At 38.8% G+C, this 134,720-nt stretch overlaps 2 protein-coding genes across 5 annotated transcripts; both read right to left on the reverse strand.

Moving 5' to 3' along the window:
* Window positions 1–687: 687 nt before the first annotated feature.
* SYNJ2BP (synaptojanin 2 binding protein) lies at window positions 688–88,947 on the reverse strand. 4 transcript variants are annotated; one of them, XR_009563154.2, is made up of 6 exons: window positions 50,388–50,537; window positions 45,540–45,713; window positions 14,600–14,736; window positions 5,811–5,906; window positions 2,570–3,190; window positions 688–1,144 (listed from the first exon to the last, which is right to left on the reverse strand). XR_009563154.2 is itself a non-coding variant. In XM_060294960.2 (5 exons), exons 2-5 carry the CDS (start codon window positions 45,601–45,603, stop codon window positions 3,050–3,052), a joined length of 438 nt encoding a protein of 145 aa, XP_060150943.1. In that variant the 5' UTR covers window positions 45,604–45,713; window positions 50,388–50,537; the 3' UTR covers window positions 688–3,049. The 4 variants fall into 4 exon arrangements, 1 of the variants encoding a protein (XP_060150943.1); XR_009563153.2 differs by having other exon boundaries at window positions 1,991–3,190; XM_060294960.2 differs by having other exon boundaries at window positions 688–3,190.
* Window positions 88,948–108,120: 19,173 nt separating this feature from the next.
* On the reverse strand, window positions 108,121–110,331 carry LOC132596714 (disintegrin and metalloproteinase domain-containing protein 20-like). The gene has a single exon (XM_060293490.1). The coding sequence runs from the start codon at window positions 110,329–110,331 to the stop codon at window positions 108,121–108,123; it is 2,211 nt and encodes a 736-aa protein (XP_060149473.1).
* Between the last annotated feature and the right edge of the window lie 24,389 nt (window positions 110,332–134,720).

Raw genomic sequence — 134,720 nt, forward strand, 5'->3', positions numbered from 1 at the left:
TGGCACCTGAAGTCCTGAGTTTAAATCCTGATTCTACTATTACCACCTATGTAATCTTAGTAGAACAATTTATTCTCTTTTCTTTAGTGTCTTTTTAACAATACTTAGACTTCAGAGTTGTGAGGCATGAAGAAACAGTGTTACCAATCAGGGTTTAGTTTAGTACCTGGCACAGAATGTAGTAACAGGTATTAATTTCCTTTTTCTATTATACATTCTAGATGGTGTGATTAAGTTAAATCAATAGCATTGGTTAAAACTTGGCAGGAAAAGAGAGACGACTGAAGCAAACAATGTCTTATTAGAATTGTATGTATAATATAGGATGATAAATGTAGCAAAGTGTTTTAAGTAAATGTCTTAAAAAAGATTTTCATTCAATTTTTAAAACTTTGAACATAGTAATTTAGGTGGGAAGAATATTACCTACAATCGATAAAGTGATAGAAATGTTAGTCAATCTATAAATAGGATGCATTTTTTAATGACCTACAATGGACTCCAATACTTCATCTATGATAATAATTTAATTTTCTAGAGAATCAGAAATAAGAATATAATTGAAGTAGCATACTTGCCTAAACCTTTACTATATTGATCTTTAAATGCTATTTAATTCCAGAGAAAACCTGAATTATTAAAGTGCATTGGAATCCCTATTATCAACCAAAGCAAAACCTCTACCAATGATGGGATAGGTGTTTTTATTTACATATACCAACAAACAAAAAACAAAATAGCTTTCCTTCCTGCTTGCCATTTGCTTCCTTTTGTATGTCTCAAGGTCCTCTCAGGAGTTAATGTCCAAACCCCGAAAGGAATCCTGGGAGGAAAGCAGGCCCACTGCAGAAGCTGCTGCACATTCCTCCAGATACAGGGAGGGCACCCGAGGTTGTGCCTCCACAGAGGGGCTGGTTGAGGTGAGAACTGGAATACTGAATGCAGTTGTCTAAGTGAGTCTCAGAGGTACTGAACAGTTCAGGTCTGAAGGCAGAAATCCTCTTAGGATTGTTTACAGCAAGTTTCTTCTTATACCAATAGGTGACCCAGAGGCAAGGTCTTAACTGGGGTTTTTATTTTTAAAAGCCTTCCCTTTCCACTCTGGCCTGATGCCATTACGTGACAGCTTTCTTTTTCTGAATTCCTAAAAAAAAAAAAAGAAAATGTGTCTGCACGTCTTTGTAGCTGCATCATACTCTGAAAAGTACCATTTCTTTTATTATTGTTCTCAACTATTACTTAACCTGATGATATACTTTTAACTTCTCATCTATTTATGAATTCTCTTGACTGTGAGCTCCTCAAGGGTCCTTAACTTGTTCCCTTCCTCCATGCAACTTTCTCAAGTGCCTCTATTCTCAGTAACCGTTCCCTTTGGTTTGCAATATAAATTTGACACTAACTTACATTGCCTTGCCTATGGAGGTAATTGTTTATTATTTTATGTGTAAAGGTGTTCTATTCCCAACTGGAACCAAAAAAAAAAAAAACCCTTTAGGAATGGAGGCTAAGTATTTTGCTTCTTTGTAAAAGTCATAACAAAGCTGATGTCCAATCAACATTTATAAAATTCTTACCAGATGGTCCATGCTAAAAATTGGACACAACTGACTGCCTGAGGGAAAGTCTTCATACTCTTGCTGTCAAGATTATATAAAGCCTATAGCCTGGCCAGTATATTTAGAGGATGGAAATGATTTTCTTTAAGCCAGAAAATTAGTCTTGGTTCAGCTCTCCTTAGCGCTTTAAAACCAACCTTCAATACCACACGAACAGGAGGGTTCCCACCTCATTTATCTCCTTGGTATTCCCTAACATCCATTCATCCGTAAGGCTTCTCCTTGAAACATCCACCAAACTTCCCTAGCCGCTAAAACAAACAAAACTCTTTTCTAAGCCTTCCCCGCAAAATGATTTATTCATTAAAAGCCATAACCAGTGTTCAGAACCTTTCAAAAAACAGTAGCAATCCAAATCCCTTCAACTTAACTGAATTGAAGCAGAGCTGATTTCATGCCCATCCTGCTGGCAGCAGTCCCTTTCTCAGATTTTGCCTGTTAGTCGAAACAAGACTGGTAGATAGCCTGAGTTTTTTCACTGGGTTGGTTTGGCCCCATCGTCATAGTTATAGCTCTGACCACAGTCATTCCAGCTGATCCTTTATCAGGTCTGTAAGGTACCAAAACAGTCACTAGGGTAGCCCAGAGATTAGTAAGGTTTATATTTACATCTCCCGAGTTTTTTAAACAGACTGACTTGCACAAAGCTGGATTATGTCATTTTACCTCAACTTCACCGCAGCTATTATGAGAGGAAATATTGTTCTAAGATTTTTAATTAGCTGCATCCTCTCTTAAGGCTCACTCTCTCACTCCTGCTATGTATCGAATTCTTCAATTAAGATTATCCCTTAATTCTTACATCAGAAACCCAGAAACCAGAGTTATTTCTCTTTAATTCTCCATAAGGCATCACTATTATACTATCATATATGAATATGTGTATGTATGTGTGTGTGTGTGTATTTTTTTTGCTCTCTTAAAAAAGTAGAAATTCTCTCTTCATTCACCTCTGTTTGATACAAAGTAGGTGCCCAAGTAGGTAGTTAGAAATTAAATAAAGGACACAAAAACTTCCCAATGAAGATCATTAAAGAGAAAAATCCTTTCTTCCTCTTATTACAGCTGATCTTTGACACATGCCAGGTAAGAAAAAAGGAATCACGCATGGTGATGGGAAGACTGGACCTCTCCCTCTCTGGGTTGCAGCTGAACTTCTATTGGTGGTCCTAGTAAAATATATAACTCTTCATTTGTTCTAAGCAAGTCCTTCTTTCAGCATTCCTTCAAACAATGCCTTTACTCTCCCACCAGAGTATGAGGATTTAGAGATTTTGAGCAGCAAGGTTCTGGTTGGGTAGCAGTCTCTTTAAATTGTGTGTTGGCTATGTAGAGAGAGGGAAAGTTATGGGAGAATGGCAGGGGAGGAGGGTGAGAGAAAGAGAGAAATGTATCTTCTTCTCCAGGAGCACTGGAAGAAAGTAAGCCTTTCAAAGTCGTTGCCGGTATCTCATGAAGGCCCAGGCTGCTACCATGATGAGGGCAAACACGGGCACCAGCACCACAGTTATGGGAATACCACTTGGCTCCCCTTCACCGTGATGTCCTAGAGGCCCATTCTGCACCTGTAACTGGAAGGGGAAGAAAAATGTTAACTGTAGTGACCAATGTGTGTTTACCACAACTGAAATGTCCAAGTTGACACATTACCTGGGTCTACAGTCTCTATACCACCCAAAGCTGCAAACCCCAAGCACTATCGAACAGGAGTCCTCTCTGTTTGTCCTGAGTTGATACAACAATCTCACCAATTCTTTGGAAACAAAATAAATCTGATGGGGAGGCATTTAACCTTGCTGTGCTACTGACCTAAAGGGACCCCTGAAATAACCTCTTTCTATTTCTGTACTGTCTCCACCAAGCTATATGTGTATCATACCAGGAAAATGAAGATATGAGGTGAAGCCTGTTGATCCTATAGGGAGCCTGGAAATTACTGGCCAGGGGCAGGGTGTGTCCATCTTTCTAGAAAGATTATCAGTCATCAGAGTGCAATAAGAGCAGATCTGAGCAATGTTAACACAGGTGCAATGCCATTATTTAGAAATACTTCCAATTCCCAAAAGGTACCCACTCCTTCCGAAGGTGGGGTCCTGTCCTTCATCCCCTATTCTGTAATACTAGGCAAAGATAAAGGTGAAACCTATATGGAACGGAAGTAAAAGACTCAAAGGTAAATAAGTAAAAATAAATCATATCCTAACAGTTATAATTTTTCATTGCCTAAGCATTCCATTTTGAGGCTGGTGGTCTTTCTTTATTTCAATCAATTTTGTAAAAGGTAGCCTTTCTTAACATTACCTTTTTTTTAAACCGTTTTTTAAAACTGAAGTTTAGTTAATTTACAATGTTGTGTTAGTTTCAGGTGTACAGCAAGGCGATTCACTTATATACATATTCTTTTTCAGATTCTTTTCCATTATAGTTATTACACGATATTGAATATAGTTCCCTGTGCTATACAGTAGGTTCTTGTTTATCTATTTTATACATAGTACTGTGTATATGCTAATCCCAAACTCCTAATTTATCTCTCCCCCCTCTGCCCCCACTATCCCCTCTGGTAACCATAAGTTTGTTTTCTATGTCTATGAGTCTATTTCTGTTTCATAAATAAGTTCATTTGTATCACTTTTTAAGATTCCACATATAAGTGATATCATACAGTATTTGTCTTTGTCTGACTTACTTCACTTAATATGATAATCTCTAAGTCCATCCATGTTCCTGCAAATGGCAATATTTCATTCTTTTTTTACAGCTGAGTAATATTCCATTACACACACACACACACACACACACACACACACACACACACCCATCTTCTTTATCCATTCATCTGGACACTTAGGTTGCTTCCATGTCCTGGCTATTGTAAATAGTGCTATGAACATTGGGGTACATGTATCTTTTCGAATTAGATTAACATTAACTTTTAATAGGTAAGTGGCAGCAACTGTGATGCCATCTTTAATTAGATTTAATCTCCTCATTACAATCCATGAAACTCTGATGCCCTCAATCTGAAAGACAAGACTGAACAAACTACCTTTTCTATCCTCTATCCCACCTCTACATCTTTCATTCATTTCCTGATGAGATGTCCTGAGAGAACACACTCAGTAGAAAGACATGGTTTTTAGGGCTAGGCCAATTCCTTGACCAGAAGAATCTGTTTTGTTTGGAGTTATTCATGGAAGTTTCCTAAAAAATGAACCTTGGAAATCACTTCTCACATGCCTTCAAAAAGAACTCTAATCGTATCTAAAGCGTATGCCTATATTTGCTTGCCTTTACCTATTGCATACATTCTCCCATGCTTTCGAAACAAAGAAGAGCCAAGGCAGAAGCAGCTGAATAACAATGTCTCCTATCAACCTGTTTTCTAATCCAGCACGCTGAGATTCTGCTTGCAACCCCAGCTGTTTTCTCAGATATCTTTCGTGCCTTGCCCTCTCCACTTTTTTTCAACTATCTCCTGTTGAACTTTGAAGTCTCGCTCAGGAGTTAATGAAGCAAAGACAGCATCAGTTCAAGAGGGAGTAACTTTAAAGGTACAACTAAACTGTGTTGTAAATGCATTCCAAAGTCCTTCGTGCTATGGGAGGAATTATGTCCACTCAGGCTTCTCTTCTCATTATCCAAATTATAAAACACTAGGAACTAAGGAATGGATGTAGAATAGGTGCTAACTTGACTGAATTCTGAATCCCATTTCCTTTTTCCTGGAGCTCCCCTTTGAGCACTAGAACTTTGGTCAAGAGGATCCCCAAGTTGATAAGAAAAGGGTTCGTTGTGGTGATAAGGAAAAGCACATAGTGGGTATCAAAAAACCCACCATCGTTGCACTTAGAGTTTCATAAATAAGAATGTTCAAGGGCAGACATATATTTCCTTCCCTAGTAAGAAATAAAATTGATTCTGGTTGTATTTTTCCCCATTTATTTTAATTTGGTTGTCAAGCTTTATCTTTAGGGCACATTACCTTGAAGCCAGGACCTGGGTTGCAAACATACTGTTATAAATTTCCTTTAATGATAAGCAGAAGTCTCAGAAGACCCCTGCCTGTGCCAGACAGGTTTTTCAAAAGAATGACAGTGAAAGGAAAAAAGCCAAACACACTACTGAAAATTACACCACATGGTTTATTCACAACGTTACAAAAGCCTGGCGGCAGCAAATGACACCTACCCTGTGCTGCACTCTCAGCGACACAGCATAGCCTGCATTACGAAAGAGGTCTACAGCATCCTGGTGCAGCAGGTTCTTTAGGTCTTGGCCGTTTATCTGCCAAAAACAGCAAGGAAAAGTAGTAAGAGACGTAGAATGTGAACTCTCATAAGTCAAAGATTTACTTTCATGTGACCAAAGATTTAAAAAACAAACTCCTACAGAGCAAATCCCAAGGGCTAGAAGAAGGGGTAAAGTTACTTAGAACTCAGAGTAACTTTTTTCATTTTTGAAGCTATGTTTTCCTAGAACTGAGGTTACATGGGCCATCTGAAGAGTACCTAAGTTTACAACAACAACAACAACAACAAAAGGAATCTCTCCTTTTTCTGAGCTCCTACTGCCTGCCCTGTTTTGACACTTGGGATTCTGTTACTGTATTTGTATGTCTTCCACGAGCATCAGCCTGCTTCCCTACAGCTAACATGGTCTCCCAGGTTATCACTCTATCCTTTGTATGTCTAATCCCTGGCATGGCCAGCTTCAGCTCTAGAAATACAACTCTGAGAAGCTCTTCCACAATTTAGTTTGATGTGGTACAAATCTACTAGCTCCTTCTATTGTTCTTGTTTTCTTTTGAACAATTTCCCTTGACTCCATGGATATCCCTATCCTCCTCAAATTTACTAAAAACCGTATTTCTGTGATGATACAAACTTCTAAAATGTTTTGGTGAAGGTGAGTCCTACTACTTAAAGGTGAGAGATGTGAAGGACTCTGGTATTAACACTGCTCAGTGTCAGGAGTGACACTGGCCACAAGTGGTATCTATTCTATGCTGCAATCAGTGACACAGCATAGCGTACTTTATGCAAAACCTACGTATCTTTCATACATGTCAATGTCAGCAACGGCAGCAAGAACATCTAATATATTTGGTAGGTTCTGTGCTATATGTTTTACATACATTATCTCACTGAGTAATCACAATAATCCTATGAGGTAGACACTATTTTTATCTTGTTTTCACAGATGAAAAAACTGAAGCTTAGCAAGGCTACGTAATTTACCTAAAGTCATAGTAAGTGTAGAAGCTAGGGCTATAGGGGTTTTATATCCTGGAAGGAAGACTAAAGTGCCCTGGCCTTTTACTGCTCCTTCTGCACGATTATTCCTCCACCTTGACTCACCAGCTATTCTTTCCTCAGCTGAAGATCGAGTCACTGACTTATTCAACCTTCTCATCTTCCTTGTCACAGTTTTCCTTCTCCAAGAGGTTCAAAATTGTCCCTCCACGCTATTTCCTGCCAATATCCTTGTGAATTAATCTATCAACACTTTGGCCTTATAAACTGTCTACCTTTCCAAAGTGAAGAATTCCTGCTCTATTCCATTCTAATCGCCAATTGGCATAAGCCTTCAACTTCAACATTAGGCATGCTACAGCTCCAATATCTCAAATTCTTAAAAAAAAACAATTTCTACTTTCTTCATACTTCCTATACCTCTGTGAATTCCCCCTTTATCCTCATCAAAGCATTTTACACATCTAGGAGTTCCTATTATTTCAAAAAAGCACTTGGAAAACTATTAGAATCCCTCATCCCCACGATCTTCTGCCAGCTTTCCAGTCCTGGGCAACACACTGCATTTACTTTCCTTGTCATCAGTGTGTTTAATATTCCTAGAGAAAGATACACAGTCACATTCTCTACCACAGACGCATACTAGCTGGCTCCTGCTGCATCCTTACAACCCTTCTCATCTGGTGAACTCCCTAATAAATATGCAGTGGTAGCTGTTCCAAGACCTTTCCTACCATCAAACTCCAACTCCAATCACATCTCTCTTCTCAGCAGATTCCTTTGCCTTATCTTTCTTGAGAATACTGAGAACTTCTGACAAACACTTCTCTCCACTTTCTTTCCTTTCCCCTCAGTTCCCTGATCTCTCTTAGTGCTGCTTCCCCCTTACTTCTGAATTAGAGTCCTTTATCTAGGCTAACCCATTTACTAGTGCTCTTGATCATGTTCCTTCCAGCCTCCTGACAGAACTTAAGCAGTCACTTACCCTCTTGACTCCTTAAGTATTACTGTTCTCTGCTCCTTCTTAACTAAAGTTACCCTCATCTATTAAAACACACACACACACAAGTATTCCTTGGAACCCACCATCACCCTCTTCCCATCTTCTTTCTCTCCTCTTTCTTTGCCAATCTTTTTGAAAGAACTGTTTCATGCACTGTCTCCACTTCCTCACCATCCGCTCCCTCTATTTCCTTGTGTTCTTAGTATATGAGGTGGGGGGGGGGGGCAGGGAAGAACATGCTGCCCCTGCAGGTCAGCAGTAACTTCCAACCACCAAATCCTATAGCCCTTTTTCAGTGTTCAGACCACCTCCTCCCTTCTGCAGTTCTCTCTTGTCTTAGCTTATGAACACTTGGATCTCTTAGTTCTTGCACTGTTCTGTATCCCTTCCTTCCTTCTTAAGGTAAGTAAATATTCCTCAGTATCAATAGTCCTTTGTCCTCTTCTCTCCCATGGTGAATTTTCACAATTTCAACTATAATCTGCTAGACAACTCCCACATTTTCATCCCTACTTCTACTTCTGGATTTGCCGGTTTCCTGCTGGGTACCTATTCTGCCAGCTGGGGCATATTCTGTTAAGATCCCAACTCAACATATCCAAAGCCTCTTTTTTATTTCCCACAAAACCAAACTATCCTGACTTCTTTCTTATTGACACTACCATTCCTTCAGACTAAAATTTTGGTAATATTTAAAAACTCTCTCTGTCAATCTTTACATACAATATATTGGCAACTCCTGTAGTCTAACATAATAACATTACTCATATGTTATTTTCTTTCTATTGCCCCTCTCTTTAGGTTATGAATACTCTTAGTTGAACTACTGGGATCGCCTTCTCTCTAATTTACTTTCCTCTGGGTCCTCCCTCATTCTAACCTATTCAAACATTACGTCTCCAGATCAATCTTCCTGAAGTATAATTCTGTTCATGCCACTTTATTGCTCAAAAACAAACACAAAACTGGGAGCAGGGGAGGAAAGCGTGCATGCCTGATTTCTCATTCTGATATGCAAAGTCCTCCAGGAAATGAAGGACTGGAAACCTACCTTTCCAGTTTAATCTTTCATTACCCTTTCATACATCCTATGCTTTAGCTAAATCACACAACTCACTGATCCTGGGACATAAAACATATATTCTTACCTTCATACCTGGGCTCAAGCTATACCCATCATCTGAATACCTTTCCCTTTTAAAAAATTCTATTTATCTCCCAAGACTGATCTTAAATACGATTAGTCATGCTACCTATATAGTGTAGAAATGAATACAGGGTTTTCTAGTTGATAGACTGTGATTTCATGCTACCAAGCCACCTTCTGATTATGTCTTGGTTTTCTGGCCGGTAGATTTGTCAAAGGGAAAGAACTGCAGAATTTCTAGAACCATCACAGTGAATTCTCAGACTCAGTTTTCTAGTTAATTCCTGGTAGAGAGAGAATAGGTATGAGATTGCTGATGGTAGTGGGAATACTCACGTAACTAAACTTGCCCATAGGGTAACTGCATTTCTCATTGTAAAGAAATAGGTATTTTCTCTCAGAGGCAGACAAATAAGTTAGTGATGCAGTCTTGTCAACAAATGCCAAAGATGTCATAGCTCCATGACAGAGCCAAGTTTCATAATGATATGAATCCAAGTGGGAAAACTGAGTCACTACATGACATTCAATGACAGGAATACTGAGCTCAAAATAATCTTTGCTGTAGCCGTCAGTTTTAATAGCCGGGAATCACTGTATATTTATTATCATGTCTGGAGCTGTCTATCCATTTTACATGTACTAACTTATTTAATCTTCACAATAGTCCTATAAGTTTGGAACCCCATTTTATAAGTAATAAAACTAGAGAGGCTATGCAACCTTTCCATGGACATACAGAATGGAGGTAGCAAAGCTAGGATTCAAACTCAAGCAGCCCAGCCCCCAAACCTTCACTAACAACACTAAACTTTAGAAATTTACATTGTAAGCAAGAATTTTATTTCTGCAGCCTATCACTATCCATCACATTAATGTTGTAAATTAAATTTTTATTGGTTTTGGAGTTTCAGTTTTATGTGTTATACTATACGTTTAAAAAAATTTAGTTGTATGAAGACACATGGTGTTTATATGTTAGTATTTTTATTCATTTTATATATTGAAGTGGCATTCACATTAAAAAAGCAATTTAGTTAAGTGCCACTTCATTGACAAGGCCTTTCTAGATAACTGCACTAGATGTGAATGATTTACTTCCTGAATCTCCATACTATGTAACTATCTTAAAGCTCAAACTGAACTGTCTTGTAACACTTTACGTTGGACTGTAAATAACTTAGGCTGGATCTCAACTCATCATTATCACCCCTATAGTACCTGAATACTGCTCTGAACAACATTTGAGGATAATAAATGCCACACGATTTCCTGAGGTTTGGCTGCAGAGTATACTCTGCAAAAGCCATAACTACACAAAGCCTGGGTGACATTTATTGATATTACACAAAGCTGAAAGGCCTAGACTCTAATAGCAGCTCTAGCTGCCAATGACTCAGTGTGTAATCTTGGTCCTCATGTGAGTTTACTTTTGCTAGCAGGGAAGAAAGACATTGGGTGACATCAGGCAAAGGAGCACAGGCCAATTATACCTTTCAACCCTCCTAGTTAATTCTAAAGGTATCCTAATGTATGAGGTCAGTTACTCTAATTGCTTAAAAAAAAAAAAAAAAAAAGAGGCCTTTTAGAAATGCAAAGGGAGTTTCTTTTTTAAAGAACCATTTCTCATCCTTTGTCAAGTATGCTGGAGGTAAACCAGCTCTATAAAACAAATGATGATTCTTTTTCAATTGACAATATATCTCTCTACTCCAAAGCCAAATTTGCTTTCCAATATTTACCTCCTCTAACTGCTTTTACAGATTCCAGCTCATACTGACTAACCTCCAAGTTCTGTAGATTTTTACCCCTAAATATATGTGGAATCCACTTTCTCTTTATCACCATCCTTACTAATATAGACCAGAGGTTCTCAAAGTATGGTCCCAGGACCAGCAGCATTAACTTGGGAACTTGTTAAAAGTGCAAATTATTAGGTCCCATCCTAGCAATCTGGTGAAGTTTGAGTTAGCTTTAACCTAAACTGCCTGAGTCTTCTCCACACCCAGCCTACTTAATCCACAGATTCCATCAGTGATTTTCCATTTACTGAGTAGTGATTTTTCAAATATAAGTCTGTTGACCCATTCCAAAAGATAGTGAAGTCAATCCAGTGGGTCAAGACCAGTATTTAATTTTAAGTAAGTGAAATTAGAAGAAAACACAAAATATTAGAATGCATCATATATAGAAGAAATAGGTATTATTTTGCTAAACTTTGCTTCAGTTATGTGTGTGTGCATGTATTTCCTATTACGGGTCATAATTCAAAATGTCTGAAAGACACTTGCCTACAGCAGTGCTTCTCAAACTTTATTCATGGGCTTACCCAAGGATCTGTTATAATGCAGATTTTTATCTGAGTGGGTCTGGGTCTGAGGAGCTTCCTGAGACTCTGCATTTGTAATCAGCTCCCAGGCGAAGGCCAGATTCCTTGGACCTCACTTTTACTATCAAGAGCTATTCATTCAACTGAGAAATTTTAGAATACTGCTAAACTTGCTACTTCAGTTTCCTTAACTCATGATATTATAAGTTATATTAAACTTGAGATATGACAGATTTGCAACATGCTAGAAAATTTTGTTAACTGAATGTTCAGAGTGTTGGGATTGTGGTATTCTAGTTAACTGATGGGGAGTCATACAATTTTTTGCTTTAACTGTGGTTGTTATCAATCTATGAGTTTCCTATTTCTTGCCTTAGGAAAGGAGTAAACTGAGTTAAAATATGTTTTCTTGGATGATAAATAATTTTGGATTGCCTTAGGATAATCTAACATTATCTTAGGATAATGTAAGAGTTACTGGAGCACTAACTATATAGGATAATACAAATACAGGTGTATAAAATATAGAAAGAATGGGCTCAATTTAATAAGCACTGACCTCAGATTATACTCTGGATATTTTCATTTTCCCCCAAAATCTTGAAGTGAATTACAATTTGGGGGGAGGGGTCCTCTCTTTCCATTAAAGTTGAAGGAAGAAAAAAAATAGATTATCTAGCTCCAATTAATCAAGCCAAACCAAAAAAGTTATAATTCATTCACAGAGCAAATAATTTACTAGATGCTTACTCTGTTCCAGCTACAGGCCTACATGCTGCAGATAGAGATGAGAAGACAAAGACTCTTCCTTAAAGGTACTTGGTCTAAAGGACTCTGTATATTTCAACGTCTCTGTAGCTGATTGGATGAGGGTTTCTGGTGGGTCTTCCCCATTGATCTAAGACCACAGACTGGTCTTTCATTTTCTTTTAATTTTCCATGGCACCTGGCAGTGCTCTGCAGGCCATCAAATACAATAGTTAATATATGTTGATGACTACTCAACTCTTTTATTCACCAAAGTAAGAATTCTGTTTGAAGAGAATAGGAAATGCAGCTGACTAATGGCCCAATCCATGCCATTCTGTTATATAACAGGTTTGGTCAAAATGGAACATTAATCTGTATCCTATAATCAGCTACATCACCCTGAAGTTATAAGTTTCATTAAACATGTAGAGTTCACTGAGAATTGACTATTCTTGACTATCTACCTCCCTTCATTTAGGTAGACACACAGGAGAAATGAGAAACCTACATAGTTTATTTTTTTACAAAAATATAATTTTCCCAGGTTCTCTGATAGCCTATATAAATATTAAAGCATTCTCACCATCACACACACATACAAATGAACTTTGGGTAAGGACTCTCCAACCCTCATCTCAACTTCAGATCTTTTCTTCTATTGGTAATATCTGTTTTTGTTTCATGGTTGTCAGATACAACAGGGTCTTAAAAATCATTTACATTCATCCACAGTGATCACAAAAAATTAAATTTCACTTTTGATGAGAAAGGAGAAACTGCATGATAAATCATGCAGTTATTTAATTTTAGAACTTGAAATTAAGATAAAACATGGGCATTATTTAGGGAGAAATGGAAAGATTAAATTAATAGTCATTAATAACTCACCTGAAATCTAGACCACTTAATGATACTTCTATTAGTTACCCAAAATGGATATGCACTAAGGAAAGGACATATTATTAGTCTGATTATCTGGCAACAGTTAAAAGAAAGAGTTGGAGCAAATTTTACAACATGGAAAAATAACCATGTGAGGAAACTAGGGAATCCCGTAAAGAATAAATGAGAATATAGGCTAATAAATAATTTAGCATCATTTTACAGAGATTCCAAAGCCAATTATAAGTGAGTACTTAAGTATATCAAAGAGATAAAGTGAGCTCAAGAATAGATGGAACAATTTAATGGTTAATACCTAACAAGTTCACTTAAGGATACAGTGGAAATAGGATGGTGAGGCAATATTTCTTAAGAAACAGGATCTAGAATTTGAATTTTGGAGCAAACTCTTGGCAGGGAAACTGGAGTCAGGGAATATAGCCCTAGATAGAATAGAGAATATGCTGGCCTTTTCCTCTTGCATAAGCTCCATCTTTTTCTCTTTCTGTCGTCTTTTTTTTCTCTCCGTTACCTGTCTTATATTTTTGCCTTTTCTTTGCCTGGCATTTCTTCCTCTCTTCTTTCACATACTTTTTCCTTAATTGGCTAGAACATAACCTTGAATCAATGTCGTACATATATTTGTAGTGTTTTATATCTTGTAGAGATCTTTGTAATAATTCTTTTATTTTGATAGTCAAGTCCTCTTCGCTAAAAATTTTAAAGACAAATGAGCTCAGTTTCTTAGATATCTACTTTTCTTTTCATTAACATTTATCTCCTACCATACCTTTTTAAGAAACTTGAGTGGCCTTCAAATAATTTCTTTTCTCTCTGAGGTGATGGCTCACATAAGAAAGGCTCCTTATCTTGGCTTGTGTCTAATAAATTCTCTCACACTGAGGTTTATGTCTTTTTGTTCCCTAATTCTACCCTTAATAGAAAAGACTAATTTCAGTTTTTATACAGAACCATACATAAACTCTATTATTAAATAACCATGCAACTTTCTGTTTAGGATAACGAACCCTAGCTCCTCACTTATCTTTTAGGAGGCAATATAGTATATGGGTTAAGAGTAGAGGTTCCAAATTCACAGACCAAGTCCTCTGCCATACACTAGTTGAATGACCTTGAGCAAGCTGTTTGACCTCACCAAGCCTCAGCTTCCTTAGCTGCAAAACAGGCATAATAATTGTACCACTTCATAGGGTTACTACAATATTAAATAAGTTTAAAGTTCTCAGCATACTGCTTGGCACAGAGTGCTCAAAACTTTCTAACCATTCTCATTTTTCAATAATTTACATTTAACCAAAACTTTTTGAGTAATATGGCTCTCTTCTTAACCCCTGTATTTGAATTTTCAAGTCCTTCTTCACCATAGAACCTAGTTCCCAGTGTTCTGGAGAGAATGCAGTTATCTGTCAAAATATTAAACTGCATAGTTTCTAACTACATACTATACTTTAATCTTAACCCATTCTCAAGTTTTCCTTACTGTATTTCCTGATCCAAAAGGGCAGGCAGGAATCTTCCCAAGGAAGGAGTTGGGGGTAGGGACTAGGGTCTAGGGAGCCAGGGACAGTGAAGGAGGTGGAAGCCAGTTCTCACCGAGAGGATCTTATCACCCTCCTGGAGCCGCCCATCCAGGGCTGCAGCCCCGTTCTCTTTGATGCGGCTGACGAAGATGCCACTGTCATTGGAGACATACTGCTGATCTGTGCCACCGACGATGTTGAAGCCCAGCCCTAAGAAAATCATGGAGGAGTTGTAAAGGAGATAGGGGTGAAGAAGAAGGAAAGGGATTAGAGAAGAGGAGAAGGAGAAAGGAAAGGCCATGTGGCAAGGGTGGGGGTTGGGGAGTGGGGGGGTAGGAGGCGGGGAAGTTAAGACTGTGATGTAGCTGGTGGCTAGTCATGGGCAAGGTAAATGATTAGTATCACCAACAGAGGTCAAGAGTACCGAGAGTTGCCCACTCAGACCAGGCAGGACTAAAAATACAAACACAATGATCAACATGGTTAGGTGAATATAAAAAGAAAGATCTATACTGAGCTCAGTGAAAAAATAATGCTGATTCTTTTAAGATGTACTTCTGCTCACATTTGATTTTGATTCTGTTGGTGGCATTCAGAGGCCCCAAATCTTGACTTTCCTGCTTAGAAGAAGCTATGCTTTAAACTAATCGGCAAACGAACGGTTCCTTATTTAGTAGGAGAGAGATTCTTAAGCAAACCATCCCCTCAATACTTCTCCTAACGTCAGGAGAGTTTGTGGATGGTGGTGCTTTGGAAGAAATGACCTTGGGAGTTCATTTTTTTTTTTTTTCCTAGTTTGAATTGAGGGGGCAGTACTGTAGGCGTTGGCAGAAAACCTGGGAACTAAAAAGGTAACTTATGCTTCATGACAGGACTAAATCACCAAATTCACTCTTCTTTCCTTTTATACCTCAAGTACAAATAACCACATCCTTGGGTACAGTGATTGCCAAGTTTTATTCACTATAGATAACTGATAACCTATTGATTAGCAACTACCCATTTCCCCCTTTTCCTAGCCCCCGGCAATTACCATTCTATTCCTCACTTCAATGCGTGATTATTTTAAACAAGGATAAAATTTCAGTTATGCAAGATGGAAGTTATGGAAATCTGATGTACAACATTGTGCCTTATAGATAACAACAGCCTTATTAGACACATAAGAATCTGTTGAGAGCAGATCTCATTTAAGTGTTCTTACCACAATAAAATAAAACTGAATTTAAAAAAGAACGAAAATTGACTACCAAGGTAATTTTTCCATGGACCAAACACTAAGTTGTGGGAAGGACTTCATTTTACAAAACCATTTATATAGGGATTTTATCTATGCAATAAAAAGAAATGAAAGAAAAGGGAACTTCCCTAGGGCTTTCTTTATGTCAGGTACTGTAGAATTCAAAGCCACAGTGCAAAGAGAAAGGAGATAGGATACAATTGAAAAACAAATATCTGGTGGCACAACTGGAAAAAACAGCCATAATCAGTAGCCTCTTCTACTGATTTCAACAGAAAACAGATACTTAAAAAGGTGAGAGGAAAGCTTATAAGTGACCCTCACAATATTAACATAAGCAGTAGCGAATCGATCTATCATTTATGGAAACACATGGCCAAAGAAGGAAGCAGCAGGAAATGTCTAATTGAAATATCATACCTCGTGTACAGTGTACCTATAGCTAGAGAATGAAAAGAAGAATACATAATAGAAAGAACTTCCACTGGAAGATGACTATTTCAGTTTCTTTAAAGGGTAGGGTATGAAAATTTTATGTTACTAAATGGTTTCCCTCAGAAAACTCTTAATTTGAATCATAGTGGGTGGGAGGTATTGGAAAGGGGATGGGAGGTAGTTAATTTAGATCAGATGGAAAGGTAGGTGGACCTTGATTATAAAAGGCTTTGAAATAACTTTAAGACTGTGACAGGTTTGAGCAAGGTGGTTGAGGCCAACCAGCCTCTCTCACTACTGGAAGAAACTATCTGGAGAAAATCTTTCAATGAAATTCAATATCCTCACCAAACACTAGAGCTGCCTCTGGGGATCCTGGGAACAGGAAGTATGTGTTAAGCAGCTGAATGCAACATAGTAATTAGGGAGAAAAGGGACTCTGCTACTGCTTATTTAAAGCTACAGAACAGTGATTAAAAAAGGAGAGTGGGGCTTCCCTGGTGGCGCAGTGGTTGAGAGTCCGCCTGCCGAGGCGGGGGGCACGGTTTCGTGCGCCGGTCCAGGTGGATCCCACATGCCACGGAGCGGCTGGGCCCGTGAGCCATGGCCGCTGAACCTGCGCGTCCGGAGCCTGTGCTCCGCAACGGGAGCGGCCACAGCAGTGAGAGGCCCGCGTACCACAAAAAAAAAAAAAAAAAAAAAAAAAGGAGAGTGGATGGTGACCTAAATTGGAAGGAAATCCAAAACAGAGTATGTGTATAGCTGATTCATTTTGCTGTACAGTAGAAACTAACACAACATTGTAAAGCAACTATACTCCAATAAAAATTAAAAAGAAAAAAAAGGAGAGTGGAAAAAAATGTTACCAAAATTTTCTATAAACAAACAAGTGTAGTCTATTCCCCCCATCACATTATATAGGCATGTTTATAACCATGCTTATTGCCACTTCAATTGTAAATGAACCACACCAATTAATATGAGAATTTCTGGACTGACATGAAGTCCCTTTCTACGGTTACAACATTTACAAACTGAACTTATCTATAATTTGAAGCATCGCTGCAATAAACGGGAATCACCGAAGAACTGAGTACCAATACTACCAGTTTAAACCTGGGCCCCATGGATACCTACGTAATCCTCTATCCACTTACTCAGTAAAAATTATTGATCATTTACTGTGTGTCAGGCACTGCATTATATTCTGAGGAAAACATAAAGCTAAACTGGACAGTCTCTGCTTTAACAACAAATAGAAATTTATCCTTTTTCCTGTACCTTTTAGATTCTGCAGAAGTCAATTAAAGTCAGAAGACCTGGCCACAAATTCAACTCCATAACTTACTTGGTATGCGGACTAAAACAAGTGAGTGTATCTCTGATCCTCAGCTTCTTCTGTAATGTAAGGATTATAAATTCTGTCCTCTCTATCTCAAAAGGTAGTTGTTAGCATCCAATAACATAAAATCTGAAAAACTCCTTTATAAACTATGTAGTGGTTGCTATATGGAGTAACTGCACTAAGAGTAGTTGTCAATAAACTAGTAGTGCCTGGAAGATGGCGGAAGAGTAAGACGCGGGGATCACCTTCCTCCCCACAGATACACCAGAAATACATCTACACGTAGAACAACTCCTACAGAACACCTACTGAACGCTGGCAGAAGATCTCAGACCTCCCAAAAGGCAAGAAACCCCCCACATACCTGGGTAGGGCAAAAGAAAAAAGAATAAACAGAGATAGAAGAATAGGGACGGGACCTGCACCAGCGGGAGGGAGCTGTGAAGGAGGAAAGGTTTCCACACACTAGGAAGCCCCCTCGCGGGCAGAGACTGCGGGTGGCGGAGGGGGAAAGCTTTGGAGCCGTGGAGGAGAGCGCAGCAACGGGTGAGGAGGGCAAAGCGAAGAGATTCCCGCACAGAGGATAGGTGCCGACCGGCACTCACCAGCCCGAGAGGCTTGCCTGCTCCCCGGCCGGGGCGGGCGGGGCTGGGAGCTGAGGCTCGTGCTTCCGTCGGAGCGCAGGGAGAGGACTGGTGCTGGCGGCGTGGACACAGCCTGCAGCGGGTTAGTGCGCCACGGCTAGCCAGGAGGGAGTCCGGGAAAAAGTCTGGACCTGCCTTAGAGGCAAGAGACTTTTTCTTCCCTCTTTGTTTCCTGGTGCGTGAGGAGAGGGGATTAAGAGCGCTGCTTAAAGGAGCTCCAGAGACGGGCGCGAGCCGCGGCTAAAAGCGTGGACCCCAGAGACGGGCATGAGACGCTAAGGCTGCTGCTGCCACCAAGAAGCCTGTGTGCGAGCACAGGTCACTCTCCACATCCCCCTTCCGGGGAGCCTGTGCAGCCCGCCACTGCCAGGGTGCCGGGATCCAGGGACAACTCCCCCGGGAGAACGCACGGCGCGCCTCAGGCTGGTGCAACGTCACTCCGGCCTCTGCCGCCACAGGCTCACCCCGCACTCCGTGCCCCTCCCTCCCCCGCGGCCTGAGTGAGCCAGAGCCCCCGAGTCAGCGGCTTTAACCCCGTCCTGAGCGAAGAACAGACGCCCTCCAGCGACCTACATGCAGAGGCGGGGCCAAATCCAAAGCTGAGCCCCTGGGAGCTGTGAGAACAAAGAAGAGAAAGGGAAATCTCTCCCAGCAGCCTCAGAAGCAGCGGATTAAAGCTCCACAATCAACTTGATGTACCCTGCATCTGTGGAATACATGAATAGACAACGAATCATCCCAAATTCAGGAGGTGGACTTTGAGAGCAAGATTTATGATTTTTCCCCCTTTTCCTCTTTTTGTGAGTGTGTATGTGCATGCTTCTGTGTGAGATTTTGTCTGTATAGCTTTGCTTCCACCATTTGTCTTAGGGTTCTATCCGTTTTTTTTTCTTTTTCTCTTAATAATTATTTTATTTTAATAACTTGATTATATTTTATCTTTATTTTATTTTACTTTATCTTCTTTCTTTTTTTCCTCCCTTCCCTCCTTCCTCCCTCCTTTCTTTCTTTCTTCTACTAATTCTTTCTTTTTACTTTTTCTCCCTTTTATTCTGAGCCGTGTGGATAAAAGGCTCTTGGTGCTGCAGCCAGGAGTCAGTGCTGTGCCTCTGAGGTGGGAGAGCCAACTTCAGGACACTGGTCCACAAGAGACCTCCCAGCTCCACACAATATCAAACGGCGAAAATCTCCCAGAGATCTCCATCTCAACACCAACACCCAGCTTCACTCAACGACCAGCAAGCTACAGTGCTGGACATCCTATGCCAAACAACTAGCAAGACAGGAACAAAACCCCACCCATTAGCAGAGAAGCTGCCGAAAATCATAATAAGTCCACAGACACCCCAAAACACACCACCAGATGTGGACCTGCCCACCAGAAAGACAAGATCCAGCCTCATCCACCAGAACACAGGCACTAGTCCCCTCCACCAGGAAGCCTACACAACCCACTGAACCAACCTTAGCCACTGGAGACAGACACCAAAAACAACAGGAACTACGAACCTGCAGCCTGCAAAAAGGAGACCCCAAACACAGTAAGGTAAGCAAAATGAGAAGACAGAAAAACACACAGCAGATGAAGGAGCAAGATAAAAACCCACCAGACCTAACAAATGAAGAGGAAATAGGCAGTCTACCTGAAAAAGAATTCAGAATAATGATAGTAAAGATGATCCAAAATCTTGGAAATAGAATAGAGACAATGCAAGAAACATTTAACAAGGACCTAGAAGAAATAAAGACGAAACAAACAATGATGAACAACACAATAAATGAAATTAAAAATACTCTAGATGGGATCAATAGCAGAATAACTGAGGCAGAAGAACGGATAAGTGACCTGGAAGATAAAATAGTGGAAATAACTACTGCAGAGCAGAATAAATAAAAAAGAATGAAAAGAACTGAGGACAGTCTCAGAGACCTCTGGGACAACATTAAACACACCAACATTCGAATTATAGGGGTTCCAGAAGAAGAAGAGAAAAAGAAAGGGACTGAGAAAATATTTGAAGAGATTATAGTTGAAAACTTCCCTAATATGGGAAAGGAAATAGTTAATCAAGTCCAGGAAGCACAGAGAGTCCCATACAGGATAAATCCAAGGAGAAACATGCCAAGACACATATTAATCAAACTGTCAAAAATTAAATACAAAGAAAACATATTAAAAGCAGCAAGGGAAAAACAACAAATAACACACAAGGGAATCCCCATAAGGTTAACAGCTGATCTTTCAGCAGAAACTCTGCAAGCCAGAAGGGACTGGCAGGACATATTTAAAGTGATGAAGACGAAAAACCTGCAACCAAGATTACTCTATGCAGCAAGGATCTCATTCAGATTTGATGGAGAAATTAAAACCTTTACAGACAAGCAAAAGCTGAGAGAGTTCAGCACCACCAAACCAGCTCTACAACAACTGCTAAAGGAACTACTCTAGGCAAGAAACACAAGAAAAGGAAAACACCTACAATAACGAACCCAAAACAATTTAGAAAATGGGAAGAGGAACATACATATCGATAATTACCTTAAATGTAAATGGACTAAATGCTCCCACCAAAAGACACAGATTGGCTGAATGGATACAAAAACAAGACCCATATATTTGCTGTCTACAAGAGACCCACTTCAGACCTAGAGACACATACAGACTGAAAGTAAGGGGATGGAAAAAGATATTTCATGCAAATGGAAACCAAAAGAAAGCTGGAGTAGCAATTCTCACATCAGACAAAATAGACTTAAAAATAAAGACTATTAGAAGAGACAAAGAAGGACACTACATAATGATCAAGGGATCGATCCAAGAAGAAGATATAACAATTGTAAATATTTACGCACCCAACATAGGAGCACCTCAATACATAAGGCAAATACTGACAGCCATAAAAGGGGAAATTGACAGTAACATATTCATAGTAGGGGACTTTAACACCTCACTTTCACCAATGGACAGATCATCCAAAATGAAAATAAATAAGGAAACAAGCTTTAAATGATACATTAAACAAGATGGACTTAATTGATATTTATAGGACACTCCATCCAAAAACAACAGAATACACATTTTTCTCAAGTGCGCATGGAACATTCTCCAGGATACATCACATCTTGGGTCACAAATCAAGACTCGGAAAATTTAAGAAAATTGAAATTGTATCAAGTATCTTTTCTGACCACAACGCCATGAGACTAGATATCAATTACAGGAAAAGATCTGTAAAAAATACAAACACATGGAGGCTAAACAATACACTACTTAATAACGAAGTGATCACTGCAGAAATCAAAGAGGAAATCAAAAAATACCTAGAAACAAATGACAATGGAGACACAACAACCCAAAATCAATGGGATGCAGCAAAACCAGTTCGAAGAGGGAAGTTTATAGCAATACAATCCTACCTTAAGAAACAGGAAACATCTCGAATAAACAACCTAACCTTGCACCTAAAGCAATTAGAGAAAGAAGAACAAAAAAACCCCAAAGTTAGCAGGAGGAAAGAAATCATAAAAATCAGATCAGAAATAAATGAAAAAGAAATGAAGGAAACGATAGCAATGATCAATAAAACTAAAAGCTGGTTCTTTGAGAAGATTGATAAACCATTAGCCAGACTCATCAAGAAAAAAAGGGAGAAGACTCAAATCAATAGAATTAGAAATGAAAAAGGAGCGGTAACAACTGACACTGCAGAAATACAGAAGTTCATGAGAGATTACTACAGGCAACTCTATGCCAATAAAATGGACAACCTGGAAGAAATGGACAAATTCTTAGAAATGCACAACCTGCCAAGGCTGAACCAGGAAGAAACAGAAAGTATGAACAGACCAATCACAAGCACTGAAATTGAAACTGTGATTAAAAATCTTCCAACAAACAAACGCCCAGGACCAGTTGGCTTCACAGGCGAATTCTATCAAACATCCAGAGAAGAGCTAACACCTATCCTTCTCAAATTCTTCCAAAATATAGCAGAGGGAGGAACATTCCCAAAATCATTCTACGAGGCCACCATCACCCTGATACCAAAACCAGACAAGGATGTCACGAAGAAAGAAAACTACAGGCCAATATCACTGATGAACATAGATGCAAAAATCCTCAACAAAATACTAGCAAACAGAATCCAACAGCACATTAAAAGGATCACACACCATGATCAAGTGGGATTTATTCCAGGAATGCAAGGATTCTTCAATATACGCAAATCAATCAATGTGATACACCATATTAACAAATTGAAGGAGAAAAACCATATGATCATCTCAATAGATGCAGAGAAAGCTTTCAACAAAATTCAACACCCATTTATGATAAAAACCCTACAGAAAGCAGGCATAGAGGGAACTTTCCTCAACATAATAAAGGCCATATATGACAAACCCACATCCAACATCATCCTCAATGGTGAAAAACTGAAAGCATTTCCACTAAGATCAGGAACAAGACAAAGTTGCCCACTCTCACCACTATTATTCAACATAGTTTTGGAAGTTTTAGCCACAGTAATCAGAGAAGAGAAGGAAATAAAAGGAATCCAAATCGGAAAAGAAGAAGTAAAGCTGTCACTGTTTGCAGATGACATGATACTACACACAGAGAATCCTAAAGATGCTACCAGAAAACTACTAGAGGTAATCAATGAATTTGGTAAAGTTGCAGGATACAAAATTAATGCACAGAAATCTCTTGCATTCCTATACACTAATGATGAAAAATCTGAAAGTGAAATCAAGAAAACACTCCCATTTACCATTGGAACAAAAAGAATAAAATATCTAGGAATAAACCTACCTAAGGAGACAAAAGACCTGTATGCAGAAAATTTTAAGACACTGATGAAAGAAATTAAAGATGATACAAATAGATGGAGAGATATACCATGCTCCTGGATTGGAAGAATCAACATTGTGAAAATGACTCTACGACCCAAAGCAATCTACAGATTCAATGCAATCCCTATCAAACTACCACTGGCATTTTTCACAGAACTAGAACAAGAAATTTCACAATTTGTATGGAAACACAAAAGACCCCGAATAGTCAAAGCAATCTTGAGAATGAAAAACGGAGCTGGAGGAATCAGGGTCCCTGACTTCAGACTATACTACAAACCTACAGTAATCAAGACAGTATGGTACTGGCACAAAAACAGAAAGATAGATCAATGGAACAGGGTAGAAAGCCCAGAGATAAACCCACACACATATGGTCACCTTATCTTTGAAAAAGGAGGCAGGAATGTACAGTGGAGAAAGGACAGCCTCTTCAATAAGTGGTGCTGGGAAAACTGGACAGGCACATGTAAAAGTATGAGATTAGATCACTCCCTAACACCATACACAAAAATAAGCTCAAAATGGATTAAAGACCTAAATGTAAGGCCAGAAACTATCAAACTCTTAGAGGAAAATATAGGCAGGACACTCTATGACATAAATCACAGAACGACCCTTTTTGACCCACCTCCTAGAGAAATGGAAATAAAAACAAAAATAAACAAATGGAACCCAATGAAACTTCAAAGCTTTTGCACAGCAAAGGAAACCATAAACAAGACCAAAAGACAACCCTCAGAATGGGAGAGAATATTTGCAAATGAAGCAACTGACAAAGGATTAATCTCCAAAATTTATAAGCAGCTCATGCAGCTCAATAACAAAAAAACAAACAACCCAATCCAAAAATGGGCAGAAGACCTAAATAGACATTTCTCCAAAGAAGATATACAGACTGCCAACAAACACATGGAAGAATGCTCAACATCACTAATCATTAGAGAAATGCAAATCAAAACTACAATGAGATATCATCTCACACCAGTCAGAATGGCCATCATCAAAAAAACTAGAAACAATAAATGCTGGAGAGGGTGTGGAGAAAAGGAAACACTCTTGCACTGTTGGTGGGAATGTAAATTGATACAACCACTGTGGACAACAGTATGGAGGTTCCTTAAAAAACTACAAATAGAACTACCATATGACCCAGTAATCCCACTACTGAGCATATACCCTGAGAAAACCATAATTCAAAAAGAGTCATGTACCAAAATGTTCATTGCAGCTCTATTTACAATAGCCCGGAGATGGAAACAAGTGTCTAAGTGTCCATTCATCCGATGATGGTGTAAGTGTCCATCATCGGATGAATGGATAAAGAAGATGTGGCACATATATATAATGGAATATTACTCAGCCATAAAAAGAAACAAAATTGAGCTATTTGTAATGAGGTGGATAGACCTAGAGTCTGTCATACAGAGTGAAGTAAGTCAGGAAGAGAGAGACAAATACCGTATGCTAACACATATATATGGAATTTAAGAAAGAAAAAATGTCACGAAGAACCTAGGGGTAAGACAGGAATAAAGACACAGACCTACTAGAGAATGGACTTGAGGATATGGGGAGGGGGAAGGGTAAGCTGTGACAAAGCGAGAGAGAGGCATGGATATATATACACTACCAAACGTAAGGTAGATAGCTAGTGGGAAGCAGCCGCATAGCACAGGGAGATCAGCTCGGTGCTTTGTGACTGCCTGGAGGGGTGGCATAGGTAGGGTGGGAGGGAGGGAGATGCAAGAGGGAAGAGATATGGGAACATATGTATATATATAACTGATTCATTTTGTTGTAAAGCAGAAACTAACACACCATTGTAAAGCAATTATACTCCAATAAAGATGTTAAACAAAACAAAAAAAAACTAGTAGTGCCTGCGACAACCCCAAACTAGACAGTCTGATGGAGAAAGGATGAATAAATATAAAGTACAAATGTGAAAAGTCTTGAAATACAGGAAGACAGATTAAAAAGTCCACCCATCTATTAATAAGACAAGAATGGATTGGAACTCAAACTTTTTGAAATGAAGGATGTCTCTTACCTGTGACCTACACATCTCCCTCATGTGTAGTTTCTAGCAATGGTGGTATTTAAAATATGCAGTAACCAGGCCAGCACATGCACCAACCAGATGCCAGCTAGAAACAACCAGAAGGGGGAAGGGCTATCCCAGTATATAACTGCTGATTATTGGCTACGTCCTAGGAAAATCTTCTATAAATAGGGTGGATCACATATCTTGGTTTGTTTGGGAGTCTTGATATACGCCTGTTGTCTCTGTAATTAAAATAGTCCCCTTCAATGTCAAAAGCATCTGTTTGGACCAATGTGATCATCCTATCAAGGGTAATGTAAGAATATGTTAATTGCCACATGTTTTGTGGTATTGAGGAACTGATGGTAATTTAGGTGTTCATCCTTTGGGGCAGGGGTCCCCAACCCCCAGGCCGTGGACTGATAGTGGTTCATGGTCTGTTAGGAAACGGGCCACACAGCAGGAGGTGAGCGGCGGGCAAATGAGCAAAGCTTCACCTGCCGCTCCCCATCACTTGCTTTACCACCTGAACCCCCCCCCCACAACCATCTGTGGAAAAACTGTCTTCCACGAAACCGGTCCCTGGTACCAAAAAGGTGGGGGATTGCTGCTTTGGGGAACAGGTAACTGAGAGATAATTAAAATTCAGAAGCACTGAATAATTATACACAAAGTAACAGAGTTTTAAAATGTAATGTTGGTATTAATAGTATAAAATTTTCTTAAAAACACATTCATGCAGAACAGTATTACCTATTTACAAAAATGCATGCATATTTAAGGACATGTAAAGACACATTATCTGTGAGGGAAGGATACAGGGTGAGGTTTAGGGATGAAAGGTAAAAATAAAACCAAAGAGGGACCTTGCACGTACTGATGAGGACAATGTATTATGGAGCTGAAGAGTATAATTAATTCAGTTCTTGGCATCTACTATCCAAAAGGGGTTGAAGGGAGAGGGAGAAAGAAAAAGACGGGGACTCAATAGACTTTTTAAAAAAGTGAGTGAATGAAAACGTACTCCACAGTGAACCCTGGTTATAACGTGCCAATAAATTTTTTAAATGTGGCAAGATTAAAATGGATTGCTTGGCCTCTAATTTGGAAGAGAAGTCTAACCACAAAAAAGTACAGATGGCGTAAGAATGACACCATCATAGGACTGGGAGAGAAAGAAAATGTGCCTAGTATAAGAGCCCTGTAAAATTAAACAAGACATGCCATCTTGTGGACTCCTCCTGTCTCCAGGTCTGGATCTTGAGCTTGTTTCCAAATAAGAGCAGCAACAGCAGCAGCAGCAACTAATATTTATTAAGAGTTTAATATGTACCAGGTACTATGCTAGGTACTCTATGTATATTATCTCATTTAGTCTTCTCAACAAACACATGAAGTGTTTATCACTCACATTTTACAGGTGAATTTAAAAAGTGAGGCAGGAAGAGATTAAGTAACTTTATAAAAGGTCACACAGTTAACTCTTTGCAAAGCCCAGACACTAAGTTAGGATGTTTGATTGCTAAGTGTAAGTTTTAAACCATCTTGCTATACTGTATCTTTGTAGAAAGTATGAACAACTGCTTTAGAAAAAAGTCTGTGAATTCAACTTGTTTGGGGGCTGGCTGGAATAAGCAATGCTGGGATAATGGTTGTAGAACAATCCTCAGGGATAATATATTCCAGAGGAAGAATTGGTCATTCTGTAGTTCTGCCACCATAGTCAGGGTCCCTATTTCTTACTATCATGATAGAGAACAAAAAATCCTTCATTTCCTTCAGATTCTTCTCTTTAAAATCTAAAGGTTATAAAGTAAAAAAGCAGTGTTTCACAATGTTATTCTGGAAAAAATAATTTATTAAAATGAAACAAAACAGTCGATTAACCCCAATGATGATAGCCACTGTTATGAACACTAGATTGACAAACACTCTACTTTCCCCCTATCTACCTGCAGGGTTTTTCTATCCCAAGATAATCTCACTAATTTTCCCTAGACACCAGTCAAGCTCTATTGGTCACACAACCCACTATTCATCTAATCATTTTGTGGTAAAATATATGTAACACAAAATCAAGCACCACTGGACAAACAACTTACTGTCTGTGTAGAGGTAAAATATATGCAACATAATATTTAACACTTTAACCATTTTAAAGTGTATGATTCAGTGGCATTAAGTACATTCACAATGTTGTGCAACCATCACCAGTATCCATATCCAGAACTTTTTCATCATACCAAATAGTAATTCTATATACATTAAACAATAACTCCTCGCTCCTCCCCCCACCCCCCAGCCCCTGGTAACCTCTATTATACTTTCTGTCGCTACGAGTTTGCCTATTCTATATACCTCATATAAATGGAATTATAAAATATTTGTTCTTTGTGTCTTGCTTATTTCACTTAGCATAATGTCTTCCAGGTTCATCCATGTTGTAACAGGTATCAGAATTTCATTCCTTTTAAAGGCTGAATAATATTCCATTGCATGTACATACTACATTTTGTTTAGTCAACTGTCAATAGATATTTGGTTGTTTCAACATTTTTGCTATTGTGAATGCTGCTGCTACGAACACTGGTGTACAAGTGTCTGTTTGAGTTCCTGTTTTCAATTATTTTTGGTGTATATCTGGAATTGGATTGCTGGATCACATGGTAATTTTATGTTTAACAATTTGAGGAACTGCCCAACTGTTTTCTACAGCAGCTGTACCACGTTTTAAATTCCAAAAAGCATTGCCCAAGGTTCCAATTTCCCCACATCCTCATCAATGTTTGTCACCTTCATTTTTGGGGGGTTTTGGGATAGTAGTCATTCTGATGAATGTGAAGCGGTATCTCACTGTGGTTTTGATTTGGATTTCCCAAAGGCTAGTGATGTCAAACATCTTTACATGAGCTTATTGCCCATTTATATATTTCTTAAGAAATGTCTCTTCAAGTTATTTGCTTATTTTTGAATCCGGTTGTTTTGTTGTTGTTGTTGTTGAGTTGTAAGAGTTCTTTATATATTTTGGGTGTTAATCCATTATCAGATATATGGTTTGCAAATATCTTCTCCCATTCTGTAGGTTATCTTTAACTCTCTTTATAGCATCTTTTGAGTCATAAAATTATTAATTTTGGTAAAACCCAATTAATCTTTTTTCTTTTGTGCCTGTGCATTTTGGTGTCGTATCGAAAAAATCATCACTGAATCCAATGTCATGAAAAAATTTCCCTATCTTTTCTTCTAAGAGTTTTAATCTTAGCTCTCATATTCAGGTGTTTGACGCATTTTTAGTTAATTTTTGTATATGATGTAGGGCAAGGATCCAAATTCATTCTTTTCCATGTGGATATCCAGTTTTCCCAACATCATTTGTTGAAAAGACTGTCTTTCCCCTCACTGAATGGTCTTGGTACCCTTTCAAAAATCATTTGGCCATATATGAGAGGGTTTATTTCTGGGCTCTCTATTCTGTTCCACAGCTCTATATATCTGTCCTTATGTCAGTACCACATTGTTTTGAATGCTGCAGTTTTGTACAAGTTTTGAAATCAGGATGTTGTGAGTCCCTCAACTTTGTTGTTTGTTTTCAAGATTACTCTGGCTAATAGGGAGTCCTTTGAGATTTCATATGAGTTCTAGGATGGGGTTTTCTATTTCTGCAAAAAGGCAGATGAGATTTTGATAAAGATTGCACTGAGTCTGCAGATCGCTTTGGATAGTACTGTCACCTTGACGATATTAACTCTTCTAATCCATGAATGCGGAATGTATTTCCACTTATTCATGCCTTTAATTTCTTTCAGCCAAATTTTGTAGTTTTCAATGTACAAGTTTTTGTCTCCTTGGTTATATTTATTTATGAGTATTTTATTATTTTTGATGCTATTGTAAATGGAAATGTTTACTTAACATCCTTTTCAGATTGCTCATGTATAGAAACTCAACTAATTTTATGTGCTGGTTTTGTATCTTGCAACTTTGCTAAGTTTATTATTAATTCTAAGTTTTTTTGGTGGAATCTTTAGAGTTTTCTACATATAAGATTGTATCATTTGTGAACAGAGACCATTTACTTCTTCCTTTCCTATTTGTACGCCTTTGATTTCTTTTTCTTGCCTAACTGTTCTGGATAGAATTTCCAACACTATGTTGAATAGAAGTGGTGAAAGCAAGCATACTTGTCTTGTTCCTGATCTTAGAAGAAAAGCTTTCAATCTTACATCATTGACTATGATGTACCCATATATGGATTCTTCATATATGACCTTTATCATGTTGAGCAAGTTCCTTCTATTCCTAGTTTACTGAGTGTTTTTAATGTGGAAAGGTGTTGAATTTTCTCAAATCCTTTTTCTGTATATTGAGATGATCATGTGGGCTTTTTTGCCTTTATTCTATTAATATGTTATATCACATCAACCAGTTTTCTTATATTGAACCATCTTCACATTCTTGGAATAAACTGCACTTTGTCACAGTACATAATCTTCTTAATAGGCTGCTGAATTAAAACCATGTACCTCTATGATCACCATAGCTTTCTGTGTGGAGACAATTTCTAAATCACCACCACAGGGAATAAGACCCAAATAGAATCTAGCAGCTTCACTGGTTGGAGGAAATGGGGATCAGAGTTTGGGGAGGGTGAGGTTGCTGGAAGTTGCAGGGCAAAGTTCTGGAAAGGAGGAAGTTAGACAAAAAAAAAAAAAAAAAAAAGAAAAAAAAAAGAAAAAGAGCTCCAGGTATTTGCATGAGTCTTTCCAAGAGGCCATGTATACATTGAGTGGAACTCCACAAGGCTAGACAAATAAAAACTAGTAAGTTATAGGCTGAACAATTCTCAGAGTTCAGCAAGGCAGGGAGACTTTCAACTTTTGACCAACCAGAATTGAAATCCTCAGCGATTCACTAGGAAATTCAGTGGAGACCCACTTAGAACATTTGGAGGGCTCAACTATCGCTGAAGTGAATGCTACTTTCGACTCACCCTAGGAAAGCTTACAAACAGGTCTAAAGAGGTGAAACTGACCTGCAAGTTACTTAACTGCCTACCAAAACAAATTCAACAATGTAATATTAAAAATGTTAATGTAAGAAAACAAAATGCAGACACTAAACAATGTAACAATCACAACATCCAGAATCTAATTAAAAAAATTTAACATGCTAAGAAGAAAACATGACCTAGAATCAAGAAAAAAACTGGTCAATAGAAACAACCAGAAATAACAGAGGATGAAACTAGCAGACAAGGATGTTTAAAAGGCTATTATAACTATGTGGAAATAACTAAAGGAAGTCAAACATAATGTGAAAATGGAAGTTTTTCCCCCAGTCTTGAAGCAGCTTTTGACTTCATTTTGAGCTGATTTTTGTGCATGGTGTAAGACAGTAGGCCAGTTGCATTCTTTTGCATATGGCTGTCCAGTTTTTCCAACATCATTTACTGAAGATACTATCCTTCCTCCACTGTATATGCTTAGCTCCTTTGTCATAAATTAATTGACCATATATGCATGGGTTTATTTCTGGGCTCTCTATCCTGTTCTACTGATGAAAATGGAAGATTTTTTTAGGAAAATGAAACTTATAGGTTTGAAAACTAGAATATCTGGAAGGAAAAATACACTAGATGTGAGTAACAACAGATTTGATACCACAGAATAAAAGGTAAGACATAATAGGGAAACCACAGTAACACGTGGGATAACAGGACACGGTTTAATATATATGTAACTAGAGTTCCAGAAGCAGAGGAAAAAAGGGAGATAGAAAAAAATGTCTGAAGAAAACAATTAGCTCAAATGTGATGAAAATATAAACAAACAGATCCAAGAAGCTCAACAAACCCCTATCAGGATAAATACAAAAGAAAAAAACAGTAAGACATATCATAATCACATTGCTCAAAACCATGTATAAAGAGAAAATCTTAAAAGTAGTTCACAGGGAAAAAGGACACCTTAAGTACAAAGGAATAAAGATAAGAACGACAATAGACTTCTCCTCAGAAACTATGCAAGCCATAAGTCAATGAAGCATCATCTTTAAAATGCTAAAAGAAAAATACAAGTTAACTTATAATTCTATGTCCAGTGAATACAGCCTTCAAAAAGTAAAGTAAAATAAACACTTTGTGAGCAGAACAAAAGCTGACAGAATGTGTCTTAAGCAGATTTACATTATGATAAATATTAAAGGAAATTCTTCAGGCAAAAACAAAATACTGAATGGAAACTTGGATCTCTATGAAGGAATGAATACCACCAGAAATCATAAATACACGGGTAAATGCAACTTAAAATAAAAAGAATGAACATAGATATACTAAGCAGCTGGATTGACCGTATTAGTAAGTAAACTTTGGAAAAAGGAATATTACAAGGGATAAAAAGGGGCATTTCCTAATAAAAAAGGAGTCAATTCGTAAGAAGACGAAACACTAGATATGAATGTACCCAATAACAGAATTTGAGTATCAATGAAACAAAAACTGAAATGAGAAAAAGGCAAGTCAAAAAGGACTATTGTAGATTTCAACATTTCTCCCTCAGTAATTGATAGAACAAGTAAACAGAAAGGTCAGTAAAAATATAGAACACTTGAACAACACTAAGAATGAACTTGACCTAATTTACATTTACTGAACAACATACTCAGCAACTATAAACATTCTTTTGTAGTGCAAAGGGAATGTTCACAAGGATTGATGGTAGGTCAAGAAAGTCAGTCTCAATAAATTTCAAGACAGAAATGAATTAGAAATCAACAAAAATAACTGTATTAGTCTTCTTGGGCTGACATAACAAAATACCACAGAGTGACTTAACAGAAATTCTGTTCTGGAGGCTAAGGAAGTCCAAGATCAAAGTACCAGCAAGACAGATTTCATTCTAAGGTCTCTTCTCTTAACTTGTAGGTGGCCACCATCTTGCTCTCTGGTCCTGTGACTGCTTTGTTACACACAAAGAGAGAGTGAGCTCTCTGGGTCTCTTTCTATAAGGACACTAATTCTATAGGATCGGGGCCCCATCATCATAACTTCATTTAACCTTAATTACTTCAGTAAAGGCTCTGTCTCCAAATGCAGTCACATTAGAGATTAGGGCTTCAACATGTGAATTTTGGAGGGACACAAACACTGTCCTCAAAAATAAGATATCTAAAAAATCCCTAAATGTTTGGAAAACAAATAACCTATGAGTTAAGGATGAAATTATAAGGGAAAATAGAAAACATTTTAGTTGAATGACAAATCAAAATATATTAAAAACTGTGGGAAACAATAAAAAACTAAATAAATGAAGATACACCATGTCCTGGACTAGATGTCTTAGTACTTTTAAGATACAATTCTCTCTAAATCAAAATGGATTTTTATTTATTTATATATTTTTATTGACGTATAGTTCATTTACAATGTTGTGTTAATTTCTGCTGTAAAGTGATTCAGTTATACATACATATATATATATATATATATATATATATATATATATATATACACATTCTTTCTCATATTCTTTTCCATTAGGGTTTATCACAGGATATTGAATATAGTTCCCTGTGCTATACAGTGGGATATTGTTGTTCATCCATTCTATGTATAACAGTTTGGATCTGCTAATCGCAAACTCACAATCTATCCCTCCCCTCCCCTCCCTCCCCCTTGGCAACCACAAGTCTGTTCTCTATGTCTATGAGTCTGTTCCTGTTTCGTAGATAAGTTCATTTGTGTCATATTTTAGTTTACACATATAAGTGATAGCATATGGTATTTGTCTCTTTCTGACTTACTTCACTTAGTATGATAATCTCTAGATCCATCCATGGTGCTGCAAATGGCATTATTTCATAAAATGGATAATTTTAATGCAATCCCAGTCAAAATCCAACAGAGATGTATTTGTAGAAACTGACAAGCTGGTTCTAAAATTTACATGGAAATTAATACTCTGGGGTGGTTTTTTTTTGAAACTTATATTATTAAAGTTCTAGAACAGTCAAAACATTTTTGAAAAGAAACAAAATTGGAAGACTCACACTTTATTTCAAGGTTTACTATAAAGCTACATTTGTCAACATACTATGGTATTTGTATAGAGAAAGACAGGATAATGGAATCAAATTGAGATCAATATTGGGCCCACATATAAATGGTCAACTGATTTTTGATACAGATAATAATGTATTTCAATGGTGAAAGGATGTTTTCAATAAGTGTTGAGACAACTGCGTATCTATACGAGATAGAGATAAAAATGAATTTTAATGATTAACTCAAACACATGCAAAATAAATTAATTTGAAATGTATCTTGGAACTAAATGTAAAAGCTAATCTATAACATTTCTATTAGAAAACATAGAAGAAGATGTTCTTTACCTTGGGGTACTTAAGATTTCTTAGACATTACACAAATAGCACAACCATAAAAGAAAAAAAAAAAAAACTTGACAAACTGTTCTTCATAAAACTTAAAGCCTTCTACTCTTCAAAACACAAACCCTACTTCCCAAAAAGGAAAGGCAAGCCAAACTGAAAGAAAATATCTGCAACACATATACATGACAAAGGACTTGTGCCCAGAATATATAAAGAACTCTTACAATCCAATAATAAGAAAACAAACAATCCAATAAAAATGGGTAAACGACTTAAACAAATACTTCAGAATATATATGAATGGCCAATAAACATATAAAAATATGCTCATCATCATTAGTTATCTGGGAAATGCAAACAAAAAACCACTCCACAACCCCTACGATGGCTAAAATAAAAAGGAATGATAATATCAAACGTTGGCAAATGTTGGATGTGAGATAACTGGAACTGTCATACACAGCTGACAGAATTGTAAAATGACACACATACTTTGAAAAAGTTTGGCAGTTTCTTTTAAAGCTAAACACACACTTACCCATAAAACCCACCAAACCCACTCCCAATTATTAGGTATTTAATCAAGGCAAATTAAAACACGTGTTTACACAAAGAGTTGCATATGAATACTCACAGCAGATTTATTTTTAATAATCAAAACCCAGAAACCCGAAAGTCCATTAATAGGTAAATGGATAATCATAATGTGGTATATTGTGGTATATTTACACAATGAAATACTACTCAGTAATAACAAATAAATGCATAGATGAGTGAAAGAAGCCTAAATACACTCTATATGATACCATTTCTATGACGTTCTATATTAGGCAAAACTCATCTACAGTGTTAGAAATCAGATCAGTGGTTGCCTAGAGGATGGGGTGAAAGGGCCCACTGCAGGAACACACAGAGAATTTTCTAAAGTGATGAGTCATGATTACACATGTGTATATTATTCGCCAAACTCCTTAGAACTTTACACTTAAAATGAATGCACTTTATTACGTGTCAATCATACTGCAATAAAATTGATTTAAAAATGAATCTGGTAATTCTTAAGTGTGAAAATGCAAGTATCCTAAGCAACTATCATTGACTCTTATTATTAATCAATAATAAAAGACAGTCTAAAGTTACTTGAAGCACCGATTATTTGGTGATAATTGGGCAAAAAATGTGATTACAGTACCCTACTTCTCACACAGTATCTTTTCAATGCAAATATGATAAAATGATTTTTTTTTTAATTCTAAGCACAGTCTCAAGATGTTAATGTGAATGAAAGTTGAAAGTTAAAAAGAACTGAAAAATGCTGATATAGAAGATGAAGTTTAAACTCAAAATCCTTATAACCTACCTTTCTAGCCAGCTTTGGACCCTCCCTGCTCTACACTATACAGTAACAACAAAACTTAATAATTGCCCTCACCAAAGAAGATCTACAGATGTCAAATAAGCACATGAAAAGATGCTCCACATCGTATGCCATCAGGGAAATGCAAATGAAAACAACAATCGGATACCACTACTCACCTATCAGAACAGCCAAAATTCAGGACACTGATAACACCAAATGCTGGTGAGGATGTGGAGTTACAGGAACTTTCACTGACTGCTGGTGGGAATGCAAAATGGTACAGCCACTTTTGTTTCTTACAAAACTAAACATACTCTTACCATATGATCCAGCAATTGCGTTCCTTGGTATTTACCCAATGGAATCAAAAACTTATGTCCACACAAAAACCTATGCATGAATATTCACAGCAACTTTATTCATAATTACCCAAACTTAGAGGAACCAAAACTCCTTCAGTAGATGAATGGATAAAGTGTAGTACATCCAGAGAATGGAATATTATTTAGCACTAAAAATAAATGGACTATCAAGCCATGAAAAGATGTGGGGATCCTTAAATGCATATTACTCAGTGAAAAAAGCCTATCTGGAAAGGCTACATACTGTATGATTTCAACTATATGACACTCTGGAAAAGGCAAAGATCAGTGGTTACTAGGGTTAGGAGGGAAGAGAGGGATATATAGGTGAAGCACAGAGGATCTAAGGTAGTGAAAATACTCTGTATGATACCATAATGATGGACATAGGTCATTATACATTTGTACATTCCCATAGAATGTACAACACCAAGAGTGAACCCTAGTATGAACTATGGACTTTGGGTATTTACAATGGGTCAATCAATGTAGGTTCATCAATTGTAACAAATGTACCTCTCTGGTGGGGGATGTCAATAATGGGGGAGGCTATGCATATGTGGGGATGGGAGATATGGGAAACCTCTGTACCTTCTCAATTTTGCTGTGAAACAAAAATTGCTCTAAATTAATAAAGTCTTAATTAAAAAAAAATAATAATTACCACCTCCCTGCTTTTCACCCTTACACACACACAGCTGTTCCATGTCTCCAAGATTTTCGATGTCTTCTTCCTTTTGCCTAGAAACATATTTCACTGAAATTACTTGTTTAATTAGCTCTTTACACTATTGCAGTAATTATCAATAGTTCCAATGATGAATAAAGCTGCTATAAACATCCACGCACAGGGGATTGGCTTTTTTTCATTTTTGTATCTCCTGTGCCCACCCAGTACCTAGGACACATACAAACCTCAGTTGGTGGCAAGCGACTGTTAAAGCCATTGGAAGTAACACCTAAGCCAGGAATTCCTAACATTTCTAATTCTGGGGAAATGCAGCAACGTTAATAACGTCTCTGTGAGCCTCCAGTAGGCTTTTTCATAACCTGAAAAAGAAGGCACAAAAGGAAAGGAGGGAAATATAGAAGGGGAAACCCAATGTCCCTAAAATGCCTATGACATAGGTTACCCTGCCTTTCCTGGATGACTCAACTCTTGCTCCTCTGAAATCTATTTTCCACACAGCAGCAGTAATGACAGGCACCATTTAATTAATTAAATGAGTTATCTTTGGTAAACTGATTAGAAGAGTGCCTGATACAGAATCAACACTATAAAAGTATCTGTAAAACAAAACAAAACAAAACAAAACCCCCATTTAATTCTCACAACAAGTCTGAATAGGTGCTGTTAATACTCTCATTTTATAGCTAAGGAAATCAAAGTATATAGAAGTGAGGTAACTTGCCCAAGGCACATAGCTAGTAACACAGGTATTCTGGCTCTTAATCACTATGCTTTACTGCTCACTGCAATTATATTAAAATTCAGTTCTCTTTGTATCCACAGTGCCTGGCACAGCAACATGCGCTACAGTCATTGCTCAATAAATGTGGAGATTGAAAGAAAGAAAGAATGAATGATTCAAACAAGTGATTCAAGAGGTTAAATGACTAGGCATCTTTTCACCCAAAACTATTATATTCTCTGGAGACTCTCTGGTCCAAAGATGAAATATGTCAGTTGTTATTTGTTACTTCTCCCAAAAGAGAGTAACATGACAAAGAGAGAAAGAGGGAAAATCTTAAACCTCAAAGAAACAGAAAGACAGTGCAGCAACAAAAAATGTATTACGCCCATGGTCCGTCTCTGTCCATCCTGGTGCCCCATCTGATGGAGGCGACAAAGAATATGGCCTGTGTGAATGAAAAAAATATTGCCTGCAACACTGTAAACAAAGGTTGTTGCAGCCATCGAGCCATCACATTATAGCTGCCCGTGACAGTGAGCCCTGAGGAAACTCAGGATGGAAGCAGCACGCCTGCCATCAAGCAGTCAGCCACCACAGCCACCTCCAGTGATGTACCCTGAGGAGACTCCGGGTGAGAAAGCCCAGGATACTGGCCCCAGATAGCTGAGGTGCATGTCAAAGGAATGATTTCAATGAGCCCTTTTGCATCTTCCCATACACAGAAAAGCACTAAATTCCTTAACTTGAGATGTCTGGTTTTCTTTACTTAACAGTAACCTTTTGATGTTCTGACTACCTGGTCTTTGTTGCAAGAACTCCTATGTGTCCTGGCTCCTCCCTTACCCCTTCAGAGCAGACTCTCAGAGCTATCTGAGAGGCTGCGTCCCAGGCTTAAGTCCAATTTTGTCTGCTAAATAAAACTTAACTCTCGACTTTTAGGTTGTGCATTTTTTTTTTTTTTTCAGTCAATACAGACCAAAGATGTTTCAGGCAGTACATGCCAGGACATACATCTGGGCCTCTTTTTATTGCTCCTAAGTTTCTCTTTCAAATATCTAGGTAGGCATTTGATCTACCTATTCCTGATCCCTCCAGAATTTGGCTTTTCCAGCTGGCTCTCCTGTGGACTTGATGGTTTATTGCAACCAGATTACAACTAGTTATACTAATTATCGTTTTAATTTGTTCTCTGTTTCCAAATTATTTGTGCTTTTTGTCTCTCTGCTGCAGTATGACTTTGTTAATGTTACTAGCCGTATTACTTATATCCTGTCTATTTTATAAGATTGTTGTCTCCTGCATTACCCCAGGCCCCCAACAAAATTAGTGATGTCTTGAGAGTTAAACCTATATAACTCTATACAGAATAATTGTAATAGTGCAACTCTAGGTATGGGAAGAAGCAACAAGGGAAAACATTTCCTGGATCATAATAAACTAGTAAGACGGCGGATCCAGAGAATTTTAAATTATCAACAGGGCCTAATCCAGAAATTGGCACCTTGAGTGGCATATCAACAGAATCTTTGCCTGATCTAGGAATGAGCCTTCCTAGCACTGTGGGACAAAAATCAGTCATGAAATGTCTCCCAAACGTTGGGAATTTATGACCAAGGGGAGGGACTGCGTGTGAAAAGTGTTGCCTGCCATTTTGGTAAACAAAGGATGTTGTAACCATCAAGCCATCAAATTACAGCTGCTCCTGACAATGAGCCCTGAGGGAACTCAGGATGGAGACAAAGGGGCTGACCCACCGCCAAGCCCTGAGCCACTGCAGACACGCCCAATGGTGCAGCCTGAGGGGACTCAGGATGGGAAAGAACAGGATACTGGCCCTAGATAGCTAAGGTGTGTATCAAAGGAACGCTTTCAATGAGCCCAGACTTGCATCTTTCCATACATAGAAAAGCCCTAAATTCCCTAACTTGGGATATCTGGTTTTCTATCATTAACGGTAATCTTTTGATGTTCTGACTACCTGGCCTTTGTCTCAAAACCCCTATATATTCTGGCTCCTCCCTTACCTCTTGGGAGCAGTCCCTCAGAGGTATCTGAGAGGCTGTCTTCTGGGCTTGAAGTCCTCAGAAAGAATGCCAAATAAAACATTTAGATTGTGCATATTTTCTCAACATTTAGATTGTGCATTTTCTTCAGTCGACAGCATCCTTATTCTCTCACTCCAGGATAAGCCCTTTTGCAAGCACTGAATTTGTATATCCGGTCTCTACTAGATCATGTCTCTACTTGCTCCCTTGCTTTCAAAATGTTTCGATCTCTTAATTTTTGCCTGATATTACAATTTATACCCTATCTGTTGCCCTCTTATCAATTTTCTCTTATTCTGCTGCTTCTTGCCCAATATATGGTAAGCTGTGCATAGCAACAGGCATGAAAACACCATAGTTTTGTACAAGGGGAGAAGGACATTATCTAATTCGTTTCTAAGACACTTCCTAAAGGCAGTGAGTATTTCCTTTGGTCTTCTGTCTGAAATGTTCCACTGAGTCTGACTCTACTGGGAACGTATCTTATGAAGGTCCATAAGTCTCTGGATATTCTACCTCTTGAGGATAGTTAGCACATGCCTACCATAATTATCCTCCTACTGAACTGCAAAATTCTTAAAAATAGGGATCGTTTCTTATTCTTTATCCTAGTATCAATGATTCCTAATCATAGTGTACATAGTAAACACTAAATGAATATTTTTAAAAACAGCTTCCCTTTATTTCTGAGCCTCCTGAAACCAAGTTTGTTCTGATTCAATCAATCAAGTATAGATAGTTTTCCTCAATAAATAATTGTGCATTTACTCAAATACAATCATTGGCTACTTTGTTGCCTAGTCACATGGCTTTACAAAATGTTTCTATAGTTGAGCATCTATCAGCTTGCCTTTCTACTTCTATCTTGAAAAAATTCTCAGTAAGATTGATCCTTGAAGCAATCTTTAGAGACACATTCTTTGTATCATATACTTTTCTCACTGTGTTTTTCCACTTATTCCATCTCCTTGTTTCTGGAATGTTAGTCAGTTTCCTACCGTTATATCACATTAGGACCAAACTAATTCTTCTTTCTCAAATTGTATTTAGTGGAGAACCTTGTTTATGACTTTTTGAAAGCTGAAATAGACCATGTTACTGGTTATCTTTATATAACAACATCCTATTATACTTTTCTGATATTCATCAATTTGCCTAGTCCTTTCAAGAACATTTACTGACCACTTTGTGTCATGTACCAGGCAAGGCATTAGGAAAACAAGAGATGAAATATATATATCCTTTTAATCAGAAGAGCTCAGACTGAAGTAGAGGGAAGAGGAGACACAAGTAAGGAAGCAAATATAGAAATAACGCTATTTTTTTCTCTCTGTGTTCCCACAGGACTCTGTGATCTTTCTAGGATCGTTCAGAGCCTGGATTTTTAAGTCACATAGACCTGGATCCAATTCTTTTTTTTTTTTTTTAACATCTTTATTGGCGTATAATTGCTTTACAGTGGTGTGTTAATTTCTGCTTTATAAAAGTGAATCAGCTATACATATACATATATCCCCACATCTCTTCCCTCTTGCATCTCCCTCCCTCCCACCCTCTCTATCCCACCCCTCTAGGTGGTCACAAAGCACCGAGCTGATCTCCCTGTGCTATGCAGCTGCTTCCCACTAGCTATCTATTTTACACTTGGTAGTGTATATATGTCCATGCCACTCTCTCACTTTGTCCCAGCTTACCCTTCCCCCTCCCCGTGTCCTCAAGTCCATTCTCTAGTAGGTCTGCACTGGATCCAATTCTTAACTCTGCCACTTAAAGAGTTGTGTGATGAGAGTCAAGGTTTTCTCCTTTGCAAAATGGGATAATAACCATTTATTCCTTGCTGGGAGTAGATGAGACAAAGTGCTTAGTTTGGCAATACATGACAGACAATAAATGGTGTCTGAGATTCACAATAAGGGGGCATCTAGCCTGGGTAAAGAAGGCTTCCTGGAGGAGGTGACTCTTGAATTGAATCTTAATCAATGAATGAATAGGAATCAATGAATAGGAAGGGGAAGGAAGAGAAAGGTTAAGTTTTCACACCAGTATTGAGAACTTTTCATGATCCAGTCTCTACCTATCTTAGCAACCTCTTCTCCCTTAACTCTCCTAAATGAACCCTTCCTTCTATCCAGGCTGGTTTATTCACTCATCTCAGAATATGCTTACTTATTTTCTTTTCTCTATTTCTCCTTAAGCCATCCCTGGTTGTGGCACTAGCCTAAAGCTTGTCTATAAGAGCAACATAAGTTCCACCTTCTTGTAATTGATCAGTCTGGCCCCCACCAATGCCTCCATTCTTTCACCTTTTCTAGCACAGGGTTAGATTAACATACCTCTCTACACACTTCCTTTGTCCTCCTATTACATTCATGCTCATCACAGTCCTTAACCATCTGCACCTCTGCACTGAGATTTAACTTTTTACATGTGAATGTCGTATCTCCATCGGAACATAAATTCAATGAGGGCTAGACGTCACATAATCAAAAGAGAAAATAGGGGGCTTCCCTGGTGGCGCAGTGGTTGAGAGTCCGCCTGCCAATGCAGGGGACACGGGTTCGTGCCCCGGTCCGGGAAGATCCCACATGCCACGGAGCGGCTGGGCCCGTGAGCCATGGCCACTGAGCCTGCGTCTGGAGCCTGTGCTCCTCAACGGGAGATGCCACAGCACTGAGAGGCCCGTGTACCGCAAAAAAAAAAAAAAAAAAACCAAAAAATAAAAAGAGAAAATAGGGCAAGGATACAGCACTTTATTCTCAGCTCTATTTGGCATATGAAGGGTCAGAAAACTGTTAGCACCAGTCTCGGGGTTAAACACAAAGCACACGGCAGGTCTGTAGAGGCTTAGATGCTTGGACTTTATGAGGTTTTTGTTTTTAGGTTCTCACCTTGATACGCTGTCAGCTCTGTCAATAGAAAACTATAAAAACTTTCCACTGCGGATTGTGTTAGTCATAGGATGCCTCAAATCATTCTGGAAATAAGGCATGATATAACAAAATAAAGGTCAGGAGAAAGGCTGGGAGCCAACTCCTTAGACATAGCTACTATAGTGGGAGGTAGTATATGGAACACTATAATCAACAGATCTGGGTTAAATTCCTGGCTTTTGAAACTTACTGGCTTTAGAACTTGGGCAAATCCTTAACCTCTCTGAGAGACAATTTCCTCAATTAATAATGTGGATTAATCACCATTCACGGTGGTTGTGAAGAAAAAAAATTTATATATATATAAAAAGTAACTAGCACACTGCCAGAAAGAGAATACTTCCTTAATTATTCATTATTAAAACATTGTACCAACCCATTACCCTCTGCAACTCCTTTAAAGAAAGTAGAAAAATAGAGATTCTGTTCCCTCTTTAAAGGTGGTAATCGGGAGCAACTTGCCGAAACTCACTGATAACTCAGTCCTGAACAAGGAATCCTAATATCCAACATGAAGTAGGGTTGTCTTTATGGCCAATATGTACCTGTTACAGTGAAAAAAAGCTAAATTAGATTCTTGTCATACTTCTTAGAGTAACTGAGTCTTTCCAACATTAAAAACTCTCAATTTGATAAAAGTGGGAGGCTTCGAGACTATAATCAAGCTGGATGCCCATAGAAAGAAGAGTGTTCCATAAAGGATAAAAAGTAAACTCTTCAAACCCTTGAGGGCATTTCATTTGAGATTGTGATTGATTCTTCAGACCACCTACTGCTGGTTCAAAATGGCAGGAACCATAAAACAACACATGGCCAAAGAATCATGAACTCTTGGAAGTGGAAGAAACTTACAAAGTCGTCCAGCCTAAGCCTCTCCTTACATGGCTGAGGAAGTAGGCATAGGATAGATGTCAAGCTATGTACCAAGCTTTCTTTTGCCTCACCAGATACTCACTTCATAGTCATAACTTCCCCAAGATTTTATTTCCCTTGCAGTAAGCAAGATCAGACACAATAGGTTCATTTGCCTTGCAAAATGGGCCTAAACACTGGAATTACCCAAGACTCTTGCCCCTGACAGAACACTGACACAAAAAGGCAAAAGTATGTACATCCTTGCAGTTACCTGATTAAACTACCAGGTCCCTACAAAGGACGCTGTACTGAAACAAAGAGTGACAATGCTGACTACAAACAGAGATGCATACTTGGAACTATAGGCTTTTCATATTTCTTCTATAGAAAGAAAGAACACTATGGGACTACCAAAATTACTGGAAGCTTCTAGTGGTGATAACTGACTTCTTCCCTATGCATCTTCATGATGGCACAGTGAGGAAAAGCCGAGTTAGACTGTGAGACTTCTTAGGAATACCACATACCAGGTAACTAGCTTTGGGAGGTGATAAACAGAAACTTGGAACCTTGTTAAATGAACCAATCAAACTTCAAATGACTGTTTTTATCCAAGTTTGTGGCTCTACTCATCTAAACTTTTAAGTTTATCAACTTATATGAGTAAAACATGAAAATGCTTAGAAAAAATTAAAAGTCACTAGGTGAATAAATTCATTCATTTTTGAATAAATGCACATACAAAACAGAAATGAAACAACTCTGAGGTGAGACACATTAGCATATACAAGTATTCTTAATCAGTCCTTTGACGTTTGTCCTAATTCTAATAATGCAGAAAAATGATAACATAGGAACTTCAGGTCTGCAAGATCAATAGGATCAGAAATTTCAGTGAATAGTGAGCTGAACATTAATCAACACTGTTATGTAAATACCAAAAAAGGTGAAGTGATATTACACTAAACTTTTAAAATATTTAGTGACTGGAATATGCAAGAGAATATCAGAGTTCTGCTCTGCTCCAGTCAGGAGATCCTGAAAATACTGTGGATACTGCAGCAAAAGGACCATGTCAAAATACGTTAAATTCTTAAGCAAGAGACAAGAATCAAACTTCAAATCACATCACAAGAGAGCTAATGTAACAACTAGGGATATTTAGGCTGTAGAAGAGACAAAACAGGAGAACAAGCAGATGCCTTTAAATACTTGCAGGGCAATCAGAAAATGAACTACCATTGTTTCAGTTGGCCCTAGGAGAAGAACAAGTAGCAATGGATGAAAAGTACAGAAAAACAGATTTTGGTTTAACAATAATTTTCCATGTTAGCCTCAAAAGTCAATAACCATTAACAGGGAGAGAAGGAGAAATTTACATAAAATAAGAAAAATGTACCTAAGAGACTTGGGCACACTGAATGAGCCTTTGACAAAAGTTTAGGAGATCGTATGAAGCATGACATTAAACCATGCAGATTAGTAATAAATTACACTCTCATAAGTAAAGCTGATTTCCAATTTTTTTATAACAAGAAAGAAGACAAAGCATGGATGATTCAGAAAGCCATATTTGGGCTTCCCTGGTGGCGCAGTGGTTGAGAGTCCGCCTGCCGATGCAGGGGACACGGGTTTGTGCCCCGGTCTGGTAAGATCCCACATGCCGCGGAGCGGCTGGGCCCGTGAGCCATGGCCGCTGAGGCTGCGCGTCCGGAGCCTGTGCTCCGCAACGGGAGAGGCCACAACAATGAGAGGCCCGCGTTACAAAAAAAAAAAAAAAAAAAAAAAGAAAGCCATATTTTATGAAAAATAATCTATGAGTGGTGGTCAAGCTACTGCAAAATTCCAGATGGGAAAAGATGGACTGGTCTAAGTAGTGACGATGGAAACAGAAAGGAGTGAAAGACTTAAAAAATTATTTCCGATAGAGTTCATGGTACTTGATGAGTTGTTGGAGACTCTTGAAATAACAGTATTTAGCAGTATTTACTGTGTTAACCTAACCATTTATCTACTAACAATAAAAACAACAATAGTAGTGAACACACAGTGCTTAGCACACAATGTTCTAAATATTTTACATAGATTAACTGATTTCATTCTCATAACCAGAGGAAGCGTACTCTATTATCATGCACATTTTACATATGAGAAATTAAGTCTTACATCAGTAAAGTTAGTTAATAAATATCAAAGAACTAGTAAGAGGTTAGATACCATTTTTGGACCTACATAAGCCCAAAGCTAAAGCTCTTAATTGATACACTAGACAGCTGTAAAGGAAAGGCAACAAAAGCCAAAGTGGGCAGCATGTAGTACTATTAAGAGCCTAGTGGAGTGAAATGCATCAGGAGATAAAAGCACTGTAGGTGAAAGTGAGGATTTGGTAGTATCGGAATCACATGACGGGCTTATGGGAAGGAAGGAAGGGATGAAAAGGACCAAAGAAACATCTGTATTGAATCCAAATTCACAGAGGTGGGTCCTAGGAATTAACCTTTTTTTTTAAAAAAAAAAAAAGAAAAACCAAAAAACCTTGGATAATTTTGAGGCGAAACCAGCTTTGGGAACATCTGTAGCAGATCTCTAAGGTCTCTTTCTGGTTTAACATTCCAGTTGACCGTCTAAATGAATTTCCCAGAAATGAAAGGAGGGAGGGAGGGATACTAGCACCAAGAAAACGGCTATGCATTTACAGTACACACCGTTTATGCTCCCATTTTTACTAAACTGTCTCTCATAGAAACAAGGATAGAGCAGGCAAACGGAAGGAAGGGTGTGGTGTTCATGGGTGCTGGCTAAAAAGCAGGCTTTCCCCCAGGATTTTCTAGTACCGTTAGCAGAAAGAAACTTCCTGACTATAAATATATGTGGTAACCCGACTGCAAAATGAGGTGGATCCCTCAGATCCGTCTCAGGCTAACGCTGGATGCCAATATAGCCTTCTATGTGCTCACAAGCGTTGCAGGAAATATCTTGGTTGGGGCCTGCCTTCTCCAAGGCCAAAAGAATCTGGCTCTGCAGAAGAGGTGTCCGCTCTGCAATTACAGCCTCAAGTACCCTACTCCCAGCGATGATCATTTCTGCACATACCTGAGGGTCCTCTAGTGAGATTGATCTCCTCCTCAGTAACCAAGCAATCCACTCTTCCGTTCATATTTTACTCTTGTCTGGCTTCCCAACCTGGGTCAGCGAGGGCTCGCGCAGGCGAAGGTGAAAATCACCCCGGCGGCGGCCACAGCATCGCACTTTCGGTTTCAGTAGCCCCTGAACCGGAAGAGGAAGCAAGGAGAGCGGTGAGCGCCAGGAATGCTGGGAGTCGTGGTTCTGGCTGCCGTTCTGAGGCGTTATCTCACCTGGTGGTCAAAACAAACTGTGAGGTGAGTAGGGAGCGCATTTCTATCCTGGGTAGGGATAGGGAAGGTAAGAGACATAAATGAATTGATATTGTCAAGGAAAAATGAAAACTAAGATCTCCTGCCATCTCAGAAAATCTTACCGAATGTAGAAAAAAAATTATATTATTCAGTAAGCCCTGAACCAGACTGGGATGGGTGTCACAGGCAATTGCTAATGCGATTGCAAAGAAAGAATCTCACCCTTTTTTATAGACAAGCAGATACAATCCATTACGTGCATGTTCTCATGTAAGAGTACTACGTAACCACACCGGTTGCTATACCTTCTTTGGTAGGTCACGCTTGGGGTAGCCATTTGTGTTCGTTAATTGCCATTATCGAAGGGAAAAAGAAAACTTTTCTATTTCTGTGACAAGAAGGTACTTTTAGCTTGGAGCAACGAGCCTAGGCTAACTTCTATGGTGCGAGGATATGGGGCACTATCTTCCTGGATGTTTAGATTTCAAAGAGTTGGCTCCCAGGACCTTAAGAAAAACTTTACTGAGTTGTACCTGGTAAGAGTCTTGTTTAGCTTTTAAAAAGACTTATATACATATAAAAGAGACATAGGAAGGATTTATAATTACAAATTTGTTCAAGAAAATTCTCTATGAAAGGGGAGAGGGGTAAAGGTCTCTTCCTTTTGGTAACAGGGAAAATTCAATCTTTTTTTTTTTTAAGTCCCTGCAGTAAGACTGGTAAACACAGTAGCTTCTGGTTTGATTATTTAATCTGAATTGGAATGCCTTAATTGGAATTGAACTTTTCAATCTTCCATCAATCCCTGTGGTCTGACTCCAGGTGATTTCTCAAACCAGAAGCTACTGTGTTTATCAAACAAAACAAGAAAGAGGCAGATTCAGCAGGAAGGCCTCTTATTTGCCAATCCTGAGAGAAGTTAATATGCAATAGTGGAAAGAACACAGGAGGTGATGTTAGAAGACCTGATCTCAAGTTTCAGCTCCATCTTCCAGTTGTCTGGCTTTGATCGGGTAACCTAATATCTCCCAACTGTGTTTCCCCATCTTAAAAAGGGCATGATAATAGATCTTTAAAAATGTTTTTGAAATGAGTAAATGAGATGAAAATTTTAAAAATGACTTCTCAACTTCAAACTCAGATTCATGCCATCCTCAACTTCCAGCCCTCCTAACACGTGTTAATTGAATGAGTGAATAAAGTGAAAAACAAAGTATGATAAGTGAAAAAAAAAAGTAAGTAGGTGATATTGGAATGCCAAGAGAGAAGACATCAGATAGAAATAGGAAAAGAAAATCAGGAAACTTATTAATGAAGAAAAATAAAAGTTTCTTGTAGACTATGTGGGGGTAGGGGAGTCACTAATCTGTACCTGGGAAGATTGCCCTTTTCACCTGAGCCCTCAGTTTCAAAAGAAACACAAAGAGCAGTAAAAGAAAAAAGGTCACCAAATAAGTTTAGGAAGTGCTGGTAATAAGTGGAGTGACAGATAAGGCATGTAAATTGTCTTTATACCTTAATGTAAGTATAGTTTTTAAGAATGAGGAAACTTTAATATGTAGGAAGGCAGATAACAGAGGAAATAGGAGTTTCCACTAAGAGAAAACAATTGAGAAAAGCTATGGAATCAGGGTAATCACGGTGTTAATGAACACAAGTGCATGTGCCTGATGACGCACAGTGAGGCCAAACAATACCAAAATGTCGGAGCTTGGAGCAGAGAATGGTTTATTGCAGGGCCATGCAAGGAGACGGGTGGATCATGCCTTAAAAAACCCAAACTCCTTGAACGCTTTCAGCACAGCCCCTTTATAGGAAAGGTGAGGGAGGGGCGTGGTTAGTTGTTGCAAACTTCTTGGTGTCAGATCCTTTGTTCTTGAGGTCAGGTCATGGTCAAGTGATGGTGTTCCTGTAAATCTCCACCAAACAAATGTTATTCTCTGTTCTGACAAGAAAGGGCAAGGTCCCAAGGCATAACTTTCACCTTTCACCCTCCGAGGTCCAGGTCCTGGCTAAGGGGAGGGGATCCCTGCGGGGGCCAGTTTCCCTGCCCAGGAGCGTTCGTCTAGCACCCAGTCTGGGTCCTCCCGCCAGTACCCAGGCCCAGCTAAATAGGCAGATCTCAGCTGGCAGTGCCCTCAGGGCCAGGTCCCCAGTCCCTGCCCAGCCATCGTCACTGAGGGAGCCAGGTGCCCAGGACCCAATTGGTCCTCAGGTGCCTCAGGCTGCCTAAATGGGGGGTAGGGAGCCAGGTCCAATGGACCGCAACCCATGCAGACTGCCACTGCCATTAGGTTGCAGAGGTGGGGATGGGGGAGAGGTTCATCACTACCTCAAGGCCTGGGACCGGCCAGTGGATGACCTTGGTGAGGCCTATGGAGCCCTGCAGGACACAGCCCCCTGCCTGTTCCCTGGGCCTCCCAGCTCACCTGCCAGCCTGAGGCCAGGTGAGCTGTAGGGCCCAGGGGGAGAAGGCCAGGATCTGCCTCTTACCTAACTCTCTGCCTGGTGACCACCACACCCGAGGGTTGGCCTAATGGGCCCCCTAACCACCATGCTAGTGGTCTTGCAGTAATGGTTGCCTGGTAACTGCCGCCTGCCAATGGCTGCACGCCCTGCTCTATTACAATTCCCCCCTTTTCTTTGATATTCCTCAATCTTGAGGAGAACATGTAGGTATGTTTTGGATAGAGTGGTTAATCATGAACTTGGCAGAGGAACTCAGTTTTAGGGGGACTTGGTTTCAACCTCCAATTCTGTTTCATCCTTCCCCAAGTCTTTCAGGGAATGGGGTGATGACCACTCTAGCTACTTCCTGCTAAAATGGGACACAGTCCTACCTTGATTTGGGACATGGATACCGAGTTGGAAATAATCCCAAGTTCCAAGTCCTGGATCCAAGTCTTGTATAAGAAAGATCTCATTCCCTGAGGAATTCAGGAGAATAAGCCTGAAAACCAGTATGGACCTGGCATGCTGGGGGAGACTTGTTGCCACAAAGCCAGACTCATAGAAGTATAATTTACCAAATTGCTTTAAGTCACGAGTAACTTGAGGGGAAGGGCTTCCCTATATCTAGAGAACACAGATCAAAATCAGTAATATTCCAGACAAAACGCATAACCATTATAACCATATATACCAGTTTACTCAGTAACCAATCCTTTTGTTATCTTTTTATGAAGCCATCAGGTCTTCCATTAGAATTTTAAATTTCTTACCCAGTTCAGTGGTATAATCTGAACTTTATTAGAGACCTGCACTTATCAAAAATGTCCTCCCTATGAATCTTCTTGAAGATGAAGCACTTTTGCAAAGCATCAGCTTAACTGTCTATTAAAGACTTAAAAAGGCAAGGTTAAAAATCTGATCACAATGTGTTGACAAAACTGAATCAATTTGCTATGATATGACCAGAGTTATGGCTGATAGATTATACCAGGACATATCTACATTTCAGAAACTTTATATAATTTCTAGAATATCTATAGTAGTAACATTTATCTGTACAGTATAATAAAGGAAGGCTTATTACTCCTTTGACAATGCTTCCCATGTAATTCAATGTACCAAATAATAATAGTTAAATATTCCTCCTTGAGATGCCTTAGGGGCCCCCTAACAAATCCCAAAGTTAGCTGGAGGTCAAAAGAACTTTAATTAAAATTTGATATTTGGGAAGTTTGCCAAAAAGTTTCAAAACACTTGGTCAAATAAGATCATCAGTCACTGTAAGACAATACTTGTTTCTTATCCACAGTGAGAAGAGAACTTAAAAGCAAATACAGATCACTTAAAGGAAGGAAGTTTATATAACCTGTTATCAAAAGCAGCATTCTAGGTAAACTTGTTCTCTTAGCAGAGAGGAACCAAATCTAGTCTCGCACCAGCTTACTTTTAATATTGATAACAAAATCCATTTACCTAAATTTAATCTAATCTCAGCCTGACCATGCATAAAAGTCCTTTTTTACTCAAAACATATATCCTACTTTCCTACTGTAAACTGAAATGTTTTTAAAAATATTTTAGTAGCTTTAATTACATATTTAGATTAGAATCCTCAACTCTTAAGTACCTTAATTTTTAGTGAAAACTAAGAGGCAAGTAATTGTGAACTGTTTGTCATACCAGCATTTTCTGATTGGAAACTTATGCTTTGGTTTTCCTCTCCTAAGAAGGCAAAGGTAGGTAAACTTAGATTTGCCCAGCAACCAGTGTTCCAATATTTTATCCTATTTGAAATGACCTAGATGGTCAATGAATTCTTGCCATTTAACTTAGTTCAGTTTCAAGTTACCAGTTTGGAGAGGCTATTTTAGATAGACTTAAGGTTTCATTATATCAAGTTATTTTTCTTGCTGACAAATTTGCAACAGATATAAGGTCTTATTTGATCTCTAAATAACCTAGGTACAACAGAAGTATTATACTTAACAAGCTTAAGCTAGCTTCAGTGCCAGATATCAATTCAGTACTGAACATTTCCCAGGTCATGAGGACCTGAAATTCATTTTGGCCAACTTTCTAAATATTAAAAAGTATTTCATTTGTAAGCACTTACTTTTGAGTCAATTAAATAGAGCTCACTTAGGGGGCTTCCCTGGTGGCGCAGTGGTTGAGAGTCCGCCTGCCGATGCAGGGGACACGGGTTCGTGCCCCGGTCCGGGAAGATCCCACATGCCGCGGAACAGCTGGGCCCGTGAGCCATGGCCGCTGAGGCTGCGCGTCCGGAGCCTGTGCTCCGCAACAGGAGAGGCCACAACAGTGAGAGGCCCGCGTACTGCAAAAAAAAAAAAAAAAAAAAAAAAATAGAGCTCACTTACAAGTTAACTTAGCTGTAAATATAACTGAAAGTGGTCCAGTTCTGGAGAATGCATCTCAAGGGGCTGCATTCAGGAAACAAATTTGAGTTTCCCATAGCCAGCACAATTACACACAAGACAAATGCAAACATACACACAAGGAACAAAATCTAATTCCTGCAGGACAAAAACAAAAGGGTGAAGTTCAACAATTTCCTCAACTTTTTCAAGCAAAGATCCCTCTTTTTAACAACAAACAACATGCAAATGGAAAGATAGGGAATCATGACTGCATATGTCGTGGCAATTGATCTGGCAAATGCAAAACCAAAAAGGAAAATAACACCAAAAAACAGTTGGAATAAGTTAAATTTACTTAGTTAACTCCAAGCTTTCTCCTAGAAATATTTTTATTTTCTCAGGGTCAGAATTCTGAAAAAAAAGTATTTCATCAAACCAGCTTTCTCTAACTACATATGCAAAAAGAACAAGTTTTGGAATTTCAAAAGGGTTTCATCTTAACCAAATTTCCTCCAGAGTCTAAAGAACATAGTGGCCACACAGTGGTAAAAAAATCTTCTTTCTTACACCCTAGGGGTGTAAGCTCTATAAGATGGAATAGAGCTCTGATTATCATGGCAGGTGTTATTAAATATCAAACAAACAAATGCAATGCAAAATGGTCTCTCAGGATCACAGTTCCCTAGCACCAAAAAGGAGATTCCCACCCACTGCAAAGGGAAAATCCCAACCAATGTTCCAACACAGGTGAAACCCAATGCAATAGGGAAGGATACCTGGTGTCATCACTTGTGAGCTACATTATTCACCAAAGACGTCTCAACTAGCCAATACAAGTACTGATTCACACACGTACAACATAACAAATAACAAACATGGTCCCACAAACAAAAGCACAAACCAGAGTGGCTCACCCCAAGATGACACACACAAACAACAAATAAGCTACAGTCACACAGACAGAAAATCAGAGGAGGTGTAGTCTAAAATTCCACTTCCACTCACAGATTGAGGCCTACAAACAGAGTGGCCCAGCTCTCAAAAGTGAACAGACCTAAAGTGGCTCACTTCCTGCAAGGGAAGCAGCCCAAATGGAGTGGAGAGAAATCCCAGCCTGAACAAGGGGGAGCAACTTACCCCAAGTGACACCAAATGTGGACCATAGCTCTGGATGTTTGTCTGCTCCAAACAGCCTTGTGCTGTGGGGCGGCTGGCGCCTGTCAGGGAGAGTCGCTCCCAGTTCCCTGGAGCAAAATGAGCTCCAGCAGCTGCTGGGAGCTTGGGAAGGGGCTGCCCCTGGCCGGGGTCAACCTGCCATGGGAATAGACCTCCTGGCTGGCTCACGATAATGAGCATTTGGGGAAGAGAAAATAGAACATAATCTATGAGCGAAAAAGCAGAATGGGTTGGTAGGTGATGACACAAAAAATAGGCTACAAACAGATCATGAAAAAAACCCCACCAGTACAGAGATATACACTTAATTCTATATGCGATAGGCTAAGGAAGTTTATTTCTCTCACATTAAAGAACTCTGGAAATAGATAGTAGAGGACTGATGTTGAGGCTCCTCAGTCACCAGGCATCTTAAATTATCATGATGAAAATAGAATTCCTAATCCCCTATACCTCCTTTAGTCTTTCCTCTTCCTGGGTAACTGGATTTGCCCAATTCAAATAAAAATATTCAGAATAATTCTTTTATTTTCCCCAGCTTCTACTATTTATTTTTAATTGAAGTATAATTGACTTACAATATTATATTTGTTTCAGGTGTACAACATAGTGATTTGATATTTTTATATGTTATAAAATGATCACCACAATAAGTACAGTTACCGTCAACATACAAAATTATTACAATATTATTGACTATATTCCCTATGCTGTACATCCCCATGACTTATTTATTTTATAACTATAAGTTTGTACCTCTTAATCTCCCTCATCTATTTTACTCACCCCAAGGCCTTCCTCTCTGCAATCACCAGTTTGTTCTCTAAGGCTGTTTATATTATGTTTGTTCATTTGTTTTGTTCTTTTAGATTTCACATATAAATGAAATCTTATAGTATTTGTTGTTATCTTTCTGATTTATTTCACTTAGCATAATACCCTCTAGATTCATCCATATTGTTGAAAATGGCAGGATTTCATTCTTTTTTATGGTTAATATTCCATTAAATGCACACATACCCACACATATATCTCACACATCTTTTTATCCTTTCATATATTGATGGACACTTAGGTTGTTTTCATATCTTGGCTATTGTAAATACTGCTGCAATGAACATAGGGGTGCCTATATCTTTTCAAATTAGTGTTTCTGTTTTCTTTGGAAAAATACTCAGAGGTGGAATTCCTGGACCGTATGGTATTAATTTTTTGAGGGACTTCTATACTGTTTTCCATAGTGGCTGCACCAATTTTGCACCACTGTTGTCCCACCAACAGTGCACAAACCTTCCTTTTTCTCCACGTCCTTGCCAATGCTTGTTATTCCTTCTTGTTCGTTTGTTTTGTTTTGTTTTTTGCTTTTGTTTTTGTTTTTTGATGATAGCCATTCTGACAGGTGTGAGGTCATATCTCATTGTGGTTTTGATTTATATTTTCCTGATGATTAGTGATGTTGCACATCTTTTCATGTGTCTGTTGTCCATGTATATGACTTCTTTGGGAAAATATCTATTCAGGTTCACTGCCATTTTTAATCAATTGTTTGTTTTAATTTTTGATGTTAAATTGTATGAGTTCTTTGTATATTTTGGGTATTAACCCCTCACTGGATATATCATTTCCACATATCTTCTTCTAATAAGCAGGTGGCCTTTTGTTCTGTTGATAGTTTCCTTTTCTGTGCAAAAGCTTTTTAGTTTGATTAGGTCCTATGTGTTTATTTTTTCGTTTCCCTTATCTGAGGAGACATATCAAAAAATGTTGTTAAGACTGATATCAAAGAGCATGCTGCCTATGTTTTCTTCTACAAGTTTTATGGTTTCAGGTCTTACATAAGTCTTTAATTCATTTTGAGTTTATTTTTGTGTATGGGGTGAGATAGTCCACTTTGATTACATGTGCCTGTCCAGTTTTCCCAACACCATTTATTGAAGAAGCTGTCTTTTCTCCATTTATATACTTGCCTCTTTTGTTGTAGATTAGTTGCCCATTTAACCATGGATTCATTTCTGAGCTGTCTATTCTGTTCCATTGATCTATGTGTCTGTTTTTGTGCAAGTACCATACTGTTCTGATTACTGTAGCTTTGTAGTATAGTCTGAAGTCAGGGAGCCTGATTTTTCCACCTCTGTTCTTATTTCTGAAGATTGTTTTAGCTATTTGGGGTCTTTTGTGTTTCCATACAAATTTTAGAATTATTTGTTTTAGTTGTGTGAAAAATGCCATTAGTATTTTGATAGGGATTGCATTGAATCTGTGGATTGCCTTGGGTAGCATGATCATGTTAACAATATTAGTTCTTCCAATCCAAGAGTATGGTATATATTCCAATTTTTGTACGTCTTCAATTTCTTTCATCAGTGTCTTATAGTTTTCCTGAGTACAGGTCTTTTACCTCATTTGATAAATTTATTCCTAGATACTTTATTTTTTATGTGATTATAAATGGGATTGTTTTCTTAATTTCTCTGATAGTTTGTGTTAGTGTATAGAAATGCAACAGATTTCTGTGTATCAATTTTGTATCATGCAACTTTACTGAATTCATTGATGAGTTCTAGTAGTTTTATTAAATTTTTTTGGTGGTGTCTCTAGGATTTTCTATATATAGTATCATGACATCTGCAAACAGTGAGTTTTGCTTCTTCCTTTTCAATCTGAATCCTTTTATTTCTTTTTCTTGTGTGGTTTCTGTGGTTAGGACTTCCAATATTATGTTAAATAAAAGTTGCAAGAATGGGCATCCTTGTCTTGTTCCTGATCTTAGAGGAAATGCTTTCAGCTTTTGACCACTGAGTATGACATTGACTGTAGGTTTGTCATAAATGGACTTTATATATTGAGATATGTTCCCTCCACACTCAACTTTGTTGAGATTTTTATCATAAATTGTTGTTGAATTTTGTCAGAAGCCTTTTCTGCATCTTTTGAGATGATCATATGATTTTTATTCTTCAATTTATTAATATGGTGTCTCACATGGAATGATCTGTGGATACTGAACCATCCTTACATTCCTGGCACAAATCCCCCTGGATCATGGTGTATGATCCTTTTAATGTACTGTTGAATTCACTTTGCTGATATCTTGTTGAGGATTTTTACACATATATACATCAGTGATACTGGCCTGTAATTTTCTTTTTGGTATGGTGTCTTTGTATGCTTTTGGTATCGGGGTTTTTCTGGCCTCAGAATGAATTTGGAAGTGTTCCTTCCTCTTCAGTTTTTGGAATAGTTTGAGAAGGATAGGTGTTAACTCTTAAGTATTTGGTAGAATTCCCGTGAAGCCAGCTGATCCTGGACTTTTGTTTCTTGGGAGGTTTTTTATTACTTATTCTATTTCATTACTGGTAATTGTTCTGCTCATATTTCGTATTTCTTCCTGATTCAGTCTTGGGAGATTGCTTCTAGGAATGTATCCGTTTCTTCTGGGTTGTCCATGTTATTGGCATGTAATTGTTCACAGTAATCTCTTATGATCTTTTGTATTTCTGTGATGTTGGTTATAATTTATCACTTTTCATTCCTGACATTATTTATTTGGATCCTCTATCTTTTTTCCTTGATGAATCTGGCTAAAGGTTTATCAATTTTCTTTATCTTCTCAAACAGTCAATTCTTACTTTTATTGATCTCTTCCATTGTTTTTGTTTGTTTTTACATCTCTATGTCATTTATTTCTGTTCTGATTTCAATCATTTCATTCCTTCTACGAACCTTGGGTGTTGTTTGTTCTTCTCTGTCTAGATCCCTTAGGTGTAAGGTTAGGTTGTCTATTTGAGATTCTTCTTGTGTTGCTACAAACTTCCCTCTTAGAACTACTTTTGCTGTGTTCCATAGATTTTGGATCATTGTGTTTCCATTTTGTCTCCAGGTATTTTCTGATTTCTTCAGCACCCATTGGTTTGTTTACTAGCATATTGTTAGCCTCCATGCAGTTGTGTTTTTGCTTTTTTTTTTCTTGTAGTTAATTTCTAATCTCTTATAATTGTGGTCAGTAGAGATTATTTCAATCTTAATATATATCAAGATTTCTTTTGTGGCCTAGCATGTGATCTATCCTGGGGACTGTTCCATATGCATTTGAAAAGAATGTATATTTAGCTGCTTTCAGATAGAACTTTCTCCCTGTATATATATATCTTAGGTTCATCTGGTCTAATGTGTCATTTAAGGCCAATTTTTTTAACCAATTTTTAAATTGATTTTCTTTCATGATGATCTGTTCATTGATGTAAGTGGGGTATTAAAGTCCCCTATTATTGTATTACTGTCAATTTCTCCCTTTATGCCTGTGAATATTTGCTTTTTTGTATTTAGGTGGTCATCTGTTAAGTGCATACATATTTAAGATTGTTATATCTTCTTCTTGAATTGATTCCTTGATCACAGGTAATGTCCTTCTTTGCCTCTTGTAACAGTTTTTATTTTAAAGTCTGATTTCACTGACGTAAGTATTGCTACCCCAGCTTTCTTTGATTTCCATTTTCATGGAATACCTTTTTCCATCCTGTCACTTTTCAGTCTGTGTGTGTCTAGATCTGAAGTGAATCTCATGTGGGCAGCATATATACAGGTCTTGTTTTCATATCCATTCAGCCACTCTATGTCTATTGATTGGAGCATCTAGTCAATTTGGATTTAAAGTAATTATTGATAGGAATGTAATTGTTGCCATATTGTTAATTGTTTTGGTGTTGTTTTTTTAGTTTTTTGTTCTTTCCTTCTTCTTTTGCTCTCTTCCCTTGTGATTTGATTACTTCTTTTATGTTATGTTAGATTCCTTTCTCTCTTTTGTGTGTTTATCTACTATAGACTTTTCATTTGTGGTTACCATAAGGTTTATATATAATGACATATATAAACCTGATTATATTAAGTTGATGATCTCTTAAGTTTGAATGCATTCTAATAACCCTCCCTACATAGGAAATTTTATTTCCCTACACCCATGTTTACTCTCTTTGACATCATATTTTACATCTTTTTATTTTCTGTATTTCTTAACTACTTATGGTGGATATAGGGATTTTACTACTTTTATCATTTAATCTTCCTACTAGCGCTATGAACGGCTGTTCTACTATATTTACTGTATGTTTTCTTTACCAATGAGATTTTTCTTTCACAATTTTTTTGAAAGTTTCTTTCTTTAATTTAATCTTTATTTTATATTCAAGTATAGTTGATTTACAATGTTGTGTCAGTTTCAGGTATAACAAAGTGATTCAGTTATACATATACATATATCCATTCTTTTTCAGATTCTTTTCCCATATAGGTTATTACAAAATATTGAGTAGAGCTCACTGTACTATCCAGTAGGTGCTTGTTGATTATCCATTTTAAATATAGCAGTATGTATATGTTAATACCAAACTCCTAATTTATCCCTCCCCCCACTTTTCCCCTTTGGTAACCATAAGATTGTTTTCTATGTTTGTGAATCTGTTTCTGTTTTGTAAATAAGTTCATTTGTATCATTTTTTAGATTCCACATATAAGTGATATTATATGATATTTGTCTTTCTCTGTCTGGCTTACTTCACTTGGTATGATACTCTCTAGCTCCAACCATGTTGCTGCAAATGGCATTATATTATTCTTTTATATATATATATACATATACAAATACATATATACATGCACACACATATATATATACATACATATATACATATATATATATACACATACACATACATATATATATATATATATACACCACATTTTTTTTATCCATTCCTCTGCCTATGGACATTTAGGTTACTTCCATGTTATGGCTATTGTAAATAGTGCTGCAACGAACACTGCGGGGGGTGGTGCATGTATCTTTTCGAATTATGATTTTCTCTGGATATATGCCCAGGAGTGGGATTGCTGGATCATATGGTAGTTCTATTTTTAGTTTTCTAAGGAATCTCCATACTGTTCTCCATAATGGTTGTACCAATTTATCAATACATTGCCACAAACAGTGTAGGAGCGTTCCCGTTTCTCCACACCCTCTCCAGCATTTATTGTTTGTAGACTTTTTTGACGATGGCCATTCTGACCAGTGTGAGGTGATACCTCATTGTAGTTTTGATTTGCATTTTTCTAATAATTCATGATGTTGAACATCTTTTCATGTGCTTTTTGGCCATCTGGATGTTTTCTTTGGAGAAATGTCTATTTAGGTCTTCTGCCCATTTTTTGATTGGTTGTTTGGTTTTTTTTGATATTGAGCTGCATGAGCTGTTTGTATATTTTGGAGATTCTCGGTCAGATCATCTGCAAATATTTTCTCCCATTCTGTGGGTTATCTTTTCATTTTGTTTATGGTTTCCTTTGCTGTGCAAAAGCTGTGAAGTTTAATTACATCCCATTTGTTTACTTTTGTTTTTATTTTCATTACTGTAGGAGGTGGAGCCAAAAAGATATTTCTAATTTATGTCAAAGAGTGTTCTGCCTATATTTTCCTCTAAGAGTTTTATAGTATCCAGTCTTGCATTAAGTCTTTAATCCATTTTGAGTTTATTTTTGTGCATGGTGTTAGAGAATGTTCTAGGTTCATTCTTTTACATATAGCTGTCCAGTTTCCCCAGCACCATGTATTGAAGAGATTGTCTTTCCTCCATTGTATATTCTTGCCTCCTTTGTCATAGGTTACTTAACTATCAGTGCATGGATTGATTTCTGGGCTTTCTATATTGTTCCATTGAGCTATATTTCAGTTTTTGTGCCAGTACCATACTGTTTTGATTACTGTAGCTTTGTGGTATAGTCTGAAGTCAGGGAGCTTGTTTCCTCTATCTCCATTTTTCTTTTTCCAGATTGCTTTGGCTATTCAGGGTCTTTTCTGTATCCACACAAATTTAAAAATTTTGTGTTCGAGTTCTGTGAAAAATGCCATTGGAAATTTAATAGGAATTTTACTGAATCTGTAGATTGCCTTGGGTCCTATAGTCATTTTGACAATATTGATTCTTCCAATCCAAGAACATGGTATATCTTTCCATCTGTTTGTGTCATCTTCAGTTTCTTTTATAATTGTCTTATAGTTTTCAGAGTACAGGTCTTTTGCTCCCTACGTAGATTTATTCCTAGGTATGTTATTCTTTTTGATGTGATGGTAAATGGGGTTGTTTCCTTAATTTCTCTTTCTGATCTTTCACTGTTAGTGTATAGGAATGCAAGAGATTTCTGTATATTAATTTTGTATCCTGCAACCTTACCACATTCATTGATGAGCACTAGCAGTTTTCTGGTAGCATCTTTAGGATTTTCTATGTAAACTATCATGTTATCTGCAAACAGTGACAGTTTTACTTCTTGCTTTCCAATCTGGATTCATTTTCTTTTTCTTCTCTGACTGCCATGGCTAGGACTTCCAAAATTATGTTGATTAAAAGTGGTGAGATTGGATATCCTTGTCTTATTCCTGATCTTAGGGGAAATGCTTTCAGCTTTCCACTGTTGAGTGTGATGTTAGCTGTTGGTTTTTATATATGGCCTTTATTATGTTGAGGTATGTTCCCTCTATGCCCACCTTCCAGAGAGTTTTTAATCATAAATGGACACTGAATTTTATCAAAAGCTTTTTCTGCATCTATTGAGATGATCATATGGTTTTTATTCTTCAGTTTGTTAATGTGGTGTATCACACTGATTTGCAGATATTGAAAACTTCCCTGCATCCCTGGAATAAATCCTGCTTGACCCTGATGTATGACCCTTTTAATATATTGTTGGAGTCAGTTTCCTAATATTTTGTTGAGAATTTTTGCATCTATAGTCACCTAATATCACTAATACAGTGATATTAGCCTGTAATTTTGCTTTTTTGTGGTATCTGGTTTTGGTATCAGGGTGATGTTGACCTCACGGAATAAGTTTGGGAGTGTTCCTTCCTCTTCAATTTTTTGGAAGAGTTGCAGAAGGATAGGTGTTAACCCTTCTCTAAATGTTTGATAGAATTCACCTGTGAAGCCATCGGGTCCTGGACTTTTTTTGTTGTTGTAACTTTTAAAATCACACTTTCAGTTTCAGTACTGGTGATTGGTCTGTTCATATTTTCTATTTCTTTCTGCTTCAGTCTTGGAAGATTGTCCCTTTCTAAGAATTTGTCCATTTCTCCTAGGTTGTCCATTTTATTGGCTTATAGTTTCTTGTAGTAGTCTCTTATGATCCTTTTTATTTCTGTGGTGTCCATTGTAACTTCTCTTTTTTCATTTCTAATTTTATTGATTTGAGCCCTCTCACTTTTTTTTCTTGATTAGTCTGGCTAAAGGTTTGGCAATTTTGTTTATCTTTTCAAAGAACCAGCTTTTACTTTCATTGATCTTTGCTGTTGTTTTCTTCATCTCTATTTCATTTATTTTTGCTCTGATCTTTATAATTTCTTTCCTTCTACTAACTTTGGTTTTGGTTTTTCTTTTTTCTCTACTTGCTTTAGGTGTAAGGTTAGGTTGTTTATTTGAGGATTTTCTTGTTTCCTGGGGTAAGACTGTATTGCTGTAAACTTCCCTCTTAGAACTGCTTTTGCTGCATCTGATAAGTTTTGGATCATTGTGTTTTCATTGTCACTTGTCTCTAGGTATTTTTTAATTTCCTCTTTGATTTTTTTTCAGTGATCCATTGGTTGTTGAGTAACATATTGTTTAGCCTCCACGTGTTGTGTGTTTTCCAGTTTTTTTTTCTTGAAGTTGATTTCTAATCTCATACTGTTGTTGTTGGGGGAAAAAATGCTTGATATTTCAACTTTCTTAAGTTTACCGAGGACTTTGTGGTCCAGCATGTGATCTATCCTGGAGAATGTTCTGTGTGCACTTGAGAAGAATGTGTATTCTGTTGCTTTTGGATGGAATGTTCTATAACTATCAATTAAGTCCATTTGGTCTAATGTGTCATTTAAAGGCCTGTGTTTCCTTATTGATTTTCTGTTGGGATTATCTGTCCATTGTTGTAAATTGGGTGTTAAATCCCCACTATTATTGTGTACTGTTGATTTTTCCTTTTATGGCTGTTAGCATTTGCTTTATATGTTCAGGAGCTCCTATGTTGGGTGCATATATATTTACAATTTTTATATCTTCTTCTTGGATTGATCTGTTGATCATTATATGGTATCCTACTTTGTCTTTTGTAACAGCCTTTATTTTAAATCTATTTTGCCTGATATGAGTAATGCTACTCCAGCTTTCTTTTGATTTCCATTTGCTTGGAATACCTTTTTCCATCCCCTCACTTTCAGTCTGTATGTGTCCCTAGAACTGAAGTGCATCTCTTTGAAACAGCATATATATGGGTCTTCTTTTTGTATACATTCAGCCAGTCTATGTCTTTTGGTTGGAACATTTAATCCATTTACATTTAAGGTTATTAGGGATATGTACGTCCTTATTGCCATCTTGTTGTTTTGGATTTGTTTTTGTATATCTCTTTTCTTACCTACCTCCTTTGTTTTCTTTTGTTGTGATTTGATGACTAACTTTAGTGTTGTGTTTGGATTGCTTTTCTGTATCTCTTGTAGATTATATGTTTGCAGTTACCATAAAGTTTAAATATAGCCGTCTATATATATATATATATATATATATATATATATATATATATATATATATACACACACACACACACACATACACATACAAGGTTGTTTTAAGTTGCTGGTCTCTTAATTTCAAATGCATTTTCAATACCCTTCATTGGTAGTCTCCTCTTCTCACAATTGCTGGTTTTGATATCATATTTTGTACGTGGATGATTTCCTACCTTTACTGTATGTTTGTCTTTAGTGGTGAGCTTTCCCATTTGTAATTTTCTGTTTCTAGTTGTGGCCTTTTCTTTTCCATCTGGAGAAGTTCCTTTGGCATTTGTTGTAAAGCTGGTTTGGTTTTCCTGAATTCTCTTAGCTTGTCTGTAAACCTTTTAATTTTTCTGTCAAATCTGAACGTGAGCCTTGCTGGGTAGAGTATTCTTGGTTGTAGGTTTTTCCCTTCATCACTTTAAATATATTTTGCCACTCCTTTCTGGCCTGCAGAGTTTCTGCTGAAAAATCAATTGATAACCTTCTGGGGATTCCCTTGTATGCTATTTGTCGCTTTTCCCTTGTGGCTTTTAATATTTTCTCTCTTTTTTTTTTTTTGTCAATTTGACTAATATGTGTCTTGGCATTTTCCTCTCGGGTTTATCCTGTATGGGACTCCCTGCGCTTCCTGGACTTGCGTGAGTGTTTTCCTTTCCCGTATTAAGGATGTTTTCAGGTATTATCTCTTCAAATATTTTCTCAGCCTCTTTCTCTCTCTCTTCTTTTGGGTCCCCTGTAATGCAAATGCGTGTTTAACGTTGTTCAAGATGTCTCTTAGACTGTCCTCATTTCTTTTCATTTTTCCTTCTTTATTCTGTTCTGTAGCAGTGATTTCCACCAATCTGTTTTCCATCCACTTATTTGTTCTTCTGATGCACTTATTCTCCTGTTGATTCCTTCTAGTTTATTCTTTTTTTTTCTTTTTGCGGTACGCGGGCCTCTCACTGTTGTGGCCTCTCCCGTTGCGGAGCACAGGCTCCAGATATGCAGGCTCAGCGGCCATGGCTCACGGGCCCAGCTGCTCCATGGCATGTGGGATCTTCCCAGACCGGGGCATGAACCCGTGTCCCCTGCATCGGCAGGTGGACTCTCAACTACTGCGCCACCAGGGAAGCCCTAGTTTATTCTTCATTTCGGCTATTGTATTGTTCATCAATGTTTTCTTTGTTTTTTTAAGCTTCTAGCTCTTTATTCAACATTTCTTGTATCATCTTGGCCCATGCCTCCATTTCTTTTCTGAGATCTGGATCATCCTTTCTATCATTATTGTGCACTCTTTTTCAGGCAGATTACCTATCTCTACTTCACTTAGTTGTTCTTCTGGGGTTTAATCTTGTTCCTTCATCTGGAACATATTTCTCTGCCATCTCATATTGTCTCATTTTCTGTGTTTGTGGTCTCCATTCCTCAGGCTGCAGGTCTGTAATTCTTCTTGGTTCTGGTGTCTGCCTCCTGGTGGGTGAACTTGGTCCAGGGGCTTGTGCAGGCTTCTTGGTGGGAGGGACTGGTGCCTGCCCACTGGTGTGTGGAGCTGGGTTTTTCCCTCTGGTGGGCAGGGCCATGTCAAGGGGGTGTGTTTATAGGTGGCTGTTGGATCAGGATGACTTTAGGCAGCCTGTCTGCTGATGGGTGGGGCTGTGTTCCCACCCTGTTGGTTGTTTGCCCTGAGGCATCCCAGCAGTGGATCCTGCAGGCTATTGGGTGGGGCCACGTATCAGTGCCAAAATGGTGAGTTCCGAGAGAGCTCACACCAATGGGTATTCCCTGGGGTGTCTGTCACCAGTGCCCTTGCCCCCACAGTGAGCCACAACTGACCCCTGACTCCCCAGGATACCCTCCATGACCTGCAAGTAGGTCTGGCCCAGGATCTTACAAAGTCACTGCTTTGCCCTGTCTCCCATTGCATGTGAAACCTTGTGTGCATTCTCCAAGAGTGGAGTCTGTTTCCCCCAATCCTGTGGATCTCCTGCACTGAAGCCCCAGTAGCCTTCAATGCCAAATGCTCTGGGGGCTCATCCTCCTTATTTCAGACCCCAAGGCTGGGGAGCCTGACGTGGGGCACAGAACTTTTACTTCTGTGGGAGAAACTCTGCAATATAATTATCTTCCAGTTTGTGGGTTGCCCACCCGGCAGCATGAGATTTGATTATATCACGAAAGTGCCCTGCCTATCATCTCATTGTGGCTGCTTCTTTGTCTTTGGGTATAGAATATCTTTTTTGGTATGTTCGAGTCTTTTTTGTCTATGATTGTTTAGCAGTTAGTTGAGATTTTGGTGTTTTTGTGAAAGGAGATGAGCTCATGTCCTTCTACTCTGCCATCTTGTCTCTTGTCTCTTTACAGACTATTCTCAATGGATTTCCCTTCTTTGCTGAGCTTCAAAGCTTCCAAGATCTTGGCAGCTAGGAAGTGAAAGGCAGCAGGAGGGAGCACAGGGCAGGAATGGCGCCTAGGTGTGTGCCCACAGGGGTGGCTGCCCAAGGGACCCAGAAGCAGAGGGCAAAATGTCCCTCAACTGGATGGAGTGGAGCAGGGACTGTCTTTCATAAATTTCATACTTCTAGAAAAATTTTTTTCCACGTAGAGTAGTCCCTTTAACATTTCTTGTAAAGCCAGTTTAGGGTGCTGAACTCTTTCTTTTAGCATTTCCTTGTCTGTAGAACTCTTTATCTCTCCTTCAAGTCTGAATGATAGCCTTGCTGGGTAGTGTATTCTTGGTTGTAGGTATCTTCCTTTCATTGCTTTAAATATATCATGCCTGCACAGTATCTGCTGAGAAGTCAGCTGACAGTCTTACGGCAGTTCCCTTGTACATAACTAGTTGCTTTCCCCTTGCTGATTTTTTAAAATAAAGTTATTTATTTTTTATTTATTTTTGGCTGCATTGGATCTTCATTGCTGCATGCAGGCTTTCTCTAGTTGCAGCTAGCGGTGGCTACTCTTTGTTGCAGTGCGTGGGCTTCTCGTTGCAGTGGCTTCTCTTGTTGCAGAGCATGGGCTCTAGGCACACGGGCTTCAGTAGTTGTGGCATGTGGGCTCAGTAGTTGTGGCTTGCAGGCTCCAGAGTGCAGACTCAGTAGTTGTGGCACATGGGCTCAGTTGCTCCACAGAACGTGGGATCTTCCCAGACCAGGGATTGAACCCATGTCCCCTGCATTGGCAGGCGGATTCTTAACCACTGTGCCACCAGGGAAGTCCCTCCCTTGCTGCTTTTAATATCCTCTCTTTATCTTTGCCATTTTAATTACAATGTGTCTTGTTGTAGACCTTTTTGAGTTGATCTTGTTTGGGACTCTCTGTGCTTCCTGGACCTGGATGTCTGTTCCCTTTTCCAGGTCAGGGAAAAATTCATCTATTATTTCTTAAAATAAGTTCTCTACCACTTTCTCTCTCTTCTCCTTCTGGGGCCCCTATAATGCAAATGTTAGTATGTTTGATGTTGTCTCAGAGGTCTCTTAAACTGTCCTCAGTTTTTTAAATTCTGTTTTCTTTTTTCTGTTCAGTTTGTATGATTTCTACTACTCTGTCTTCCAGTTCACTGATCCACTCCTCTGTATCATCTAATCTACTAATGATTCCTTCTAGTGTATTTTTTATTTCAGTTATTTTATTCTTCAGATGTTCAGTTCTTCTTTATATTCTCTAACTCTTAGTTAAACTTCCATTGTGTACATCCATTCTTCTCCCAAGTTATCTCCATTTTGCTTAGTTCTTCTTCTTGGGTGTTATCTTGTCTCTTTGTTTTGAACATATTCCTTTGTTGCCTCATTTTGCCTAATTCTGTGTTTATTTCTATGTCTTAGGTAGTAAGGTTACACTTCCTTATCTTGGAGAAATGGTCTTATGTAGGCGATGTTCTATGTGTCCCAGAAGCACACTCTGGTCACCAGAGCTTTATGATCTACGGATATCCCTATATGGGCTGAGTGGGCCCTCCTTTTGTTTTGGAGCCAACTATACTGTGGGCATGCTGGTAGGTGGGGCTGGCCCCTGGTCCAGTTGGCTGGCAGGCCCTGCCTTGCGCGGAGGCTGCTGGCCCCTGGTGGGTGTGTCTAGGTCCTGATATAGCTGCCTGCATGGCCTGGGGGGTCCTGAGGCTAATGCCACCTGCTGGTGAGTAGGGTGAGTCCTGGTGTGGCTGGCTGCAGGGCCCAGGGGTTCTGGGGCTGGTGCTGACCCTCTCTTGGGTGGGTTATGTCCCAGGGAAGCTGGCTGCAGAGCCTGTGGGTCCTGACACTGGCGCTAGCCTGCTGAAGAATCATTCTTAATTCTATTCTGTCCTTCATACCCCACATACAACCCATTAGAAAATCCAGTTGTCTCTACATACAGGAAAATACACCCTGTATTGGACCATCTCTGCTACTATCATCCTATTCCTAACCACCAGTATTTATTGCCTAGACTTCTGCTATTCTTCCTAACAGTCTTCCCTGCTGCCATTCTCCACACTCAATCTATTCTTCCCATAGCAGTCGGCTCAGTCTTACAAAAATGTAGATCAGATGATATCATGCCTCTGCTTGAAATCCTTCAATTGATTTCATCTGACTTAGAATAAAAGTCAAGTTTTTTAATATTGCCTATAAGATCCCACATGATCTGGCCTCTGTCTAGCTCTCTAATTCATCTACTACTACAACCACCACCCCACCCCCACTCACTACTTTCCATCTTCCCAGGCCTTTTATCTATTCCTCAATTCCTCTACGTTTTTCCTTTAGATCTTTGCATTTGGTGTGCTATCTGCCCCCACTCCTTCTTGTTCAGTGCTTTATCTCTAGAATAGATAGCAGCACATGGTAGGCCTTCAGTGAATGAATGTATTTCAGTGATGGCAAAACTAAAACTCAATCACTTGGTGAAGGTGTTACTGCAGTTGTCTTTTGCTGTTTCATCATCTGCTGCTCCCTCTAGTGTCTTGGCTTTCCTGCCTGTATTACTTAGTTCTAGCTGTTCCCATTGACATTGCTGATACCCTCAAAATGATACCCTTAAAATCCAGAATGTTTGCCTCCAAAAGGCAGCCTTGTTTTTTTTCAGGTTGTCAAAAGAAAATTTTGTCCTATTGCTAACACCTGGTTAAGGTATATATTCTGCATCTTCATTTTGCTTTTGTATAAACTGGCAACGGTCTCTTTAAAATTAGAACTTGTTGCTTCTGGTCTCTGCTGACCTTCCTGCTTTCCTGGTAATTGGCCCTATCAGATGCTACTGTTGGGAATGAAACCTTGTTATTCCAGTATTAGACCCAGATATATTATCAGTTGCTTTTTTTTTTTTTTTTTTTGCCGTACGCGGGCCTCTCACTGTTGTGGCCTCTCCCGTCGTGAAGCACAGGCTCCGGACGCGCAGGCTCAGCAGCCATGGCTCACGGGCCCAGCCGCACCGTGGCATGTGGGATCTTCCCGGACCGGGGCATGAACCCATGTCCCCTGCATCTGCAGGCGGACTCTCAACCACTGCGCCACCAGGGAAGCCCTATCACTTGCTTTTTAAATGTGCTGTTTTTTCCTTTTGGAGAGAGTTGGCCTGCCTGGCATCTTCAGTTATCATTCACAGACTTCCTTTGTAACAACTGATATGGACATGATATTTTTATGACCTTATGAAATTAATTTTTGATATTTTTAATTAAAAGAACCCAATTAGCTGTCTATGTAAATATTCTGTGTTTCCCTCGTATATAATCTTTCATAACTTCTCTCAATTGGTCCACTTTTCTTTTGTTAGTCATCTATCTGGCCTCCTTGTTAAGAAGGTAATAAAGATGCGGGAAGGGCAGAACAGTGGGCGCCATGAGTGGCTGAGGAACTGTAAGCGTACCTTGGAGCGTTGGGCGGTCCCCCTCCCAAAGCTTCTGGAGTAAAGGCCCTGGGTGCCCCTTGGCATGCCCCATCTTGCAGAGGGGTGCACAGACCATGGCCCTCCAGAGAAGTTGGGTGGCCCCGGGGACGAGTGGCTGCGTTTGTGCAGCTGTTGTAAGCAAGATGTGGCAGCACGTGACCCTGGAACACAAACTCTGATGCCAGTTCCACATCACCTATGTGCACTTTTCTCTGACACTTGGCCCCCAGCAGATGCATCAAAGGATGAATGAAATGAACCTAGGCCCAGTGGGGATGGAGCAGTTTGAAAACAAAACAAAAAAAAAGGAGTTAATAAAGTTTGACATGTGCTTGAGATAAATTTGTCTAAGAAATTTTAAACAAGTCTTATAGTCCCCTCATTTAAGGCACTCAGAAAAAATATCTATTCCTATTAATTTATTCTCTATTTAGGTGAAACATATCTCTATACACCTAGCAATTTAAGGACCAATCCTGTGAGATAGCCCAGACTGCTCTCTAGCTTCCTTCCTCCCTTCTTTCTTCCATCAATCAGTCAATCCTTGTGCTTAAGTATCAAAAATATTTCTTCCTCTCCATTCTTTAACTAATTTCTTTAGTTAATATCCTTGAAGTCTTATCTACAATGTTTTAGGAACCTATTCAATAGTCCCTTTGACTGTAGTCTTATAAACCTAAATTCATCCTCCATATGTTTCCAGGTTATCTTTCTAGAATCCAAATTTTATCCTATGAGTGTCTTGCTTAAAATCCATCAATGTTTTATCTTAGCCTTCAGGTAAAAGCCAAATTCCTTAGAAGGGCATACAGTGCTTCATGATTTGGCTTTCCCTACCTTTATCCTTTATTTCTTACATTTTCTTGCTCTAATAGTGTAGTTTGGATTATATTATTTCCCCACTTAAAACCCTTCAATAGCTTTCCATCTCACAAGAAAAGCCAAAGTCTTAATTTTGCCCATAGGGCCTATATGATATGGCCTCTTTTTAGCTCTTTAACTCGTATACTACCACAGTGTTTCCTTCCCCCTATTAACCACCTTCCCACCCCTGCCAACTTTGCAACCACACTGGCCTTCTTTCTACATGTTCTTGCTTTCAGTCATAGCACTTGCTGGGTCATCTGCTTCCAGAGGAAGCAATAACTTCCTTTTACATTCCTACTTCAGAAGCAGGATGTGTGTGGCTTCTCAGATTGTTTGGTTGGTGATCCCTTCTCTGATTCACCAGGACCTCCTTTTGGACTTTCACTTCTGCATAGTTGTATAAGGTCTAAATCCTTTATATGAATCCCTTATCCTAAAACACTGATAGTGATTCTGCAACCCTGACTGAGTCCTGAATGAAAAGGTTATTGGTACCAAAAGTGTTTCCAGAGGAACAGAACCTAAGGTAGGAATGTGAAATTGGTTCTCCATAGCATTCAGTGACAGAACAGTTACATAAATTATTACCAGTGGTTACCTGCAGTCAAATATCTGTTGCCATTGAACATTTTAGTCAAAATAAAGCAGTTAAGGAATGTGGGGTTAGTTAGTTGCTTTATGTGTACTAGCGAACCTGGAGAAAGAAAATGATGAGATCGGAGTTTTAAATGTTTAGCTTAAGTTCATGGTACAAATAGAAGTATGTCTATGTATCTATATCAATATCTATACGTACATCTCTATTTCTGTTGACAAAAAGGTGGAATTCTAAATGTATATAGTAGTTTATGACTTTTTTGTTTGTATGCTTGGTTTCGGTCAGATAATAATACAACACAAGAACATTTATTCAGTCTTAAAAAGGTTTTCTATGAACAGTTAAAAATGAAAAAATATAGAAAAAATCATATGAAAAGATGCCCAGACTCACCAATTAAAATAATGAGACATCAACTTTTGACTGTGAGTTTGGCAGATATTCAAACAATTTTCTAATTATTTCTTAGTACAGTGAAACTCAGAACTTAGAACAGTGAAACTCAGAACAATGAAAACCTATTTCTAAAATCCATTAAAATAATTAATAGAATGTCTGGTATTGATCAGGGTGAAGATAGCTAAAAAACTGGTAGTAATCATTTCTGGAGTAGGGGCTTTTGATTCAGTCCTAGCCAGTCATCACTGAAATTTGTACTTCTGATTAGGGCAACTAAGTGTATATGCTGAAATACTGTGAAATAATTTACAGACAGCAATAACAAGTTTATAGTAGGAGTGAAACAGTTTATAGTAGATATAAAACAGAATTCAGAAGGAATAAAAGTGAAAGTTCCCTTTTCTCCCAGCTTTATCAGTTCCACTCCCCAAGGGTAACATTGTTTAACTTTTCTATTAGTATCTAGAAATTCTCAGTATGTATAAATACCTTTCAAGGTCTAGTCATGAAAATAGAAACCATACTAATATTTCAAACTACGTAGATTTACTTAATATAGGGAATTACCCACCCAGGACTCACAGCAGCTAACTAGCTGTGGTATTTTTGAGGTGGGACAGCTTGTGATAGGATGACCAAGACAAGGTGGAGGTTACAGCCAGAGTTGTGTTTTGCTGCTACAGAAATGCTGACAGAAAGTACAAACAGGAAGAAAATGCCTTTCCCAATTTGGAAACTCCTGCTAGTGTCTCTGGTTTGCAGAGCCTAGACGGAAGGCAGCCATCAAGGGAATCTGGGAAATTAGTTTGCTGAGTCACAGCCCCAGTATTAAAGAGTAGTAGAGAAGGGTAGGCCTGCTGCTGTGATACAAGTGTATAACTAGCAAAACATACATAAACACAACACATACACACACCCAAACACACTTACGTTTCTATGTGTCACATCAGAAATGGTAGGGGACCCAAATCATACCATCAGATCTCTTTCTCTCTGGATTCTTTCAAGTGGAGGGAACAAGAAATGATCACCAGGTGAATCACAAATTGGATTTCTTAATTTGAGCAAGTACTCCTAAACCCTAAACATCAGTGCTTCTCATAAAACTGTGTCAGAAAATATGGCTTATATGTGAGGCTGAAGATAAGCTTAGTATCTCTCACCCAAAATATAAATATATTTATATTTATATTTTATAGTACCCTTCAGGTTTTCTTGGAGAGGTATGACCAACCCTGTTTTTGCCTGGATGGGGACCACAACTTTCTGCTGGGAGGATGGCCAAAGATGGATTAGACAATAGCCAGGGTGCCTTGGCTTTCATTGCATTGGCCCATAAAGTTGGTAACAGGAAGGTCAAACCCCAACCCATCAGATTAACTATGATGTTAATTAAGCAGTTGAAGATAGGTTTGAGAGATTTGGAGTTTCCTGTGGATCAAGATGGATATATGGTAGGAAGTACAGGAATATTATTTCCCCCACTGTAATTATCTGTAACTTGATTTGTTTATTTAATAATGTATTTAGTCTGTCTACTTTCATCTGTAGTGGTATAGTTCATATATAGATGTTTCATAAGATTTTTAACTTCTATTGACAGGTATTTTTATTTGTGTTAAATTTTACTCCTACAACAGTTTTAAGTGAAAATTCAGAATCAGTGTGTGTCTCGGGAGAGTAAAATTTCTAGAGGTGGACCTTCTGGGTCAAAGGGTAACTACATATTAATTTGTAATAAATATCACCAAATTTTACTTCAAAGAACTTGCACCAATCATCCTTATACCAACATTATATGAGAAGTCTTTTTTCCCTAATAGAATTAGCATCACACCTTTACATCCTTGCCAAAATGATAGGTGGAAGATAGTATATTATTTTAGCTTGAATTTTTCACTCATGAATGCTGTTGAGATTATTTTAAAATTATTTATTGGCTCCTTTTATTTGTTATCATTTTTTGTTTTTCTGAAAAGTCTTGCTCTTTTCCTATTTTTTCTGTTGGGTTGTTTTTTGTTTTTGTTTTTTTCTATATAGGCTTGAATTAGCTGTTACAGAGAGATTGCAGAAGACTACACAGAACTTCCATCTACCTTTTACCCATGTCTCCAGTTTCTTATAATTTACTTCTTTACTGTGTTTCCTCTCTCTCTTGCTCTTGCTCTTACTTTCTTGTCTCATATATATAACGTATACATAGGTTAATAGAAAGAAGATAATAGGATGAAAGAAAGGAAGGGAAGGAGAAATGGAGGGAGGGAAGAAGATAAAGATACATACAAGAAAAGGTATTCTTGTACATAAGTACAGTATAGTTATCAAAATCAGCACTTTTTTTTTTTTTTTTTGCAGTACGCAGGCCCCTCACTGTTGTGGCCTCTCCCATTGCGGAGCACAGGCTCCAGACGCGCAGGCTCAGCAGCCATGGCTCACGGGCCTAGCCACTCCGCAGCATGTGGGATCCTCCCGGACCAGGGCACAAACCCACGTCGCCTGCACCAGCAGGCGGACTCCCAACCACTGCGCCACCAGGGAAGCCCCAGCACTTTTAATATCGATACAATACTATTATCTAATTCATGGACCACATTCATCAACTGTTCCTTAATTGTCCTTTACATCTTTTTTCCCTGTCCTAACATATTCCATTCAGTTGCCATGTCTCTTTAATCTACAGCCTGGACCAGTTCCTTAGTCTTTTATTGTCTTTCATGACAAGAATATACTACAATTATTTTGTAGAAAATCCATCAATTTTCGTTTAGCTGTGACTTTATTTTTGGAATCAGTACCACAAAAGTGATCAATGTCATGTCCATCTCAGCACATATTATCAGTAGGTAAAGATGTCGGTCAGTCCTATTATTGGTTATGTTAACTTTGAACACTTACAGTGTTGTCTAATAGATGGCTCTACTGAAAAGTGACCATGTTTCTCTTTATAATTAATGTGAAATTTATGGAGAATTACTTTAAGACTATGTTATTATTCTTTTCCTCATCAATTTTTTACCCACTAATTTTAGGATTTATTGATAATCCTCCACTGAAAGAGGTGTTACAATGAAGACTGTCAAATGATGATTTTCTACCCATCATTCTATCCACATGTATTACTTGGCATTCTACTGTAATAAACAGATTTCCCCCTTCCCTTACTTCCTTTGTTTATTGTGTCAGTATGGACTCGTTGGCTTCCATATAATTAAAGGCTTATAGTCCATTACTCTAATTCACTTACTTTAATGCTAAATTGCCTTGGATTTGACCCACGGGAGCATCTTTAAGCTGGTATCTGTGTCATTTCAACATATCTCCATCATTATTTGAGCATTTCATTACTCTTTGGCACAAAATATTTCAGGCTTATCTTGTATTTTACCTGCTTGAGTCCTGTAATTAGCAGTTTCTTCAAGGATACCTGGTTTCTTTGAGCACACTGTGCTTTTTATAACACAAGATCTGGGGATGAAGTGTGTTTACTGCTACTGGGGTATAATTGCCTCCAGTCCCTCTCAGAAGGCTGAACTAGATAATACATTTATCTATATCTTTACCTGGAGGGAGACAGTTCTCCATGCATCTCTTACATTTCTGTACATCTTACATGCAGAAGCACTGACAGGTACTATTCTAGAACATCCTCAAGGATGTTTGCGTAGTGCACTGACTTGGAAGATAAAATGTCACACTCCAGAACAGAAGACAGGTTTGTTTACTGTCCAATATAATAAAGACAGTGTCTTCCTTCGGGGCAGAAATTGGGCAGGTTTGCTACCCTACCATGAAAGATTTGGTTTCCCAAAGCATAGAGTTCCTCAGTTATGATGTAAAAGTACTATATGTGCAGTATCCCCAGGACCCCTCTGCCTTACCCCACTGAGATTTTACAGTAAGTTAAATTGACAAGAACTTGAAACTCATGCTCCTTGCTGTGCTATAAGTAATAAATTCCTTTTTCTGAACCAGGCATCATATTATCTTCTGCCAGCATCCTTGAAACTGTGGCAGGCTAACTTGTTAAGTTGCATGTAGGGTAAAATCTTAGACCTATCACATTTCTGGACAGTTTTTGGTGACAAAGATGGCGTGCTGACAGGGACATAGTTTTCTGGAATAAAAGAACAAAAGCCCCCACAGGCCAGCTTACAGGATACTAGAAGACTCACCTGGGTCCATTACTGAATGGTCTTGCCCAAGTAGTAGACAAGAAGGGACTAAAGGTTCCCCTCTGTCCTACCTTTAAAGTGTGTTTAGAGGCTGAGTAGCAAAAGTTAGAATTCAAACAAGTCAATCAAATGCTACTTTAATTGTTGCTCATTCTCCTCCAAAGTAGGATGTGGAAGGATGTTATTATGATAATGGAGGCAGAAAGACCTGTAGCCCCAGCCAAAATGCAGTGCAGCTGTAGCTGCTGAGTCAAAGCATTCTAAGAGTGGAAATAAAGGATGTCCACAATGAAGATTTAGACATTAGATGGGCCAAAAACATTAGAAGTTAATTTGGTTGAGCCGTAAGCAGAGTGGGTCTGGATTTAGTGCCTCTGTTCTCTGGTGTCCAAAGATTTCACTGTATAGATGATACCTTGTTAGTTGGCATATCAGAAGCCACAGTCTCATGGCTCCGACTGACATTAGCACATTTCCACTAGCAGGGTTGTCTGATTAACCGTGACAAAATCCAGAGGGCTTCTCAACAAGCAAAACTGTTTAGGATTCTGTGAGGATTCACAAAGCTCAATCTTTCTGTCAAACAAGGAAAAACTGCTGCCTCCTTGACCCCCAAACACACAAGAAAGAGGTTTAGCACCATACTGAACTCTTTGAATATTGGAGAGAGTTATGTGCTTCTTTGAGGAACCTTATTTTTTCTTTATATTGGATAATCTGAAATCAGCATCCTTTGAGTGAAACTTGCTATGGCCTGAATGTTTGTGTTCCCCTAAAATTCATATGTTGAAATCCTAACGCCCAAAGATGATGGTTTTAGGAGGTGGGGCCTTTAAAAGATGCTTTTAGGGATAGAGCCCTCATTATTGGGATTAGTGCCTTATAAAAGAGGCTCCAGAGATATTCCTAGCTCCCTCTACCATGTGATGACACAGTGAGAAGGCACTGGCTATGAACCAGGAAGCAGGCTCTCAGCAGACACTGAATCTGCTGGAGACTTGATCTTAGATTTCCCAGCCTTCAGAACTGTGAGAAGTAAATCTCTATTTTTATAAGTTACCCAGTCTATGGTATTTTGTTTTAGCAGCCCAAATGGACTAAGACAAGACCCAAACCAAAAGGCTGTCTTGGAAACTTGCCAGCAAGCTGTTCCACACTCTCTACCTTTGGGCTCACACAGCCATGAACCTTTTGAGTTACCAGCCTCTGTGACTGATGATACTGCAAATGGAGCCTCCTGCAAAGGGAGGCAGCTTCTACTCAAGAGGCCCTACCCCTTGAGGCTTCAGATTCATCATCTCCCCAACATGACTACAGGTATACTCCTTTTGAAAAGCAAGTATTAGTTTGCTGCTGACTCTTGGCTAAACTAAACAGTTGACCCGTGAAGATGTGACTCTCCAGAATGATTTTCCCTTTTGAGGATGGGAAAACTTGGACATAGCAAATAATAAGAGGGAATGGCCCAATAAGCCTCACCCTCACTTGTCAAATGTACATGGTATATTCAAGAATACCACCAGCCTTGTTCCTGATCTTAGAGGGAATGATTTCAGCTTTTCACCATTGAGGATGATGTTAGCTGTAAGTTTGTCATATATGGCCTGTATTATGTTGAGGTATGTTCCCTCTATGCCCACTTTCTGAAGAGATTTTTATCATAAATGGACATTGAATTTTATCAAAAGCTTTTTCTACATCTTTTGAGATGATCATATGATTTCTATTCTTCAATTTGTTAATGTGGTGTATCACATTGACTGATAATCAGGTATTCAAAAATCCTTGCATCCCTGTGACAAATCCTGCTTGATCATGGTGTATGATCCTTTTAATGTATTTGTTGGAGTCACCTTGCTAATATTTTGTTAAGGATTTTTGCATCTATATTCATCAGTGATATTGGCCTGTAATTTTATTTTGTGGTATGTTTGGTTTTGGTATCAGAGTGATATTGGCCTCATGGAATGAGTTAGGGAGTGTTCCTTCCTCTGCAAATTTTTGAAATAGTTTCAGAAGAATAGAGGTTAACTCTTCTCTAAATGCTTGATAGAATTCACCTGTGAAGCCAACTGGTCCTAGACTTTTGTTTGTTGGGAATTTTTTAGGTACTGATTCAATTTCAGTACTGGTAATTTGTCTGTTCATATTTTCTGTTTCTTCTTGGTTCAGTCTTGGGAGATTGTGCCTTCCTAAGACATTGTCCATTTCTTCTACATTGCTTATTTTACTGGTATACAGTTGCTTGCAGTAGTCTCTTATAGTCCTTTTAATTTCTGTGGTGTTGGTTATAACTTCCCCTTTTAATTTCTAATTTTATTGATTTGGGCCCACTCCCTTTTTTCTTGATGACTCTAGCTAAAGGTTTATCAATTTTCTTTATCCTTTCAAAGAACCACACTTAGTTACCTTGAGCTTTTCTATTGTATTTTTAGTCACTGTTTCATTTATTTTTGCTCTGATTTTTATGATTTCTTTCCTTCTACTACCCTTAGGTTTTGTTTGTACTTATTTCTCTGGTGCCTTTAGGTGTAAGGTTAGCTTGTTTATTTGAGATTTTTCTTGTTTCCTGAGGTAAGCTTGTATTGCTATAAGCTTCCTTCTTAGAAGTGCTTTTGCTGGGTCCCATAAGTTTTGGATCATCGCATTTTCATTTTCATTTTTCTCTTAGTATTTTTTGATTCCCTCTTTGAAATCTTCAGTGATTCACTGGTTATTTAATAGCATATTGTTTAACCTCCACGTGTTTCTGTTTTTTGCAGTTTTTTGCCTGTAGTTGATTTCTAGTCTCATAGCATTGTGGTCAGAAAATATGCTTAATATGATTTCAATTTTCTTAAATTTACTGAGGCTTGTTTTGTGGCCTAGCATGTGATCTATCCTGGAAAATGTTCCACATGCACTTGAAAAGAATGTGTATTCTTAAAAAAAAAATGTGTATTCTGCTACTTTCAGATAGAATGCTGTATTTATATAGGTGGGTGGTAAGAGAATGCCCACTCTCACCACTTTTATTCAACACATTTTGGAGGTCCTAGCCGTGGCAATCAGAGAACAAAAAGAGATAAAAGAAGTCCAAATTGTAAAAGAAGAAATAAAACTGTCACTGTTTGCAAATGATATGATACTATACCTGGAAAACCCTAAAGACATCACTAGAAAACAACAAAATTAATATACAGATTATACAGATTCAATGCATTCCTTATCAAATTGTCAATGGCATTTTTCACAGAACTACAACTAATAATTTTGAAAATTGTATGGAAACACAAAAGACCCTGAATACCCAAACCAATCCTGAGAAAGAACAGGGGGGGAGGAATCATGCTCCTTGACTGCAGACTGTACTACAAAGCTACAGTAATCAGAACACTATGGTACTGGCACAAAAACAGACATGTATATCAATGGAACAAGAGAGAAAGCCCATGCACTTATGGTCAATTAATCTATGACCAAGAAGGCAAGAATATGCAGTGGAGAAAAGACAGTATCTTCAATAAGTGGTGCTGGGAAAACTGGACAGCTACATGTAAAAGAATGAAATTAGAACATTCTCTAACACCATATACAAAAATAAACTCAAAATGGATTAAATACCTAAATGTAAGACTGGAGACTCTAAAACTCCTAGAGGAAAACATAGGCAGAACACTCTACGACATAAATCGTAGCAATAATGTTCAGCAGAAGCAAACAAAACTACAATCCTGCAGCCTGTGGAACAAAAACCATATTCACAGAAAGATACACAAGATGAAAAGTCAGAGGGCTATCTACCAGAGGAAGGGACATGATAAAACCCCAGAAAAACAACTAAAGGAAGTGGAGATAGGCAACCTTCCAGAAAAAGAATTCAGAATAATGATAGTGAAGATGATCCATGACCTTGGAAAAAGAATGGAGGCAAAGATCGAGAAGATGCAAGAAATGTTTAACAAAGATCCAGAAGAATTAAAGAACAAACAGAGATGAACAATACAATAACTGAAATGAAAACTACACTAGAAGGAATCAATAGCAGAATAACTGAGGCCGAAGAACCGGATAAGTGACCTAGAAGACAGAATGGTGGAATTCACTGCTGTGGAACAGAATAAGGAAAAAAGGATGAAAAGAAATGAAGACAGCCTAAGAGACCTGTGGGACAACATTAAACACAACAACATTCGCATTATAGGGGTCCCGGAAGGAGAAGAGAGAGAGAAAGGACCCGAGAAAATATCTGAAGAGATTATAGTCGAAAACTTCCCTAACATGGGAAAGAAAATAGCCACCAAGTCCAGGAAGGGCAGAGAGTTCCCATACAGGATAAACCCAAGGAGAAACACGCCAAGACACAAGTAATCAAATTGGCAAAAACTAAAGACAAAGAAAAATTATTGAAAGCAACAAGGGAAAAATGACAACATACAAGGGGACTTCCATAGGTTAACAGCTGATTTCTCAGCAGAAACTCTACAAGCCAGAAGGGAGTGGCATGATATACTTAAAGTGATGAAAGGGAAGAACCTACAACCAAGATTACTCTACCTGGCAAGGATCTCATTCAGATTCGATGGAGAAATCAAAAGCTTTACAGATAAGCAAAACCTAAGAGAAATCAGCACCACAAAACCAGCTCTACAACAAATGCTCAAGGAACTTCTTGAGGTGGGAAACACAAGAGAAGAAAAGGACCTACAAAAACAAACCCAAAACAATTAAGAAAATGGTCATAGGAACATACATATTGATAATTACCTTAAATGTGAATGGATTAAATGCTCCAACCAAAAGACACAGGCTTGCTGAATGGATACAAAAACACATATATGCTGTCTAAAAGACACGCACTTCAGACGTAGGGACACATTCAGACTGAAAGTGAGGGGATGGAAAAAGATATTCAATGCTAGTGGAAATCAAAAGAAAGCTGCAATAGCAATACTCATCAGATAAAATAGACTTTGAAATAAAGAATGTTACAACAGACAAGGAAGGACACTACATAATGATCAAGGGATCAATCCAAGAAGAAGATATAACAATTATAAATATATATGCACCCAACATACGAGCACCTCAATACATAAGGCAACAGCTAACAGCTATAAAAGAGAAAATTGACAGTAAAATAATAGTGGGGGATATTAACACCTCACTTACACCAATGGACAGATCATCCAAAATAAAAATAAATAAGGAAACAGAAGCTTTAAATGACACAATAGACCAGATAGATTTAATTGATATAGGACATTCCATCCAAAAACAGCAGATTACACTTTCTTCTCAAGTGCACATGGAACATTCTCCAGGATACATCACATCTTGGGTCACAAATCAAGACTCGGAAAATTTAAGAAATTGAAATTATATCAAGCATCTTTTCTGATCACAATACTATGAGATTAGAAATGAATTACAGGGAAAAAAAGTAAAAAAAAAAACACATGGAGGCTAAACAATACACTACTTAATAATGAAGTGATCACTGAAGAAATCAAAGAGGAAATGGAAAAATACCTAGAAACAAATGACAATGGAGACACGATGACCCAAATCTATGGGATGCAGCAAAAGCAGTTCTAATAGGGAAGTTTATAGCAATACAATCCTACCTTAAGAAACAGAAAACATCACGAATAAACAACCTAACTTTGCACCTAAAGTAATCAGAGAAAGAAGAACAAAAAAACCCCAAAGTTATCAGAAGGAAAGAAATCCGATCAGAAATAAATGAAAAAGAAATGAAGGAAACGATAGCAAAGATCAATAAAACTAAAAGCTGGTTCTTTGAGAAGATAAACAAAATTGATAAACCATTAGCCAGACTCATCAAGAAAAAAAGGGAGAAGACTCAAATCAATAGAATTAGAAATGAAAAAGGAGAAGTAACCACTGACACTGCAGACATACAAAAGATCATGAGAGACTACTACAAGCAACTCTATGCCAATAAAATGGACAATCTGGAAGAAATGGACAAATTCTTAGAAATGCACAACCTGCCAAGACTGAATCAGGAAGAAATAGAAAATATGAACAGACCAATCACAAGCACTGAAATTGAAACTGTGATTAAAAATCTTCCAACAAACAAAAGCCCAGGACCAGAAGGCTTCACAGGCGAATTCTATCAAACATTTAGAGAAGAGCTAACACCTATCCTTCTCAAACTCTTCCAAAATATAGCAGAGGGAGGAACACTCCCAAAATCATTCTACGAGGGCACCATCACCCTGATACCAAAACCAGGCAAGGATGTCACAAAGAAAGAAAACTACAGGCCAATATCACTGATGAACATAGATGCAAAAACCCTCAACAAAATACTAGCAAACAGAATCCAACAGCACATTAAAAGGATCATACACCATGATCAAGTAGGGTTTATTCCAGGAATGCAAAGATTCTTCAATGTATGCAAATCAATCAACGTGATAAACCATATTAACAAATTGAAGGAGAAAAACCATATGATCATCTCAATAAATGCAGAGAAAGCTTTCGACAAAATTCAACACCCATTTATGATAAAAACCCTGCAGAAAGTAGGCATAGAGAGAACTTTCCTCAACATAATAAAGGCCATATATGACAAACCCACAGCTAACATTGTCCTCAATGGTGAAAAACTGAAAGCATTTCCACTAAGATCAGGAACAAGACAAAGTTGCCCACTCTCACCACTCTTATTCAACATAGTTTTGGAAGTTTTAGCCACAGCAATCAGAGAAGAGAAGGAAATAAAAGGAATCCAAATTGGAAAAGAAGAAGTAAAGCTGTCACTGTTTGCAGATGACATAATACTATACATAGAGAATCCTAAAGATGCTACCAGAAAACTACTAGAGCTAATCAATGAATTTGGTAAAGTAGCAGGATACGAAATTAATGCACAGAAATCTCTGGCATTTCTATACACTAATGATGAAAAATCTGAAAGTGAAATCAAGAAAACACTCCCATTTACCATTGGAACAAAAAGAATAAAATATCTAGGAATAAACTTACCTAAGGAGACAAAAGACCTGTATGCAGAAAATTATAAGACACTGATGAAAGAAATTAAAGATGATACAAACAGATGGAGAGATATACCATGTTCTTGGATTGGAAGAATCAACATTGTGAAAATGACTCTACTACCCAAAGCAATCTACAGATTCAATGCAATCCCTATCAAACTACCACTGGCATTTTTCACCGAAATAGAACAAGAAATTTCACAATTTGTATGGAAACACAAAAGACCCCGAATAGCCAAAGCAATCTTGAGAACAAAAAATGGAGCTGGAGGAATCAGGCTCCCTGACTTCAGACTATACTACAAAGCTACAGTAATCAAGACAGTATGGTACTGGCAGAAAAAGAGAAAGATAGATCAATGGAACAGGATAGAAAGCCCAGAGATAAACCCACACACATATGGTCACCTTACCTTTGATAAAGGAGGCAGGAATGTACAGTGGAGAAAGGACAGCCTATTCAAATAAGTGGTGCTGGGAAAACTGGACAGGTACATGGAAAAGTATGAGATTAGATCACTCCCTAACACCATACACAAAAATAAGCTCAAAATGGATTAAAGACCTAAATGTAAAGCCAGAAACTTATCAAACTCTTAGAGGAAAACATAGGCAGGATACTCTATGACATAAATCACGGCAAGATCCTTTTTGACCCACCTCCTAGAGAAATGGAAATAAAAACAAAAATAAACAAATGGGACCTAATGAAACTTCAAAGCTTTTGCACAGCAAAGGAAACCATAAACAAGACCAAAAGACAACCCTCAGAATGGGAGAGAATATTTGCAAATGAAGCAACTGACAAAGGATTAATCTCCAAAATTTATAAGCAGCTCATGCAGCTCAATAACAAAAAAACAAACAACCCAATCCAAAAATGGGCAGAAGACCTAAATAGACATTTCTCCAAAGAAGATATACAGACTGCCAACAAACACATGAAAGAATGCTCAACATCACTAATCATTAGAGAAATGCAAATCAAAACTACAATGAAATATCATCTCACACCAGTCAGAATGGCCATCATAAAAATCTAGAAACAATAAATGCTGGACAGGATGTGGAGAAAAGGGAACCCTCTTGCACTGTTGGTGGGAATGTAAATTGATACAGCCACTGTGGAGAACACTATGGAGGTTCCTTAAAAAACTACAAATAGGGCTTCCCTGGTGGTGCAGTGGTTGAGAATCTGCCTGCTAATGCAGGGGACACGGGTTCAAGCCCTGGTGTGGGAGGATCCCACATGCCGCGGAGCAACTAGGCCCGTGAGCCACAACTACTGAGCCTGCGTGTCTGGAGCCTGTGCTCCGCAACAAGAGAGGCCGCGATAGTGAGAGGCCCATGCACCGCGATGAAGAGTCGCCCCCGCTTGCCACAACTGGAGAAAGCCCTCGCACGGAAACGAAGACCCAACACAGCAAAAATAAATAAATAAATTACTAAACTCCTACCCCCAACATCTAAAAAAGAGACTGCAAGGTCAATACAAGCAACAAAATGCCTCCTATTAAAAAAAAAGAAAAAAAAAACTGCAAATAGAACTACCATATGACCCAGCAATCCCACTACTGGGCATATACCCTGAGAAAACCATAATTCAAAAAGAGTCATGTACTAAAATGTTCATTGCAGCTCTATTTACAATAGCCCGGAGATGGAAACAACCTAAGTGTCCATCATCGGATGAATGGATAAAGAAGATGTGGCACGCATATACAATGGAATATTACTCAGCCATAAAAAGAAACGAAATTGAGCTATTTGTAATGAGGTGGATAGACCTAGAGTCTGTCATACAGAGTGAAGTAAGTCAGAAAGAGAAAGACAAATACCGTACGCTAACACATATATATGGAATTTAAGGGAAAAAATGTCATGAAGAACGTAGGGGTAAGACAGGAATAAAGACACAGACCTACTAGAGAATGGACTTGAGGATATGGGGAGGGGGAAGAGTAAGCTGTGACAAAGCGAGAGAGAGGCATGGACATATGTACACTACCAAACATAAAATAGATAGCTAGTGGGAAGCAGGCGCATAGCACAGGGAGATCGGCTTGGTGCTTTGTGACCACCTGGAGGGGTGGGACAGGTAGGGTCGGAAGGAGGGAGACGCAAGAGGGAAGAGATATGGGAACATGTGTATATGTATAACTGATTCACTTTGTTATAAAGCAGAATCTAACACACCATTGTAAAGCAATTGTACTCCATAAAAAAAAAGATGTGGGGTGTGTGTGTGTGTGTATATATATATATGTATATATACATGTATATATACGTATAATGTAATCTTACTTAGCCATAAAAAAAGAATGAAATTTTGCCATTTGCAGCAACATGGATGGACTTGGAAGGCCTTATGTTAAGTGAAATAAATCGGACAGAGAAAGACAAATACTTTATGATAGCACGTATATGTGGATTCTACAAAATACAATGAACTAGTGAATAAAACAAAAAAAAGAAGCAGACTCACAAATATAGAAAACAAACTAGTGGTAACCAGTGGGGAGAGGCGAGGGGCAATAGGGGTGAGGGCGTGGGAAGTACAAACTGTTGGGTGTATAACAGGCTCAAAAACACGGTGTCAGGAGTAAAAGCAGGGTACTGCACATGCCCCCTACACTCAACACCACACAGGGGTGGGCAGACCACCTAAGCCACCCCTTTAGCCCCACCCATGGACACATCCCTACGCTCTCCCCATATAAGGAATCAGCTGGCCCCCACCCTAGGGGTTCAAGCGAGCGAGGGAACCTGTTACCTGTTTTCGCTCCCCCCTGCTAATAAAGTCTTGCCTGAATTTCTTGTCTGGCCTCTTATCAATATCTGTTGATTAAGGAAGGCCAAGAACCCCAGTTGGTAACAAAAAGACACACCTGTGATTTTCCTAACTCCTCTCAGCCTCCCTTTATTCATTCTTCCTCACCTTCCCATCTCAAATTGTTGGAGTATCTCAAAAGGCTCAGTCTTCACACCTTTTTTACCTATTCACAACCAAAACAGTCCCTAGGTGATGCCATCCAGTTCCATGGATTTAAATAGCTTCTATAACCTAACAACTTCCAAATGTACATTCTCAGTGGGAAACATCCCACTGAAGTGAAGACCTGCCCTCTTACTTCACATCTCCACTTGAAAGTTTAACAGGTATATATAAATTAACATGAAAAAATTCTTGATTTTTTACCCCAACACTCTTTCTGCCCCAACCTGCTGCTAATCAATCTTCCACATCCCAATTAAGGTCAAATACTTTCATCCAATTACTCAAGCCAGCTTCTCTGGAGTCATCTTTAGCTCCTCTAATTCCTATCTCACATCTAATCCATCACTGCGTTCTGTCAAAATATTTCTTAAATCTGACAATTTCGGACTATATCTTCTTCTAATATTCTAGTCTAGGCCCCCATCATCTCTTTTCTGCACAACTGCCATCGCAATACCCACGTGTTACATAATAAAGAATTTGTCTGGTCTTGGTCCTGGGTTCTTGGGAGGGAGCTACTCACTTGGAATTTCCTGAGTGACAGGAGCATCTTTGTTATTGGGACCACAGCTGAGTTTATGCTAATGAGATGACTCACTGTGGGTCCCTAGATAGTCACAGGATAGAGGCTGGTCATGCGGGGATGGTCAACCATGTGACTAGAGGGTTGGGACCTTGAGCCATGTGATAGCCACCTGACCTCCTGACCTCCAAGGAGGAAAGTGAGGCAGGAGATTGAGTTCAGTCACACAGCCAATGATCCAATCAACCATAGATGATGAAAATCCCAATAATAGAATCCCAATAAAAAACTCTGGATGAGCTTCCTGGTTGGTGAACACATCAATGTGCTGGGATGGTGGCATACCCTGATTCCACAGGGAGAAAACAAGGAAACTCTGCCTTTGGGACATTCCCCAGACCTTGCCCTAAGGGTCTCTTCTTTCAACTGTTCCTAATTCATAACCTTTATGATAAAACAATAATCCTAAGTATAGTGCTTTCCTGAGTTCTGTGAGTCATTCTACTGAATTATTGAACCTGAGGGGCTATTAGGAACCACTGAATTTGTAACCAGTTGATCAGAAGCACAGGTGGCCTAATATCGCACAGCTTTCAGCTGGTGTCTGATGAGGGGAGTTTTATGGAGAACTGTGCACTTAATCTATGAAGTCTGTACTAACGCTACATAGTTAGTGTCAACATGGCACTGTACTACCGACCACTCATTACCATGGTATCTACACTCCTAGCTAAATATCTTCATTTCTGCACTAGATCCCAACCATCTTATATACTGAAGGGCAGTGATTCATCAAAAATCTTGCTCACCACACTGCATGATTCATCATAAAAAATGCTATCATTTCTCCCATCTTATTACCAGATTTCTCTAGACCTTACTTCCCCATGTTCTTAGCCCGTTTCTTTGTTCTCACCTGCAGTAAAATTTCTCAAACAAGTCGTCTGTGCTTGCTGCTCTTTCCACTTTCTCTCAGATCCATTCCAACCATCACTGACATCATGTTACTAAATGCAACGTTTAGCTCTCTGTTCTCATCTTATTTCATGAGCAACATTGGACACCGTTGATCACATTTTCCTTCTCTTCCCTTAAACCTGGTTTTCCTTTTACCTCACTGAGAACCCTTCTCAGTCTCCTGTATTGGTCCCTCCTGTACACCCCAACCCTCTGAACTTGGAGTACCCCCAGGGCACAGTGATCTACTCTACCTACATTAACTTCTATCCACAAGCTTAATGCAAGCATGGTGACCGCTGCTAAAGTAGAAGACCTAAAGAGAATATAAAGTTTCCTAACATACTATACAGAATGTCCAAGATAAAATAAACATTCACTTGTTACAAGAATCAGGAAACAGCAACTTGAATTAGGAAAGACTATCAAGTGACATTAGCAAAGATTTTAAAGGAACCATCATAAAAGTGCCTCAAAGAGCAATAAACAAATGAAAATTTAGAAAAATCTCACCAGAGCCCCCCCAAAAACAAAAAAAGTGACATCAGTGAAATGGCAGAGTAAGAATCTCCAAAACCTTCTCCATTAACGCAATGAAAACACTGGCAAAAGTTGTCAAATCTATTTTTTCAGAACTTTGGAAATTAAAAAAGGCCTGCAGTGATGTTGGGAACATTTATGTAAGGAGAATGACTGAATCTCGGTTAAAGCAGAAAGCTTGGTGGCATTTTTAGCCTACCTGTTCCCACGACTCGACCCACACTCCTTGGTAAACATGAAAACCAGCAGTCTAAAATCATGATATAAAGCAGTAACCGCTGGAAGGAGCATAATGGGGTGGAGCTCCTTGAAGTCTTATTCCCTGAGCATTTTCATTATTTGACCAGTCTGGTGGTTCCCTGGAAGACCCACTCGCAAGGCTGTCTTTAGTTTTCCTGACTTGGAGTTCAACTAGTGCAAACAGACTTCTCCCTGGAAGTGTTTGCTGAAAAACTTCAGAGGCCATTGTTTAACATCATACTGCCTGAGGTGGTAGAAAACAGGGCAAGGAATAGTCTAACCAAAAAACTCAAAGGAAAATATGAGGCATAAGGTGTCCATAGTGGACTCTGAAAAGCTCAAACATATTTCTGACACTCTGGAAGGACATGCACATGAGCAGAACTGTCCACGTGCCCAGAGCAGCGCGTAAGCTCAGGAGAGATCTGAGAAGGCCCTAAACACTCACCTGTGGCTAACCTTGAGGCTCTGAGCAAGCAAGAAGTAACAGCTTAAGGCGAAGTGTAACCTGCCTGGGTACTGAAGGCATACCCAATCAAGCACACAGAGCCCCTTGACAAACACTGGGAAACTTACTGCTTCCAGGTGTTTAAGAAAACCTCTGCCCAATAAAAACAAAAACAGCCCCATTTAAAAATGGGCAAAGGACTTGAATAGACATTTCCCCAAAGAAGATATACAGATAAACAATAATCCACTGTATGAACGAATGTCCTGCATCATTAGTCATTAGGGAAATGCAAATCAAAACCACAGTGAGATACCACTTCACACCCACTAGTAAGGGTTTAATTTAAAAAAAAAAGTGGACAATGAAAACTGTTGGCAAGAATGGAAAAATCAGAAGCCTCATATATTGCTGGTGGGAACGTAAAATGACGTAGTTTTTGGGAAATAGCTTGGCAGTTCCTCAAAATGTTAAACATGGAGTTACCATATGACCCAGCATTTCTACTACTAGGTATTTACTCAACAGAAATGAAAACACATCCATACAAAAATCCGTACATGAATGTTCATAGCAGCATCATTCATAATAGCCAAGAAATGAAAACAACCTAAATGTTCATCAATGAAAAAAAAATTCCAACTGATGGAATATTATTTAGCCATTAAAAGGAATGAGGTTTTGATACATGTTACATGAGTGAACCTTGAAAACATTATGCTAAGTGAACAAAGTCAGTCACAAAAGACCATAAGTTGTATTATTCTATGAAATCTATAGACAGAAGTAGATTAGTGGTTAACTAGGACGGGAGAAGGGTAGGGGACAACAGGAAGTGGCTACTAGTGAGTATGGTGTTTCTCTTAGGGTGATGAAAATGTTCTAAAATTAGACTGTGGTGATAGCTGCATAACACTGAATAAACTAAAAACAACTGAACAGAAAACATTAAATGGGCTCATTTTTTAGAATGTAGAAACCAGTAGTCACTGGTCAGATTAGAAAGGTAAATTCTGCCGACTAAATGCACAGTGTGGAAACTGAAACAACAAATATATTCTCTTTTTCAAGTGGTTTGGGAGAGCAGGGAAGGACAGTATTATTGGCCTATACCTGGTACTCTAAGTCCTCTTCTGTATGTTGCTGAATAAAGATTCTTATGAAGCAAGCATTAACATTTATCTAAGAGAGGAAATAATTTCAACTTGAAGTATAGTAGTATACTATAGTAATTACGGAATATTTGACTGATACATGATGAAGACGATGTATCTTTTGAGGTCTTTCTAGTAGTGTTGGGTTTTAGAGTACTGAATTCAACATTTTCCTCTACAAAAGTAGTTATATGTCTAGGACCCATATTTTGAAACAGCACAGACCTAGGTCCAGTATAGTACAGGTCCAATATAGACACACAGATCAGTATAGAGAAATACACTTGGGAAGAAGTCTACTGTGGTAGTCTCCACTCCATGAAATAAAACAAATGAGGGAAACCTTAGAAGGTACTTTAATACTACTGGTTTTAAGAGCTTAGCTTTGATGATTTTGAAAGATAAGAAACAAAATCAAACTGTCTTCCAGTGGGACATGCAGGTGACCTCAAGGTAGTGACTACAATCACAGTATTTTTGAATGGATCTCTATTTTGTGGCAGGGGAATCTACAGGGAGGATAGTTTTTACACATTCCCCACCAGCTACATTGTCTTATAGCTTTCTTTAAACTTTTAGAAAGATAAAAAGGAGTTTCCGAAGATGAGCAAGAAATCCGCATTCATCAAAGATGAGTAAAAAAACCCATTACTTTTCTAAGGTCACTTCCTTCCTTTAGTCCTGCTTAAATGCAAAAGCTAGTAACTTCAGCTGTACCAAATCCATACCAAAGTAATAAACTATTTAAAAGAAAGTGGACTTTGTCCACATGCTTTTTATTTAAATTGTTTGATTTACTATGACATCAAGGCTTGCTGAAGCAAAGTAACTTGCCAAGGTCAAACTGAAAAGAAACGGAGTGGTCTCGCTGGATTCCCACTCGGGTTGGTGGTGTGTTAAGCCAACAACAATCTAAATTTCAAGACGAACGCAACCTTCTGGGAACTCCGCGTAGGAATAGATGCAAAGAAATAGACACCAAAACTACTTTCAACGTGCTTTAAAAATATCAACTATAATTCAGCGACCATGTTTTGAGGGCTGCTACAACGTGCTTCGTTCAATTCACAAGGATTTATTTAACTCATCACAACCCTGGAAGAATTAAGCCAGTTCACAAACTAATAAGCTGACACCTGAAGATGCCCGAAATTATACAGTTAAATTAAGTAAATACAACTAGTTCCAATGCTGCAGAGTGTCGTCAAGCTGTAGCTGGGGGCGGGCGGGCGCGGAGCGGGGTAGGATGGAAGGTTAGTAATCACCCAGACTTGGGTTAACATCTGGTTCTCACATCACTCCAGAAGCACATCCAGGTAACTACCAAAGAGGTAAAAGGGGGACTCGAGATCCCACTACCAGCGCGGGGAGAGACTAGGAGACTAGGACCGCCTAAACGCCAGCCCCTTCCTAGCCCAGACTGCGGCTCCCGGTCGCACGCGCTACACTTTCACAGAACTCTCCTTCCAGCCAGACTTGTGGTCCCACCCCTTCCGGAATCCCTCCCCCACTTTTTTCTCACGGCGCTCACCAACGTGGGAACTCCGTAGCGAAGGGTCTTATTCTTGCGCAGGGCGCGCGTCACCGCGTGGGCGAACATGACTGAACTCTCCGACCCGCTTGGATGCCCAGCCAAACAGGCCAGCTTGGCTTCCCTAATCTCAGTGGCTCTGGGTCCCTCCCGAGGAGTACGGTCCTTGACTGACCTCCTTTCCTTTGCCTTCCCAGTGCAGGGCCCTTCCAGATAGGTCTCCGCCAGGCAAAAGCAATCGATCCGTAGTAACATACTCACGCTTCCCCCCGGAAATTCGAGCGTCAGAGATTTGGTCCGGCAAGCTGGTTTGCAATCGGGACTTAGGGACTTAAGTCGTGTGTGTGTGTGTGTAGTAACCGTCAAAGGATATAGAAACCTGTACCTCCTGTGTTGTGGGTCTCTTCTTAGAACACTCCCTGGCACATAAAATCAGCTCAATAAAATCAGGTTTGAAAAAGTTACTTTGAAGCCAGTACTCTAGCCTCTATAGTTACGTGTGGGATAAGGATGAGGCAGGAGATAGATGGGCTCCAGGCTAGGCATTTACAACTGGCCTCCTGTTCACACCTCCTGGGGTAAGAAGATGAGCTCCAGGCCGGACATTCATTACCAGCCCCCTGTTTGCAATTCCTGAGGCAAAAGACAAACGGGCTCCAGACTACATATTTATGACCAGACTCCTGTCTATATTTCGAGATCTGCACTTCAATATAAGAAACAACAACAGGAATAGAGTAGATAACTGGACATTGGACACTTTTATGGCAGGGACAGAGAGAGGCTAAACCCTGTTAAACGATCAAGAAGTCATACATTTCCCATCCTTGGGGCAAGGGAGACATTGCACATGTGCAGAAAGGCTCCTTGGGGGTTAAAAAGGAGGGGACACTATCCCATAATATTGTGATGCTAAGGCCATCCCATAGGCCTCTGGGCTGTAATCCATCTCGGAAAAAAGTTGCCCACTTATGTTGGGGAGGGTCCTAGGGCAGGTCAGGTGTGAAAAAAGAAATCAGATAATTGGCCAAAGGTAAACAAAGACCTGGAAGAACCTCCCTGTATAAATGACTTAACTGCCTCTTTCCTGGGCTCCTCCTCATTAGGGAGGCTGCCCACACCCTTTCTCTCCAGGTGTGCATCTCTGCCTTGCTTCTATCTTAACTAACCAAACTTTCTCTGTGCGCTCCCACTTGTTTTTGTGCTGTGTCTCTAATAATAAACTTGTACCTATTTTTACAGGTTTTGTCTCCATGAGAAATGCATTTTTCACTGGGGGTAAGAACCAGGGGCGTGGTGGCCAGGATTCCTGGTTTTCATCCAGGCTACCCAGGTTCAGTTCCTGGGCAGGGAATTAAGATCTTGCTTCACACCACCCCTCACTGCTGCCTCCCTGAGATCAGGTAGTTCACCATCTTAATAAAAATAGGGGGGGAAAGTGCTATGAGAGTTTAGGTTGAATGGTAATTGATGTAATGTCTTGGTATCAGTGAACCTTTAATGCTAGTGCTTTTACTGCCAGATAGCCTGTAATCTTCAGTCATTTATGAATGTCTAGTTTCCACTCAGTCACCAACCATTCAGCACACCTTTCTGTAGGTCATTAGGAACCTCGAGGAACACAGAGGTGAAAAGATGATCCCTGCCATAAAGAGGCTGGCAATCTAATGGGCAGCAAATGAACCACAGGTAGCTTGGCAAACAGCCCCCCACGTGTGCCATTTGCCAGGGTGAGTCAGAGGAAGCCTCAACTGTCAAGTGTTTGAGATCACATAATAGTATAGAGAGCAGGTGACATAAGACTCATGCTATCCCTGAAATCTTTCCATCTATCCCTGCCTCTCTGTTGCCACTGAAATATTTCTGGTTTAATCCCTTATCACCTTTCTATCTATTAAATTCGCCCCTAAGTGTCTGTAGAAAAGAAATTCCTGATCTCCTTCCTGCCTTTAGGCTGATCTAGTTAACACTCATATCTAGGCCCACCGGGTCTAAAAGAGCAACACAAACAAACAAAAAACTTAATTATAGGGGGACTTCCCCGGCAGACCAGTGGTTAAGACTCTGCACTTCCAATGCAGAGGGCGACAGTTCGATCCCTGGTGGGGAGGAACTGAGATCCCACATGCCATGGGTGCGGCCAAAAAACTTAAAAAACAAAAACAAAACCTTAATTATGAACTCAAGTCTATCTCCCACACTGCTGACAGTTATCTAAGAGACATAAATAATGATGAGATTCTCTTTTTTTTTTTTCTGCCTACAGTAGTCACTCCAATTTTCTTAGCAAGTAATTGAAGGGCGTTTGTAATATTACTTTGGCCTGCCTTTACGGCAACTGTTCTTCATTCACTCCATGCTCCATCCTGGAGGAGATATTAACTCCGTGAGTATTGCATGAACTTCCACATCTTCCAGATGCAGCTTTAGGGACACCAGGTTCTTGAAGCCTCCCTTACTCCACAGGCAATGTAAATTATTTCCTCTTCAGAGCTCCACTAGTCTTTGACTAAAATGTATCACAGAGCTCTATCACACTGTATTGTCGGTTTTGGTGTACAAAGTCATTGTTGTCCAAACAGTATATAAGAAAGATGAAAAAAAGGAGAGTGGAAAGAATAGTTCAGGGTTTGAATTTGAACTTTGGGGTTTTGTTTTGAGTTTTGGGGCTGAGCAAATGTATCAACACCCTCCCCCAGAGCATCACCTGAACTGAACCAGGAAGATTATAAAGTGATCAGCGTAAGGTTTATTAAAGTAAGACTGCTAATCCCCTCTCTTACCCCTATTTCTTCCAATCTTCCCCAACCCCAATCTCTCCAAAAAAGAGACACCTTGCAAACCTGGGGACTGGAGCAGTAAGAAAGGTGGGAAGACTTAGCCTGAGAGGTTAAGTCACACTACATAGTTGCTGGGAGGAAATTATTTGGATTCATGGGAAAGAGTCTGGAGCAGTTGTAGAATACAGGAGAATTTAGGATTGCAGAGATGGTCTTGTGAACAGGGTTGGTAAGGTTTATGAATAGTCTCCTTCAGTGCTGTGATTCCTTTGTATTTTATTTTGAATTGTTTGGCTTACATTTTTTGTTGTATGTTTGTTTGTTTAACTTATCTCTGTGCAGAGACAGAAACATATAGGGCCATAGGATTTATTAGAGAATGTATTGTGAAGTGTGCAAGAATTTGTATATGGCATTGCCTCTCGCCTTAGTCACTTCTTTTGATACTTCAGAACTCATACAGCATCCAGGTTAGTCAAGTGTATTACTTCTCCAACTTTTCCTCATATCTTAAATGCCGAGGGAACTGTTCTAAAAGTCCAGACCTTTACTTACCTTTTCACTACATAAAATGTCACCTTATGGATCTGACTCCAATAAAGGCTGGCACTCAGCTAATAGTCAATAATGGATTAAATCATATACATGTATTCTAGGTAATGCCATAGCTAATAATCTGTTATCCTTATCAGATAAAGCATATATTCAATTTAAGAGAATATAGGTCTTCAGTCTCCCATTCATTCCATCATCCAAATAAGCACTTATTAAGAACCTTGAAATGATCTTGAAGGAGCAAATAAATAGTAAGAATTACAAGTATGCTGGAAGATTTTCATGAAACAAAATTTGGGGCAGTGAAAAATTTAAGCACCTAACAAATAATATATATTCTCACTTTAAGCATCACTACTGTATACCTTAGTACATCTATCTGTTAAATCAAAGTGATATTTGTCATCATTTTACAATTCTCACAAAAAACACAAAATAACTCATCAGTATGGCTTCTGTTGCTTTCCCATAAATATGACTCAAATCTCAACTGTGTGTTTCTAGTGTTAATAAACAGAAAAATAGTTAACCCAGCCATCTTAACTGTCACGCTTCCACGTGGCAGTTTATAAAAATTTACATCCAGAAAACAAGGCATCTCCACCGTCCATGCCAGTCCCTCAGCACTAGTATGTTCTTGATATCTAGCCAAGTTACATAATCCTCCAGTATCTGCTCTGCCATCACTTAACTCATGCAAGTATATGGGAGTGTCGTTATCAAAATCACCAATCCAAGGGGCTTCCCTGGTGGCACAATGGTTGAGAGTCCGCCTGCCGATGCAGTGGATGCGGGTTCGTGCCCTGGTCTGGGAAGATCCCACATGCCGTGGAGCGGCTGGGCCCGTGAGCCATGGCCGCTGAGCCTGCGCGTCCGGAGCCTGTGCTCCGCAACGGGAGAGGCCACAACAGTGAGAGGCCCGCGTACCGCAAAAAAAAAAAAAAAAAATCACCAATCTTGAGAGCTTTAATACCAAAGTTAGGTTTTAGAACTATGGCCAAATTTAATAACTATGGTACAGAAAGATTACTTCATGAATCATCTGGTTTCATAATTGACATCTAGTATATAATTTAATTCACTAAAAATCTTAAAATTTTGGAAGAGCATGATTCCAGACTCATTTTACAGGTGCACAAATTGAGGCTCAGAAAGGTTAAGAAGCTTGCACAACAGTTCACATCTGTACTATTTGTGAACTAGTACAAATGCCCCAACTTGAACTAAACTTCCTGTAACATTTGACAATACTGACTATCTCCTTCTTGAAATTCTCTCCTCGCATGGCTTCCATGAATGTTTGGCTCCCATGGATCCTCTCCAACTTTGAGACTTCCTTTTGTCTTCTGCAGCCTTATAAACCTTCAACTGGGGTCTTTAGCTCTCTTCCATTTTTTTTATTTGTCCCAGTGACTCTCAAACTGTAGTGTGCACAGGATCCCCTGGAGACTTTATCAAAACACAGATTGCTGTGTTCCATCCCCAAGGTTTCTGATTCAGTAGATCTGGAATGGGACCTGAAAAACTGGGTTTTCTAACAAGCTTCCAGATGCTGCTGCTGGTGGTGGTGGTCCAGGGACTACACTATGAGAACTATTGCTGTATCCTCTTTGCTGGGTAAACTGAACTTTCACCTTAGCTTCAAATTTTATCACAGTGTGCATGACTTCTGCTACATTTCTAGTAGCCTAAATGGTTTTCTAACACCTCAAAGTCAACATTCCACAAAGATCTCCTTTTGGAGGGGGTAAGGAGTCTTTCCCTCCATTCTAACTAATTTCTATAGCTAGAACTAGAGAGTTGGCTACTCAGTTTCCAATTCAGTCCAATTTCAAACCACTTAAAATTAGTCCTTGACATTATTCAATTAGGAAATTCACTGTTTTGCCTTTATTGCACATTTCTCCTGATAGTGATCATTAACAATCCAGTTTTAGAATTATTCATGTAGTTGTCATTACTTTTTATAGAGTATAGGCTACGAGATGAATGGGACTGTGTCTAATACATTTCTGTCCTCCATGGCTTTTTTCATAGTCCTAAACCATAATTCATACTTTTTGGAAAAACAAATGAAATGGCAACTGGAAAGGTGGCAAGAGTTTCCCATACCATGCTATACAGTGAAGAATCCCCCATTACTGATTCCTAAACCAAACAAAAATCTGCTGCATAACACTTTGCAGAGAATCAAAGGTAACTCTTCTATACAAAAGTGCTAGAGATCTCTTCTGTACAGATTAGTGAAAGCAAAAAAATTCAAAGTTAATTGCATTGTCTTGAAGTACACTTACTACGTTGATTAAAAACAAGTTTCATGAAGTAGAGAAAATCAGGAAAATTCTAACTTTCCAATTGCCATGGGACTATAAAGCCCATTGAAAGCTTTCTGAATACTGTCAATTAAGCTAACCAGGGCTTCCTTTCTGAGGAGGTGAATGTGTGCTTTTATGATATAAGTCAATGGTGAAACAGGATTTTATCTATTGAAATTTATGTTTACAAACCTTTGCAGAAAAACATATTTAGAAATGTAAAGACAAATCTTTGAATCCAGGGCAAGTAAAGTGTATTTTAATCTAAAGATAAATTTTTTGGAAAGGAAACCATTAAAAAAAATGGCCTATCTGTGGGCTTCCCTGGTGGCGCAGTGGTGGAGAATCTGCCTGCCAATGCAGGGGACACGGGTTCGAGCCCTGGTCTGGGAAGATCCCACATGCCGCGGAGCAACTAAGCCCGTGAGTCACAACTACTGAGCCTGCGCGTCTGGAGCCTGTGCTCCACAACGGGAGAGGCCGTGACAGTGAGAGGCCCGTGCACCGCGATGAAGAGTGGACCCCACTCGCCGCAACTGGAGAAAGCCCTCGCACAGAAGCGAAGACCCAACACAGCCAAAAATAAATAAATAAATATTTTAAAAAATGGCCTATCTGTATGTGTGTTTTAAGTGCTTGAGTGACATCTGTTGCTCCGGTTAAAAAAAAAGTCAAATATCATTGTACTATAAAGTTTCCTATACAACAAAACACAATGCACATCCAATAAAAATAGAACTTGACACCTCAAAAGTAAATCTGCTTACTAAAGTGCCACTTCAACATCATGTAACACTTTTTTTAATTTAATTTTTTTTCAGTTTTATTGAGATAAATTGACACATAACATTATATAAGATTAATGTGAACAACATAACTGGATATACATATATATTGTGAAATGATAACCACAATAAATTAACATTCATCACCTCATATAGTTACAATATTTTTTCCTTGTGTTGAGAACTTTTAAGATCTATAACACTATTAGTAATACTACTTTGCATAACCCCCCAAATCAAAAAGGGTATCAAAATAGAAATTATAAGTTATGTGGCAAGTAATAAAAAGGAAAAAATTTTCATATGAAATCTATTATTTAAGATGACAGAAAATATATATCCGACTTACAAAAAAAGAAAAAGAAGAACCAAGAGAAAGTATAAAGAGAGAATTAGTCAAAAGAAAAGCTAAGATAAAAGAAATGGAAAACAAACAAAACCAGAAGAATGGATCAATAAAACCAAAAGCTGGTTAGTACAAAGAATCAATTAATAGATTAAGGGAAACAAATTAATGTTAGGGATGAGGCAGAAAATAAAAACGTGTCAAAGAAAATAAAAATGATTACATGAGAATTTCAAGTTATAGTCTATTACAGTAAATCAATTGAACAGCTAGATAAATTGATGTTTGGGTGATAAAACATAAATGATCATTTAAAAGTCGAACATAACAATTACTATGGAAATTGGAAATTTACCATTAAGAAGAACTAGGCAGTTGGCTGTGACACAGGAGGAAACATTCACGTTAATTGAGCCAAACCATATCTTGCAAAAGTCTAGTTCAGGGGCTTCCCTGGTGGCGTAGCTGTTAAGAATCCTCCAGCCAATGCAAGGGACACAAATTCGATCCCTGGTCCGGGAAGATCCCACATGCCGGGGAGCAACTAAGCCCGCACGCCACAACTACTGAGCCTGCACTATAGAGCCCGTGAGCCACAACTACTAAGCCCGCACACCTAGAGCCTGTGCTCCGCAACAAGAGAAGCCACCACAATGACAAGGCTGCCACCACAACGAAAGAATAGCCCATGTCACTGCAAGTAAAGCAACGCACAGCAACAAAGACCCAATGCAGCCAAAAATTAATTAACTAATTAATTAATTTTAAGAAAGTCTAGTGCAAAATTTTATTCCTCCTCTATTAAGATCTTCTTAGGGACTATTATATAGGTACTTTTACTGGTTCCTTAAAGGAATTTACCATTTCATGGATTCAAGAGCCTTTTCCCCGACACTGTATCATCACCGACCTGATATCAACTTCCTTTGCCAGTTGTTTGAAGGTTTCTGGAAGAATTTGAGTTCTTATGGCTTGTCCTTTATGTCCTCCCTAGGTGCAAAGCCCTTTACTGTCTACATATGTTGGGTATCCCTCAAACAAAAAAGTATCACTTTTTGTGGAGCCCCAGAGTGGATGCCCAGGGAAAATTTAGAAACCCAAGAGGAAGGATTGGAGTCTAGAGTGACAATGAGAAAATAAGGCAAATTTGAAAAGAAGCATAAATGAGTAAGTAGTTGGTATTAGAATGGACTGATGGGTGGAGAAGCTAGATGTTAAAGGGGAGCTGGAAACTTCTAGGGGATTTCTAAGCAGGGGAGAGATGGGAATACAAGCCACCCCACCCCCTCACTCTCCCCCAGAGCCAGGTGAACAAGGGGTGTCCCATGGGTGGCAGCTGCAAAAACCAGGCCACCAGACATAAAAAACTAAGTCACCAGCAGTGTGGTGGAGTAAAACTCCCCTCCAGGAGACACTGGTGCACTGGAGTGTAGCAGAGGGACAGCTTTAAGACAGTGCCCGCCCTCCAAGGTCTCTGAAAAGGATTAGAGTCAGCCCTTAGATGAATGTTTAGTTAGAGGCCTGCCCCTCAGATCGCAGTCATGATGGTTAGCTAATAGGCTTCCTTCACAGAAAGACCAAGCATTTGGGTCTGTTGCCTTTTGCTGTGTCCTGGGGGCGGTAGCTGTTTAAGAACTCTTTCTCTCTTGGCTACAATCCTGTGGGACCCAAGATCATAGGCCCCACTGTCCTCCAGAGCCAGGCAATGTAGAGGTGTCTCCTGGCAGCAGCCACAAATATCTAGGTGCCAGACAGAGGGGTATGAGCGCCTTTCTAGGTGACATCAGTTATTACAGTCCCACGGGACAGGAACGCAAACTCCCCTGGCCTCCAGAGCCAGGCAGTTAAGATGCACGCCTTTGGCAGCAGCGGCAAAGATCTGGGCAGCAGACGCATGGAAAAGGTCCCTTCCAGGAGAAACGGGTGCTCTGGAGCATGGCAAAGGGAGAGTGCAAAGATGGCACCCACCAGTCTCTGTCGCTGGAGAGTATTCCAGCAGGCTCCCGGATGTATGTGTTAAATTAGATGCCTGCCCCTCAGGCTGATGCTTTAATATAAGCAGGTGAGCCTCCTTCACTTCATTTTTAATTTTTTAAAAGTTTTATCTATACAATTTTTATTTTATATTTTTTAATTACAATGTCTTCTTCCAATTTTATTGAGATGTAATTGAAAAACAGCTCTGTATAAGTGTACAGCATAATGATGTAACTTACATCATGAAATGATTACCACAATAAGTTTAGTAAACATCTGTCTCGTAAAGATACAATATTAAGCAATTAGAAAAAATTATATTTTCCTTGTGATGAGACCTCGGGATTTACTCTCTTAACGACTTTCATATATAAGACACAGCAGTGTTAATTATATTTATCCTGTGGTACACTACAATCCTGGATTTACTTATTGTAAAACTGGAAGTTTGTACTTTGTGACTACCTTCATCCCTCCCCACAACCCTGCCTGCGGTAAGCACAAATCTGATCTCGTGTTCTGTGAGTTTGTTTGTTTGTTTGTTTCAAGGTATAATTGACCAAAAACGCTATATTAGTTCCTGGTATATAGCATAGTGATTCCATATTTCTATACGTTTCAAAATGATCACCATGATAAGTCTACTTACCATCTGTCACCATGCAAAGACATTACATGATTATTGACTATATACTCCACAGAGTACGTGTCATAGCCATGACTCATTAGTTCTGTAACTGGAAGTTTCTACCTCTCAATCTCTCCTCCCCTGCCTCCCCTCTGGCAACCATCTGTTCTCTGTATCTGTTCTCTGTATCTATGACTATGTTTCTATTTTGTTATGTTTGTTCATTTGTCTTGATTTTTATTTATTTTTATTTTTTTATAAATTTATTTATTGTTTTTATTTTTGGCTGCATTGGGTCTTCGTTGCTGTGCGTGGGCTTTCTCTAGTTGCGGCGAGCAGGGGTTACTCTTCGTTGCAGTGCGTGGGCTTCTTATTGTGATGGCTTCTCTTTGTTGCAGAGCATGGGCTCTAGGCACACAAGCTCCAATAGCTGTGGTGCGCGGGCTCAGTAGTTGTGGCTTGCAGGCTCTAGAGCACAGGTTCAGTAGTTGTGGTACCCAGGCTTAGTTGCTCCACGGCATGTGGGATCTTCCCAGACCAGGGATCAAATCCATGTCCCCTGCATTGACAGGCGGATTCTTAACCACTGCACCACTAGGGAAGCCCTGTCTTGATTTTTAGATTTCACATACAAGTGAAATCATATAGTATTTGTCATTCTTTGGGTGACTTGTTTCACTAAGCATAATACCCTTTAAGCCCATTCATGTTGCCACAAATGACAAGATTTCATTCTTTTTTATGGCTAAGTAATGTTTTACTCTATAGATGTATTGTGTGTATATATATATATATATATAATGCATACCACATATATAAAAATACATATATATAAATACATATATATATATATCACATCTTCTTTATCTATTCAACTATGGATGGACTCTTAGGTTGCCCCCCTATCTTGGCTATTGTAAATAATGCTGCAATGAACATTGGGGTACATTTATCTTTTCAAATTAGTATTTTCATTTTCTCAGGATAAGTAACCAGGAAGGGAACTGCTGGATTGTACGGTAGTTCTATTTTTCATTTTTTGAAGAACTTCCATACTCTTTTCCATAGTGGCTGCACCAATTTACATTCCCACTAACAGTGCACGAAGGTTCCCTTTTTTCCACATCTTGCCAACACTTGTTATTTGTTGTCTTTTTGATGATAGCCATTCTGACAAGTGTTTAATATCCCTAATGATTAGTGATGTACACCTAAAACTAATAGAATATTATATGTCAATTATACATCAATACAAATTATTTAAAATGTACTGGTGCAAGGGGCAACATCATCTTTAAGGAGTTCAGTTGAGTCCCTCATCTGTAGAACAGTCTGATGATACATTGTCACAGACCAGTGTTTGTTAAGAGCTCTGAGGATAATGAGTTCTCCCAAGTAACAGAGGTCAGGGGCTGCACTTAAGAGCCTGAAACTACAGGACCAGAATTAGCATCAAAATTGCCAATATTGGAGGGGCTGCTGAAGTGATTTACCTTTCACCTAAGGACTTCTGAGGTGCTAACAGACAATGTCATTCTAAGACAAACAGATGAGTAGCCAGAGAGTGCTGCTTAACATCTATAATCAGAAGAAGGCAAAGTGGGAGGAGCAGGAGACTGAGAATGGTCGCACCAAAAAAAAAAAAAAAAAAATAGTGATGCCTGCTCAGTTCATGTGGCAAAGCTAATTTTCAAATACAGAATCTGTTGACTAAAGAGATCGCTGTGCTCCTAGGAGGAAGGACATATCAACATCATGACAAATAGATTATGTAGTGATTCTCCCAGTCCTTTCCCCAAGAAACCTACAACCATTTCCTTGGGAGACAATATGATAGGGATAGAGAAACAACTAGAATTCAGAAGAAACAACTAGAATTTGTTCACCGTGGGAAGGTAGACACAAGCGTCACCATTAAAGACTAAAAGAGGCAGTAGTGGTTATACGTTTCACATCACCATTGAAATCACCAATCCAGCCTTTACAGGAAACTTATCGATCCTAATGAGTGATTATAGACAACTAACTCTCCCAAGTATAATGTCTTATTGTGGCTTCTATGTCAGATATACTATCATTGCTAGAGGATATTAAAATGGCCTCAGGTGCATAGCATGCAGCCATTGATTTGGTTAACTACTTAATTTCTATTTGGAGCAGAAAAAAGCATCAAAAGAAGGTAGCATTCATGTGGCATGGATAACCATATTTGTATATTTGCCTCCAGGGCCATGTCCACCTTTCTACATCTGGCATATTATCTGAACAGATTTAGACCCTCAGAACATACAGAGGACATCGTACTGATTCATTATATCAAGAGCATCATGCTGATGGGACCAGGCGAACGTGAGTTGGTTAGTTCATTAGAGGGCTTATAAGGAGATATACATTGCAAGGTTAGGAGATAAATCTTACAAAGATTCAGGGACAATTCACATTACTGGAGTATTTAGGTTTACAGTGGTATAGGTAATATTCAGACATACCCCGAGAGTAAAGGCAAATTGCTTCATGGTGCCTTCCTTACCACAAGGAAGGTGCTGGCTGATATATATACTTCTTTGCATTACTGAAGCAAACATTTCACACCCATGAATATGATGCTGGATGATAATGAAGGTGGCCATCTTTGAGTGGGAACACAAGGCAAGAAAGGGCCTTGCTTTCTTGCTAGCCTGTGTAAGCAGAAGCCATAATTTGGGCCATAAAGTCTGGCACGGCTGATGTCTTTGACCCTGTGGGAAACTGGTGGTAGGGGTGAAGATGTGGTGTGGAATCTGTGGCAGGCCCCAAAGGAGAATCACAACATAGGCTGTAGGGTTTTGTAACAAGGCCATGCCATCAGACTATGGAGAAACAGCTCTCTGTGCATTGGGGGAACCTGAGCAAAGTGAGCTTTTAGTCCATGTGGCCCCATATGAGCATGTGTCCTGAATCATTGTGTATCAGCTAGGTTTCTCTGGGCCTGGCAATCCATAAAATCAGATGGATCTGGCAGCAATTCACAGAAAACTCAAAATAGAACATCCAATACCAAGCTCATACAAGAGGAGAAGACGTGTACGTTGTATGAGCAGGTATTTGAAGTCATCATATCACTCACCATGGTTTCACCAGTCACTTCACTCAGCTTCCATATATGCCCACATGGGGGTTTTGTTCAGTCAGCTAAATGAGGAATAAAATGCCTGACTTTGGTGCATGGTTGGGTGGGCTTGGTATGTGGGTTCAAACCAAACATGGAAGATGACTGCATAATATTCCTCTTCAGAGATGACTCTAAAAAGAGAGAAATAACAAAAACTAATATTCTTGGGCAGTTTTATGGCTAGTACCTTGGTCGTCTACCTTATGTGGAAGGTCTCCAATTAGACTATTTCAGGTGGCTAAGAGCCTTGTGAGCTGGTCAGGGCCTGAAATAAAAAGGACTAGAGTGTCAGAGAAAAAGGTGTTCTAGGGTAGAGCTCTGTGGCTGCTCATATAGCTGCAATCAGGAAGTGTGAAGATTTTCTTTTTTAAGTATAGTTGATTTACAATATTATGTTAGTTTCAGTTTATAGCAAAATGATTCAGATATATCTCTCTATATATCTCTATGTGTATCTATCTATCTATCACTATATGGTGCAGATTATTTTCCATTATAGGTTCTTAGAAGATATTGAATAGAGTTCCCTGTACTATATAGTAAATCCCTTTTGCTTATCTATTTTGTGTATAGTAGTTTGTATCTGTTAATCCCATACTCCTAATTTATCCCTCCACTCCCTCCCTTCCCCCTTTGGTAACCATACGTTTGTTTTCTATGTCTGTGAGTCTGTTTCTGTTTGGCATATAGATTCATTTGTATTATTTTTTAGACTCCACATGTAAGTGATATCATATAATGTTTGTCTTTTTTCTGCCTGACTTACTTCACTTAGTATAATACTATCTAGGTCCATCCATGTTGCAGCAAATGGCAATATTTCATTTTTTATGGCTGAGTACTATTCCAGGGTATACACATACCACAGGTTTTTTTAAAAAATCTTTTGGCCACGCCACACAGCATGTGGGATCTTAGTTACCCTAACAGGGGTCGAACCCGTGATCCCTGTGCTGGCAGAGCAGAGTCTTAACCCCTGGACCACCAGGGAAGTCCCACATACCATATCTTCTTAAATCAATCGTCTGTAGATGGGCATGTGGGTTGTTTCCATGTCTTGGCTATTGTAAATAGTGCTGCTATGAACATTGGGGTGTGTGTATATTTTTGAATTAGTGTTTTCATTTTATCCGGATATATACCCAGGAGTGGAATTGCTGAATCTTATGGTAGTTCTATTTTTAGCTTTTTAAGGAATCTCCATACTGCTTTCCATGGTGACTGCACCAATTTACATGCCCACCAACAGTATACAAGCGTTCCCTTTCCCCCACATCCTCTCCAGCATTTATCATTTGTAGACTTTTTAATGATGGCCATTCTGACAGTTGTGAGGCGATACGTCATTTTGATTTTGATTTGCATTTCTCTAATAATTAGCGATGTTGAGCATCTTTTCATACGCTTCTTGGCCATCTGTATGTCTTCTTTGGAGAAATGTCCATGTAGGTCTTCTGCACTTTTTTTTTTTTTTTTTTTTTTTTTGCTGTACGCGGGCCTCTCACTGTTGTGGCCTCTCCCGTTGCGGAGCACAGGCTCCGGACGCGCAGGCTCAGCGGCCATGGCTCACGGGCCCAGCCGCTCCGCGGCATGTGGGATCTTCCCGGACCGGGGCACGAACCCGTGTCCCCTGCATCGGCAGGCGGACGCTCAACCACTGTGCCACCAGGGAAGCCCTTCTGCACATTTTTGATTGGATTTTTGTAGCACAGCTTCATGCCTATCAAGAAGCATCCATCCTGGAAAAGGCCCTGAGCAACCAGGCAGACAAAATGACTCAGCCAATCAACATCAGACAATCTTCACCATTAACCACCATGGAACTGGCACAATGGGCACATGAACAGAGTGGCCATGGTGGCAGACGTAGTGGCTACAGTGAGCTCAATAGCATAGACTCCCACTTGCCAAGAAAGTCAGTCCAGGTACTACCGTCTCTAAATGTCCAACTTGCCACAACAAAGATCATTGCTGAAGTCCTGAGAAGTCATTATTTCTCAAGAAGACCTAGCAGTTAATTGGTGGGAAGTCAACTACCGTGGGCCCCTTCCAATCTGGAAGGGCCAGCATTTGGTCCTCGCAAGAATAGATAGCAATTCTAGATGTGATAAGTAGCCTTTTGTGCCTGCAGAGCCACAGCCAGCATCAGTATTGGGGGCTTGCTTATGAAATGTGTGATCTTTAACCATGGAATCCCACGTGGCTTAGGATGTGAACAGAGACCTCAGCCTTCAGTGAATGAGGTAAAGGAATGGGCCCATCCCAATGGAATCCATTGTTTGCACCACATCAAATATTCACTGGCAACCACCCGCACACTGCACTGCAATGAGCTACTGAAGGCACGGCCGAAACATCAGCTCAGAAACAATATCCTGGAAGGATAGAGTGCCATCCTTCAGGGTACAGTGTGTATGTTCAATCAAAGACTGCTACATGGTACTGTATATCCATTATGAGGAATATATGGGACCGGGAAGCAAGGAGTAGAAGTTGGGTGGCCCTACTTACCATGACTCTTAATGATCCACTGGTGGTTTTTCTGCTTGTCCTCCCAGCAACTGTGTATTCTCCAGGGCTGTAGGTAGGTCTTGGTCCACAGAGAATGCACTTTTGCCAAGGATACAGCATGAATGCCATGGAACTGCAAGGTACAGTGGCCATCAAGGCCCCTCAGTCATCATATGTCCAAAGACTAGCTTGTGAGAGCAGGAGTCACCATTATGGATGGAGTCATTGACCCGGAGTAGCAGGGGAGTTAAGGCTGCTCTTCCTCAGTAGAGGCTTGGAGGATTACCTTTGGAACCCAGGTGATACTCTTGCCAGACTCCTGGAACTCCCTTGCTTGGGCAATGGTAACTGGAATGGACTTGTGCAACAATCTTGGCCTGAGAGGTCTCAGACTCCTTGAGGATAAAGATGCAAAATTTTTTAACAAACAATATAGAGAGTCTCCTGTTTTTCCTGTATGTTGTACTCTTCCCCATCTACTTTCTCCTTTCTTATACTCATACCCCATGAGTATCTAAAACTACCACAAGGCTTGCAGAAACAGTTCTCAGCGATAGTGTTCTGTTGGTTATCGGGACTCCTTCAAGGGGCAGGATAACAGGAAAGAGCCTCAAGCACTCGTCTTGGTTAAAGGTGAAACTGCTGCTAAAGTTAAAATATAGGACAGTTCCTCCGATTCTTCCTCTTACAGAAACCCTGAGCCTGCTTCAGCTGTGAAGTCACCTGGTCTGCTGTTGTTCTCTGTTATGCCTCAACTCAGTGAAGGCTTTACCCTCTATTGGAGTCACAGAAATCTTAAAAAAAAAAAAAAAAGTTGGTGCCATTGCTTGGGAGAAGGTGGAAGAATTTCCAGCACTGCCTGGTGGGGTCAAAAACAGAACTGATCAACTGATCTTTGGTGTGGAGGTAAGTCCTCCATCTCTTCTTATTATTTTTTGTTTGTTTTTGGTTTTTTTGTTTGTTTCTTCATAGTTGGAGTTGCGGGGCCATGACCATCCCTTGAAGGTCAACCTTTTGTCAGACTGAGGTCAGTAATTTTCTTCTGCTTTCTGGAGAATTTTGGACAAGCAGAGAATTAGGCATTTTTCCTAAGGTAGGTCATGTCCCTCCTTCTACCTCAGACTTCTTTTACCCGGGCAAACTCCTCTTTTACCCAAACTGCTGGTCAGATTTACTCTAGAAATATGGTCTGCCAGAAAGATCCTTACTCTATTAATTTCTTCTCAAAGTTGCATGGTTTCATTGAGTACGATCTCAAACTGTAGTGGCCCTTTGGTTCCTTGGGCATGTCAGACTTGTGAGTGTGGCACCTTAGAAGAAAGGGCATTAGAATAGCCATCACACCATGGGCAGTCTACCTCAGTTTGAGGTAGAGATAGATGGGCCCCTGGGCTGCACAGCTGGTGTTTGTCAAGTGGAGTAAAAGTGAAGCTTTGTTCTCGCCCCAGACACTCCAAGGGCAAAGCTAGTGGCAGAAGCTGAGCTCTGCTGAAGTAAAGAGATAAGATGACCACTCCTGAGGTCAAGGAAAACTTCCCTGTCTGCACATGCGCAGGAAGGCTCCTTGGGGGTCAAAAAGGGAGGGGCGCCACCCCCTAATAATCTGTGGACATACCCCCAGGGGCCTCTGCGGTGGGATCCATCTTAGCAAAATGTTGCACGTGCATGTTGGGGAGGGCCCTAGGACAGATCAGGTGTGAAAAAAGCAACAAGATGATTGACCAAAGGTAAACAAAGACCCGGAAGAACCATCATATATAAGTGATTTAAATCACCTCTTTACTGCACTCCTCATTAGATTAGAGAGGACACCCATACTGCTTCTCTCCTTTCTCTCTGGGTGTGTATTTCTGTCTTGCTTCAGTATTAAATAAACAAACTGTTTCTCCGGTGCTCTCCCATTTATTGAGCTGTGTCTCTAATAATAAATTTGTACCTGTTTTTGCAGTTTTTGCCTCCTTGAAACATTCTTGCTTTCAAATGGGGGCAAGAGCCATGGGGACTTTTCTTCTAGCCTCTAGTCCCTGGTGGTCTAGTGGTTAGGATTCCTGGCTTTTCATCCAGGCTACCCAAGTTCAATTCCTGGGCAGGGAACTAAGATCCCTCTTCAGGACAGCTCATTGCTGTCTCTCTGAGATCAAGTTGGTACAAAGAAGCCAAGAAAGGAAAGATTTTGAACAGATTCTAATATTCTGTGACCCCTAGTATACAACTTTCACATTGCTTCTTCCTGTCCCAGAGACCTTGTCTTTCTATGTCTACCTATGTTTGTGTGTCTCACAACCCCACTCCTTTCTCACCTTCCTCCTATCCTTCCCCCTGTTTTCCTTTCTGCCCCCTTGATTCTCTTCTTCACCTTCTGGTGCTCCCACTTACCTTTGTTCTGGAACTTCACCCTTTCTTGATATGCCATAGCCCTAGCAATAGGAAAAAAAAAATCTTCTAAGGCTATCCCTGAGCGTGTCTGCCCTTATTTGACTGGGAATAATCCAACCACATGAACTTGGCTGTAATGATTCAGTCTCACATATCTGGCACCAATTAGAAACTGCTTTTCAGGAATACCCATGTTGGAGCTTAACACGAGACAGCCACCTTTTAAAAGTATGGCCTATACCTGGAATATCAAATGTTGTTTAGAAACATAAAATAGACTGGAGATCACACTCAGCCTCAGGGTAAAACACTTAGGTCAAGATTTTGGAGATAGCCTGGTAACCAAAGAGAAAACATACACAATTGACTGTATGGTACTACAAATTAAACACCTTGAGGGAAACAAAAGGTCCTTCACCAGTGCAAAAAGACCAATAAGGACATGAATAGATATCAGAAAAATAGAAATAGAGAAAAAAAGCTATAGGGGCCACAGTTTTCACCTTTTGGCAAATGGACTGCTAATTTGAAACAAAATCACCCCGACCACACACCCCGACCCACAGGAAGAAAGATACTTTGTTTTCATCAGGTGCCTTTGGATCAAGGAGAAGTAACCATGTTCGTAAATGGTCATCCAACTTCGATTTTAATAGATATTGGTGCAAAGAGCGAATGCAGTAACATATGTTTGACAAGGGTATAGTAAACTGGGTCTCAGACCTGTCAAGGATGAAGATCCAGATTACTCTACTAGATAAGCTCTGTGGACAAGAAATGCTGCCTAAGAGAACTCTATAAAAGTTGGACAAATTAAAATGTCACAGAGTGGCAATCCCATTGATTCTCTACTGCTGCATCCTTCCTCTTCCCTTAGGTAGCTACCCTCATCTGGACTCCATATTTAGAAAGGGATTTGATCCAACGTCTGAGACATTTTAATAGCACGAATATAACACATCTCACTTATGAGACCTGCTTCTAATACTCTCTGATGAAGCGATTGCTTCCTGTTTCCTTTTATGTAAGTTTTTGTTCCTGTACGTATTATACATCAGGCACGCAGTTTCACCCTGTACTTTATAGACTGGCTGTGCTTGGGCAATTCCTAGGATTTTAAATGTGAGATGGTATGACATTAATAACTAGGGCCCATAAGAAGTGATAAATCAGTGATCAATGGCTCCTTGTGTGATGGCTTTACAATAAAAGATATCAAATGCCGAAGTCCTTATACTTGGAATACTTCTGTTTTAGCACTACCCAAGATAATAATGAGAATGAAAGAGTCAGCATTTATTAAGTGCCTAACATATTCCAGGCCCTTCTTGGGGCCTTTCTTTGGACCATCACAAAACCCCAGAAAACTATATTTCATCTCTCAGTGTAACGTGTCACATATAACCTTGATCCTCTGAAAGCCTATGACTTTGGACAAGATCACATACTTAGCAGGTTGTTGAACTACTGTTGATATTCATGCACTTATGACCCAAAATTTTTGATCTTCCTACTGTATCTGTCAAGGTGTCTTTTATGCTATCTTTTATGTTAGGCTTATTTAACACTAGCAAAAACATGAACGAATGACACAAATCTAGTACATAATCAACTAAGGGAAAGTCTAATAAACTATTAAACAAGTGCATACCGGTTCAAACAAGGAGTGCTACAGGCATATCTGTGAAACTTTAGTATGCACAACATAAATAAGTATAAGTCCTCTTGTTGTTGAATCTAACAGTTCCCACTATCATCTACAGGAGTAGTAAGACTATGATCAGATATAAAATATTAAATGCATTTAACCACACAGACCCTTTTTAAATTGCCAAGTCATTTTATTTCAAGATAACAACTTGGGAAGAGTTATAGAATTACGTAATTAATCCTGTAAGAGTGATTATCGATCATTTCTTCCAGTAAGTGCCAAAGTAATTTTCTCCATTTTGTGTGTTCCAGTTTGTATTTACTTGGGTTCAAGAGGTTATTTTTTCCAACAGTTTATTTTTCGTTTTCCATAGTATCTTTTACATAGAAAAAGGCACCTATCACCGCTGAAAGCAAAAGAAGGGAAAGACGAAGAAGCAGTAGAGCTGTTCCTCTGTTTATATTCTCTAGTAGCCTGGCTTGAATACCTATTTCTCTGGCAGGTGGGGGGCCACTATCTACACTGCCGCCTGGTCCTTTCTTGCTACAATTTGGTGGTTTCCAGCCTCGCTGACAGTGACAATGTCTTCGGTTGTTGCATACCCCTCTGTAATTGCACATCTTGACATCACAGTCAAAACGCATGTCTTGAAAAGAAGTACAGTTTTGGTTCTTACAGTATGATCCTGGGCCACATGATGCACCATCCACTACAAGCCCCATTTCTGGTGAGTCTGTCCCAAAGTGGGCATCGTACCCAAAGCAGCTTTCTGGTTTAGTACCTTGTACTACTATATGATGAAATGTAGTGTGCTCCCCACCACCAGGAAGTACCTTCACATTAGCACAGTGCAGCATTCCACACAGAACATCATCTTGTTCACATTTTACAGGTTTTCCTCCTCCTCGAAGCACCCTCACACCACAGTTCCCAAATCGGTCACCTATGATATTCAATGTATCATAGCATGCTGGTGCAGCATCTTTTACTTTATAGCCAAAGAGGGCTTGACACTGCATATCACGGTCACTACAGTTTCCCTTCACGCAAACAGCTAATGGCGAACATGGGGTTCCATCCTGGATATAAGTGTCAGCTGCACAAACGTGCGTTGTCCCGTTACAGTATTCTGGTAAATCACAAATACCAAGAGTATCTCTGCAGAGAGTTCCAGCTTGAGCATATTTACACTTAACACAGCAACTTCCTTCATTGCAATCACTGCCACGGGTGAGGACACAATTGTTGTGACAACACGGATCCCTAGCACAGTCTTTTAAGGTGCCACAGTCACATTCTTCCCTCTGATTTATGATCTTGTCACCACAGCGAGGAGCTACATAAGGAAAATTACGGTATGGTACATTTGGTATACTCAAACAAGGATCCCACATAGAAACCCGCTTATACAGTTGGCTGTATGTACAATTGCTCATCATATCTAGAAGACCAGGCTCAGGAGCCATGATGCAGTGATCTCTTCGAAAACAGTGACAACCTGGACCATCGTGTACACAGCCCAGAACATGACCTATTGCATGTGCTGCAACAGTTGCAGCTAAAAATATGTGATAATTTGAAACAAATACAAACGATACTCCCCAATTGGGGTTGCATATTCCTTCATGGGAGCTAAAATATGAGGACCCAGCGATTTTATGTCCTGTGAAAAGCATTGAAGTATCATGAGGAATTTGGTTAAACCATCCCCACCATTTCCATAAACCAAATTCCCTTACTGCAGCTGCAGCATTAGGCCACTCATATAAATTCACCCTATCCATGCCATCCCATATGCACATAAGACGAATCAAAACCTGAAGTTGACCCTGGTAGAAAATGGTATGCAATATGTTGTTTATAATCACTACATACTCTATTATATGTGTATGATTAGTGTCCTGAACAACTAATGAGTTAGAAACTGTGTAGTGAAGTTTTAAGTATTTCCTATGCGGCCACCACAAATACACAGGAGCTGCTCTAGGTATCTCAGCAGTCATCGCCTCCTCATATGCTTGATTTGTATCTTTCCTTTCAATCTTACATTTTGCATCCTCTGCTGGTGTTTTTTGCGACACAAGCTGAGAAATCACATGCTCGAATTTGGAAGAAGCCTCCAGTGGTTTGATTTCGTAAGTGAAGTCATCCACCTGCAGCATGCCACGCAGACCCCCATAGCAGGTGTCCAGTGTGCCCATGGACCCAGGAACCCCTTCCAGGTAGCTAAAGTAGTAACAGTCTCGGGGGATAAAAGGGTAGTCCTCCTGCATGGCGCCTTGGTCGTTATCGGTGATAACAGGAAAATGCCTGGGCAGCAAGCTCTTCTTGACTCTCATGTGAAGCACGTGTCTTTGGCCACTGAAGCGAACCATGTAGGAGAGCTGGCCTTGTGTTGCGGCTCCACGCACTCTGTGGGACACCTTCCTGGGGATCACAATTTCAGAGGAAGTGAAGCGCCAACCTGGGGGGTCATGGGAGCAGCAGGTCGGAAACAGGAGTAGCCAGAGCAGAGGCAGCCAGAGATCACCTGCCAGGTGGGCCTGGGCCCAGGCAGGCCCCATGAGTGAAGAAGCCTGTGACCAAAGAAATCCACTCCAGCGGGAGGCAGGCAAGACTATCCCTGCAACAGCAACTGCTAAACAGCAGTCTAGTCCTGAGGAGAGCAGAGAGAGGCTGGAGGCTGGGCCTCCCCAGAGAGGTGGAGGAGGGAGGGGGAAGCTCTTACATAACAATGGTGTATTCATGAGGGGGAGGGGCTGTGCTAAGTGATCCTGGGGATCCTGGCACAGGGCTCTTAGAGAGGAGGAAACATGGGAGAAATTAGGAAAAATGGAGTGTATAGCTTGGGCTGAATGGTCCCACGGTCTCTTGGAGAAGTCACAGGGGAAGAATCAGTGGTTTGGTGCAATTTTAAGACAGTGATTGACATTTTTTCCCTGAAACCAAAATGAGACAAGGCTTCAATTTGTAATCAAGAAATTACGAAATGGAGAGGAGAGTGGAAGCTTCTTTTTGTAAGAATTTTGAGGAAAGAATCAGATTCTCTCATACTTTATAAAAATGGAATGTGTTGGGGGTGATTTACGGAACAAAAGAATAAATAGTGTCACGAGTAGAAAAGGTAGGGTGGATAATAATAGTTTCTAATAAAGTTAAACTTATACTTGCCCTACGTCTCAGTGATTCCAGCCATAGGACGTTCCCCACAGCGATTCGTACGTGGATATTCATAGCAGCATTATTCACAAGTTTATTCCAGAGACTGGAAACAAACAACCAGTACTCAATAGATGAATGGCAAACAAAATGGCATATTCATTCAGTGGGATAATCCTCAATAAATCTGAACAAGTTTCCAACATGTGTAAGAACATGGATGTATCTATCTCATAGATATTATGATGATAGAAAGAAATCAGACCAAAGAAACTTCATATAGGACTTCATTTGTATGAAGTTCTGGAATAGTCCATAGTAATATAGGGGAATAGAATTTAAATCACTGTTTTCCTGATGTGAGGGAAGGGAGGGATGGAGGGAAGTTTCTGGAGTGATGGGAAACTTCTGAATCTTGATTGGGGTGTGCTCAAGATGAACGTTTGAAATCCTCACCCCCAAGGTGGTGGTATTAGCAGGTGGGGTCTTTGGAAGGTGATTAGTGCTTTTATAGAAGATGACTCAGAGAGATCCTTCACCCTTTTACCCTGTGTGGTTATGGTGAGAAGATGTCATTTATGAGCCAGGAAGTGCTTCTCACCAGACATTAAATCTGATGGTGCCTTGATCTTGGACTTACTGGCCTCCAGAACTGAGAAATAAAGTTCTCTTATGTATAAGTCACCCAATAATGGTGTTTTGCTGCCTTAACATAATATAACATAAAATCGGTTCCTGGAAGTACTGTTGTAGGTAACAGTTACCTGAAATTGTGTGAATGGCATGGAACTAGGTATTGGATAGAGATTGGAAGAGTTTTGAGCAGAAGACTAGAAAGCCTACAGTGCTGTGGACAGACTCTTGGTGACAGCCTAGAAAGAAAAGAGAAAAGTTGCATAGAAAACCCCCAACCTCCTTAGAAAATACCTTAGAAAATACCTAGGTAATCTTGAACAGATTGGTAGGATATGGACTGGAAAGGCCATATTAATGAGGCAGAAATGGGGATTATGTTATTGGACAATGGAGGAAAAGCCATTTGTTATCAAGTAGCAAAGAAATTTGGCTGGAGTGGGTTTGGCTGGAGTGGGTTTGTGTCCTAGTGTTTTGTGGAATGTACAACTTTAGAAAATAAGTTGGATATTTAACTGGGGAAATATCTCAGCAAAGTGTTGAAGGAGTGGCTGGCTTATTTCCTTTTGCTATAAGCTTCTAGTAAAATGTAGGAAGAGAAAAGTGATTTAAAGATGGAATTATTCATCAAAGAACAGTGGAACTTTAAAGATTTGGAAAATTCCCAGGCCATCCATATAGAAAAGACTGAGAAAGCATGGTCTGAATAGAACACTAAGGATGTGGTCAAGCAAACCACTTGATAAGATTAGTAAGTCATCTCCACAAGTCAGGAGCTATGTACAAGACAATAGCAGAATCACCCCCTTGCTCCAAAGGGTGATCCAGAGATCATCAGATCAATTTCAAAGGAGGGGTCTCCAGTGCCTTCAGGACCTTTTCATGCCTTATCAGAGGCATGACAGAGTTGCCACACACTTGGGTTCCATTCCCAGCACTCCACAGCACAGGCAACAGTAGCCACTCCTCTAGAAGGCACAGACAGCAGGCTTTGGCAGTGTCCACGCTGGGCATTCTCCATTGGTGTGCAAATTCCACCCAGATTTTGAAGGATGGAGATTACTGGAGCCGAGGGCCTATGACCCTGGAGAGGCGGCCACCTTACAGAGCACACACTAGGGTAGTACCCAGCAGAGCCATGGGGGCAGGCCACTTCCAGGACCCCAGACTAGTAGAACCACTGCACATTATTTAAGCCTGGGGAGCCACAGGCATATGACTTCAGTCCATGAGAACTGCAGTGTGGGCTGTGCTCAGCAAAACCATGGGGCAGGCCTCCAGGAGTCTTGGGTGTCCAACCTAGAACTGCCAGCCCAGTGTATCTGGAAGGCAGGACCTTCACTCCAATGGATCCGGAAGTGAAACAAAATCCCCAGTGTGCCTAGAGGGAAGAACACGGAGCCAAAGAGAATTAATTATTCTCTTGCCTTAAGATTTTGGACATACTTGGGACTGGTCGCTCCTTTCTTCTTTCCTATTTCTCCCTTTTGGAATGAGAGTGTCCATCCTGTGCCTGTCCCACCATTGTATTTTAGAAACATATAATTTGTGTGACTTTAAAAAAAAATTATTCAGGGAGTTCCCTGGTGGCCTAGTGGTTAGGATTCTGGGATTTCACTGCTGTGGCCTGGGTTCAATCCCTGGTCAGGGAACTTAGATCCCACAAGCCACATAGTGTGGTGAAAAAAAAATTATTCAGAAATATCCCTATATAATTTAAAGATAAAGATTGAGGCTTTGGGGAGGACCTTCAAGGAGTAAGGAGGAGTAAGACGTGGTGATCACCTTCTTCCCCACAAATACATAAAAAATACATCTACATGTGGAGCAACTCCTACAGAACATCTACTGAACACTGGCAGAAGACCTCAGACTTCCCGAAAGGCAAGAAACTCCCCACGTACATGGTCATGTGGCTGACATGGTCTTGGTGCTCCAGCCAGGTGTCAGGCCTGAGCCTCTGAGGTGGGAGAGACGAGTTCAAGACATTGGATCACCATACACCTCCTGGCCGCACTTAATATCAATCAGTGAGAGCTCTCCCAAAGATCTCCGTCTCAATGCTAAGACCCAGCTCCACTCAAGGATCAGCAAGCTACAGTGCTGGACACCCCATGTCAAACAACTAGCAAGATAGGAATACATCCCACCCATTAGCAGAGGGGCTGCCTAAAATCATAATAAGTTCACAGATACCCCAAAACACACCACTGGATGTGGTCCTGTCCACCAGAAAGACAAGATCCAGGCTCATCCACAATAACACAGGCACCAGTCCCCTCCACCAAGAAGCGTACACAAGCCACTGAACCAACCTTACCCACTGGAGGCAGACACCAAAAACAATGGGAACTAGGAACCTGCAGCCTGCAAAAAAGGAGACATCAAACACAGTAAGTTAAGCAAATGAGAAGACAGAGGAATACTCAGCAGATGAAGGTAAAAGTAAAAACCCACCAGACGAAACAAATGAAGGGAAATAGGCAGTCTACCTGAAAAAGAATTCAGAGTAATGGTAGTAAAGATGATCCAAAATCTTGGAAATAGAATGGAGAAAATACAAGAAACGTTTAACAAGGACCTAGAAGAAAAAAACCGAACAAACTATGATGAAAAACACAATAAATGAAATTTAAAATTCTCTAGAAGGAATCAATAGCAGAATAACTGAGGCAGAAGAATGGATAAGTGACCTGGAAGATAAAATAGAGGAAATAACTACTGCAGAGCAGAATAAAGAAAAAAGAATGAAAAGAATTGAGGACAGTCTCAGAGACCTCTAGGAGAATATTAAACGCACCAACATTCAATTATAGGGGTCCCAGAAGAAGAAGGGAAAAACAAAGGGATTGAGAAAATATTTGAAGAGATTATAGTTGAAAACTTCCCTAATACGGGAAAGGAAATAGTCAATCAGGTCCAGGAAGCACAGAGAGTCCCATACAGGATAAATCCAAGGAGAAACATGTCAAGACACATATTAATCAACATATCAAAAATTAAATACAAAGAAAAAATATTAAAAGCAGCAAGGGAAAAGCAAAAAATAACATAAAAGGGAATCCCTATAAGGTTAACAGCTGATCTTTAGCAGAAACTCTACAAGCCAGAAGGGAGTGGCAGGACATATTTAAAGTGATGAAAGGGAAAAACCTACAACCAAGATTGCTCTACCCAGCAAGGATCTCATTCGGATTTGACGGAGAAATTAAAATCTTTACAGACAAGCAAAAGCTAAGAGAATTCAGCACCACCAAACCAGCTTTACAACAAAGGCTAAAGGAGCTTCTCTAGGCAGGAAACACAAGAGAAGGAAAAGACCTACAATAACAAACACCCCAAAATTAAGAAAATGCTAATAGGAACATACATATCGATAATTACCTTAAATGTAAATGGATTAAATGATCCAACCAAAAGACATAGACTGGCTGAATGGATACAAAAACAAGACCCGTATATATGCTGTCTACAAGAGACCCATTTCAGACCTAGGGACACATAGAGACTGAAAGTGAGGGGATGGAAAAATATATTCCATGCAAATGGAAATCAAAAGATAGCTGGAGTAGCAATTCTCCTATCAGACAAATACACTTTAAAATCAAGACTATTACAAGAGACAAAGAAGGACACTGCATAATGATCAAGGGACCAATCCAAGAAGAAGATATAACAACTGTAAATATTTATGCATGCAATATAGGAGCACCTCAATATATGGGGCAAATGCTAACAGCCATAAAGGGGGAAATCGACAGTAAACAAAAATAGTAGGGGACTTTAACACCCCACTTTCACCAATGGACAGATCCTCCAAAATGAAAATAAATAAGGAAACACAAGCTTTAAATATCACATTAAACAAGATGGACTTAATTGATATTTACAGGACATCCCATCAAAAACCAGCAGAATACACTTTCTTCTCAAGTGCTCATGGGACATTCTCCAGGATGGATCATATCTTTGGTCACAAATCAAGGCTTGGTAAATTTAAAAAACTGAAATCTTATCAAGTATCTTTTCTGACCACAATGCTATGAGACTAGATACCAATTACAGGAAAAAAATCTGTAAAAAATACAAACACATGGAGGCTAAACAATACAGTACTTAATAACCAAGAGATCACTGAAGAAATCAAAGAGAAAATCAAAAAATACAAAAAAAAAAATGACAATGAAAATACGATGACCCAAAACCCATGGGATGCAACAAAAGCAGTTCTAAGAGGGAAGTTTACAGCAATACAATCCTACCTCAAGAAGCGAGAAACTTCTCAAATAAACAACCTAAACTTACACTTAAGGCAATTAGAGAAAAAGAACAAAAAAACCCCAAAGTTAGCAGAAGGAAAGAAATCATAAAGATCAGATCAGAAATAAATGAAAAAGAAATGAAGGACACAATAGCAAAGATCAATAAAACTAAAAGCTGGTTCTTTAAGAAGATAAACAAAGTTGATAAACCATTAGCCAGACTCATCAAGAAAAAAAGGGAGAAGACTCAAATCAATAGAATTAGAAATGAAAAAGAAGTAATAACTGACACTGCAGAAATACAAAAGATCATGAGAGATTGTTACAAGCAACACTATGCCAATAAAATGGACAACCTGGAAGAAAAGGACAAATTCTTAGAAAAGCACAAAATTCCGAGACTGAACCAGGAAGAAATAGAAAATATAAACAGACCAATTACAAACACTGAAATTGAAACTGTGATTAAAAATCTTCCACCAAACAAAAGCCCAGGACCAGATGGCTTCACAGGCGAATTCTATCAAACATTTAGAGAAGAGCTAACACCTATCCTTCTCAAAATCTTCCAAAATATAGCAGAGGGAGGAACACTCACCAACTCATTCTATGAGGCCACCATCACCCTGATGCCAAAACCAGACACAGATGTCACAAAGAAAGAAAACTACAGGCCAATATCACTGATGAACATAGCTGCAAAAATCCTCAACAAAATACTAGCAAACAGAATCCAACAGCACATTAAAAGGATCATACACCACAATCAAGTGGGGTTTATCCCAGGAATGCTAGAATTCTTCAATATATGCAAATCAATCAATGTGATACACCATATTAACAAATTGAAGGAGAAAAACCATATGATCATCTCAATAGGTGCAGAAAAATCTTTTGACAAAATTCAACATCCATTTATGGTAAAAACCCTCCAGAAAGTAGGCATAAAGGGAACTTACCTCAACATAATAAAGGCCATATATGACAAACCCACAGCCAACATCATTCTCAATGGTGAAAAACTGAAATCATTTCCACAAAGATCATGAACAAGACAAGGTTGCCCACTCTCACCACTATTATACAACATAGTTTTGGAAGTTTTAGTGACAGCAATCAAAAAAGAAAAAGAAATAAAATGAATCCAAATCAGAAAAGAAGAAGTAAAACTGTCACTTGCAGATGACATGATATTTTACATAGAGAATCCTAAAGGTGTTACCAGAAAACTACTAGGGCTAATCAATGAATTTGGTAAAGTAGCAGGATACAAAATTAATGCACAGAAATCTCTTCCATTCCTATACACTAACAATGAAAGATCAGAAAGAGAAATTAAGGAAACAATCCCATTCACCACTACAACAAAAAGAATAAAATACTTAGGAATAAATCTACCTAGGGAGGTAAAAAGCCTTTACTCAGAAAACTATAGGACACTGATGAAAGAAATCAAAGATGATACAAACAGATGGAGAGATATACCATGTTCTTGAATTGGAAAAATCAATATTGTGAAAATGACTATACTACCCAAAGCAATCTACAGATTCAATGCAATCCCTATCAAACCACCAATGGCATTTTTCACCGAAATAGAACAAAACATTTCACAATTTGTATGGAAACACAAAAGACCCCAAATAGCCAAAGCAATCTTGAGAAAGAAAAACGGAGCTGGAGGAATCAGGCTCCCTGGCTTCAGACTGTACTACAAAGCTACAGTAATCAAGACCATATGGTACTGGCACAAAAACAGAAATGTAGATCAATGGAACAGGACAGAAAGCCCAGAGCTAAACCCATGCACATATGGTCACTTTATCTTTTTTTTTTTTTTTTTGTGGTACACGGGCCTCTCACTGTTGTGGCCTCTCCCATTGTGGAGCACAGGCTCTGGATGCGCAGGCTCAGCGGCCATGGCTCATGGGTCTAGCCGCTCTGTGGCATGTGGGATCTTCCCGGACTGGGGCACGAACCTGTGTCCCCTGTATCGGCAGGGGGACTCTCAACCACTGCACCACCAGGGAAGCCCTGGTCACTTTATCTTTGATAGAGGAGGCAAGAATATACAATGGAGAAAAGACAGCCTCTTCAATAAGTGGTGCTGAGTAAACTGGATAGCTATATGTAAAAGAATGAAATTACAACACTCCCTAACACCATACACAAAGATAAACTCAAAATGGATTAAAGACCTAAATGTAAGGCCAGACACTATAAATCTCTTAGAGGAAAACATAGGCAGAACACCCTATGACATAAATCACAAGATACTTTTTGACCCACCTCCTAGAGAAATGGAAATAAAAACAAAAATAAACAAATGGGACCTAATGAAACTTAAAAGCTTATGCACAGCAAAGGAAACCGTAAACAAGATGAAAAGACAACCCGAATGGGAGAAAATATTTGCTAATGAAGCAACTGACAAAGGATTAATCTCCAAAATATACAAGCAGCTCATGCAGCTCTATATCAAAAAAACAAACAACGCAATCAAAAAATGGATGGAATACCTAAATAGACATTTCTCCAAAGAAGATATACAGATTGCCAACAAACACATGAAAAGATGCTCAACATCACTAATCATTAGAGAAATGCAAATCAAAACTACAATGAGGTATCACCTCACACCAGTCCGAATGGTCACCATCAAAAAATCTACAAACAACAAATGCTGGAGAGGGTGTGGAGAAAAGCAAACCCTTTTGCACTGTTGGTGGGAATGTACATTGATACAGCCACTATGGAGAACAGTATGGAGGTTCCTTAAAAAACTAAAAATAGAACTACCATATGACATAGCAATCCCACTACTGGGCATATAACCTGAGAACACTATAATTCAAAAAGAGTCATGTACCACAATGTTCATTGCAGCACTATTTACAATAGCCAGGACATGGAACCAACCTAAATGTCCCTGAACAGATGAATGGATAAAGAAGATGTGGCACATATATACAATGGAATAGTACTCAGCCATAAAAAGAAACAAAATTGAGTTATTTGTAGTGAGGTGGGTGGACCTAGATTCTGTCATACAGAGTGAAGTAAATCAGAAAGAGAAAAAAATACCATATGCTAACACATTTATATGGAATCTAAAAAAAAATGATTCTGATGAACCTAGGGGCAGGACAGGAATAAAGATGATGACATAGAGAATGGACCTGAGGACATAGGGAGTGGGAAGTGTAAGCTGGGATGAAGTGAGAGAGTGGCATGGGCATATATACACTATCAAATGTAAAATAGATAGCTAGTGGGAAGCAGCTACATTGCACAGGGTGATCAGCTCGGTGCTGTGTGACCACCTAGTGTGGTGGGATATGGAGGGTGGGAGGGAGATGCAAAAGGGAGGGGATATGGGGATATATGTATAGATATAGCTGATTCACTTCGTTATACAGCACAAAGTAACACAACATTGTAAAGCAATTATACTCCAATAAAGATGTGAAAAAAATTAAAAATAAAATAAAAACAGTAGTGGGAAAAAAAAGAGATTGAGGCTTTCACTGAAGGTGGTTTGAACTTATCTGGGCCATTATGTGACTGATGTCACCTTTCAATCATCTTTTCTTCCTGTTTCCTCAGGTCATGATCTCCCAATGTCCAGTGTAGCATCTCATTTATTTCTAGAGTGATTAAATTTCTGGAGGCTTAGAAGTCTGAGATCAGAGTGCCATCATGGTTGGGCTCTGGTGAGAGCTGTCTTTAGGGTTCCAGGCTGCTGAATTCTCCTTGTATCTTCTCATGGCTTAAAGAGACTTGTGTGTGTGTGTGTGTGTGTCCCATAAGAAGTTTATTGTGTCTTCAAGACCCTACAATGTAGACTCTTCTCCCAGAGAAGGGTCTTTCAGAGACAGGGACCCATTATCCATATGAGTTGCTCATTTGTCATTTTCATAAACAGCTGGGATCCTCCTCTTGTATTTCTTAACCTCCTGGATTCCCCATGTTACACATGATAAAACACTACAAATGGCAACGTGATGTGAAGGATGGACACCCAAGTGCAGTGCAGTGTGTTGAGGATGCGCTTGTTGAAACACTGCAGTAAGCGTGCTGCTGGAAAAGGGGAACAAGGTCATCATGTGCTGCATCCCCATCAGATTCCCAGACTTGCAGCAGACCATGATCCCACTACGGTTGTGGGAAGCCACCTGCTTTTTTCTTTTTTTTTTTTAGTATTTTCTTTTCCACTTCCAAGGTAATCAAGGCAGAAGAAAAGAGAACTTACTGTCTTATCAGAGAGTAGAAGGTATTTTGTTGAATAATATAAAGAGTTAACAGTCTGGCACTGTGTCATCTTAAACATGAAAGGATGTTGTAGTGAGACATATTGAATATTCCAGTAAAACTATTGTGATGATAGTCCCTCTGCTAAAAGACCCCCACATTTTTTTCAAATTAAATCATAAACAGTATTTGAGTATTGATATCTTTATTCCCATTCTACCAAAAAGAAAACAAAGAACATGAACAATTTATCTACTAGTCAGAAAAAAAAAGGTTTATAACTAAAAAAGAAAAACAAAAACAAATCTTTACTCTCTAAGAGCTGTTGATTGCTGAAATCACTTAAATTAGAGATGTCAGTGGAATTTTAGCAGTAAATAAAGTAATTCCTATACATGTTCATATGGAGACAAAAGGCAGCTGCTCCAATTTACTGATTCTCTTTTGAAATTGTTTTTTGTATAAAAAATTTTTAATTTTGTTACAGTCAAATGTGTCAATCTAATGTTCTTTTATATTTACTGGGTTTTATATTTTCGCTTGAGATAACTTTGAGATAATCCTTTTTATTTTCTGGGATTATGTTGACTTCAGTTTTCATGCTTAAGTTTGGAATTTATTTTGCTATAAAAAATTAAATAGAAATCCAACCATATGTTTTTTCAAATGGCTAGCCAGTTAGCCCAATACACTTTACTGAATAAGTCATTGTTCACTGCTTTAGTGGTGAATTAAGATTCTGTATTATATTTTAAAGTTAATTTGTTAGAGTCATATTATTTTCCTTGCAAATTTTTACAAGAAGCTGTAACTTTTGCAATATTTCTAATTTGAGGAAAAGCTGCATTGTTATTTTATGTTGGCTGAGTTAATTAGGGCTGAGTATGTCAATTATATCAAGATTAGTGGATAAAATTAACCTCCTTATAACAAACATAGAGTCTTACCTACTCTCTAAATTTGGGTTCCCCAAAAAGCATGTGCTGAGACCAGGGTTTAGGTGGAGTTAGTTTATTTGGGAAGCACAAAAAAAAGTATATTATGAGCAAGTTTCCACTGTGGGCTACTGGAGCCATTCCCTGTGGACTCTCTAAGTCATGTGAAACACACCTTGGAATATTCCTCCATGGTGTAGGAGAAAGCTGTCAGGAAAAGAAGTGAGATACAGCATTTGAAATAGGAAACTGTCAGAGAATGGAAACTGTCTCCTGCAGCTGCCAGTGAACTAAGGTGGAACAGGGGGATGTAGAGTGGACCATCATATACTGTACCCAGATTCTCTAGAAAATAGATGCTGAGGCAAGGATTAAATGCATATGTATCTTCTGTAGTATGGTGACAATTCCTATACAGACTAGTGGCTTCCTACTTTAGAGGAGTGTATTTGGCCCATCCATGGAGCAGGCTAGGAGCAAAAAGGAGTGAATACATCTGGAAGCAACTCTTAACCAATGAGAAATGTTTTGCGAATAAATCTCACAGTTTCCCCAGTCCTCATGGGACAATTCTGAGGTATCTAACAGTGTCTCTCAGAGAGTCCACAGTAGAATTGTGTCCTAGTTGCTCATGTGGTCACTCACCCATTAATGTATGCTTGATTTGCTTTTATCCCTTTCCTGTCTCAGTTTCCCACTCCTTTACCATGCACTCAAATCTTGGAATTTCATCCCAAATAAACTGCTCATACTCAAATTCTTGTCTCAGGATCCATTTCTAACAGTTGATACAAGAAGTGTTCCTTCAAAGAAGGATCCATAAGATGTGAGATTTTAGAATTGGATCAGTTACTTAGATTGCAACTAGAACACATAGTCCAGCCAGTAGAAACTAGTGTGCAGTAACATTGTAAACTAAGACTCTCACTTGCGGTGTGCTGGGATGAGGTACAGACAGAAGTAGTGCCCTGGATTATACATTACTCCTGGTATCTGAATTAGAAATGCAAGAATTATGAGGTTAGTTAACTAGTGAAGAAGCCATGAAGAAAGAAAATTGCAGGTTCAGGTTAAAAAATGTGAGTGTGGTGTGACTGTCCCAAGACCTCTATGACAATGTTTACAGAGAATCTCATCCTACAGACTGTACTGAAAATAATACCCAAGATTTGTCATAAATGTGCAGAATTATAAAGATCACTGGGTTTAGATGTCTGGTATGTTCCCCTAAAAAATCAAAGGTCCTATTAGAGGAGAATTGTTATCCTAAGATTTTGGATGAGGACATCTGAGGGGATGCATTTGAAAACTTGAATTGTGAGGTTTTCTTGAACACGCTGGGCCAGGAGAACTCATTCCCTAACACTTGCTAGAAGAGAGCAGTCTCTCATTGCCTGGAGACCATGCTTCACCAAAGACTACGCTTACCCTCCTGAAGATCTGTCCTTAATTTCCCCTCATAGCATCTAGACCTATAACTAGGGTCAGTCCTCAAAGTGGCCCAAGTGGGGCTGTACAGTTCTTAGTATGAGAGGAACTGGATCCTTTCTCAAGAGAATGTAGGGAACTGGCTAACATATACCATTAGAAGCCAGAAGGATATATATAGGAATATATCCTGAGGATACTGGATCAGGAGAAATAGAATATAAGATTATATAGGGGAAAGCTTTTACTTGTTAAATTTTTTAATTTTTTATATTTCATTAATGTGTCATTCATTCTTCCATGAATGCTATAGATTTTAGCCTAATGAAATATCTTTTTCCAGTACTTCTAATTGTCCATGCTCTTATTTCTATTCATGTTTCATTAAAAAAATTTTTTATTGGAGTATAGTTGATTTATAATGTTGTATTAGTTTCGGATGTACAGCAAAGTGAATCAGTTATACATATACATATAACCACTCTTTTTTTAGATTCTTTTTCCATATAGGCCATCACAGAGTATTGAGTAGAGTTCCCTGTGCTATACAGTAGGTTCTTATTAGTTATCTATTTTATATGTAATACTGTGTATATGTCAATCTCAATCTCCCAATTTATCCCTCCCCACACTTATCCCCTGGTAACCATAAGTTTGTTTTCTACATCTGTGACTCTACTTCTATTTTGTAAATAAGTTCATTTGTACCCCCTCTTTTTTATATTCCACATATAAGTGATATCATATGATATTTGTCTTTCTGTGTCTGACTTACTTCACTCAGTATGACAATCTGTAGGTCCATCCATGTTGCTGAAAATGGCATTATTTCATTCTTTTTTTATTGCTGAGTAATATTCCATTGTGTATATGTACCACATCTTCTTTATCCATTCCTCTGTTGATGGCCATTTAGGATGCTTCCATGTCCTGGTTATTGTAAATAGTGCTTCAGTGAAAATTGGGGTGCATGTATGTTTTCGAATTATGGTTTTCTCAGGGTATATGCCCAGGAGTGGGATTCCTGGGTCATATGGTAATTTTAGTTTTTTAAGAAACCTCCATACTGTTCTCCATGGCGTCTGTACCAATTTACATTCCCCCCAGCGGTGTAGGAGGTGATACCTCACTGTAGTTTCGATTTGCATTTTCTAATAATTAGTGACGTTGAGCATATTTTCACGTGCTTGTTGGCCATCTGTATGTCTTCTTTGGAGAAATGCTTATTTAGATCTTCCCCCCATTTTTTTGATTGGGTTATTTGCTTTTTTGATATTGAGCTGCATGAGCTGTTTGTATACTTTGGAGATTAATCCCTTGTCAGCTGCTTTATTTGCAAATATTTTCTCCCAGTCTGAGGGTTGTCCTTATATAGGGAAAAGCTTTTAAATAAGGAAGTTCTTAGGACTTAACATTCTTGCAAGGATGCCCAGAGCTTATCCTCATGTGCTGCTGGAATTATTGCATCTTCATGACTTGGAAATGTTGGTGGACTATAATAATTGAGGTGGAAATGCTAGAACTACTTTGGCAGTTAAGTGAATTTGGGGGTCAGAATATTCAGGGAAGAAGGCTTGTTAGGAAATGGATTTACTACAAATGACCAGAGAAATCACTGCTGACCTTGTTTATCTGGAGGTCCTAGAGGACACTATCTTCACTCAAGCTGTAAGAAATTCACTTGTCAGAGGAAAGCAGGCATCATTGGGACCTCAGTGGTAGCTGTCTTTGTAGGCCAGATATGATGGCCTACAATAATAGTAGAAAAAAGGAGACAGCCCTTAACTAAAAACAACGGTGGACATAATTACTGTAATGGGCAGTAAGACTGTAATTGCAAACATTGGGCCCTGACATAAGTGTATTTGATGCTATCTCTAATAGATTTTGGTTCTCCTAGGGATGAGATAGCTGGGCAGGTAATGAGGGCATTTATTACTTTACACAGCCAATAAAAGATCAAAAGCTGGTGATCAATAGACTAATGAAACTTCTGCAATGGGCATCTCTTGTCCAGTTTTCAGACCGAAGTCAGAATATCACCGATCTTTTATTGCCAATTAAAGGAGAGACCAGGTATTTTTTAGGAAGGACCCTGAAATGTCATCACAAATATATAAAATGAATATTCCCCTGACTTGTTCCCCCAACAGGACCTTGTTTCCCAAAGGGGCATGTTCGTCAAGTGGATACACATGTACCAGAGTAACCACTCAATGGGGAAAGAGGGAATACTCAGACTATCAGATGCAAGGTCTGACCTGACACAGATACCACAGAAACCAAAATGCCTCATGAAGGAGACCATATAAGAAATAAAATCCTGATCCAACGGCATCTCACAATGGGTCCAATGGGCACATGAACCCATTCTGTGGTAATTTCCCTGGGTCCTGAGTGCCTAAACTCAGAAGTTGACAGTATCCTCAAAGTGGTTCTTTGGTCTATGGAGTAAAAGTTATAGTGGAAGGAAATACCGAGTAAGAGGACCTAAAAATTTTCCCCACATCCATGCACCTCCAGCCAAAATAGTAAAACAGAAGGACTAATACATCATGAGTGAAAGAGAAAATCACTAATGACTTAAAGGTTGAAGAGTGGTGATCCACATCACATTCTCATTTAATTTACTGCTTTTCTGCTGCAAAGATCAAATAAGTCTTGGTGAATTACCATAAACTTACCCAAGTAGAGGCCTCAAACATGCATAGCATGCTGGGTATATTAACTTTACTGGAAGAGATCAGCACAGTATCTGGCACATGATATATACCCATTGATCTGACAGATACATTATTTTCAGTCTCTATCAGGAAGGAAGATCAAAAGCAGTTAGCATTCTCTTGGGATAGAAAGCAGTATACATTCAAAATCTCACTTCAAGGCTATGTTAACCCTTCTCTTCTCTGCCACAATATAGCTTAAAAATAATTTGATCATCTTGACACTCCTCAGAACATCACACTTGTCCACTATATTATGGTATCAGGTTAATCAAGGGAATCCCCATAAGGTTATCAGCTGAATTTTCAGCAGAAACTCTTCAGGCCACAAGGGAGTGGCATGATATACTTAAAGTGATGAAAAAGAAAAAGCTGCAACCAAGATGACTGTACCCAGCAAGGATCTCATTCAGATTCGATGGAGAAATCAAAAGCTTTTCATACAAGCAAGAGCTAAGAGAATTCAGCACCACCAAACCAGCTTTACAACAATGCTAAAGGAACTTCTCTAGGTGCGAAACACAAGAGAAGAAAAGGCCCACAGAAACAAACCCAAAACAATTAAGAAAATGGTAATAGGAACATACATATCGATAATAACCTTGAGTGTAAATGGAGTAAATGTTCTGAACAAAAGACACAGGCTGGCTGAATAGGTACAGAAACAAGACCATATATATGCTGTCTACAAGAGACCCACTTCAGACCTAGGGACACATACAGACTGAAAGCAAGGGGGTGGAAAAAGATATTCCATGCAAATGGAAATCAAAAGAATGCTGGAGTAGCAATACTCATATCAGATAAAATAGACTTTAAAATAAATACTGTTACAAGGAATAAGGAAGAACAATACATAATGGTCAAGGGATCAATCCAAGAAGAAGATATGACAGTTATAAATATATATGCACCCAACATAGGAGCATCTCAATACATAAGGCAAATGCTAACAACCATAAAAGGGGAAATTGACAGTAACACAGTAATAGTGGGGGACTTTCTAACACCCCACTTACACCAATGGACAGATCATCCAAAAAGAAAATAAATAAGGAAACACAGCTTTAAATGACACAATAGACCAGATAGATTTAATTGATATTTATAGGACATTCCATCCAAAAACAGCAGATTACACTTTCTTCTCAAGTGCTCATGGAACATTCTCCAGGATAGATCACATCTTGGGTCACAAATCAAGCCTCAGAAAATTTAAGAAATTGAAATTATATCAAGCATCTTTTCTGACCAAAATGCTATGAGATTGGAAATCAATTACAGGAAAAAAACCCTGTAAAAAACACAAATACATGGAGGCTAAACAGTGCAGTACTAAATAACCAAGAGATCACTGAAGAAATCAAAGAGGAAATCAAAAATTACATAGAAGCAAGTGACAACAAAAACACAACAACCCAAAACCTATGGGATGCAGCAAAAGCAGTTCTAAGAGGGAAGTTTATAGCAATTCAATCTTACCTCAAGAAACAAGAAAAATCTCTAACCTTACACGTAAAGCAACTAGAGAAAGAAGAGCAAAGAAAGCCCAAAGTCAGTAGAAGGAAAGAAATCATAAAGATCAGAGCAGAAATAAATGAAATAGAAATGAAGAAAACAATAGCAAAGATCAAAAAAACTAAACGTTGGTTCTTTGAGAAGATAAACAAAATTGATAAGCCTATAGCCAGACTCATTAAGAAAAAAAGAGAGAGGATGCAAATCAATAAAATTAGAAATGAAAAAGGAGAAATCACAACTGACACTGCAGAAATACAAAGGATTATAATAGACTACTACAAACAACTATATGCCAGTAAAATGGACAACCATGAAGAAACGGACAAATTCTTGGAAAGGTACAATTTTCCAAGACTGAACCAGGAAGAATTAGAAAATACAAAAAGACATATCGCAAAATGAAATTTAAACTGTAATTAAAAATCTTCCAACAAACAGAGTCCAGGACCAGATGGCTTCGCAGGCGAATTCTATCAAATATTTAGAGAAGAGATAGCACCTATCCTTCTCAAACTCTTCCAAAATATTGCAGAGGGAAGAACACTCCAAAATTCATTCTATGAAGCCACCATCACCCTGATACCAAAACCAGACAAAGATATAACAAAAAAAGAAAAGTACAGACCAGTATCACTGATGAAGATAGATGCAAAAATCCTCAACAAAATACTAGCAAACAGAATCCAACAGCACATTATAAGGATCATACACCATGATCAAGTGGGATTTATCCCAGGAATGCAAGGATTCTTCAATATATGCAAATCAAACAATGTAAAACACCATATTAACAAATTAAGGAATAAAAACCATATGATCATCTCAATAGATGCAAAAAAGCTTTTCACAAAATTCAACACCAATTTATGATAAAATGTCTCCAGAAAATGGGCATAGAGGGAACCTACCTCAACATAATAAAGTGTATATATGAGAAACCCACAGCAAACATCATGCTCAATGGTGAAAAACTGAAAGTATTTCCACTAAGATCAGGAACAAGACAAGGATGCCCACTCTCGCCATTCTTATTCAACACAGTTTTGGAAGTCCTAGCCATGGCAATCAGAGAAGAAAGGAAATAAAAGGAATCCAAATTAGAAAAGAAGAAGTAAAACTGTCACTATTTGCAAATGACATGATACTATACATAGAAAATCCTAAAGATGCAACTAGAAAACTTCTAGAACTAATCAATGAATTTGGTAAGGTTGCAGGATACAAAATCAATGCACAGAAATCTCTGGCATTCCTATACACTAATGACAAAAAACCAGAAAGAGAAATTAAGGAAATAATCCCATTTACCATCTCAACAAAAAGAATAAATACCTGGGAATAAACCTACCTAAGGAGGCAAAATACTTGTACTCAGAGAACTATAAAACACTGATGAAAGAAATCAAAGATGATATAAACAGATGGAGAAGTATACCATGTTCTTGGATTGGAAGAATCAATATTGTGAAAATGACTATACTACCCAAAGCAATCTACAGATTCAATGCAATCCCTATCAAACTACCAATGGTATTCTTCACAGAATTAGAACAAAAAATGTTACAATCTGTATGGAAAAACAAAAGACCTTGAATAGCCAAAGCAATCTTGAGAAAGAAAAATGGAACTGGAGGAATCAGGCTCCCTGACTTCAAACTATACTACAAAGCTACAGTAATGAAGACAGTATGGTGCTGATACAAAAACAGAAATATAGATCAATGGTACAGAATAGAAAGCCCAGAGATAAACCCACACACATATGGTCACCTAATTTATGACAAAGGAGGCAAGGATATACAATGGAGAAAAGACAGTCTCTTCAATAAGTGGTGCTGGGAAAACTGGACAGCTGCATGTAAAAGAATGAAATTAGAACACTCCCTAACACCATGCACAAAAATAAACTCAAAATGGATTAAAGACAGAAATGTAAGGCTGGACACTATAAAACTCTTAGAGGAAAACATAGGAAGAACACTCTTTGACATAAATCATAGCAAGATCTTTTTTGACTCACCTCCTAGAGTAATGAAAATAAAAACAAAAAACAAATGGGACCTAATGAAACTTAAAAGGCTTTGCACAGCAAAGGAACCCACAAACAAGACAAAAAGACAGCTCTCTGAATGGGAGAAAATATTTGCAAATGAAGCAATGGACAAAGGATTAATCTCCAAAATATACCAAGAGCTCATGCAGCTCAATGTCAAAAACAACAAACAACCCAATTAAAAAATGGGTGGGGGGCTTCCCTGGTGGCACAGTGGTTGAGAGTCCGCCTGCTGATGCAGGGGACACGGGTTCGTGCCCCGGTCGGGGAGGATCCCACATGCCGTGGAGAGGCTGGGCCTGTGAGCCATGGCCGCTGAGCCTGCACGTCTGGAGCCTGCGCTCCGCAACGGGAGAAGCCACAACAGTGAGAGGCCCACGTACCGCAAAAAAAAAAAAAAAAAAAAATGGGTGGAAGACCTAAATAGACATTTCACCAAAGAAGACGTACAGATGACCAAGAGGCACATGAAAAGATGCTCAACATCACTAATTGTTAGAGAAATGCAAATCAAAACTACAATGATGTATCACCTCACACTGGTCAGAATGGCCACCACCAAAAAACCTACAGCAATAAATGCTAGAGAGGGTTTGGATAAAAGAGGACACCTTTGCACTGTTGTTGGGAATGTAAATTGATACAGCCACTATGGAGAACAGTATGGAGGTTCCTTAATAAACTAAAAATAGAACTACCATAGGACCCAGCAATTCCACTACTGGGTATATACTCAAAGAAAACCATAACTCAAAAGGACACATGTATCCCAATGTTCATCACAGCACTATTTACAATAGCCACGACATGGAAACAACTCTAATGTTCAACAACAGATGAATGGATAAAGAAGACGTGGTACATATATATAATGGAATATTACTCAGCCATATAAAGGAACAAAATTGGGTCATTTGTAGAGATATGGATGGACCTAGAGTCTGTTATACAGAGTGAAGTAAGCCAGAAAGAGAAAAACAAATATCATATATTAACACCTATATGTGGAATCTAGAAAAATGGTAGAGATGAACCTACTTTTAGGGCAGGAATAGAGACATAGATATAGAGAATGGACATGTGCACACATTGGGGGAAGGGGAAGGTGGGACTAATTGGGAGATTAGGTTGCCATAAATACACTACCATATGTAAAATAGCTAGTGGGAACCTGCTGTATAGCACAGGGAGCTCAGCTTGGTGCTCTGTGATGACTTAAATGTGTGGGATGGGGGGTAGGAGGGAGGTCCAAGAGGGAGGGAATATAGGTATACATATAGCTGATTCACTTCATTGTACAGCAGAAACTAACACAACATTGTAAAGCAATTTTACTCCAATAAAAAATAATAATAAATGTTAGCTACACAAACACTAATCATAAGAAAGTACAGTTGATAAATTGACACCAGAAAAAGTTGACTTCAGGACAAAAAATTACTACCAGAGATTGAGAGGGACATTTTGCAATGATAAAAAGGTCACTTCATCAAGAAAACATAACAGTCCTAACTGTATAGGTGCATAATAATAAAAACATAATAAACATAAAGCTTAAAACTGGCAAATTAAAAGGAGAAATAAACAAGGCCATTATAAGTGATATGATGATTTCAACACTCCTTTCTCACTAATTGATAGAACAAGTAGAATATCAATAAAGATATAGAAGACTTGAACAGAAGTATCAACCAATTTGACTTATGTGATATTAGGAAACATTCTACCCAACAATAGGAGAATACACGTTCTTTTCAAGTGCACATGGAACATTCACTATGCTGGTCTATGAAGTAAGTCTCTGGAAATTTAAGAGGTTTAAAATTATTCACGGAATGTTCTCTGAACAAAATGTAAATAACTTAGAAAACAATAACAAAAAATTTAGGAAACTCACCCAAATATTCCGACATTAATCAACACACCTTTAAATAACTTGTGGGTGACAGGGCAAATCATGAGGGAAATTAGACAATATTTGAACTGAATGAAAATAAACTTACTACATATCTAGATTTATATATTTAAATATTCAAATAAAATATAGAATATGTAGTATATAGAATATTGCCTATTCTAGGATTTCATATAATTTAAAGAGTATGCATTCTTTTGAGAATTGCTTCTTCCACTCAGCATATTTTTGGAGGTTCATCCATTCTACCTATTCATGAAGTCTCTGTAGTTTTGTCATAAGAAAAGACATATAGATCAATGGGACAGGATAGGGAGTCCAGAAAGAGATCCATGCATACATACTCTATTGATTTTATGGCAAATTTACCAAAGTAATTCAACGAGGAAATGAAAGTTATTGACTCTGGCACAACTGAATATCCTTTTTTGGACTTTATTATTACTACTTTAAATTAAAATATAGTTGATTTACAATGTTATTAGTTTCAGCTGTAGAACATAGTGACAATATTTTTATAGATTACACTCCATTTAGAGTTATTATAAAATAGTGGATATATTCTTTGTGCTTTACATTACATCGTTGTATGTTGCACATCCTTGTATCTTATTAATTTTATACCTAGTAGTTTGTACCTCTTAATCCCCTTCCTCTGTTTTCCCCCTCTTCTCACCCCTCCCCTCACTGGTAACCACTACTTTGTTCTCTGTATCGATGAGTCAGTTTCTGTTTTGTTATATTCATTCGTTTTATTTTTTTGATTTCACATTTAAGTGAAAATATACAGTATTTGTTAGGTTGCTTCCATATCTTTGCCATTGTAAATACTTCTGCTATGAACATTGGGGTACATATATCTTTTCAAGTTAGTGTTTTAATTTTCTTTGGATATATACCCAGGAGTGAAATTTCTGATCATATGGTAGTTCTATTTTTACTTTTTTGAGGAACCTCCATACAGCTTTCCATAGTCGCTGTACCACTTTACAGTACCACCAACAGAGTACCAGGGTTCCCATTTCTCCACATCCTTGCCAACATTTGTTATTTGTGGTCTTTTTGATGAAAGCTATTCTGAGAGGTGTGAGGTCTTATTGCATGGTGATTTTGATTTGTAGTTCCCTGATCATTAGTGATGCTGGGCATCTTTTCATGTGCCTGCTGGCCATCTGTATGTCTTCTTTGGAAAAATGTCTCTTCAGGTCTTCTGCCCATTCTTTAATTGGGTTGTTTATTTGTTTGTTTTTTATATTGAGTGGTATGAGCTGTTTACATATTTTGGATATTAACCCCTTATTAAATATATCATTTGTAAATATCTTCTCCCATTCAGTAGATTGTTTGTTCACTTTGTTGATGGTTTCTTTACTGTGCAAAAGCTTTTAAGTTTAATTAGATCCCATTTGTGTGTTTTTACTTTTAGTAAAAGTTAGTTGCTTTAAAAGAAAACAACAGATTTCTTTTGTTTCTTTTGCCTGAGGAGACAGATCCAAAATAAAATTTATTTTTAAGACTTATATAAAAATGTGTACTGCCTATGTTTTCTTCAAGGAGTTTAATGGTTTCCAGTCTTACATTTAGGTCTTTAATCCATTTTGAGTTTATTTTTGTATATGTTGTGAGGAAATGTTCTCATTTCAATATTTTACATGTAGCTGTCTAGCTTTCCCAGCACCCCTTTTGAACAGACTGTCTTTTCCTCAATGTACTTTTGTGTCTTCTTTGTTGTAGACTGTGACAGTTTGCTTCTGGGCCCTCTATTCTGTTCCATTGATCTATATTTCTGTTTTTGTGCCAGTACCATACTGTTTTGATTACTGTAGCTTTGTAGTACTCTCTGAAGTCTGGGATGGTGATTCCTCCAGCTATGTTATTTTTTTTCTCAAGATTGTGTTGTCTATTCAGGCTCTTTTGTGGTCCCATATGAATTTTAGGAGTATTTGTTCTAGTTCTGTGGAAAATGTCATGAGTATTTTGAAAGGAATTGCATTAAATATGTAGATTGCTTTGGGTAATATGGTCATTTTAATATTAATTCTCCCAATCCAGGGACACAGGCTATCTTTCCATTTCTTTGTATCATCTTCAATTTCCTTCATCAGTGTTTTATGGTTTTCAGAGCACAGGTCTTACACCACCTTGGTTAAGTTTAATAGGTATTTTATTCTTTATGGTGTAATTTTAAACAAGATTGTTTTCTTGCTCTGTCTTTATGATAGTTCATTATTAGTGTGTAGAAAAGCAACAGATTTCTGTGTATTAATCTTGTATCCTATAACTTTACTGAATTTATTGATTAGTTCTAATCATTTTTTGGTGGAGACTTTAGGATTTTCTCCATATATTACCAGGTCACCTGCAAATAGTGACAGTTTACTATTTTCTTTCCAATTTGGATAAATTCTATTTCTTTTTATTGTCTGATTGCTGTGGCTAGGACTTGCAATAATATGTTAAATACAATAGAAATGGTGAGAGTGGGTATCCCTGTCTTGTTCCTGATTTTAAAGGAAAAGCTTCACCATTGAGTATGATGTTAGTGTCGGTTTGTCATAAATGGCCTTTATTATGTTGAGATATGTTCCCTCTATACCCAACTTGATGAAAGATTTGTCTTGAATGGGTGTTGAATTTTGTCAAATGTTTTTTCTGTGTCTATCGAGATGATCATGTGATATTTTATCCTTCTTTTTGTTAATGTGGCATATGACAATGATTTTTTTCAAATGTTGAATCATCCTTGCATCTCTGAAATAAATCCCACTTGATCATGGTATTTAATCCTTTTTACATATTGTTAAATTCAGTTTGCTAATATTTTGTTGAGGAGTTTTGCATCTATGTTCCTCAGAGATATTGGCCTGTAATATCGCCTGTTTTTGGAGTATCTTTGGTTTTGGTGTCAGGGTAATGGTGGCCTCATAGAATAAATCTGGTAGTGTTTAGTCCTCTTTAATTTTGGGGAATAATTTGAGAAGGATAGGTATTAATTCTTTATTCGTTTGGTAGAATTCCCCTGTGATGGCTTCAAGTGCTGGACTTTTGTTTGCTGGGAGTTTCTGGATTACTAAGTCAATTTCACTGCTAGTGATTAGTCTGTTCAGATTATCTTTTTCTTCCTGATTGAAACATTGTATGTTTCTAGAAATGTATTCATGTCTTCTAGATTGTCCAATTTGTTGGCATATAACTGTTCATAGTATTCTCTTATGATTGAGTTTCTGTGATATTGGTTGTAATTTCTCCACTTTTATTTCTTATTTTGTTTATTTGGGTCCTCTCTCTTCTTTTTTAATATCTTTATTGTAGTATAATTGCTTTTAGTTTCATTGATCTTTTTATTGTTGTTTCTTTCTTTCTTTTGGTCTCTATTTTATTTATTTCCTCTCTGATCTTTATTGGTTCCTTCCTTTTGCTGAATTTGGGCCTTGTTCTTTTCTAATTCCTTTAGATGGTAGACTAGGATGGTTATCTGAGATTTTTCTTGTTTCTTGTGGTAGGCCTGTATCACTATAAACTTCCCTCTTCGAATTGCTTTTACTGCATCCCATAGACTTTTGAAAGTTATGATTTCATTTTCATTTGACTTGAGGTATTTTCTGAACTTCTATTTAATTTCTTCATTGACACATTGCATTTTTAGTGGCGTGCTTTTTTTTTTAGTTTTCATGTGTTTGTGTTTTTCCCATTTTTCTTCCTGTAATTGATTTCTTGTTTCATACCATTGTAGTTGGAAAAATGCCTGATATAATTTCTATCCTCTTAAATTTGTTGAGACTGGTGGCCTAGCGTGTGATCTATCCCAGAGAACTTTCTATATGCACTTGAAAAGAATGTGTATTCTGCTGATTTTTTAAAACATCTTTATTGGAGTATAATTGCTTACAATGGTGTGTTAGTTTCTGCTTTATAACGAAGTGAATCAGTTATACATACACCTATGTCCCCATATCTCTTCCCTCTTGCATCTCCCTCCCTCCCACCGTCCCTATCCAACCCCACTAGGTGGTCACAAAGCACTGAGCTGATCTCCCTGTGCTATGCAGCTGCTTCCCACTAGCTATCTATTT

Source organism: Globicephala melas, chromosome 2 (genome assembly GCF_963455315.2).
Source record: "Globicephala melas chromosome 2, mGloMel1.2, whole genome shotgun sequence".
In the NCBI taxonomy this organism is placed as follows: domain Eukaryota; kingdom Metazoa; phylum Chordata; class Mammalia; order Artiodactyla; family Delphinidae; genus Globicephala; species Globicephala melas.

Excerpts from the sequence above, each read along its gene's own strand:
- SYNJ2BP (XM_060294960.2), bottom strand. The coding sequence starts at position 45,603 with ATGAACGGAAGAGTGGATTGCTTGGTTACTGAGGAGGAGATCAATCTC. Across the intron at positions 5,907-14,599 it reads AGGGTGATAAGATCCTCTCG|ATAAACGGCCAAGACCTAAA; the intron begins GTGAGAACTGGC and ends TGTTTTTGGCAG. Across the intron at positions 3,191-5,810 it reads CGCTGAGAGTGCAGCACAGG|TTACAGGTGCAGAATGGGCC; the intron begins GTAGGTGTCATT and ends TTCCCCTTCCAG.
- LOC132596714 (XM_060293490.1), bottom strand. The coding sequence starts at position 110,331 with ATGGGGCCTGCCTGGGCCCAGGCCCACCTGGCAGGTGATCTCTGGCTG.